Raw genomic sequence first — 138,802 nt, forward strand, 5'->3', positions numbered from 1 at the left:
CAGGTGTGTGCTACCACTCCCAGGATTTGCTCACTAGAGACCAAATCCAGTGCTTCAGGCCCTTAGCAAGCACTGTGCCAGCAAAGCTACAGCCCCAGCCCTTATGAGGAAAGGGGGTTGAGAGAGTTTTACTAAGTAGACCAGGCTGACCTTGAACTGGCTTTGTGGCCCATGTTGGCCTCAGACTTGCAGCCATCTCCCCGCCTCAGCCTCCTTAGTGTTGAAACCGTGGGCATCAGTCTCTATACCTAGCTCAATGACACAGAGAATGCTGCATGGAGACAGAAATGGGGGTGAGCTGTCTACAAGTCGAGGACCACCTGGAGCCACCAGCCCTCGGAAAAGGCATGGAAGTGTTCTCCACAGCTGGAGAGGTGGTGACAGCTGGCCTACACCTTGACTTGGGTCACCACAGTCCCCAGCAACTTCGCTTTTTCTCAGCAACTTCACTTTTTCTCTTAGAGGCATCATTTCTAATCGCTAAACCAACTTCAGCATTTGGCTAATTGCTGTCTCCTTGCTCCTGGAATGTAAGTCTCTTTTAGGATTGGGATTTGGGGCTGGAGAGATGGTTCAGCCATTAAGAGCACTGGCTGCTGCTCCAGAGGACCCAGGTTCAATTCCCAGCACCCACATGGCAGCTCGCCACTGTCTGTGACTCCAGCTCCAGTGAATCTGGCACATTTACACTGACAAACATGAGAGCAAAGTACCAATGCACATAAAAATAAATAAAATCTCAAGTCAGGCAGTGGTGGCGCACGCCTTTAATCCCAGCACTCAGGAGGCAGAGACTGGTGGATCTCTGTGAATTCAAGGCCAACCTGGTCTACAGAATGAGTTTCAGGATGGACAGGCTCCAAAGTTACAGGGAAACCCTGTCTTAACCCCCCCAAATAATAATAATAATAATAATCAAACAAATAAATAAATATATTTTTTAAAAGACAGGGATGTCATCTCTTGTCCACTGCTGTCTCCACGGCCCCAACAGCAGAGCAGGTTTTGATACATGTTTATTAATGGATGAATGAGAGACTTTCTCGTATAAGTGCAGTTACTACAGAGACGTGCTATGGAGTGCTCACTTCTGGGTGACCATGTCCACTTTCCCTGTCCCTGTAGGGGGACAAGCTGCTAGAGTTTCCAACTGGAAAGACCTGGAGGCTAACCAGTCACTTCCTGACCCCTGTCCTTTTTAGAGCCTCCAGTCCCCTCTGAGCTATCAGGCGGGAATGGGTCATGGGCTCTTCATAGCCTGACCCAGTGCCACAGTGAGACTCTGCAGGCCAGGGACAAGGGCTGAAGACAGTCATCTGTGAGTCATCCCTTCTGCTCAGGGCTGGTACGTCCTAGCGCCCTACTCAGAGATAGTAGCTGAGGGTGTGTGACAAGCCAAACGGACAGGACGTCCTAAAATAAGTCGCTAGCAGGGTCATGTGACTTCCCTAGCAGGGTCATGTGACTGCCTTGGCTCCTTCTTGTCCCATTTCCATTCTCTGAAGCCCTTTCATCTTCTCCATGTGAAGGGACAGCTCAGCTACTCGGTTCCCAGGGCAATGAGAGAGTGGTCTCGGGGGCAGTCATGAGGGCCATTGAAACTCAAAAGTGGGAAGGGCGGCTCAAGGATGTGGCTCAGTTGGCAGAATGCTTGCTTAGTGTGCGGGCAACCACTCTATTAACTACAGCCCCTGACGGAGTGCCAAATGCAGGATCTCACAGCCGCTACACAAGCACACTGACAGGGAACGGATCCCCTGGCCTTCCCACTGAGATTTGTTTTTACATGTGCAGAGGCCAACCAAACGCCATGGCTGGGGGATACACTTGGAAGATTGGCACCATAAACCACCATGCTTTGGGTGACTTTTTATGCAGAAGACAATCATCCAAGCAACTGAAGAGTGGGAACGTGCCTCCTGAACAGAGCTCAAGGTACAGAGCCTGCCTAGGATGCTGGAAGCCCTGCGGTCAATCTCCAGCCAGCATGACATAGGCCTGGTGGTGTGCGGAAACAGGGAGATCTGACATGTTAGGCCAGCCTGGGCTAACCTGTTTCATATACTCCTTTAATGACGACACTCTGGGAGCAGACACAGGTAGATCTCTGTGAGTTCAAGGTCATCCTTGTCTACAAAGTGAGTTCCAGGTCCACTAAGGACTCACAATCAGACCTTGTCTCAAACAAGCAACAACAAAATAAATGGGGGCTAAAAGAGGTGTCAAATCCCCTGGAGCTGGAGTTACAAGTGGTTGTGAGCCACCATGTGGGTGCTGGAAACTGAACCTGGGTCCTCTGGAAGAGCAGCCAGTGCTCCAAACCACCCCAGCCACCTCTCCAGCCCTGGGGATTATTTTTACTGTGTTAACTGAGATGAGAAGACACTACCCCCTGTGGGTGGCACAATCCCATGGATGAGATCCTGGACTCCGTAAGTGGAGAGAGAACACATGAATTCACTGTTTGCTTCTTCCTGGTTGTGCTTCAAGCATCTGCCACTGAAACGTGATTAAATGAAGCATGATTAATAAAAACTCAGGGCCAGAAATTGGGGTTCAACCTGAAGATCTAAAAAGCAAAACAGGCAGCCACTGGCTCTTACCTCGACCTCAGTCTGAAATGGCGATTCTGCCTCCAGGAATCTCAGAATGAGACTGTGTGTTTGAGAACTATCTCCCCCCCCCCCCCATTTTATACTACTCTCTAGGGCTGGGATTAAAGGTATGCACCACCATCATTAAAGGCATGCACTGCCCAGTTTCTATGGCAACTAGTGTGGCTACTGAGATTAAAGGTGTGTGCTACCATAATCTGGTCTGTAAGGCAGGCCAGTGGGACGGCTTTACTCTCAGATCTCCAGGCAGTCTTTATTTATTAAAATATAATTGAAATGCCACTACATGCCGCCATGACTTCCCTGTCACGGCACAAACTGAGTGACAAGAATGCTGACTGAGATGACAGAAGAAGCCGTCTCAGAGAGGAGCATGGGCTGGAGGCCATTTGTATAATATTCTAGCTAAGAATCTGGCTTCATTCTGCCTGTGTCCTGAGAACTTAATGAAGCTGGATTTGGGGGATGTGGGCTAATTGTTTCTCAAAGGCAAAGTGTGTGAGAAAGATTAGGGACCCAGCGCTCTGCACTGGGACAGTAGCAGGGGATGCCTTGAGGTTAAAGTCTTCAACTCATGAAAATACAAGATCGCGTACAAGGAGAAAGCCTGGGCTGAGACTGGGTCTGAGGGGAGTCTCTGCCCCTCAAAAGCAGCTCTAGGTGGCTGTTTCCCTAGGTTCAGAACACAAGAGCTCCTGCAAACTTCCTCCAAGGCTCCCAGACTCCAGCCCAAGCTTGCAGAAAAACCTGATAGTTTTCTCCAAATGTTACTGGTTTTGGAGTCAGAAGCTTCTTTTTTGTTTGTTTTGTTTTGTTTTTTCAGGACAGGGTCTCTTTGTGTAGTCCTGGCTGTCCTGGCACTCACTCTGTAGACCAGGCTGGTTTTGAACTCACAGAGATCCACCTGTCTCTCCCTCCTGAGTGCAGGGATTAAAGGCGTGTGCCACCACCTCGCGGCAAGTCATGAGCTTCTATCACCTTTCCCCAACTCTGCCATAATCCACTGCCACTCCTCGTCTTCATCCTTCGTCACCCTGACACACGTTGACACAGATTCTGCAGAAGGGGTGGTGACATTGGTCATACACACACTTGGAAGGTGCAGACCCAGGGCCTCCGTTCCTCGGAATCTCATTTCTCATCTGAGGTGGGAGGCTGGTGTGTTAGAGAAGCGTCATTCATGGGTGATCAGATAAGAACACGGGGGAGAGGCCCTTCCCACACCTCTAGGCACCCTTTCTCTTCCACTCATGGTGGGGGAGGAGACTTTGGCACCTGGAGATGCCCCAGAAGGTATTTCTACATGACCTCATCTCTGGGCCCAGACTCTCAAAATTCTATCCTAATCAGTTCTCCTCATTAAGGGCGGAAAGAGGGCCGGAATTCCAGAAGTTTCTTGTCACGTTTCAGTTTTGAGTCAGTAGATGCTGGAGACTGAGCATCCTTGACCAGAAAGCTTCACTGGGGTTGGGGGTGGGGTATTAGAGAGTGAGGCGGGTATCTATCAGCGGTGTGTGAGCTGCCTCACGTAGATCCTTCTGGCCCGGTTGAGGAAAGAGAGCGTGTGTGTGTGTGTGTGTGTGTGTGTGTGTGTCTGTGTGTGTGTGTGTGTGTGCAGCTCACTCGAGGCGATCAGAACCAAGGACAGCTACCAGGGTGCCGAAGCGGTGCAGCCCAGCTGTCCAGCCTGGAAGCCAGGCAGGGCAGGTTCTGAGGACACTCTCCCCGGAAGGCTGGTGATGGTGGGTGTTGTCTGGGAGTGTATTCAATGAGTCACCCATAAGCCCCACACTCGCCGCAGGCTGGGGAAGCTGGGGCTCTCCCTGCCATTTCCAATAGGGGTGGGGCAGGATGGCTGTAAAAGGCCCTCAGATTGTTGCAGGAAAGGAGGGAGCAGGAAAACAGGGACGTGCTAGTGTCCCCCGCAGACTCCCACCCTAGCCCGGCCCATTTCTATACAAGGCCCGCTCTCCTCAGCCTCCACCCACCACGAATACTCCACACAGGCACAGAGGGGGGAATTCTCAGGCCCTGAGATCAGCAGGCAGGAATGTGGCTGATAAATCAGAGATAAACCCACCCCCACTCCGTGAGAGGGCTGGCTGGACACCCAACCCTGGGGATAAAAGGCAGAGCCACTCGCAGCTGAAGAAACCAGAATACAATCTGCTTGAGCAGGTGGGACAAGAGAGAGAGAACAAGCCGCTTCTGCAGCAGCCTGGCCCATCACTTCTGCGGCATGGATCTCCAGAAGGTGCTGTCCAGAATGGTTCTGTTCCTGCTTTTTCTTTATCTGTCACCGCTAGGAGGTCGCTCTCACCCTCTGGGCAGTCCTAGCCAGTCTCCGGACCTAGTCAAAATGCAGGTGAGCACTGAGGGTCTGTGTAGACAGGTAGGGTCGGCCCAGAGGGTTTGGGCAGCAGCAACAAAAAGGCCTCCTGTCCTTTGGGAGCTAGACTTGTGAGGCTCGGAAGCAGCAAGATTGGGTAACAGGACCTTTAACCCATGGGCACCATGGAGGAGAGGGAGAGCCAGGTGTGTTTCTGAGGCATGGGTTCCCCATCTCATCACAGACGCTGCTGGACCTGCTGAGGGAAAAGGCACAGGAGATGGCCCAGGGGCAGCTCCAGAAAGACCGAGATCCCACAAAAGCCCCTCCCAAAAGCACCCTTGCATCCAAAGACAGCACCCTCCAGGACCTGCAGAGACTTCGAAACACCAAGAAGATGCAAAATTCGGGCTGCTTTGGGCACAAGATAGACCGGATCGGTTCCGTCAGTCGTCTGGGCTGCAATGGTGAGCTCCTACCTTGCCGCTTCACTGCAAGCTGTACCCCAGCACCCCCACCCCCCCATCCGCATGCACACCGCCAGCAGAGGCCCCTAGGTTTGCTACCTGGAGTCCTTGCACAGCCCTCCACTTTGCTGGCAGTTTTCAGAACCAAGGCAGCCTGTCAGGAAATGTCACATGGGAGTTTCATAACCTTCTCCCAGGTGACCACCTTCCATCCCAGGGGTCAGATGCTCCTCAGGTGCAGACTGCCTGTTGGTTGACCACCCCTTCACAGGGCGAAAGGAGTTCTGAGCATTTCCCCTAGCTCCCAAACCCCTTTCTCCAAACTGAACTGTCAACGGCAAAGAGCACAATCGACCTCCTTCACAGTAGAAACTGAGTCCCAACGAGGTAGCTTTTTTCCATAGCTGTAATTGTCGACACCCTCTGGGGACTGCAGGTGGAGGTGGTGTGTGGTAGGGGACGCTCAGCCTCTGCCTCAGTTTCACTCCCATGCCTGACATCGCCTGTCTCTTCTCTTCTCTCTACAGTGCTGAGGCGGTATTAGGAAGACTCCCGGCTGCAGATACCTGCTTTCTGACTCCACCTGGGGCTCTTCCCCCAACTCTGGGACCCCTTTTTGAAGTGATCCTATTTATTTATTTTTATTTATTTATTTGGTTGTTTTCTACAAGACTGTTTCTTACCTTTGAGCACAAGCTTTCCATGGTGCAATAAACACAGCATTTCTTGCTTTTGAAAAGGATTTGTCTCTCCGCGTTTTAGTCTCTCGTCCTTTTTAGTTTGTGGGTTTTGTATGTTTGTTCGTCCATTTGTTCGTTTTGACATGGGGTCTCTCTACAAAGACCTGGCTCTCCTGGAGCTCACTCTGTAGACCAGACTGGACCTGAACTCACAGAGATCTGCCTGTCTCTGCCTCCCGAGTGCTGGGATTAAAGTCGTGCACCACCAGGCCTGACTCCAGTCTCTCACCTTAACAAGAAAAGAAACAAACCCCCAAAATATGCATTTTCTGCAAGGTCCCAGGGCATCTTAACGGCAGGCTGAGAACACAACTCAGGGGCTGGGCCAGGGAGATGTCCGGGCTTCCCTCTTCTTCCCGGTTTTTACCATTGTAAGATATCAATCCATACCAGAAACCCTTGACTCTTTGCAGAATCTGTTTCTCAAAGTGTGTGTTTGATTCCTGGGCACAGACCAATGGGAGGACAGGCATCCAATGCTTGCCCCCCTCCCTTGCCTGGAATTCCTTCATCAAACACTCTGACATGTCACTGTTCTTTCTAGAAAACCCAACAAAGATGTCAGAGTTGAGGGTTGTATGTGTGTGTACATACATGTGTGTGCTCAAGGGCTTATGTTTGTGTATATGTGTGTGTACATGCATGTGTTCATGCATGTATGTGTACAAACATGTGTGTGATGCTAGCTCACAGCCTTCCTGATGGGAGTGAACCCTCCATTCTACCCTAAATCTCAGCATCAAACCTCCAGTTCCTGATGATGTCATCTGAGAAAAGAGCTTTCTAAGTCTGAACCCAAAGGTCCAGGGGCCTGACAGGGGCCCAGCCTTTTGGATGCTCCTCTCCTGAAGTCACACTGTCTCTTCTCTGTCGCCCTAGAGAGAGGAGCTGACCCTCAGAATTCTAATGTGTGAACTGGGTTGAAATTGTGCCCTGGCTGGCACATGCTAGTAATCCCAGCACTTGGGAGGCAGAGAAAGGAGGGACCAGCGGTTCAAGGTGATCCTCAGCTACATAGTGAGTTTGAAGCTAGGCTGGGATACATGAGATCCTGTCTCAATTCCTCCCCTCACCCCAAAGAATCCTAGTGTGTGGTCTTACTTGGCAGGGGCAATGCTATAATAAGTGAATATTTATGTGCAGGTTTTATTTGGAGATCCACCTGCCCCATTCCCTCGGTACTGGGATTAAAAGCACACACACTGTGCCCCCAGCTCCTCCCAAACCTTCTCTTCCTCTTCTTTTTGTCAGTTCTCGCAATCCTCCTCCCCGTACTCCTGGAGCTGAGGACTGAACCCAGGCGGGCCCCTTTTACCCCTGAGTTAAATCCCCAACCCCATCCTCCTCTTCTTTTTAGATTACCTTTTTTTATTGGAGTGGGAGAGGTGCAAGCTACGCATGCGCCATAGCGTGTGTGTAGAGGTCAAAGGACAACATGCAAGAGTTGGTGCTCTCCTTCCACAAGTGGGCTCCAGACTTCTTACGCAGGTCCTCAGTCTGGCGGGCAGGCGTATCCACCTGCTGGCCTCGGTGTCATCTTTTCTATGTGTCCTGTGCCTCCATCGTATGTACTGGAACCTTGTCCTTTGAATGCCTCCTATCATCTGAGCTCAGCTAAGGGTCAAAGGTCCTTGTGGCCAGTATTGCCTTGCTTGTCATCACCCCACCCCCATTTTCCGGGTGAGAAAACTGAGACTCAGAAAAACCAGGTGCCTTGAGACATGAGGGGACAGCTGCATTGTTGTCACACCTGCCTGGCCTTCAGCAGAGCTCTGGAGATTGGGATGACAGAGGGCTGAGAGGTGGCTCTTTGTGCGATCTCTCGCTTTGATCCTGTAAGCACTCAAGGCTATGGTTGTCTAATGAGAGCAGTTAGGATTTTTTTATAGTGAGGTTTTTGAGTAACTTATTTTCCAAGAATCCATGAGTCACCACCGTCTTCTAAAGTTTGAGATGCAGAGAGACAGCGACTAGTTGGAACAGTTGGTGTGGATAAAGGCCTCGTTAACAAGGCATGCCCAGTTCCATCCACTGGGACAGTCTTCATGACTCTGAGAAGAAGCTGGGCACCCCTCCTCTGGCAGGCAGGGAAACCAAGGCACAGAGAGGTTGTGCGATTTGCTTAGGGTCATGAAGCTAGAGAGGAGCGGAGTCAGCTTCTGACCCAGGCTCTAACCACTGCCTGAGCACTCTTTTCCAAGCCAGGGACCTCAGCTTGCTGGCAGGATGGATGCACCCACCCACCTATCCACCCATATTCAAGGCATCCTACAGATCCACATGCTGGCCTTTGCCTGATGGCAGCCTACTCCCCTGCTTGCCCATTCTAGAATCTTCACTCCTCAACACAACTGGGACTTCTAAGTGTCTCCAGGAAACTGGGCCCATCTGTGAACAGGAGTCAGTTGGTTGGGTGTGGGTCATGCTCTCTTTTCCCAAGCAAAGGTCCTGGAAAAGGGCCCCCAGAAGGACATGTCGCTGAGCTCGCAGGAGGACAATGCTAATACTAAGCACTGCAACGCGCATCTCCTGGCTGGGGTGAGGCTCAGTCACTGAGTGCTTGCCTTGCAAGGGTTTAACTTGCATGCCCAACACTCCCCTCTCTCCTGCTAATAACACAAAATACATTTTAAAAAAAGTTTTAGAAAGAGCCCGGCAGTGGTGGCACATGCCTTTAATCAATCTCAACATTCAGAAGGCAGAGGCAGGTGGCCTAAATTTCAGGCCAGCTTGATTTACAGAGGGAATTCAAGGACAGCTAGGGCTACACAGAGAAACCCTGTCCAAAAAACCCAAAAACCAAGTGATAATAATAATAGAAGTCAGAGGGGCTGGAGAAATGGCTCAGCGGTTAAGAGCACTGACTGCTCTTCCAGAGGACCCGGGTTCAATTCCCAGCACCCACATGGCAGCTCACAACTGTCTGAAAATCCAGTTCCAAGGGATCTGACACCTTCACACCAATGCACATAAAATAAAAGATAAATCAATCATAAAAAAAATAATAGAAGTCAGAGAGAGGCCGAAGATATAGCTCAGGTGGTAAAGTGTCTGTCATATTGCATAAGGACCTGAGTTTGGATCCTCAGCATCCACACGAAAGCTGGACTTGGAAGCATGTGTCTGTAGTTCCAACTCTGGAGGGCAGAAACAGGAGGGCTCATTTCTGTCCAGCCTAGCTCCAGGTTCAGTGGGAAACTCTGTCTCAAAAACTACAGGAGACAGCACTCAAGGAAGGTACCTAACATTGACCTCTGGGCTTCACGCACGTGCACATACATGCCAACACACCAGCACATGCACAAACATGTCCACATACACGCACCACACACTCATAAAAATAATAAGCAAAGACAGGCAGTGGTGGCACGCGCCTTTAATCCCAGCACTCAGGAGGCAGAGGCAGGCAGATCTTTGTGAGTTCGAGGCCAGCCTGGTCTACAAGAGCTAGTTCCAGGACAGTCTCCAAAGCTACAGAGAAACCCTGTCTCGAAAAACAAAAATGAAAACAAAAGAAAAAAAATGTAAGCAAATAATTGGAGCAGGGCCTGGGAATGTAGCTCTTGCTGAAATGCTCGTCTAGTGAGCAGAAACCGAGTTCAATCCTGGGTGCCCCGTAAGCCTTGTTTGCTACATTTGCCTATAATTCCAGAACTCAGGAGGTGGAGGGTCAGAAGTTCTAGGCCTTCTGCAGATACACAGCAAGGATGCTGGTTAGGATTTTTTGTCAGCTTGACATTGGTTTTCTGGGAAGAAGGACCTCAGCTGCGGAGATGCCTCCATCGGATTGGCTTACAGGCAAATCTGTGGAGCATTTATTTTCTTTTTTTAAAAAAATATTTATTTATTTAATATTCTGTCTGTGTGTATGTCTGCAGGCCAGAAGAGGGCACTAGACCTTATTACAGATGGTTGTGAGCCACCATGTGGTTGCCGGGAATTGAACTCAGGACCTTAGGAAGAGCAGACAATGCTCTTAACCACTGAGCCATCTCTCCAGCCCCAAGCATTTATTTTCTTGATTATTAATTGATGTGGGAGGGCCTACCTCACTGAGGGCAGTGCTGGCCCTGGGCAAGGTCCTGGGTGCTGTAAGAAAGCAGACTGCACAAGCCATAGGGAACAAGCCAGTAAGCAGCATTTCTTCATGGTCTCAGTTCCTGCCTCCAGATTCTGCCTTGCTTAAGTTCTTGCTTTGGCTTTCCTCAAAGATGGGCTATGATTGGGATGGGATGTGGAGGCCAAATAAACTCTTCCCTCTCCAAGTTGCTTTGGACATAGTGTTTTATCGTAGCAGTAGAAAGCAAACTAAGACAAGTTCAAGGCCAGCTGAAAGTCCTGACCCTTCCTCAAAAATGAATAATAAAAAAAGAACACGCAGATAAAAAGCTTCCTAATCAGGGACACACTGAAATTACACACATGCACATGGGCACACACACACACACACCACACGTACACAATATGCATGCACACACACACAAACACACAGGCACACACAGGCACATATACAGGCGCACACACACACACATCCCTGTGCATGTGCGCAAGCACACACATACCACGCATACACACACCCCACATACACCACACATACATACACACACAGAGGTGTATATGTACACACAAACACACACAGGCATGCACACGAGTGCACACACACACCCCTCCAGCCTTCCTGATGCTTTTTTTTTTTTTTTTTTTAGTTTTTCGAGACAGGGTCTCTCTGTAACTTTGAAGCCTGTCCTGGAACTAGCTCTTGTAGACCAGGCTGGTCTCGAACTCACAGAGATCCGCCTGCCTCTGCCTCCTGAGTGCTGGGATTAAAGGCGTGCACCACCACTGCCTGACTTCCTGATGCTTCTTCTTGAAGACTCACCAGCCCTCAGTCTCCCTGGCTGCTTTCCATCAACCTGTTCCCTTCAAAAAGCCGCCATGCTCTCCGTTCCCACAAACACTCATCATTCAGATCTTTCTAGAAAAGCATTGTCTGTGGAACAGAGCAGAGGCGGCTCAGCCCACAGCTTCGGAGCTAATGACCCCTTAGAGAACGGGGAGGGCAGGCCAGCTCTGCCCAGCCTTGGGTGTTAAAGGTACAGAGCACCGACAGTAACGCGGTGACTGGTCATGTCAGTCACTCTGCATTTGTGACGCTCAGGGAGTCCCTGTCTGCATCCCCCTGTGGCAGTTTCATCTGGGGATGAAGTATGGCAAGGGAAACGTAACGTGTTTCTCTCCTCAGCGATCAGATCGACACCAGCAACGTGGCCTCTGGTCTCCGTTCATGGCAGAACTCTCCATTTCTGATTTCTAGGGCTTTCTGTCTACTGCCTTACCTTAGCCGCATTTTCACCCGCTAGAGGCTGACTGTCCTGTGGAGCTGAGTGTCTGAACCGCCTACAAGCAGGTCAAGATCTGTGTGCACCAGTGGGCAGTGGTTCCCTCTCTCCTCTCTGTGACCATGCTATGTGTGCCAGATGCTGGTCCTGAGCTTGCGTGTGTGGGGTGTGTGTGTGTGTGTGGTATGTATGTGTAGGGTGCATGTGGGATGTGTGTGTGTGTGTGTATGTGGTATGTATGTGTAGGGTGCATGTGGGATGTGTGTAGGGTGCATGTGGTATGTGTGTGTGTGTGTGATATGTATGTGTAGGGTGCATGTGGGATGTGTGTGTGTGTGTGGTATGTATGTGTAGGGTGCATGTGGGATGTGTGTGTGTGTATGTGGTATGTATGTGTAGGGTGCATGTGGGATGTGTGTAGGGTGCATGTGGTATGTGTGTGTGTGTGTGTGTGTGTGTGGTATGTATGTGTAGGGTGCATGTGGGATGTGTGTGTGTGTGTGTATGTGGTATGTATGTGTAGGGTGCATGTGGGGTGTGTGTGTGTGTGTATGTGGTATGTATGTGTAGGGTGCATGTGGGATGTGTGTAGGGTGCATGTGGTATGTATGTGTAGGGTGCATGTGGGATGTGTGTGTGTAGGGTGCATGTGGTATGTATGTGTAGGGTGCATGTGGGATGTGTGTGTGTGTGTATGTGGTATGTATGTGTAGGGTGCATGTGGGATGTGTGTGTGTGTGTATGTGGTATGTATGTGTAGGGTGCATGTGGGATGTGTGTAGGGTGCATGTGGTATGTATGTGTAGGGTGCATGTGGGATGTGTGTAGGGTGCATGTGGTATGTATGTGTAGGGTGCATGTGGGATGTGTGTGTGTGTGTATGTGGTATGTATGTGTAGGGTGCATGTGGGATGTGTGTAGGGTGCATGTGGGATGTGTGTGTGTGTGTATGTGGTATGTATGTGTAGGGTGCATGTGGGATGTGTGTAGGGTGCATGTGGTATGTATGTGTAGGGTGCATGTGGGATGTGTGTAGGGTGCATGTGGTATGTATGTGTAGGGTGCATGTGGGATGTGTGTAGGGTGCATGTGGGATGTGTGTGTAGGGTGCATGTGGGATGTGTGTGTAGGGTGCATGTGGGATGTGTGTGTAGGGTGCATGTAGGATGTGTGTGTGTGTGTGTATGTGGTATGTATGTGTAGGGTGCATGTGGGATGTGTGTGTGTGTGTGTGTGTGTGTGTGTATGTGGTATGTATGTGTAGGGTGCATGTGGGATGTGTGTGTAGGGTGCATGTGGGATGTGTGTGTGTGTGTGTGTGTATGTGGTATGTATGTGTAGGGTGCATGTGGGATGTGTGTGTGTGTGTGTGTGTGTGTGTGTGTGTGTGTGTGTGTGTAGTGTAGGCCAGAGGTCAATGTCAGGTGTTTCTTCTATCACTTAATTCTGATTTTGGAGACAGGTCTGTTGTTGAACTAAAAGTGTGCTGATGTGGTTAGACTGGCTGGCTGGATTCCTGGAAATCCTCCTGTCTCCATTTCATCCCCGGGACTGTTCCAGTTTTTGTTCGTGGTTGTTTTTAAAGATTTAAGATTAAAGATTTAATTGTTTTATTTGTGTGTTTTTTTTTAAAGATTTATTTATTTATTATGTATACAACATTCCTTCCATGTATGTTTGTATGCCAGAAGAGGGCACCAGATCTCATTATAGATGGTTGTGAGCCACCATGTGGTTGCTGGGAATTGAACTCAGGACCTCTGGAAGAGCAATCAGTGCTCTTAACCTCTGAGCCATCTCTCCAGCCCTTATTTGTGTGTTTTTGCCTGCAGGTGTAGACACTTAGTACATGCGTGCCTGTTGCCCACAGAGTCAAAGGAAGGCGCCAGGTGCTCTAATACTGAAACTATGGATGGTTAGGAGCCAGTAAGGGGCACTGGGACAGAACCCAGTTTCTCTGCAAGTGCTCATAACTCCTGAGCCATCTTTCTAGCCCTGCACCCGTTTTTTAATGTGGGTGCAGCGGCTCAAACTTAGATCCTCAGGCTTGTGCCACGAACACTTTTCCAACGGAGGTACTGTCCCAGCCTCATGGGGGGTGGCGGTTTACAGGCTGGTCTCGAACTCCCTATGTAGCTGAGGATGATTTTGAGTTTCCTGCCTCCACCTCTGAGTGCTGCAATTCTAGGCGTGAGCTGCCATGCCTGGTCTGTGCTGCACTTGGGATCCAGCCAGGATTTTGTGCGCGCTAGATGGATACGCCACCAACTGAGCCACGTCTCTACCCAGCCTTGCACTTTTGGCTGGAGGATTCCCCTGGTGTTCGGAGCGTGTAGCGTACGTGACTCCCCAGCTTCAGCCGGGACCAGGGAAGTGACATCAACTAGACGCTGAGTTCAGGTGACCAGCTGCTTCTCATCATAGGCAGCACAGGTTTTGCTAGGGTCTAGAGTTGGGGGAGGGGGGAAGGGGGGCGGAGCCACTGCTGTCCACAGTGGTTCTGACTTTGCTCTAGCCCTCCATCACATCCCTCCTCGCCTGTGTAATCATCTCCAAAATAAACCACTCGTGTTTGAGTCGTTTCCTGTTTAGGAAAGCCTAGAGCGAGATACTCCCTAGTGATTAAGCTTTCGTCCAGGACCACACCCTTGATGAGACAGCCTTTAGAATCCTTGGCTGGACCACCCAAGCAGGTACCATTCCCACTTGGCTGACTCCCTCCTTCCTCCTTTCACTTCTGGTCCTGGTTTAGGCCCTAGGACCGTTTGGCTGTACCCGTTTCTGACATGTCTCTGCTCTCCCCGGGATCTCCCATCTGTTACTTCGGTCATCAGGGGACGTTGACAATCTTCACACTTCAGCCAGATTGCCTCTAAGGAGGCATTTGGGTTTACACGGGGTGGGGGCTGGGTAGGGGAGTTAGACAGAGCAAACAGTCATTCAGAAAGCATTTTTTTTAAAGAATCAGTGTGTATACACTGTGTACTCGGTGCTAGGACACAGTGGAGTCTCGAAGCTGACTCCCACCTGCTCCGCCTGCCCAGCCTCTGGTTTTCTAGCAAACGCTGTGGCTGCTATGGCACTCGGGTTGCTATCACACCGCCCCCATACCAAAAAGGCCCCTCGGTTGACCTTGTCTGATGAGGAGAAATTGACGAGTTAGCTCACAGAAAGACCAGACCCAGCCAACCCCTCGATAACACAGACTCGGATATGGGAAAGTCCATGGCCGTGGGTAGATATGAGGCTTACACCAGCAAGAGATGAAGACAGGCCGGGCCCTGCTTAGACAGCTCCCATTAGAAGTTAACTACCCCCCAAAAGAATATGACAAGCTTCATACTCTGAGCCTCTGAGTGTGGCCATAATAGGCAAAGGGCTCACTCTAGTATAACTAGTGGCATAAGGTGGGGTCCCAGTATTCTGACTGGTTTCTGGCTGAGGATGTATCCAGAAGGGAGATTGCTTGCCTAACATGCAGGAAGCCTTGGGTTCCATTCCCAGCACCAAATAAACTGAGCAGGGTGACAAAAGTCTGTGACTTAAGACTGGCGTGGTAGAGGCAAGAGGACGTGGAGTTTAGGAGTTGAAGGTCACCCTTACCTACACAATGAGCTCAAAGGCCAGCCTGGGCTACAAGAAGCCTTATGCCCCTTACATGCGCACGCGCGCGCGCGCACACACACACACACACACACACACACACATGCGCGCGCGCATGCATGCACTGGTGGCTTTGTAAGAGGAAGAAGACACAGAGGGAAGATGACAGTGTCGGAGGATGGCACAATGCAGCCAGAAACCAAGCTCAGCTGGCATCTGGAAGAGGCGTGTTTCTCTTACAGGTTCCAGAGGGAGCCTGGCCCTTGTGGCACCTTCGTCTCGGGCCCCCCGCCTCTGTAACAGAGTCAAGAGGTTTCTGAAGTGGTTTCCAGCTCCATGCTTTATGAAGCTCTCTTGGTTCAGCCTGGGGAAACTGAGGCAGCACTGGTCTCCCATTCTCTCCCAGGGGACTCCTTCAGGTGCAGCTCTCTGTGGATTCAGGAGATGCCCAGCATGTTTGCCCAGACACTAAGGAGATTTTGCAAGGCTGTGGCCATCCGGGTCACATGTTATTTGACATTTATTCTTCCTTCTTTTTCCCTGAGGTGCGCCCCTTCTCCAGGACCCTTCAGCTCCTGAGACTCAGACTCTGCTGCAGTTCCTCTCCTCGTAGACCCCAGGCAGGGCCTAGAGATGTCAATGGAATAGAGCACAAGGTGCAAGATGCCACTTCTAACAGGAGGCTACAAAGGAGTTGTGTCTTCCATGACTCTCCCCTCTCCCATTGTTTTTCTCTCTCTTGCTTGACTTGAAGGGACCCCATTGCTTCTGGACAGAGAGGCCCAGGGAAGAGGGAGCTGATGTCTCCAGGCCACTACCAGAGGACAGCAAGGACCTGAGGCCTCAAAGGCCACAGGCCAGAGTTTGAGAAGAGACATTCCCCTAGCAGGCTGGCAATGACAGCAGCCTGAGTCACTATCTCCATTCACTGCAGCTGTGGGAGTACTAAGCCACGGACATGCAGCCACGCAGAGCAGACTCTGCTCCTTCATGCAAAGGCTTGTTATGTAACCATGGCGAACTAGATTGCTATCCACTTCCTCCCTGCTAACTTTTGCTTCATGGAAGTAGTAATACTATAAAGTTGTCCCAGGTCAACTCCTGCCTTGGGAACTTATCCCCACTGCCAACTTCTAGTTACCTGAATATTCTAACATAGAAATGGAATGTTGCCTGCCTTCCTTTCCTTTGTAAACACAGAATAAACCTCTTTCTTTTTTTATGTACATGCGTGCTCTACTTGCATGTATGTCTGCATGACAGAAGAGGGCATCAGATCCCATTATAAATCATTGTGAGCTGCCGTGTGGTTGCTGGGAATTGAACTCAGGACCTCTGGAAGAGCAGCCAGTGCTCTTAACCACTGAGCCTTCTCAACAGCCCCTTCCTTCCTTCCTTCCTTCCTTCCTTCCTTCCTTCCTTCCTTCCTTCCTTCCTTCCTTCCTTCCTTCCTTCCTTCCTTTGTGTATGCGCATGTGCTCATGTGGGTGGTGGGCAGAGACTGACTTGACTACTGGAGTGTTATGTATTTTTAATTATTCCTGTACCTGGGCATGGTGGTGAGTACCCTTCCCCTTTTTCTTCTTCCTTCCTTCCTTCCTTCCTTCCTTCCTTCCTTCCTTCCTTCCTTTTTTTCTTTCTTTTTCTTTTGGTATTTTTGAGACAGGGTTTCACTATATATCTCTGACTGTCCTAGAACTCACTACATAAACCAGACTGGCTTTGAACTCACAGAGATCCACCTGCCTTTGCCTCTTGAGTGCTGGGTTTAAAGGTACGTGCCATGATGTCCCACCGATGGTGGGAGTGTGTACCTTTAATTCCAGTACTTGGGAGGCCGAGGCAGGCAGATAGATCGCTGTGGGTTCAGGTCCAACCTGGTCTACATAAGAGTGTTTCAGGCTAACCAGGACAACTCTGTGAACACAGTTCTCTCCTTCCACCTTTACGTGGTCTCCAGAGACCACACTCAGGTGACCAGGCCTGTGTGGCAGGCACATTTACCTGCTTTAATGTTTGAGATAAGGTCTCTCAATGAGCTTGACTTTTACGTGGGTGCTGGGACCCAAACTCAAGTCCTCAAGCTTTCAAGGCAGGCATTTCACTGACTGAGATACCACTCTAGCTCTGGCCTTGTTATTTTGGAGACAGAATTTCATATAGCCTGGGTTGGCCTTGAACTTGGTATGTAGCTGACCATGGCCTTGAGCTCCCGACCCTGCCATCTCAGCCTCAAGGTGCTGGTCTCACAGGTGTGCACCACAAGGCCCAGCAAAACCATTGATTCCTTGTTAGCAACAGCCATCCCTAAAGCACAGGGAGGCCAGAGGAGGACATGAAGTGCCCTGTTCTAAAACTCTGTGGGTCACAGCACCTCGGGGTGGAACAACCCTTTCACAGGGGTCACAGATCAGATATCCTGTACATCAGATATTTACATTACAATTCATAACAGTAGCAAAATTACAGTTATGACAAAGCAATGAAATAATTTTTTTTGGAGACAGGGTTTCTCTGTGTAGCCCTGACTGTCCTGGATCCCCTCTGTAGGTCAGGCTGGCCTGGAACTCAAAGATCCATCTGTCTCTGCCTCCCAAGTGCTGGGATTAGAGGCATGTATCACCACACTGATGGCAATGGAATAATTTTATGGTTGAGGTCCCCACAACATGAGAAACTGTATTAAAGGGTTATAGTGTTAAGAATGCTAAGAACCACTGCCATAAGTCAGGGTCTCTCACTGAACCCAAAGTTGGGATTTTGGTTTTGATGTTTTTTTCTTGGCTAGGCTGGCAGCCAGTAGGTTCCAGGGAGCCCCATGTCTCCATCTCTCAGCCCTGGGGGAACAGGTGCAGGGAGCCGTGCTCAGCTCTGTGAATAGCTGAGGATTCAGCTTCAGGTCCTCATAGTTGCGCAACCAAGCATCTCTCTAGCCCCTAGGCTCCCACATTTCTTTTTATCATTACTAGAACTAAGGCTGGATGGCTTCTGGACACCCCAAAGTGGAGTAGGGCCAGAAATATGGAAAGAAACGTAGCATTGAGTTGCCTTCCGTTTGGGGCTCAAATCAAAGCCTTAAGGATTGGGTCAAGTGAGTGCTGGGCTCCTCTGCCTGACAGACACAGAGTACACACAGTGTGGAATACGGTAGCACAGAGGTATGGAGAGCGCTCAGAGCATCCTTCATCCCTGCCCCTTAATGGAACCGAGAACACAGAAACCCAGAGGATGACACTCACGTCCTCTCCGGTTCCACTCTGGAAAACTGACTTTAACCAAAGAAGATGGGCAGAACTTGAAACTGCCATCCTGGAGCGCTGTCGGAACTTCAGCTCTCCTAGGGCCACCTAGGACTTTAGATACGGCACAGGACAGGAAAGCGGCAACGGTCCTCAGGGGCCACCTGCCACAGCCGTTCCTCAAGCCTGACTCAAAGGGCACTTCCAGGAGATAGGTCATGTGATGCACACAACAAGGAGCCCGAGTTCCCCCAGTAGGGATGCTCGCTGAGTCTTCTTTGCTAATAATAATTCACGGCCACACAATTAATCATGAGCACATCCCAGGGGCTCATCCGGAGGGACAGTTTGGACTGAGCTCCTACGTAGGCTTGCACTGACTTCAAATTTCAAATAGAGATTGGCCAACCCAAATTGGTACTCTCCAACCTCCAGCTTTCTCGAAGGGCTGGCTCACTCTTTCTTCTGGCTTAGACAATTCACCACACACACACCCGGCTATGGTGGCCACATGACAACTTCACCAGGCAGACACGGGGTTGGCACAGCTGGGGATGGAACTAGCCAGTCTGAAGACAGCCATCCAATCCATGAATGCCAGGAGTGGATTGGAAACACGTGGGGGATGGAACTCAGATGTGCTGTTGCCCCAGGCAGTCAGAAAGGAGAGAGTAGCTGAAACGCACGTGCTTGTCAGACACACAAAACATACACAGTGTTGAATTGTGGTAACATTGAAGCAGAGAGAACAATAAAGACCGCCTATTCATGCTCCGGAGGAGGCCAGAGGAATCAAGGCCTTCATGGCTCACTTCCTTGGCCTCGGAGGTTGTGAAGGACATTATGGAGAACCGTGTAAGCCACTTCAATCTCTTCACCTTCCCACCCTCCCCCCTCTATTTCCTGGGAAGATGGGACCATTATACACTTCACACTCCAAGTCAGAGCTTTTGAAACCAGCGAGGCCGAGAAAGAAAAGTGGTGGCATCCTTTGAGCCTGTCTGTCCCCTTGCACCTTGGACGCAGTCTCGGGAGACAGGAGCAATGAGCTTCAGAGGAAGCAAGCTCTTCTGACATCCCTTGGTGTTTACACTCCAGCTGCATTCTTGGGGCCTGTATCATGTTGGCTTCCTGGCTGACTTCAGACTCTAAAATAAAACCCCTCTTTCACCTGACTGCTCGCAGGGACATCTAGGGTGGGGGAGGGCTGTCTGGGGCCAGAGGTCCACCCACAAGGCCGATGAATCAGGTGTGAAGCTAGCTCCAGCATGTGTACTCCCTAGCCGTCTCGCTGGCCTCCCAGCTGCCTGTCATGTCCTCCCCTCCCGCCCTTATTTGGAGCCCCTGACAGCTGAGCTGCAAGAAGGGGGAGCTGGGTGCAGGCCAGCCATCACCCTCTGCTTCCCTGCATGGGTCCTGTTGCCAGGGAGAAAGAATCCTGAGGCGCGCGCACGGGAAGATAACCAAGGACTCTTTTCTGCTCTTCTCACACCTTTGAAGTGGGAGCCTCTTGAGGCAAATCAGCAAGAATGTGGCTCTTGCAGCCGAGGGTCCGGGGGTGGGGGGGGCATTGGAACTGCTCAAGGCGAAGGGGCTGTGACCAGCTCTGCTGAACTGATAACTTTAAAAGGGCATCTTCTGCTAGCTCCTCACTCTCCATCGCTTTATCGCTGCAAGTGACAGAATGGGGAGGGTTCCAGCCTTCCTGCGTTCTCAGAGAGCTGGAGGGCTATAAAAACGGGAGGCACTGGGCAGCTGGGAGACAGTGACGGGCAAAGGCTGAGAGAGAGAACCCGGAGAGGAGTGAGCAGAAGCAACAAGCATCAGATCGTGCGACCCACAGCAGCATGGGCTCCTTCTCCATCACCATGGGCTTCTTCTTCTTTCTTGCCTTTTGGCTTCCAGGCCATATTGGAGCAAACCCTGTGTACAGTGCAGTATCCAACACAGATCTGATGGATTTCAAGGTACGGTCAGGAAGTGGGGTACAGACTGGGTCTCTTTGGTACCTAGTCCATTCCTCTGAGACATTACCCTTTCCCTGTGTTTGTTCTGTCCTTTGTAAAGAACCTGCTAGACCGTCTGGAAGAGAAGATGCCATTAGAAGATGAGGTCATGCCCCCACAGACCCCGAGTGAGCAGAACGATGAAGCAGGGGCCGCGCTTAGCTCTCTCCCTGAGATACCTCCCTGGACAGGGGAGGTCAACCCACCTCAGAGAGATGGGAGTACCCTTGGGCGCAGTCCCTGGGACCCCTCCGATAGAGCTGCTCTCTTGAAAAGCAAACTGAGGGCTCTGCTCGCTGCCCCTCGGAGCCTACGGAGGTCCAGCTGCTTTGGGGGTAGGATCGACAGGATTGGAGCCCAGAGCGGACTAGGATGCAACAGCTTCCGGGTAAGAGGAGCTGTGGATGGAGAGGAGACGCGGGTCGGGTGGGGTCGGCAAACTATGATTTTGCTAAGGCTCAAACCTTGCCAAGGGATACTAGCAGGGAGCATCTCTGGTAGCCGAGACCAGTGCCAGTGTTGATTCCTTCTGAGAGTTCTGCCCCACTATGGTGGACGCTCCAGAAGTTTCGAGACAATACCACAGCTGCTACAGTTGCTGAGCCACAAGCCGGGAAATCAGAACACAAGGCCAAGTACCTTTGATTTGCCAACTGACCGGCAGCTAGTGTTCTTCCCACAGCTGTAGGAGCCTGGCGGATTTAAACAGAATGGACTAAGACTTGTTTGCCAGTTTATGACATTGTGGCTGGTGGGAAATAGCTCGTCACTGTCAAGCTGAACGGTTTAGCATGGTAAAGCCAGATCATCAGACCAACATATTTTTCTCTTTGTAGTACCGAAGATAACAGCCAGGGAGAAAAACCAGCCAGATTCGCTGGGGCAGAGTGCAGAAGACCCTAAGCCCCTGCGGTGTGTCTGTCACGCAGCTTGGTCTCATTGTCACTGAGGTGTGGCGAGCACCCTGCTGGAGCGGCTGCTTCCTGTCTTCATCCTTCACGACTGATGCTAAATGTAGATCAGTGGTTCAAGGGGGGCCTTCCCCCTCCCACCCCACATATTAAGGTAGAGCCTCACCCCTTTCGGGAAAGCAGCTGGAAAAAAAATTGTTTTGAATAAACTTCAGCACCAAGGACAGAAGCCAAGGTCCGGGTGCTTTCTTTCCGTTGTCTGTCCCCAGTCCCTGGTTTCCCCCCTACCCTGTCCTGCCATCTCTCCCTCCCTGACTCTCCTTGGTGAGTCAGGGGGACCTCAAGACGCAGTGCTCACCATGCTCAGCCGCTCACTCTAGCCCAGTCACGGGAGGCAGAAAAGGCCGCCCAGACTGAAGGTCATTTATTTTCAATTCCTGAAAAAGAACACACACTCGCCTTTTTCTGATGACACTTGTGCTCAGGGGACACTTTTCTTGTACCCATGTCACTTTTTGGTTGCAGCCTGGGTGGTTTTAGGGAGCACTGAGAGGACCGGGGACTGCTCAGATCTCCCCTGAGCACAAGCTGCCACAGCCCCCATGAACTACACTATCAGTTCGGGTGAGAGTCGAGTGGAGGGCGGGTTGCAAGGCTGAGCGCGGTGAAGGACGGGTTACAGGTTCAAATGCCTTGTGAACTACTATACCAGGGTGTGTAGATCCATCATCTCTGTCCATCAGTGCCAGAGATCAAACTCAGAGAGCCAAATGCATTTATAAAACAGCCATGGCCTCCCTACCCCGGGACTGTGGTGCTTGGATCGTACACTGCACGCAGGTGATAGCCACCAGGAGACAGCTTATTAATTTATTCATATTTGGTCTCACTATGTAGCCTTGGCTGGCCTCAAACTCAGGGAGCTCTGCTTGCCTCTGCCTGGCTGCACTAGGACAGGACACCAGGTTTCTTTTCAACAAGGGAGGACTGTTATTTTCTCACCCGTTTCCCTGGGCACACACCTCAGATTCCCACACCGACACCCCCTTCACCCACATACCTCCAAACCAGGATGCCACCCTCCGGTGCTCCCTGCATCCTTCCCCATTCAAGGCTAAGTGGGGACACTGCTTCCTCCCTGAAGTCCCAGGAAACAAGTGACATCACAGGTGCACCTTCTAACTCCAATAAGACACAGTTTGCTGGGTGTGTGGCCGTGTGCTCGTGTCCCAATCCGTGCTGGGCACATTGTACAGAAATGGGGAGAGGAAGGCAAGTAGTAAGTGCACACATGTGGCGGGGAGGCTAGGCCAGAAGCAAACAGTAACGGGCTGCAGGGGAAGGAAGAACTCCAACCGCTCCCAACCAAAATGATCTTGGCCCAGTTCTGTGGTGTGCACACCATTAATGCCAGCACTCCAGAGGTGGGTAGGCAGGTATCTGTGAGTTCAAGGCCAGCCTGGTCTACAAATTGAGTTCCAGGACAGCCAGGGCTGTTACACAAAGAAACACCATCTCAGAAAAATCAACTAACCAAACAAGTAAACAGAATAAAAAAAACCAAAAACCTCTTATCTGGATCTCAAGTCAGTAGATGAAAAACAACAACAAAACCAACCAACAAGAAACAGTCAGTGGGGAACGACTTACAAGAACCAGTGTGAGACAGGGGAAAGCATCAGCCTACACTTGGGAGTCCCAGTGCTAGGGAAAAGGAATGGGCTGCTGGGGGTACCCTCCAGTGTTATGGTAGCACAGGGTTGTCACCGAGTGGAAGGGACACAAAGAACACATGGGTACAAAGTGCCCCTAGGACCTAGTGAAAGCCGAGGCAGGAGGGGCCTGGTGGGCGCTGTCTGTGACTGGAGGCAATGACAGCACAGCCACAGCCTGTGGCTATTTCTTGTAAAATAAGAGACAAGTGGACAAAGAGCAGACAGATGCGGGAACGTGCATTTGGACACACACACACGAGGGTGGTGAGGGCTTCCCCTCTTCCAGCTCCTGGCTGTGGGCTGAGTCGTAAAGCAGGCAGGCAGAACAGACTGTCGGCTCTTGCCCTGGTGCGCTGGCAGAGAGAGAAAACCGACAGAGCAAAGGGCCAGTGTTCACAGGTGAATCAAACCACAGTAGTGCCAGGTGCCGGGAAAGAGCCTCGACAGGTACGGGAACAGGAAGTTACAGGGTGGGGCCAGCAGATTACCTTCTGGCTGGGCACGATGGCACACGTCCCTAATCCCACACTTGGAAAGTAGAAGACAGCTCGTCCTTCGTGACAGTGAGTCTGAGGCTAGCCTGGGTTACACAGGCTCTGTCTCACAGAGACTGCCCTCCAGCACCCTAACTCTTTCCTACCTGAAAGGGGGAGGGAAAACGAAAGCCTAGGAAGAAAGAGCGCGGTGGAGACAAGGTCTATGGAGAAGGTGCAGACATTTTATTCTGACTTCGTAAAGTTACCACAGAACTTCCTCCTTCCAAAGGGTCAAATAAAAATAGAGTTTTACAAATAAAAAAAGGTACAGTTCATCTCCACAGTGGAACCAGCTAATGTCACCACATACACAGTGCAAACAGAAAGGCGGAAGCTGCAACTGGACAATCACCGAGGTCCACCGGAGCCAGGGCACCACTGCGTGTCAACACTGTGGGGCTGGCTTTTCCGGAAGCTTTCTTGTCACCAAGGTCTGCATCAAACTGTCACACGGCTGGCTGAATCAAGCTAATGTCCATTCCAGCTGGAACTGCTTAACCAAGGTCACATGCAGACAGCTCATACAACACCAAACTCCCACAGCAGGACCAGAGAGCCACGCAATGCCCAGGTGCAGAAGGCAGGAAAACTGCCTTGATCCAACCTCAGGTGGTCCCTCAGTGGGGCTGTTTTGACAAGGTGCTGTGGCACTGGGGGGCCACTGAACTGTGGCAGGTGAGATACTGTACTACTGGTTCCACGGGGCAGCTGTGGGGGAGGGGTCCAAGGCTTACAGCTCTAGCTCACGGGTGGAGAAGCTGTTGTCTTTGGGCTTTTCTGGATAGGCAGGTTGTGGGGAGGGACACAGGGGCTGAGTGTCCTAGAGGGGCAAAGGGGCAGAGGGGCATGGGCTCCAGCTCCTGGGTAGACATATCCGCACCGTCTATTCTGGGCTACACTGGCGGTGACTCATCACGCACAGGGGTGGGGGGTGGGGGAGATGGACAGAATGCAGTGGGTCACCAGGGCTGCCTCAGAGGCAAGTTGTGGACTCAGGTCCTCTGCAGGCTGCTATTCTGCAAACCCACAGGCTGGGAAGACGATTCTGTAGTGTCAAGCTTTTCTCTTGGTGTGGGCAACTGGTTTCCTTCCCGATGGAGGATATAGCAGGGCACTCAAGTCAGTTGTAAAATGAAGCTGGCAGCTGGCCAGACAGATCCCTGCTTAGAAGGGCTATTTTCCCAATTAGTTTCAATCCCCACCCCCACCTCACAGGCCAGAATCTGGAAAACAGATTGTTCTGGTAAAAAGATAAGTAAATGGGGAAAACGGAGGGCCAGGGTCACAATCAGACGATGAGACCCAATGTAAGCCCCGACTGAGGTCATGGAACAATTCCTCACATGTTGATCAGAAGACTCTGCCAGGCCCAGAGACCCTGATGCTAGAAGCCAGACCCTGGCACAAATGCCCTCCAGCAACTTCCATGATTTAAAAAGTATCTAATGTACCAGGTAGTGGTCGTGCACACCTATAATCCCAGCATTCAGAGGCAGAGGCAGAGGCAGGGGGATCTCTGAGTTTGAGGCCAGCCTGGTTTACAGAGCTAGTTCCAGACAGCCAGGACTACACAGAGAAACCCTGTCTCAAAAAACCAAAAAGGAGAAAAAAACAGTATCTAATGCAAATGAAAGTCCCCTGGTATCCAAGGACAGCCACCACAGGGGCCCGAGGGTGCAGGAAAGTGAGTTCTGATGTTCACTGAGGTACCATCCAGAGAGAACCAGCAGCCGTGAGGCACAAGGGGCAGGAGCATCCACTCCTTCCCCAGGCCTGAGCCCAGCAGCTGCAAAAGCTCCTCTCCAAGTCCTCAGGAAGAGGGCTGAGCAGGGAGTGGCGTGGGAAGCCAGGAGTGAGCAGTGACCAAGAGAGGAGCCACCAGCTTCCTCCTAAGGCCATACCTTTGATTGGCCCTGGCTCAGGGCCGCCTATTTGCCAGCTTGTAGAGCCATTCCAAATCCTCTAGGGCTTGGGGTAGCGGTTCTGTCGAGGGGGTTCCTCAATTTTGGTTAACTTTGGGAATGAGTCCAAGACACAGCTGGGGCTGCACCACCAGAAAGACAAAGATGAAGGCTTGGAAAGTCCAGGGGTTGGGGGAGGAATGGACTGAGAGTGGGCAGAGAGCGCGGTACTGGAAGACCGGGTGTAACTGGTGCTGGAACTACTGAATGCCTACAGCGAGGGAAGAAGGCGCTGTCCCCATGATGGGATTTAACGATTCAAAGGCTGATAGCTAGGGTTTTAGTGCTTCATGGGTCTGATCAGAACTGATTCTAAGGAGACCAAGCCATAGGGTGAGCACATGCCCACTCCCAGGAAACAGAATGAGAAGAAGGGCCAAAGGAGAGGCAGAGAACTCTAGAGGATCTGAGGTCCCGGGCTTGATCCTATGCTTCCCTGAACATGGGAAACTGTTCTCAGGCCCAATTCCTGAACTCAGTAATGAAATGATATGCAAATAACACCCCCGATGTTTGCTTCTGCCCACCCTTCCTAGAAGGGTCTGGGCAACAGCTGGGTTCTCTGAGAAACAGCAACAGAGAAGCACCAAGTGTCTACCCAGGACCCAGCCTGACTTCTCCCTGATGTCTCTCCACGGGAGCCTGGGGAAGGAGAAACGGAAAATTCTTGCTGAGAAGTTAGTAAAACTCCAACTTTCTGCTCAACACATCACTGAAACCTCTGACCCCAATCTTCCAGGACTCCAGGCAAGTGGGTGACCGGGAGCCTTCATGCCAGCTATGGGGGCCAGTGTGTGAGCAGGCCACCTGCAGAGGCATCTCTGGGAGAGTGGGCTGATGGCAGCCAAGCTCAACTGTCAGAGGGTCTGGTAATGCTGCCGAAGCCGGGCCTGCAGGAACTCATACGTCAAGTTGTGTCGAGTGATGATCCCCACAATCTAGGGAAGAAGAACACACCCGAGTCACCAGAGCGTACACCCCACATAAGGACATGCGTGAACAGAATGGTCTCTCAATGTACCCCAGGATGTAGACACAGAAAGAGAGCTGGGGCAGGACAGGGTTAGTGTGTCCATGGCACAGACCTCCTACTCTCAGAAGGCATGGGGACAGATAGAGCTGCACGGAAGGAACCAGTGAGGCCCTGCAAGGGGAGTGAAGTGGGAGCAGAGAAAGAAGGGGTGACTAAAAGGGGACCCTGTCCCTTTGGAAGGGCCACCTGCTTTCTCTCAGCACAGATCTATGTGTGGTCCAGACCTTCTTCTATTGTTTTTGGCTTGGGTGGAGACAGTTTCATTTACAACATAGCCCAGGCTGACTTGAACTTACCATCTTCCTATGTGCTGTGCTGGGATTACAGGTGTGTGCTACAATGCCTGGCTGGCATAACTAGCCATGTTTTATTTTGTATACTTGTTTATGAATAATTCTAGGCACACGCTCTATCACTGAGCTACCCAAGGTTTGCCATGTCCTGTCTTAGGGTTTCTATTGCTGTGACAGAACACCATGGCCAAATTGGGGAGGAAAAGTTTATTTTAGCTACATCATTATAGTCCGTCACTGAGCACAGTCAAGACAGGAAGTCACACAGGGTAGGGACTTGGAGGCAGAAACTGATGCAGAGAACATGAGGATTGCTCTTTACTGGCTTGCTCCTCCTGACTCACTCAGCCTGTTCTGTGATAGCACACAGGACCACTAGCCCAGGGATGGCACCATCTATAATGGGCTGGGCCCTCTCACATCAACCACTAATAAAATGTACTACGCTTTTGTCTACAGACCACTATTATGGAGGCATTTTCTCAGTTCAGAGTCCCTATTCCCAAATGATTCTAGCTTTCCTCAAGTCGACATAAAACTGGCTGGCATATATCCTTAACCAGGGCACATGCCTGTAACAGCACACGACAGGCTATGTCAGGAGGACTGCCTCAAGTTCAAGGCCAGCATGGGATGGAAGGGAAGGATGGAGAGAAGGCAGGAGGTCCCATAAAGAGGCACCACTTCCTTACAGGCTCATTCTGGTGACATGTACTGAAACTCAACTGGAAGAGGAGGACATGGGCCACACAGCCATGAGGCCTGACTGTCGCACAGGTGGGTGGAGCATTGTAGCTCAATGGTAGAATAACCGCCTAGCATACCTAAGACAAAACAAGAGGCAGCAGAGCCGAGCACCTACGGCAAACCCTCGGTGAGAACCTCTAGGCACAGAGAACCCGCACGCAGGGAAGGTGACAGGGCAGCAACCTCAGCAGGGCAGGGGCAGGGCTTATTGTTGTTTTCTTATTTTGCTACAATATAGTATGATAATGTAACAATAGCTATGTAATTTAAAAAAATTAAGTTGGGACTAGAGAGATGGCTCAGAGGTTAAGAGCACTGGCTGCTCTTCCAGAGGTCCTGAGTTTAATTTCCAGCAACTATGTGGTAGCTCACAACCATCTGTAATGAGATCTGGTGCCCTCTTCTGGCCTGCAAGCATACAAGCAGGCAGAACACTGCACACATAATAAATAAATAAAAATAAATAAATAAATACAATCTTTTTAAAAAGAAAAAAAGTTAAGTTGGGCTGACAAGCTGGCTCAGAGGGAAAATACGCTCACCACGCAAGCCTGGTGACCAGAGTTCGATTCCCAGCCACTGAAGGTGGAAGGAGAGAACCAGCTCCACAAAGCTGGGCTCACATACACCACAAATACAATTAACTCGGAAAAGAAATGATGGGAGAGCCCACGAGAATAATCACTGGGTGTGCTACTTTTTAAAACCCTCTGAGAATTTCACCTTAAATTCTATTAATGCTACATATGCCCAGAAGAGTTAGGAGCAAAGAACACAGACTAGGGGGAGGTAAGAAGCCCCCGAGCTGAGACAAGAGCAGGCAATGGAGGAATGGAAGGTAGATCACAGGGCGCCCCCTGCTGGACTGATGCAACAGACAAGAGACAGGGTGGGTGGACAGAGCAGAGGCAGTCAGGGACACTGGTCTCCACCCAGATCACTCACCTCTCCCACCGCATTCACCACAGGCAGGTGGCGCAGGCCCATGGTTCTAAACAGGTTGAAAACTTGGGAGACATGGGTGTTGGGGGAGACAGTGAATGGTGAAGGGTTCATATATGGAGTGACATCCTGCAGAAGAGAAAGCAAGAATCACCCACAGCCTGGGATGAGCATGGGCATAGCACATGGGACAGCCCCGAGGGACAGCCCTCCTCACCACAATCATCCGGGGATTCAGCAATGTGAGATCCAGGTCATGTATGTCCGGATACCGCGGGTAGTCCTCGGCCATCTCCGCATAAGAAAGGCGTGGCTGGCTGGCACTCTGCAATTCCAACCAAGACACACAGCAGCCTTGCAACACAACAGCCGCCAGGAGGGTCACTCTGACAGTCCCTCCCCAGTTCTGCTAGCTAGTGTCTTCCAGTAACAGGGGCCACAGCGGGTGCTAAGGACAGAGACAGCCTGATAGCAAAGCAGGTCCTAACAGATGAGAAAACTGCTAATAGGGGTTGTGGGATGAAATGTGTCCCCACAGACAGAGACAACCTGTAAACCTATCAGCTGCCTTTACTGGAAACAGTTTCTGCCGATGTGCTTACAATGAGTTCTCGCTGGACTAGGGCGAATTCCAGCATCAGGTGTCCCTACACAATGGGGAGCGGAAGAGGAAGCCCCGCGCATGCACAGAAGTCAAACTGAAATGGTGTTTGCAGGCAGCAAGGCCAGGAGTTGACGCACCACAGGGACTGGAGGAGGCCGGGAAAGCCCCTCTCCTAATGCCTTCAGCGAGCTGTGCCATGCGCTCTCAATCTGGTACTTATGGTCTTGAACTAAGATAAATCCTGCTTCGAGCTACCAGGCTGATGGCAGTTGGATGCAGCGGCTACAGCAGGGTCCCATGGGGTGCTATCACCACCCCTCGATCTCACTGCTGCTGTCACAGGGCAAGGAGGTCAGGGAGAGGGCTCACAGGACAGCACAGGAGCCACAGTGCTGGCTGGCTATTGTCCTCAGTGGGCCCCGCTCCCTAACTCCACTCTGCCTTCACCTGGCTCATAGCGGGCTCCACTGCGGGGGAGTCCCAGAATCTATCTGCTCTAGTAGCCAGGCAAAGTACTTCAGGCCCCAAACTTGGTTGCCACTCCAACTTTCTTGTCTCTAAGGTCCCCATGGTTTTCTCTACCCACGCCAACCAGGCTGGTCACCCACACTCCACCCAGGCCCCTGCACCAGGGTAACAGCTCTTCTATAGGCTTAGCGGACCATAGAGGGGCTCAGGTGGCTACATGGTAGAAACCCCAACTCCCAACATCAGCAGAGTCACTCTGGAAGCCAGGACTCTGGGGGACTTGCTCAGCCTCCTGCTGAAAAGAAGGTGTGAGGGGTATGGACTTGGGTGCCATGGGGACACCCTAAAAACCAAATGAAAGAGAGAAGGTGGCTACAGCAGAGCTGGCGGGGGGAGGAGGTGTCCGTCTTCCACTAGGAAAGCGGGACAACAGGAATCAACTAGTTCTCACCTCCCTCTCACCTGGGAGCTCACACAGACCACCTCTCCCTCAACAACAGGGCCTGCCCGTCACCTTCCTGCCTTGCAGGACACCAGGGCCCAGACTTACAGACTGACTTTCCGAATAACACACTCCTCGGACAAGCAGGGTGACGAGCTGCGAGCGCAGGACGAGGCCATGGAAGGTCAGCGGGCGGAAGCGCTCCTCCATGGTCCAGTCTTCACTCGGGGACTGGTCAGGGTATAGGTTGGGGTAGGGAGTGTATCTGTTACACAAAAACCAGATGCTGCCTCGTATCCCTCAGCAGGGTCACGTCCGCCACAGCCTCGTCACCTTCCCACGATCTCCAGACGCTCAAGGGCTCACTCTCACCCACTGGGTGCAGAGTGCTCCACCCCGAGGCTGCGGAGTGCAAGGACCTCACCTCCTCTCCAGCATCTGCTGCAGCAGATCCTCCTTCTCTGCGGGCTCCTCCGAGGCCACATGCTCATCACACACATTTCGGAGCTCGCTGGAAGGGTAGGACTTCATGGACTGGCCCCGCTTGCGTTGCTCACCGGCACGAGTGAGGATACTGGATTTCTGTGGATGGGGTGTGGAGACAATGAGTCCTTACAGGACAGGGATGGTGGTGCTGGGCACACAAACACAGGAGCACCCACGGGGCTGTGATGTGGAAAGAGCACTTTCCACGGAGCTCAGCAAGCCTTTCTGAGGTGCAGGTCAGCCAGTTCCTTGGATTGAATACAAAGCTGATAGGGAAGCCTCTACCACTGCACTACAGTCCCAACTCTGCCCAGCCCAAGTGTGTCAGCTGATCTTGACGGTCAGTCTGACCAGGGTGTAGTGATATGGAAGCAGCCTCTGGGTGTCTGTTTCCATAGGACCAGACCCCGAGGGCTTTGACCTCACAGACGGATGAAGAGGAGAAGCTGGGGTATGGCTGGGGGAAGCAGGGTCACATACATATGCATGCACGTCTGTCTGGTTCTCGGGGCCGTATCTTGCCCTTCCCCTTCCTGTACTCGCCTTCTGCTTCCTCCCCACCATGCTGCTGCTATTTCCCCTGCACATCTTCCTGACCCTGACGGACAGAAAGACACCTCAAAAGGAGTCCTTCGAAATGGTTTATTTTTTGTTTTGTTTTTTTTTTTTTGAGACAGGGTTTCTCTGTGTAGTCCTGATTGTTCAGGAACTTGCTCTGTAGACCAGGCTGGCCTTGAACTCAGAGATCTGCCTGCCTCTGCCTCCCGTGTGCTGGGATCGCAGGCATGTGCCACCACTGCCTGGCCTTTCTAGTGATTTTATGCCACACATTTTGTCACAGTAATGCAAAGTTATCTACTGTACCCAACCTCATGGCTTTGCTAGCCTAAGACTCCACCTTCTCTCATTTGGAGAGGCACCCCTCAATTCTGCAGAGGAAAAACAACTTTTCTCTTACGGCCTCTTGGAGAGACTGTCAATGTGTGTCTGCCCTTCCCAAAGACAGCAAAGGCAACGAAGGTCACATTGTCTGCATGAGGGATGGGCCTGGGCTGTGAGCTCAAGCTACCCAAGGGCAGAGACCAGCCACTTGCCCATTCCTCTGGGTACACAAATGGCATTAGGAGGCCAGTATCTGCATCCCTAGAGCCCAGAGCTATGTCTACAGCTTCTAGTCAATTTCTTTCTCATTCTGTCTGTGGTTTATTGAGACAGGGTTTCTCTAGGTACTCCAGGCTGGCCTGGAGCTCTCAAGGATCCTTCCGCCTAGGCCCCCATTTTCCTAAGTAGGTCAGAGTCCATTTGTGTCAGCAACTCTAGAACCCTCCCAGATGCTTGCATATGGTAAATAATTAACACCAAGCCTCCTGGCTTTAAAAGGGGGCCCACCCACGTGCTTCCTGCTGCCTACTGGGTCATACAGGAGGGTGCTACAGACTTTCCCTAAACTGACAGAGTCCACGTCCACTACGGCTTCAGAGGCAGTATTACAAAGTATGAGTGTTAGGCCAGATGGTCCTTCCTCACTGGCCTTCCCTTTGGGGCCATTTTTTTTTTTACCTTGAACTTAATGTTGTTGCTGATGAGCTGATTGCCCTTCATGAACTCCTTCTCGTTGCCCCGGTTCTCCGTGACCACCGGGAAGGCGTGGTGGACGGTGGTGCGCAGGATGCTCACCAGAGACTGGATACGTGTGTGTGGGTAGACGTACGTCAGGTTGGGCTCCATGATGTCACTGGCTCTCAGCCTGTACAGGAGGAAGCTGTAACAGCCTCAAAGAGACACCACCACCAGGGACAGGCTGGACTGGGCAGTGCTGCTTCTCCATCTGCACCTGGATCACTGGGGCCTGTCTTCCTCCAATTTCCACCACCATGCCTACTACACTGCTCCCCACTGGGTCATGCTACGGGGTCACTGCTACCTCTCCACGAAGCCCTTCCGCTTTCCCAAGGGCTGGCCAGCCACTCCTTGAAACGCCACATCACATGCCATGTATCACTGCTAGTATCTAATCATCTTGAAAGTTCTAGGACAATTCTGGAGTCCTTGTTTAGACCAGGATGACAAGCCAGAGCCCATGGTTGTAGTGACAGCACTGTGGGGCTGACAGGCTCACAATGCTGAAAATGCTTGCTGCAGGAAAGGCTGCTGACCTGCATTAGCTCATGAGGCCTGCCCGATACCCAGATAAGTGGTCAGAAACACCTGTGGATGTCCTAGTCAAGACTCTGTGGTGCTTGGTTGGGTGTGTGGGTAAGCTGGTGTCACTGCCAGGACTTTGTACAGTCTCAGCCAAGTAAAAGCTTGATCCTGTTCTCACAATTTACTTGGCCAGGACACTAAGGAGCCAAAAACTCACAAAGAAGCCTTGCCTCCAGGTCCCACCATGCTACCCAGCCTGCTCTCCAGACTCCTAACCAACTCAAGCTGCTCAACATGCCCAAACACACAGGGGACGTGAATGTGCCTTCTTCTAATCTGAGCAATGTGAGCTACCGTTTCCCATCCTGGAAGGCTCTACAGCCCTGAGCTTAGAAACTCTGGTGCAAAGATGGATGAAGTGGCCAGCTCTTACTTGTCCATCTCCACCTCTGTCTCCCACTCCAGAAGAGGCACGCCACGCAGGCCCACGTGGATGTCATAAATGCCCTTATTGAAAAAGTCCCCCGTCCACTTGGCCACCTGGAACACAAAGTAGACTCCTGAAGACAGCCCTTGAGCTGAGCCTGGCCTGCAGCCCGCCAACAGCTGGGGGAAGTGCTCACCATCAGAGTGATCATAATGGGAAGCCCGTATGTGATCTCATTGGTAGACTCGATCAGGATGACTGTGAGACTGATGGTCATTCTCACAACCCCACCCAAGAAAGCTGCTGCACCAATCAGGGCAAAGGTCCCAGAATAGATGTGGCCCAGTCCAATGTAGCTGGTGAAGAGAAAAACAGAACCAGGCTTAGACTCACACTGGTGGTGTGGGACCACACTTGTAAATGTGGGCAAACATATACACATTACCACACTACCTTTTCAGGATGTTGGCAACTAAACGTCCAAAAGCTGCTCCACACAGCAGGGAAGGCACGAAAAGGCCACTGGGGACAGAAGTGCCAAAAGTCCAGCATGCCAGCAGGAAATAGAGGGTGAAGAACAAGGCCAAGGTGATGGGGCTGAAAGTCCCTGCAGGGGAGAGCAGTCCGAGTCATACTAGCAGATGCCTGCACAGGCCCAGAAGTCTGCAGTGGGTCCCCCCCAGGTCCTTTGTACCCCAGCCTAGTCACACCATCCAACACTGGGCTGCCATTACAGAGGAAAACCCTGCACGGGAGCTGACACCCACGGGTGGGGGGGGGGTAGGTGACGGGGGGCGGGGCAGCACCTGACACTCACCGTCCTGATGGAAGAGCTGCAGGATGGCAGACTCCTGGGAGTTGAAGAAGAGTGTGGCCATGTCATTGTAGGTATCATTGGGACAGAAAAATGTCTTGATGGTAGAATTCACATCTTCTGATGTGGCCTAAAGAGGGGGATCAAAAAGTCAATAAAAGGCACCTGACCGGGACATACAAGTCTTCAGTGCCATCTCCTAAGAAGTCAAGATGTCGGGCTGGAGAGATGGCTCAGAGGCTAAGAGCACAAGCTGCTCTTCCAGAGGTTGAGTTCAATTCCCAGCAATCACATGGTGACTGGACAGCTCTACCTCCGGGAGGAGCTGGGGTCTAGCCGGAGGAGGTAGGTACCCATCTATGCATGGACGCTGGATGGCTACTAAGAGGCTCGGCTTGTGTACTCTGAACGTGGAGTGAAATAAGCAGGGTGAGGGTGAAGGCCTTGCTCATCCACACCTTTTTTTTTTTTGATTTTGAGACAGGGTTTCTATGTGTAGTCCTGGCTGTCTTTGAACTCAGTACTAGACCAGGCTGGCCTTGAACTCAGAGATCCACCTGCCTCTGCCTCTCGAGTGCTGGGATTAAAGACGTGTGCCACCACTGCCCAACAACACTTTTTAAAAAGTATTTGTGTATGTCTGTGTCTGTGTGGATGTAGGTGGAGGTCACATGACATTGAGCTGGGGTCTCTTATCCTGCGCTGCACATGCCCGATGCCCCCACTTCCTGTCCACACCTCCCGTCTTGCTGGAGCAGCACTAGCACTACAGACACCAGCTGCATAAAGCTCTTCTATGGTCATGGGGACCTGAACCCAGGGTCCTGAACTTGTATGGCAAGTGCCGTACCCGCCCAGCCACCTCTTCGGCCTCATCCACACATGTCACTAAGCACAATAACTACATCAGGGGTCACCACAGACTTGGTTTCCTCCTTAGTGCAGATTCTGAAGTGACAGCTAAGAGCTCAGAATGAAAGCCCCAGGGACTGTGGGGTGTTGATGCAGATGAGAGAAATGTGGCTGGCCAGGTCGTTACTCGACTTAAAGCCCCAACTTTGGTTCCAAATAAAGAAAAAAAAATGCTTTATTCTGGATTTTCTGCAAACGAAACCAACTGCAACATGCAGCCTGGCAGCAACACCATGATCCTGGCCACCTTCCCTCCAGTGCCACTAAGAGAACACAACCAAACAAGGAAGAAAAGACTCTTTCCTAATGTCGCAGGCTTCACATTCTTTTTTTTTTTTTTTTTTTAGTTTTTTCGAGACAGGGTTTCTCTGTAGCTTTGGAGCCTGTCCTGGCACTAGCTCTTGTAGACCAGGCTGGCCTCGAACTCACAGAGATCCACCTGCCTCTGCCTCCCGAGTGCTGGGATTAAAGGCATGCGCCACCACCGCCCGGCCAGGCTTCACATTCTTGACAACCTGTGTCAGCATGGCATTTAATGCCACCTGACTTAGGAGCAGAGGCAGTGCATCTGCAGACGGACGGTCCTGATTTCTGGTTGGTGCTGAGCAGTGGCTGGGCTTCACCTCACTGCTGTCCCTGTGGACGTGGACATTAAGGATACAGGATCACCCGAATTCTACTCCACTACTGATGCTGCAGAGATGCCACATGGGAACACTGTAGCACTGGAGAATGGTGTCTATAATCCTAGCAGGTGGACCCAGCCAGGCAATACAGCAGGATGTGGACTATACTAGGATGTAGAACAGCGCCCCCTGTTGGCAGAGAAGCATGAGTGGAAGGGAACAGCGGACACTTTTGGCTATGACTTTAACGGACACATTCAGGGTTTCCCAAACCATGTCTGGAGGGATGCCAGTCCCAGAGGTTCTCTGGAAAAGACATGAGATCAGCTGCACTGCTGAGAGACCACCTGCCGATCAGCAGAGAACAGACCACAAGACCAGATTGCTTCAACACTAACTGCCACTCTCTAAAGACCCTGGGGAGGTCTTTTACTTTGGGAACTTAGCTTTTCCTCATCTATAAAATGAAATAATACCTTCCCCTTCATGCTGTATGTTACCAGAGGAGGGATACTGGTCAAGACCTCACTTTGCCTCTGTTTTCTCACCTGACAAACGGGGATACTATCACCAGCCAGCACAGTGAGCAAGAATAAAGGCGAGAGTGCTGTCAGGACACGTGGAGACCCGAGACACGGAGCACGAGCTTCGCTAGCGCTTGCTGACCCGCCACGGGCCCCGGGAGTCCTCCAGTCAAGAAAGACACTTCACTCTAGGGCAGCCACCCGCTTCTCGGTTCATCTCGCTTGAGCACAGAACGTCTTTTGTTTGTCTTATTATTAGCATTCTATAACGAAATACATTTTGAGAAGCTTGGTCTCATAAATAAAATGTCAGCCCACTTCCTCTACGCTGCCAATCACATGAAGCCTGTGTGCTGCCTTTCGTCCCAGGCATCTGAAAGGTCACCCTTTGCCTGGTTGCTGCTGCCAGGGCCAGATGAGACCCTTGCCTATCGTGGGCCTCTCATCTAAAACATCCTCGGGCTTCACAGACTGCTTCCTGGGGACTGAAGAGTCAGCCTTCCCAGACGGCTCCCGGGGGCTCCGAGAGCTCTGGGCTGCGACTGAGAAACAAAAAGAAAGAGTTCACAGATGTTCAGCAGCTTCCGCCTTGGTGACCAGGCCACATGCTGCCTCCCGGATCATCGGAGTGGACCAAAACACGCAAGTAGCGTGCACTCCCATGACCCCTGAAGGTTGCAAAGGGCAAGTGCAGAGTGGGACAGATGCCAAGGAAAGCAGCCACGCAAGAGCCAGATGCCGGGAGGGAGGTGTCAGCATCACCCCACAAGTGACTCTTGTGTCACCGAGGCAAGGTGGTGGGTGTCATGGCCCTAGGCCAGGTTCCTGCAGGCCTGAAGAGGGATGAGCGGAAAAGGGTCTGTAGAAGTAAAGAGTTAGCTACTGAGCAAGCTTCCCATGAGTGTGGTTCCCTAGAGAGTGGCCAGAATTTTTGACAATGTAGAAAAGACAAGGCAATTGTGCACATCCTCCCAGCTAAAGGACCACGGTACATTCAGCTGCGGGCATGGAACAGCATGGCTCTAAAGAGACGCACATTTCTGGAGAGAGAATAAAGGCACCAAGTTTGCTGGGGTTACCTGTAGCTGAAACGAGCCATTACCAGTTTGACTCGCAGAAGACAACTGTCGGCATTCTCCTAACACCATGGAGGCCACAAACACTACCACAGTGGTCACCAGGGACACCAACAGGCTCTCTAAGACTCTGGAAAGTAGAGCACAGCTGTCACAATTCAATCAAAAGATGTCTAGGCTTGAGCACGCACAACCACCCTATCCACCCCAACACCCCTCTCCCAACAGGGCAAGCCTGGCAGCCCTGGTGAGGGCACATGCATCCAGAATTCACTCCAGACTTGCTCCATCTAGCTAGCTGCAATAAAGGGCAGGGAGCTGTTGCACACACATCACTTCTCTCTAAGGAGCTAAATGGCTTCTCTTCTCTAAGTCCAGGGCAAGGGCGACCCACGGCAGACAGGTCCACAGCGGGCTTGCTGACCCTCCTGACCATGTGTTAGCAGCAGGTCAGAAGAGGGTGAGTCACCCAGTAACTGAGATGTAAACTTGGCCGTAACTTCTCTGGCCTTCATAGGGCATATAGGGCATGTTTATGAGCCTGTTTATAGGCTTAGTCTGGGAAGAGAAACTGAAATGGGTGTGAGAAGCAGGGACTGTTCACAGGACCATTTCCTTGGGAGAGATGGCCTGCCCACAAGGGGCTCACTGTAGGTACCTGACGAGCTTAGGTTTCGGGTGCACGTTGCGCATACGGTACTTTGCAAGCCTCTTGTTCAGACAGTTGAATGTGGCTCCCAGCAGGCCCCCAATGACCCCCATCACGACGAAGAAACCCAAATCCATAGCTGTCCAGAGGTGACATTTTTTATCAGAGTCAGAGCACTGAGAGAAGGGGGAAGGGAGGGAGAAAGAAAAACCAGAGTGGCCATGAGAACAGGAAGGGAGAGGAACAGAGACAGGAACAAGAGCAGAAGGCCTCACTTCCCTGCTGAGGGTTCAGGCTGCCCGGGCACACTGCTCATGGGAGCAGTTACGTGTGGGAACCATAGCCGTTCCAGGGGCCACCTACCCCTCTGATGTTTACTCAAGAGCAATTTTTATGGGTCACGTAAAGCATCCTGGGAGGAAGGATAAGCCATACCTTAAATTCACCAAAGTTCAGCAACCCAGGCAGCTGGAAAGAGCCCCAGCTTCCAAACTGAATCCCAGAACGGAAGAAGTTGAGGGTGAAGGCGGCAGACATGGAACAGAAGAGCTAAAGGAAGGGTAACAAAAAAGTGAGAACACTGGTGACATCACCCTCTCTCCTCGACAGTCATCTTACACGTATTTGCGTATGTGGCAGTCAGTCCTCTCCTTCCATCATGGGAGTCCCAACACCAGCCTGGTGAAGTAGCAAGTGCCTCTACCCACTGAGACATCTTGCCGGCCAGGGAGTCCTTTAAAACCCGTCACTCCCCTCAAAGGGCAGAGATCTCTGTGAACCAGCATCAATCTACCGTCTGATGCTGAGCGCTCCCTACAGAACAGGCCCTACGCCCAAGAGGAAAGAGGCCACAACAGGTGCCATTCCTCCCTCCCCAACAGAGACTTGCATATTCTCACGGCAGAAGTTCACAAAGACAGAATAGCAGCTGTCTGGCATGCAGTGTACAGTTGGGGGCGGGGTGGGCTCGCAGCAAGAGCACAAAAGCCCACTGTTTAGAGGCTGTGGCTGCTACGACAGGGAAGTCCACAGAGTCAGCCTGCCAGCTCCGACAAAAGCACAGTTACATGCTCCAAGTGATGTCCAGGTACACTCTGGACTAGTGCCTACGTCCACAGACAGGCTCCTTACCACTTTCCACGTGAGCCCCTGATTCCAGAAGGACGAGCCCTCCTCCAGACTGAACAAGGTGCCCCCTATAGGGGCCCCAAAAGCTGCAGCAACTCCAGCAGCTGCCCCCGCTGATACAAAGTCCCGCTTGTCTCTATGAAGAAGAAGAGGGGAGGGGGAGAGAATGTGCCTGTTTATTTAAGAAAGAGCCTTCAGAACACGTCTTTACCCATGAACCTTCTCCCCCACAGTCCGTGTCAGAATCACAAAAGAGAAGGTCCTGGGCAGGCAGTCTGTGAGTCAAACACACCCCACAGGCTTGAGCTTGAAGGTGAGAAACTCTCCAGTGTGTTCAAGGCCTTAACCCTGAGGCACTGCTGGAAGGTGGTAGAGTCTGAGAAACAGGAGTCTAGTAGGAGGAAGTTAGGTCAATTGGAATATACCAAGAGGATATCGTGGCATAACCACCCCAAGCCACAAGATGAAGGACACTAAAACCTTCAAAACCGAGTAGAGAGTAAGTCTTTCACCCCAGGGACTTGAGGTCAAAACACTCACCCCATGCTTTCAGGGCTAACCTCTTCACCTGAGACCAGGAGCTCCCTGACCTGACCATCTTTAGGAACACGGAACAGGGATCCTGGTTCAGGGAAGAGGATAGGACATCCAATGGATGCTATTGAACCACGTTTCTCCACCAAAGGCAGAGCCCTGTGAGAACAGGCATGCCTTGTGGGAATATAAAAATGAAGGTGTTCCATAATGCTACGAGGGGAGCAGGACAGGACAGCGACACACAGACCCACAGGGCTAAGGAGTCTATCTGGCGGGTGCCCTTCCTGGTCTGGGTTTTCAGTCTTGGGCCATCATCTTTGCCTGAGCATGGTCCTTTGGTTTCTCATTCTCAGGAGAAAAGCAGAGCTCTTCCTTTTCTGAGTCACAGTGCGCCAGGAGTCACAGTGAACCAGGCTAGCATGGTGTGAGGGTGTGCTGCGCCTCCCAGAGCTTACCTGTCACTGCGAAAGTAGGGGAAGTTGAGCTGGATCTTCCGTAAGGAGATGCTCTGAAACTGAAATGGGGGAAACAAAGTCAGAGAGGCCATGAGGGCAGAGCACAGGAACCCATGGTCCCCAAGGAGGCTCATGGATTTGCACAACTGCACAGGTGTGGTCCCCAGGCAGGCCGGCCTGTCTGCACAACTGCACAGGTGTGGTCCCCAAGGAGACCCGCATGTCTGCACAACTGCACAGGTGTGGTCCCCAGGGAGGCCCGCCTGTCTGCACAACAGTACAGGTGTGGTCCCCAGCGAGGCCCGCCTGTCTGCACAACTGCACAGGTGCAGTCCCCAGGGAGGCCCACCTGTCTGCACAACTGCACAGGTGTGGTCCCCAGGCAGGCCCGCCTGTCTGCACAACTGCACAGGTGTGGTCCCCAGGGAGACCCGCATGTCTGCACAACTGCACAGGTGTGGTCCCAGGGAGGCCCGCCTGTCTGCACAACAGTACAGGTGTGGTCCCAGGGAGGCCCGCCTGTCTGCACAACAGTACAGGTGTGGTCCCCAGGGAGGCCCGCCTGTCTGCATAACTACACAGGTGTGGTCCCCAGGGAGGCCCGCCTGTCTGCACAACTGCACAGGTGTGGTCCCCAGGGAGGCCCGCCTGTCTGCACAACAGTACAGGTGTGTTCCCCAGGGAGGCCCGCCTGTCTGCACAACTGCACAGGTGTGGTCCCCAGGGAGGCCCGCCTGTCTGCACAACTGCACAGGTGTGGTCCCCAGGGAGACCCGCATGTCTGCACAACTGTACAGGAGTGCTGCAACAAGAAGCATCAGGACAGTAAGCTGCAATACAAGGAAGTCACCTAGGGTGTGGGAGCGTCAGGATATGCCCTGTGCACTGTCAACAAATCAGGAAAAGGGGGACAGCAGAGCTGGGGGCTGGGAGGGACCTAGACTTGCTGCACATGATGGCACTAGCTCTTTCAGGTAATGACACTGGCGACCTAGATTCTCACACAGGCCCCCAAGCCATGTTTGGCCTCTTCCCACTTCCAGGCTCATTTCTGAGAGGCCTGGTACTTGAGCAAGACAGCAAACAAGATGACAGATGGGCCCTGGAGTGAAGGGCCTTTGTCCTTCCCCTACAGCTCTCCCACAGCAGGGAGCAAAAGGGTCCACAAGCAATGGTCCTCAAGGGGCTGAGACTTCTCAGACAAAAGCCCAGGTATCTAAAAAGCCCTTACAAATATGAGCTTTGACCAGGTGTGATGGCCTACAAGTAGGAGCCTGAGCAAGAGGGTCTTGAGTTCAAAGCCAGTCTAAATACCTAGTGAGACCCTATCTCAACCAATCAATGAATGAAACCTAGTTTTTCAAAGGAGATATTGAGTCCTGAGCTAGCCCTTCAGCCTCCTCATCTACACTTAGGGGACTAATCAGTTATGTAACTACAGGGAAGAAAGGAATTGGGACCCACAGCCCAGTGCACAGGTGACACCTGCCTGGCCCTGAGACTAGGGGTTGCATCACTGCGTAGAACGAGCAAGGTGAGCCTGAGATGGTGTCAGTCCACTCTTCCAGCCACACACACTTGTAGTGTGTAAACCCACCAGTCACCCGCTCAGTTCTTCCTCTCCTTCCTGTTTCTGTCCCCAGACCTGGCGCGGCATTGCTATACTTTGAAGAGAAACAGGTGCTTTGCTGGTACAGGCCACATAGTTTTCACCTCAACTCCAAAAGGCAACAGGTTCTGAAATCGCACCTGCTGGGCTTACCCAGGAGGCCCATTCTGAGAGATGCATACCCTGGCCCACCAACCCTTACCTGAGGGAGGCCGGCTCCTACCACAGCACCACTGTGGATCATGGGGCCTTCCTTGCCCACGAAGAGCCCTGGGAATGGGGAGAAAGGAAGGGCACAGTCAGCAGAGGGCCTCTGGCCTGGACTTTGCTATGTAAACCTTCCTCTCAGAAACTAGAAAACACAGGCAAGCATATGACTGACTCTAAGGTAAAAGCAGAGCGAGGGAGGAGACAGTTCAGTCAGTGAAGTACTTCCTGTATAAGCTTAAGAACCCAACAGAAAAACCCAGAAACAACAGAGTGCATCTGGCCTCCAGCACTGGGGCACTGAAGGCAGGACCCCCAGGGCTCCCTGGTCAGCAAGCCTAGTTTAGCCTAACTGGAAAGTTCCAGGTCACTGAAGAGATCTTGTCTCAAAAAACAAGCTGGGTAAACTCCTCAAGGCCAACATCTAAGGTTGTCATTTTGTGGTTGTTGTTGCTGTTTACTCCGAGCTCCACCTCTGTCCCACACACCTGGGCCAAGTCAAATTCCCTTCAAAGAATAATAGTTCTTATCTTTAAATTCCAGTGCCAGGAAACCACAGTCTGTGGGTGAGGCCCACCCTACCTGCTAACTCCCTCACTATTTACTGATGGTGCTGTCAATCAAACCCACAGCTTTGGTATCCTGGGCAAGTGTTCTACCAGAGCCCTCTATCTGCTAACTTCTGGTTTTTGAAGTACATCTTACTATGCAGCCATGGTTGGCCTGGAACCTGCTATGTAAAACCAGCTGGGCTCAAACTTGAAGCAAGTCTGCTACCTTTGCCCCAGGAGTACTGGGATTACAGTTATGTGCCACTGTAAGGCATGGTTTAGTTTGATTTTTACATAGTGTCTCATTATTTTACCAAGGCTGTCCTTGAACTCACTCTGTCTCCTAAGCAAGCACTGAGTTCACTCTGTTCTTGAATGTTGTGAGATATTTTGATTGCACACTGACATTCCTAAGATTGCCCAAAAGTTTACCTTGAATCAGAGGGTGGAGCCAGCTACTTACTGACCAATATTAGCCATAGAGGTTTTGGAAGACTGAGGACATATAGAGATGTAAGAAGTAGTAGAGATGGCTTCATGAGAGACTTGTGGCATTACTTAGATTAATAGAAATGGGTTAATTTAAATGTAAGAGCTAGCTTGTAATAAGCCTGAGCCATCAGCCGAGCATTTATAATATGAAGCCTCAGGAACTGGCAGGCAGGAGAGAAATGTCTAGTTATACTTCAAGGTGGCCCTTCAAAGCTTAATCCAGCCTGGCTCCTGCTTCCTGATGCCCACAACATACTCCCTCTATCATGAACTGCCCATGTCTTTCCAGATATGATGGACTGAAATCCTTCTGAAACTGATCAAAACCAACCCCTCCTCCTTTGAGTTGCTTCTGTCATGTACTGGGTCACAGAGACAAGCAACTAACACACACAGTAAGTACAGGTACCAGGTGAGGAGCAGCCATGAGCCCACATCTAATCAATGCACAAGATGGCAAGAGTAGAAAGCCTCTCCTCACCTCCAGCCACACTGAACAGCACCCCAAACACTTTGCAGAGCAGGGTCCGGAGCCGGACGATTCCTGGCACCTTCACGCCATTCAGATAGCACTTGATCTCAGGGATTCCAGAACCCGCTGCCACTGGCTGTCGGGAAAGGAAGCACACACACAAATGAAAAACCCACTCTGCTGCTTATACCCAACAAGCCAGGAAACTAAGCAGGGACACCCACTGTCGTCCTCTCAGCACCCGCTCCTGAGGACTTGTTCAACCACAGACGCTCGACTGAAGCCTGACCTCTGCCTCAGCGTTTTAACAGGTTCCTGCAAGTGGATCTAACCATGTGGGACCTTTCAACAAAACTGCAGAACCACTCCCCTCCCCAGATTCTGATCTACACACCAGTAAACTGCTCTCTAGGGGATTTCAGGGTGATGAGGATGAAAAGCAACTTTACCATCCATGCATTCATCATTAAACTCACCAAGAACCAGAGGCTTTACTTCTAGAAAGACCTCCAGGGGAACAATAGAAAATTTCTGCAAAAACCTACAAGCCAACCTGTTTCCCAGCATGTGGCTGAAGAACATTAAGTGCACAGATCCAGCCAGCCTGGTCTACAGAGTGAGTTTCAGGACAGCAGGGCTACACAGAGAAACCCTGTCTCCAAAACAACAACAGCAAAAGTACATATAATGCTCACAGTCAATTTCCAAACCAGCTCACCTCTATCAGGACGAGAAGGCTCGCCAGGAAGACAAAGGTCAAGTTAAAACCCAGGAGTTCAAGGAGGGACAGGGCAAGGCAGCCTTTCTGACTGCACTCCTCCACCGCTAGAGGCTGGGTCAAGGAAAAGGCTCCTGGACACGTGCCCACAGAGGCGGGGCAGCCAGACAGCTGCTCAGTGCATACCTCCCTGTGCCCCACATACAACTTTTAAACATTTACATGTATGTGCGCGCGCGCACGCATTGGTGTGTTAAAATAGGTGTATATGTACTTGTGTGCGGGTGTCCAAAGAGGCCAGAAGAAGGTGTTGGATCCTGGGAGCTGGACTTACAGGTGATAGTGAGCTTGTGAGGTGGTTGTGAGGTTATAAGTACTGGGCACGAAACTCTGGTCCTCTGGAAGAGCAGCAAGTGTTCCTGACTGCTGGGCCATCTTTCCAGCCCCTATAACAACCACTTTAGCTGGGTGCAGCAGCGTGCATCATTACTCTAAGCAGAGGCCGGGTTTCATGAGTCCAAGGTCAGCATGGTCTACGTAGGCACATTCCAGGACAGTAAGGGTTAAACAAGACCCTATCCCAAAACAAACTAAGAATAGTCATTTTAGGGGCTGGTAAAATAGCCCTGTGGGTAAAGGTGCTTGCTGCTGGGCCTGACAGCCTGTGTTTGATTCGAGACATACATGTTCCTGAGATGACAAGTTGTCCTCTGACTGCCATACACAGCACCATGTATACATCCAACCCCATACACAAAATAAATTAAAAACTTTAACATTATGGAATTCCCACCCCAAACATTAAAAAAGTGACCAACCCACCCCCAAGCCCAACTTGAACAAACCTCAACATGATACCCTTTACGGCTTTGGCTATCACTAAAAGTAAAGCTATACCCCTCAAAGCTTCCTCTCCCTCCCTCCCACTCAGGACGCCGCTAACCTGAAACTACTGTGCCCCACTTGCTGAGTGCCTCGTGTCCCCACAGCTCTCCACTGTCCCATCACAGAGAGTCTCTCAGTGCGACACTGCCTGGGAACTAGCCATGTTGGTACACACAGCTGTGGCTTGTTTAGTTTAACTTCCGCATACAATTACAGTGTATGAATGAACCATAATTTCTCCTTCCCTCATCTGGTGACACAAACTTCTGCTGTCACGAAAGCTGTCTTTAATGAATCTAAAGTCCACATCGGAGAAGGGATTTAAAAGCTACAACAAAGGGATGCGAAAGCTCCTGATCCTTGCCAGTTTTCTGGCTCTTTCATGGCTTCCTCTGGACACTCCTGGGTGTGTGTGTGTGTGTGATTTTGTTCTGATATGATGTAGGCATTCTTCTAGATGTGTGGAGAGGAACTGTCTGCCTGTCTCTCTTGTGTAAGCCAGGTGGTGGTGGTGCGCGCCTTTAATCCCAGTACTTGAGGCAGAGGCAGGTGGATCTCTGTGAGTTCGAGGCCAGCCTGGTCTATAAGAGCTAGTTCCAGGCCAAGGCGCCAAAGCTACAGAGAAACCCTGTCTTGAAAAATGAAAAAACAAACAACAAAAAAGAAGGCTCTGTCCATGCTATACACAAGAGCTCTCCCACTGTTAAATCCCTAGCCCTCTGTTCTGCTTTTCATTTTGAGACATGGTCTATACTGCCCACACTGGCCTGGGATTTGCTTTGTAGCCCAGGCTGGCCTTGAACTTACACAGCTCCTGCCTCAGCCTACCCGGTAGCTAAGATTACAATGCACACCAAGAGGCTTAGCTCTGCTTCTTAATGCAGGGAAAAACCTACCCCAGGCTGTGAACTTGGGTTTTCCTTGATCTACAGCATTTTCTTGTTGTTTGGGAGTTTCTTATTAGATTCATAGATCGAGTATTTACTTTAAGTTAAATAGAATATTTACTTTAATGTGGTCAAGCTTTAAGATCAAGGAAGATGAGGTCTTTGTCTCCGACCTGTGCCTCTCAAGTTTTTAAGAACTTACACCTGCCATCAATTAAGTCTCTTGCTTTGCTCTTTTACATCTCCAACCCAAAACCAGGACAGGTGGTGCAGACCTGTAATCCCAGCATTTGGGAGGCTGAGGCAGGTCTATCAGGAGTTTCAAGCCAGTCTCTGCCATACAATGAGTTTGAGGCCAGCCTGGGCTACAAGAGACCCTGTTTCAAAAACACAACTAAACTAGAAGACAACACTGCCCTCAATCTATCTGGAATTGAGCTTTATGAACAGGGATCTACAATCTTCCATGTGGACAATGACTAGCAAGGCCCAGCATCCTGTATTGAGCATCCAGGCCTTCCCCTGCTGCTAACCTTGACTCTAGGTTGCTACACTTCAACCTGCGTGGACTGCGCTCTGCTTCTCTGGCTGGTGTTCCCACGCCAACAGGCAATGTTTTGTTGAGCTCTGTGGTCCTGCTGGTAGTAGGGCCGCAGGCCCGCTTGTTATTCAAACTAACTCAATGACCTTGGCTTCTTTCAGAGGGCTGTAAAAAGAGCAGGGCTGAGTCCTGTGAAGAATTCTCGGGAATTCTGATTAGAACACTGAATGCATACATGGCCTAGGGAGCAAAGACTTCTCTGGGCATTTATGTCTTACCCACCTAGAACATCAATACACTAATTAAAGTCTTCCTTTCCTAAGCTGGACATGGTAGTGCACACCTTTAACTCCAGTACCTGAAAGACAGAGGCAATGGCAAAGACCGAGGCAGGTGGATCTAAGAGTTTGGGGCCAACCTGGTCTACATAACAAGTTCCAGGACAACCAGGACATGAAATTCTGTCTCAAAAAGGCCATGCTCTCCTGTCCTTTAGTGAGAATTAAAAACCTCTTGGCTGAATAGCTAACAGTCTTTCAAATACCACATTCACTGTTAAAGTAAGTCTCAGGAAGCCATGGGCCTGAAACAGTGGAGCCGTGGAAAGGATACAGGTTTGAACCACTCCAAACTTGAGCTGGGTGAAGAGTCGCACAGAGAAGTCCACAAAGAGACCCACCTGTGAAGAGGAAGAGACAGTCACAGTACGGGTAAGAGCCTCACCTTCCCTACTCCCAGCGGTTGCTCACCCCACCAACAGCAGGGGGTGAGCTCTCTGCTTGTCCCAGAGCTGCCCCAGTCTGGCCCCACTGCCTCTCCAAAGAAAAGAGGAAGAGGAACAGAGTAAAAGAAGAAGGCACAGAAAGGATGGGAAGAGTCACGCGGGGAGCCAGCCACTCAGCAATGTTGGGAGGATTAAAAAAAAATAGCCACAATGTCTTCAGTGGTGCCTAGCTGGACAAGCATAACGCTTTGAATGCTACTTAAAGAACATTTACTTGGGCATAGGTGGCGTGGTATTCTTATTTTCTAAGTTATTATTTTGACTGAGAATCAGTATCAGTCACTGGCTACCTGAAAACCTATACGCTACTGTTCCACTGCACAGTTTAAGGGAGGCCCAGGAACCTTCTAACTTGGGAGAGTGGGAATCAAAGACTTCTTGCTTAAACTCTGTCCTCCCTCCAGCTAATGCCTAGAAAGAGAAAGTGGAGACAGATCAAAGGGTGAGGGAAGGGCTAGGGCTGCAGTGGCTACAGAATAGAGAAGGCTGCCTTCTTAGCACCTATGGGGATAAGGATATTGATGAGGCAGTCAAAAGCCTAGGGCAGTCACAGGAAAAACTAACATCTGCATGCAAATGATGCCACAACTAGAAATACATAGGACAGCTGCTTCTGTTCAAGTCCCCACCCCCACCATACACACTGATATTATATAAAACAATTAAACCAACCCAATTCCATCCCCCATGATACCCTTAGAATATTAGCAAACAGGCCTCCCGACTGTTGCTGCCACTAAATGGTCCTTGTGAGTTCACAACAGTAAAAATATCATGGGTACCACGTGAATGGAAGCTGACTGTCCCTTAGGACTGTGCGACATGAAACATGTATCCATTACCTAGGTGTGTCATGGAGAGTTAAGCCCAAAACTTGTGGCCAAGACCTGAGAAAGGCAGTAACAAGGCTGAGCCCCTCTCTGCCATTTTCCTTACAGATTTGGCGTGTGTCTTCCCACTGGATGTTGACTTTTCCAGCTTCTCTTCTTTGGTTTTAGTGATGTTTTAAGTCCATAGTCACGGCCCCAGATGTAACTGCTACCATTATCTTGGTGATATGCCCAGCTTTCCTGTCTGTGATCCATCTGTAAACCTGGGGAACCCAGGAGCCCTGTTCATCCTGCCATACCCCTTCACCTACCATGGCAAGCACAACTGTGAGCAGGACAGTGCGACCTCAACATCACTGGGCTCTATCTGCTATGTGCTACCTGCCACCGCCTCACTTAGCCAGGCCGGGTCGTGCTCTATAACCGTATCATCGACAATAAGCTCTGACCAAGCAAGCCTTGAGTGCTTTGATAGCCCGGTGCCTGTGACTCACTTTTGTAGCCCAAAGCAAAAAGTAATGTGAAAAACCAGAAGGAAAATTAATCTTCAAAAGAACAGGGAAAAAGGAAAGGCAGTCCACCAGGGTGACAATCGTCCCAGTGCTACAAATGTCACAGTGACAGATGGCAAGGGTCTTCACCAGACAAGGCTTTCCCTCCGATCCCCCAACCCGCCCAGCTTGCCATCTCCCCACATCCCACTGCTCACCAGCCCAGTGCAGACGCCAATGGCAAACACCACCATCCATTTCACTGCCTCATATCTTCGCGCTTTCTGTTCACAAGGGAAAAGAACGGGTCCATTAGTGACAGGAAAAGGATGCATCTTGGCTAACCAACTCTAGACTAAATCTACCGAGACAGCAAGCTTGGTGAGGAAGGACAACCTCAGGTGCCTCACAGTGACACTGATGAATCCCACAGGGCTGCATATACTGACTGGAGGAACACTGGATGGCAAGAGGAAGTCTAGGGATTTTGGATATATGGGTGGGACACACAAGTGCCACCACTGTGTGTGTGACCATCTGGGTCCTGGAGATCAAATGCAGGGGTCTAGGCATTTAAATGCCCCTCTTTCACAAGAAGACTTAAAGGAGAAAGAGAAAGGACACTTACTGGGTCCCAGGAGGACAGAAAAGAAGCTGTAAAGACCTCTCAGCCCTAAGAGACCAAGATTTGTGGGCTCACCTTATTATCCATGGTCTCCAACACCTCCAGGTAAGGGTCATTGATGCAGCGGTCATAGTCCAGACTCTGAAATTACAGAATGATAATGGCACACACGAAGAAGCGACATAACCTAACACTAGAAACGTTCCACTTTCCTCCTGCAGCATCTGCAGTGCCAGGGAGGGCTCAGTGGAAACGCAGGCTCTGCCCCTGTGGCAGGCGGCAGGATCTCTGCGTGACTGGGATCCCCAGGTAAGGCACATGTACAGCGAGACCCAGCACACTGCTTCTGGAAAGCACCTCACGCTCCGGCGAAAGCTTGCAGTGGCACAGCTCTAGGGCCTGGGAGGTCATGCCCAATGGTAGGGTAGGGTACATGAGGCCGTGTGCCATCCCAGCACTGGGGAAAAAAAAAGGCAGACTTTCCTGTTTCTACAAAACAGTTAAAGATATTCAGCTATCACCAGGCTTGTCCAACTTATTCCTTAAGTGTGAACAAACTTTCAATTAACCAGAACCAAGTTAACCCAGACAAACTAATTCTAATTCTCTTTATAGGTGGCTTCCATGAAAACAAGGCTAGCCACAAGGCAGACCCAGACGGGCTATCTTTAAAGCAACCTGTCAGTTATGTCAGAAGAGGCCCAGCTTCAGCCCAGCTCCTCCAATTTCTACACCTAAGGCAGTAGTCCTTCAGCCATGCTCCAGAGACCAGACATCTCAGACCATGAGCACCTGCGCTAAGGACAGCCTGAGCGACATCCAGAGGGAAGGATGACTTCATTTCTAGGTACCACAAGAGAAGCGGTGGTCTGTCAACAAAAAGCCCAGCTGTGCTCTCCCCGGCCCTCAACCACCTCCACGGCCACATCAGCTAATAAGCAAGTGGACGTTGGCCTGGGGCCTTTCTCCCAGGCACGAGTTCTAGGTCAGGCAAATACATGAGTGATGTGTAATAATTTAATCCATCCGTGACTGCTGGGAGCAAGTCCAAATTCCTTTGTTCTTTTGTTTTGTTTTGTTTTTCCGAGACAGGGTTTCTCTGTAGCTTTGGAGCTTGTTCTGAAATTCCCTCTATAGACCAGACTGGCCTTGAACTCACAGAGATCTGCCTATCTCTGCCTCCCAAGTGCTGGGATTAAAAGCAAGCGCCACCTGCCACACACACCCCCAAATTCCTTTTTTATAAGTTATAGAGTAACAACAGATAACTAGTAAATCAATTATCGTACATCTCAAGATTGGTAGCAATCAAACCATTAAAACAAAGTCATTATCACCAGATATGGAAATGTTCAGACTCATTAAGGGGAAAAGAAATGACAAAAAAAAGGCAAGGTGTAGAGGCTGGAGAGATGGCTCAGCAATTAAGAGTGTGTGTGTTGTACCCATGCACAGGCCTGGTGTCCTTAGATGTCAGAAGTGTTGGATCCCCTGGAACTAGAGTTTCAAATGGTTGTGAACAATCATGAGGGTGCTGAGAACAGAACTCATGCCTTCTGTAAGAACAACCACCGAGCCAACTCTTCAGCACTATATATATATAATTAAAATTTTTCTTTAATGCAAGAAAAAAACGGGTGTGGTGGCACATGTATTTAATCCCAACACTTGAGAGACAGAGACAGGCCTCTGAGTTCAAAGCCAGCCTGGTTTACATTGTGAGTTCTAGTCTAGTTTGGGCTACATAGTGAGACCCTCTCAAAAAAACCGAACAAAAAAGCAACATGCAGAATAAAATGTATAATCAAGGGCCAGGGATGTAGCCTAGGGAGGTACATAAAGAGTTGGTTATTCAGCACCATGAAAACAAATCTAAAATGTATGACATAACCGTATTTTGATTTAACAGAATTAGGCATACGGAATGGGAAAACATCTCAATAGAGGGTTTTGGCCATTCACATCTGGGTACAGAAATTCTCTTTTGGTGTGTGCTTTTTTTCTTAAGACAGGATCTCATGTAGCTCAGGATGGCCAAGGATGACCTTGAACTTCTGCTGCTTCTGCCTCTTTCTGCCAAGGGCCGAGATGACAGGTGTGCGCCATCATGCCTGGTTTGACAGTGCTGGGATGGAGTCCAGGACTTTATGTATGGTCACTCAATCATTCTACCATGTAAACGCTAGGCTGAATGGGTTTTATATTAAAAAAGATCACTGGGATTCAGAGAGATGCTTCAACAGTTCAGTGCACTGGCTGCTCTTCCAGAAGACTCCAGTTTAGTTCTCAGCATCAGTTTAGTGGCTCACAACTGCTAGTAACTCCAGTTCTAGGGGACTTGACGCTCTCTTCTGGACTCAGCAGGCACCTGCATTTGTGTGTGCCTACCCACACACATTAAAAAATCTTTATAAAGTAATCCTTTTCTGATTAAAAAACAAGAACAACACAAGAAGAAAATCTGCAAGGAAAGTGGATTCATTCAGGAGAGACTAAATGTATATACAGACTTATGAAAACACATACAAACTGTCTTAGGGCTTCTCTTGCTGTGAAGAGACACCATGACTACAACTCTTATAAAGGAAAACATTTAATTGGGGTGGCTCACTTATAGTTCAGAGGTTCAGTCCGTTATCATCATGCTGGGACATGGTGGCATGCAGGCAGACATGGTGCTAGAGAAGCAGGTTAGAGTCCTACATCTTAGAGGCAACAGGAAGTAGTCTGAGACACTTAGCATGGCTTGAGCATAGGAAACCTCAAAGCCTACCTTCACAGTGACACGCTTCCTCCAACAAGGCCAGACCTACTCCAACAAAGTCACACCTCCCGATAGTGCCATTCCCTATGAGCTTATGGGGGTCAGTTACATTCAAACTACATACACACTCTAAGAAAGTCTATTAGAGTAACTACTTTCTAGGAACAAACAGGAAAATTAAGATGTTGTAACCTATCGGTCTCTTTTCATGCTACAGTGAAATGCGAAAGTGGTCTTCAGACCTTGGATCTCCAGTATGTGAAGAGTGCCTTCTGGATGCTACTGCAATGACTGAGCTAAGAGCTGAGCCCCTAAAGAGAACCAGGATGTGGCTGGTCACCACAGAGACTGAGACATGATTACAAAGTTCAACTTTCTTTTTTTTTTTTTTGGTTTTTCGAGACAGGGTTTCTCTGTAGCATCGGTGCCTGTCCCGGAACTAGCTCTTGTAGACCAGGCTGGCCTCGAACTCCCAGAGATCCACCTGCCTCTGCCTCCCGAGTGCTGAGATTAAAGGCGTGCGCCACCACCGCCTGGCTAAAGTTCAACTTTCATACAGGTACATACCTGCAATACAGCACTCAGAACAGTTTAAGGCCAGCCTGGGCTACAAGGCAAGACCTAGTCTTGCTTAGCTTTCTATTTTTCTCCTTATCCTTCCTCCTCCTTTTGTTGTACTGGGACCAAACCCAGGACTTTGCTCATGTTAGGACTAAGTATTCTCCCTCTGAGATATATTCCTAGGCTCTGTGACACTGTATCTCAAAGAGAAAAGAGAAGGAGCGGAGAGAAAGTTTCATTTCTAACTGCTGACCTCCGGGAGAAGAGTTGAAGACTAAGTTGCTCACCAAGGATGCCACCAGTCAACTTATGTCATGCTCGAAGGGTGGCTCCCCAGGAGAGAGGATGAAAGCTCCTCACACCTCACCTGCATACCATACCCTCTACCCGCCTGTATGTCTATACCTTTTATTATATCCCTTGTTAATAAACAAGTTGATCAAAACCACATATCCCTGAGTTCTATGAGTGGCTCTACCAAAATACCAGATTGGGGCAGAGGGACAATCTGTCTCTCTCTCTTTTTCTTTGTTTTTTGAGACAAGATGTAACTCTGACTATTCTGAAACTCACTCTGTAGACCAAGCTGGCCTCAAACTCACAGAGATCCACCTGGCTCTGCCTCCCAAGTGCTGAGAATCCTACCACTTCCAAAGGACATCTGAAGGGAGGCAGTCGTGTGGACTCCTCAACCTGTGGCAACTGTTGCTACCTCCAGTCAGCCACTGTCTGCTGGAGAACTCCTTGGTGTGTTGTGTTTAAGACTCATGTATCTGGTGTCAAGACAGGGTTGGATGAGAGTAAGAGGAAGCGCTTTCTCTGAAGCCTCTGTCTACCAAGGGCAGGATGCGCCACAGGCAGTCAAATGCTGGGAATTCCTCTCCAGAACTGTCAACAGGGGAAGATGATGGAGCCTTAGTCACAAGGCAGGATGAAGACCTAGTAGGTAGCCCCAACTTTGTCCCAGACAAAGTTTGTCTGTTCTTCAAACTCAGTCATCTGTCTTGTCTCACCTGATATCCATGTGCAAGCCAACAGAGATGCCTCTATTTTAAATGTCAATTAAAAAAACTAAAATCAAATACTCTCTTTCTGAAGGTGCCTATCCATCCTCCCTCTTCCCTGAGGAGAAGGCTATCTTATCTACTTTTCAGCTGTGCCTAGCTCCTTTTAATCCAGCCGTGACCAGTTTATTTCCCTTCAAGGAGGAAAGGGAATGGTCTTTGTCCCATACCAGGGCACCACAAATAAGTTTCAGTTCTCTAGAAGAAGCAAATCTACTGAGGCAGAAAGATTAATGGCTACTTAAGCTAGGTGTGGTGCTAATACTAATAGATTGCTGGGCTGAAGGCCATCTAGGTCTGCAAAGAGTGACCCTGTCTAAAAATAAATAAATAAATAAATAAAACCTGGCCAGCTGGTGGTGGCACAAGCCTTTGCCTTCAACCCCAGCACTCAGGAGGCTGAGGCAAATGCCTGTGAGTGTGAGACCAGCCTGGTCTACAGAGTGAGTTCCAGGACAGCCAGGGCTGTTACACAAAGAAAAACCAGTCAAACAAACAAACAAAAAGCTGACTAGATGGCTCAGTGAGTAACGTGTGAAGAACTGACTGTTCTCCGACCTCCATCTGACCCTCAAACACAGCACCTCTCGGAAACAGCATTAGATTTTATATTTTATATGTGTGAACGCTTTGCCCGCATGCATATATGCGCACCACACATGCATGCCAATTCCCCACAGAGTCCAGAAGGGAACATCAGATCCCCCTGGAACTGGAGCTATAGTCCGTTATGAGCAGCCATGGGGGTGCTGGGAACGGAACCCAAGACCGCTGGAAAAGTGCTCTAAACTGCTGAGCCATCTCTCCAGCCCCTAATAATAAATTTTAAAATTTAAAAGAAAACAAGGAAATGTCATTCCCCACCCCCAAATAAACATAGCAGCTGCTCCATCAGGGGAAGAGGAATGATGTTCAGTGATTGTTAATGAGTACAGATTTCCTTCCAGGATGAAGACAGTGTTCTAAAATTGACAAGTGACCGTTGTATACTTCTGTAGATACACTAAGAACCACATGGAACGAGCTACGTTTCATTGTTGTTTGCTTTTTGAGACAGGGTTTTTTTTTTTTGTATAAAAGCCTTGGCTGTCCTGGAACTCATTCTGTAGACCAAGTTAGATCCACCTGCCTCTGTCTCTGGGATTACAAGCGTGTGCCACCATGCCCAGCTGGAATGGTCTACTTTACTGGATGAACTGCACGACCTGTGCCTGAATACCTCAGTCAAGCTGCCAAGGGGAATTAGAAGCAAGGGCAACCCCAGGGAACCTCAGCTGGTATAAGGTACCGGGGAATCTATGACCATGTCCAGCAGAGGCTGGTCTGCTCTGCTGGGACTAACCTTTTATTTCTGCTATATATATTGTTCTTTGGCTTGGGGAATGAACAACTCTCCCATCTCCCTCAGCTCCACAGTTGAAATCATCAGTATTTTGTTTTAATTATTTTCATTCATTTACATAATATATTTTAATGATATTCAACCTCCCATTATCTTCTTTTGTTCCCTGGCAACTTTTTTCCAATAAGCTTTGTACAGCTTGTCTTGCTGTTTGCGGCTATGAATAAAAAGTTTGAGGCCAGCCTGGGCAATATGAAACTTTGCCTCAAATTAAAAAAAAAATTTTTTTTTATATGCACACACACATTTTTTTTAACAAGAGTTTTGGGTTTCTGTCTTTTATTTATTTATTTATTTATTTATTTATTTATTTATTTATTTTTTGGTTTACAGAAATATGCCACCATAGGCAACATTTCAACAGAAGGGTTTTCCAGTCGACCCTTCGCTGAGCAGACTTTCCTGATTAAGTATCAGAACGGATTTGCTCTTGCATACACAATGCTCTCCACAGCTGATATGTGAAGATGGTCAATTGGGAAATAGTAAAGATTTGCCGGAAAAAACATTTACCTATAAAATTCACATGAGGAGGCTATCAGATAGGAGTGACAGTCTTGGTAAGGACAGGGTTGATGAAGCAGCCTTTGTGGGTTCCCAGAGGGGTTTTTCCCCGCTCAGACTCTCAAGCCCTGGACTCTCAAGTGCTGGACTACAGAGGCACCACAACACTGGCCCCACGCTCTTAAAAGTCCCATACCTGAAACTGGAAACTATAATCAAGAACAGGTCAGAGTCCAGAGGTGATGGCACACACACCTTTAATCCCAACATTTGGGAGGCAGAGGCAGGCAGATCTCTATGAGTTTGAGGCCAGGCTGGTCTACGGAGTGAGTTCCAGGACAGCAAGGGCGGTTGTGCTGAGAAACTCTGTCTTGAAAAACCAAAAATTAAAAAAGTTGGAATGAGCCAGGCAGTGGTAGCGCAACCTTTAATCCCAGCACTTTGGGAGGAGGAGGCAGGTGGATCTCTGTGAGTTCAAAGTCAGCCTGGGCTACAGAGCGAGTTCCAGGGACAGTCAATGCTACACAGGGAAACCCAGTGTTAAAAAACAAAACAAAAGGCCAGAATGAAGAGAGGCAAGGCCTCCTAACAGCTCGCAAACACGCCTCTGTCACGAGCACTCACAGTAAAGAGCTTCAACCCTGGGGTAAAAGTTTAACGGCAAACACGCTCTGTATCCAGGCATTAACACCAGACCTTGTGTGGGGGTTAAGGAGGGAATGGACTTGCTAGGTGGCATTCCCAGGTCAGTTATCTCTGCCCCACTCACACCTGAGGACAGAAGGTCAAAGAGCATCCCTGGCTGGAGGTCTGAAGGAGCCAGGCCTCTCACTACTTCAGTCACCCAAGACAGCATCCGAATACCTCACCTCGTAGTCTTTCCTCGGAAGGATCTCATCCTCCTCTTCCTGTGTCTCCCCAAGGATGGTCTAGAAAAACAGATACACAGAATGGAGACCTTTGACTGGTTACGGGTGGAAGGAAGGGAGTCTTACTAACATCTAAGTCAGCGGGAGCCATCATCAAAGAGGAACAAAATTTCAGAAACACATTTGGGATGATGGTATTTAGTCACTAGCTGAGCTCCACATGTCTACTGATTGACACATTCTCCCAATCACAGCGCTCACCTTCAGGACATCTGAAAGATGTCTGATGGCAGCTTAGTGAGGACAAAATTCGGGTTTCATTTGACAGCACACGGAACATGAAAGCAGCGGGAACGTGTCAACTCTGAGAACACAACTCAAGTTTTCCCAGGTTGCTTTGCAGGGGAAAGCCAGATCATCAGTGACCCAGAAAGAGTGGAGGACAGAATAAGAAATGCCTGGAAAAACTAAACCAGCTGCACAAGCATCAAGCCCTGCAAAAGGTCTCATTCTCAAAATGCTTGCTTCATTAAAAACTCCGATGCAAATAAAAGAATAACACGGACAGCATTAACCCAAGCTGGCCGAGATCCTCCCTCTGGCTCAAAAGAGAGGGGATGAGAAAAGAACTCAGACTCGAGCACGCGAAGCAAGGCGGATGCTCGCAGAGCCGAGGCAGCGGTCCCCAGGGCCCCACCCGCAGCCACCTGCCGGCGCGGTTCGGCTCGGCCCCACCCCCGGCAACGCCTCTTGTCATCCCGTAGCGACTGCCCCCTCCCCAGCCCCGCCGCCACTCACCAGCTCCTCGGGGGTGCGGCTCTCGCGTTCACCGCAGCAGCAGCACCACCTGCAGCAGCAGCACACAGACCCCCTGCACCCCGCCATCTTCCTCCTTTCCTGCCACTCCGGACCCCCTAGGCCAACCCCCCTCCCACCCAGGATCTGCGCCTCACGTGACTGGTCCCGGGAGGGTCACGTGGCCCTCTCGAGCTTAGGGAAGGGAGACAGGGAGTGGCTGTAGACGGGTGGGGCGAGAGCTCGCGTCACATGACGCAGTACTAAGCCGGCTTCCCAAGAGACCGCCGGGCGCGGCCATGTTGGGGCGGGACTTCCTGTCGCTGTCTTTGAACTTCCGCCTACCTCTTGTCCCGTTTCCCTTGGCAACCGGCAGCTGCGCCCCGCCTCCTCCTCGTGTGCTAGGGAGATGGCGCCGCGACCGCCAAGGTTCTGACAGGACGGTGAGTGGCTCAGAGGCTTGGGACGCCGCGGAGGAATTCGCCGATTGGAGAAATGTGTCACTTCGCCTCCTTGTGGGCCGGCAGCTGGGGGCTGGCCCGTCCTGCGCTCTGCTCTTGAAGGTTCCGGTCGCTCCTCCAGCCTAAGGCACCTCCAGAGGCTGTCATCCCAGCCTCCCTACCGCACGCACGAAAGTATCCCAAGGTTAAAGGAGTCCTGGATCTGAGGCAGTGATCCGGCCTCCGGAGCCGTCTGGGACTCGCATCCCCGTCCAGGCCTGTGACCCACTGACCAGGTGACCCGATTCCCGTCCCTCAGGCCACACAGCATCAAGGTGGTTGGTTGCCAGCCATAGTGTCTGTCTGTATTCTAGCTCTATCCTGTCTTTCTGTCTAGCTCTATCTGTCTGTCATTGTTTTGTTTTTCGAGACTGGGTTTCTCTGTGCAGCCCTGACTGTCCTGGAACTCTCTGTAGACCAGACTGGCCTAGAACTCAGTGCTTGCCTCTCCTTCCTGAGAGCTGGGGTTTAGTGTTTGCGCTCAGCCCACGCCTGGCTGCCAGTTTCTTTTTTTTCTTTTTTGATTTTTCAAGACAGGGTTTCTCTGTGTTGCTTTGGAGCCTGTTGTGGAACAAACCTGTAGACCAGGCTGGCCTTGAACTCACACAGAGATTCGCCTGCCCCTGCCTCCCTGATGCTGGGGTTAAAGGTGTATGCCACCACCACCTTGCTGGCTGCCAGTTTTTTTTTTTTAAACCTGCCTCCCTGACAGGATCTGGAGAGGAGTGGTGAACCACTGGCTTTGTCACCCAGGTGCCCACAGTGTCCTCCAGTGCACGTATGTCCATTGCAACAGTTTTGGGAGTGGTAGGGCTGTGAAGTCAGTGATTAGTAGGTGGCAGAGGGGCATCTTGAGGCCAGTGTGGAGGCCCTGGCCATTAGGACTCAGTGAGTACTGGCTGTGACTACTCTACCGGGCACTGGATCTCTGGTCCTGGTCTCAGGCAAGGGGCCAACAGCAGAGCAGAAGGCTAAACAAACTTGTTAGGCCACAGTCTCAGCCTTGTGGGAGGCCAACTAAAGGGCAGTTGGTGGCTGTTAGTTGAAATATGGCACGAATTAGAAATGCTTAAATCAGGCAGAGGCAGGCGGATCTCTGAGTTCAAGGCCAGCCTGGTCTACAAGAGCTAGTTCCAGGACAGGCTCCAAAGCTGTCCCCCAAAACAAAAACTTAAATCTTGGAGAAGTTTGCTGCGGGAGTCAGCTCCATAGGGTTTGTTTCGGCCTCGAGAATGAGGAGAAAGGTCGTGGCTGACGTGTAAGGTTACCGTCTTCTTCCTCACTCTCCATGAGAACCTGGCGGTTTTAGGTCAGAACAAAGCTGGCCTAAACACACAGGGCATAGCACTGGCACTAAGCCAGGGCAGGGCTTTTAGAACTGGCTCCTTGACAGATGCCTTAAGAGAGGAAGGAAACGTGAAATTTTTTTTCCGATTCTTGAGGCTAAGACCCAAAATGGTACATTGACTTAGAGGTGGAAGTTTCTGGAAAGGAACGAGCCTTACTTGGCTGTTCCTCTGTTGCTGCGGCCCAGGTCTCCACTACCGTGTTTGCCCACTCCTGTGCAGCAGGCGTGTTTGTTTTGTTTCCAGACATCTGTCATTTCCTGACCAGACTGCAGTGTGGCTCCCTGCCCTGTCAGCCAGGCTGTGACTGCCGTGACCAGGACCGCGTACGCGGTGGCACTGTGGTCACGGATTCCTTTGACCTCAGGAACATACGGGGCAGCCTTTGTTCAGAGCTGGACACAAATCCCTAGCCTTAGTGATTTCGGTCAAGTTCTAGCTTTTCGGTCAAGCACAACATTGTTTTGTGGAGTAGCATGAACTCGGGAAATCAGGCTGCCTGGCCATGCTGCTCACAGCCTCCACTGTGTTCCAGGCGGGGCCAGCGGCTGTGATCTGTTCTTTCTCTGGAGGGGGAAACCCAGTGACCCTGAGTGGCTAGTGGCCTAATCTCCACCAACCCCTGCAGTCCCAGACTGCCCACATTCTCCCCTCCCCCCATCCTTCAGCGGCTTCTTTGACTGGCGCCTGAGCCTTCTCTCCGCTCTAGAAACCTTACTCCCGCCCCTTTGCTTGGCCCCAGCTTTAGCTCAGGGCTCTTTGTCGCAGCTCCGCCCACTTGCGCACACCCTCCAGGAAAGGTTCCCTGTTCCTTCCCCACTCACTCGAGTCTAGGCTGACTGAGATGAACCGTCGCAAAGCCAGGGTCCTCCCTGCTGGCCACTGTTACCCATCTCTAGGAATGTGGGCCTCAGAGGCTGGCCGAGTGAGGCTTTCTGTGCCACCCTCTATCAGGTAGCTGTCACCAAGGATTCCTGAGCTGGAGGATCCAAGAGCGGCTCAGTGCCTAGTGGGAGGTCATCACACAGAGAAGCCAGACGACAGCAGGGGGGCAGAGCGCATGGAGCCTCTGGGTAGGAGCCGTGTGAGCTTCGCCCTTGTCGGCTGCCTTCCTGTGTTGAGCAGCTTTCGCCACTGGAGCTGCCTACTCAGGAGTTGGGTGTGCATGGGGTTTGGCGACCAGCCCCCTGATGCCCCCGGCCCCCACCCTGTACAGCAGGAGCCCAGCCATGGTGAACGAGGGCAGCAGCAGTGGCAGCGAGAGCTCCAAGGACAGCTCGAGATGTTCCACGCCCAGCCTGGACCCAGAGCGGCACGAGAGACTCCGCGAGAAGATGAGGCGCAGGATGGACTCCGGTGACAAGTGGTTCTCCCTGGAGTTCTTCCCTCCTCGGACTGCTGAGGGAGCTGTTAACCTCATCTCAAGGTGAGTAGGGAGGGAGGTTAAGTATTGGGGGTCGGTGGAGGGGGGAACATGAGCTGCCCTTTAACCCGGCAGGAAAAGGCACTGGAGAGGGGAGGCAGGAAGAAGCAGAGGCGAGACAGGGAGTTTTAACTTACAACTTCTTGTCTGCAAAAGTCCCTCTGAGGCAGCATTAGATATGTTTGGACACACTCCTGAGCAGGCCAAAAATGTTCATTCCCAGGCCACATTCTTTGGCAGAACGTGGGGCTGGCTCACAAGGAGCTTAGGAAGTCAACAAACAGTAACGCAGGGATTGTGCTGAGCTAGCTGGACACAGGGCGTGTGTTTCCAAATCAGGAAAGGCACGCTTCGTGGTGGCACGCTTTGAATTTCAGTTCCTTTCTTCAAGTCGGAGAGTGCTTTGCTAGGCCCCTGTGCTTTGTCCCCAGCGTCACAAAGAGAAAGGAAAGACAGGCATAGCGGTGCTCAGAGGCAGGAGGATGACTGTGAGTGCAGACCAGCCAGGGTTACATAATGATACCTTGTCTTCACTGGGGGTGGGTAGGGAGGATGTAGCTAAGTTGATGGAATGAGTGTGTAGCTTGCAGGAAACCCTAAGTTTGATCCCTAGCACAACATAAGCAGGGTTTTCTGTGCACCAGCTCTAGCTGTCCTGGAACTCGCTCTGTAAACCAGGCTGGCCTCAAACTCAGAGATCCATCTGCCTCTGCCTCCCGAGTACGGGGATTAAAGGCCACTGCCCGGCTAAGAAGCCTTCTTTTGAATCTAGTTCAGGAACCCAGCCTTGCTCTGCAATACAGGAGAAAGCTGCATCTGCTGATCTCTCTCTCTCTGCCTTTTCTTAAGTGAGGCCCTATGCCTGCCAATGCCCTGCCAGAATCCCAAACTCTCAACTTTCAAGACCCTAGACTCACCCAAAACCAGTGAGTGTGCTCGCACTCTGAGAAGCATAAAGTGCCGTTCACACGTTGTTCTCCGCCACTCACTGAGCTCAGGCTCTTCTCTGAGTGCTGCACAGCCGTCTGACCCAGTACCTTCGCGGACATGGAGAGGGTACTGTTATCTGCCACATCTTCTAAACGAAGTCACTGTGGCTCAGGGCGATTATTAGGTGATGTGCCTGGGAAGTAGACACAGTGCTCTGAGAACAGCTTGCGGTCTGTGCTGCTCCAGCTCTTCCCCCACAACCCCCCACCCCAGGGAGGGTGAGTGAGCCTGCTGTTCCCCCAGGAACTCAAACTTAAGAAAGAAATCCCCTACAGGTTTGACCGGATGGCAGCAGGGGGCCCCCTCTTCCTAGATGTTACCTGGCACCCCGCTGGAGACCCTGGCTCGGACAAAGAGACCTCCTCCATGATGATCGCCAGCACAGCAGTCAATTACTGTGGCTTGGAGACCATCCTGCACGTGACCTGCTGCCAGCAGCGCCAGGAGGAGATCACGGGCCATCTGCAGCGAGCCAAGGAGCTCGGCCTGAAGAACATAATGGCACTGAGGGGAGGTGTGGCGCCAGCACCCCTCCTTTCTGGGTTCTTCCTTTCCTGAAGGCTTCTCCTGTCCCCAGAAAAGTTCTTATTTCCCCTGGGAAAAGTGTACACTGTAAACACATTCGGGGTCCGCTGCTGCAGGAGGATCAGTGAGCATTGTGGGTAATGAGTCCACCATGGGCTTTCACCTCTTGACCTGAATCTAGTTCAGTCAGGATGTGGCTGGTGCCTGATAACCCTCTGCACCCACTACACAGTGCCATCAGACTCTGCCCTGTCTGGTCTGGCCATAGCGTGCTGTGCTGGCATTTCCCAGGAGCACCTGGGTGCATCCTGTCTTCAGGCCGCTCAGCAGTGGGAAGTGGGAGCCTGATGGATGGGAGGGGTCTGTGGCCTCTCCTCACCACAAGACTCCATGAGTAGAAAACCCACCAGAATCCAGGAGCTCTGAGAGAGCAGAGGGATGGGAGAAGGGACCTGAGCACAGCTGGCATCAGGGCCAGGCCAGAGCCCCTGACACTCCAGGCTCAGTGGAGAGCCACACCTCCCCTGATCCCATCACCCACAGGGCCACCTGCAGAGTCAGCCTTAGTGGACAATTGACCACCACCCTCCACCTCCTGCTTGCCAGGTGTCAGGCTAGACTTGCACAATAGAGAGTCTCTGTTTTTGAGGAACCCACAGCCAAGTGTAGGGGTAGGTGAAGGGAACCAGAAGACTCTGGAGGTCAGGGGACACCCAGTGACCGTGACCTCCAGCAACCCTACAGACCCCGTAGGTGACCACTGGGAAGCAGAGGAAGGCGGCTTCAACTGCGCCACAGACCTGGTGAAGCACATCCGGAGCGAGTTTGGCGACTACTTTGACATCTGCGTGGCAGGTGAGTGGGGACAGAGGTGGGACAGGATAAGCGGAAAGCCAGCCAGAATTCCGTTCAGGACATGGGGATCGGGTAGATGCAGATGGGGGAGCACAGAGGAGAACCGAATGGTACTGTTCTTGTGTGCATCCTGACACTTCCCCTCCTACCCCTCCTCTGCCTTTCATGCCCCACCTTCTCACTGGTAGAGTGTGTGTGTGTGTGTGTGTGTGTGTGTGTGTGTGTGTGTGTGTGTGTGTGTACACTCCGGGGCTAGGGGATTCAGTAGGCCCTGAAAGGAGTCAGGAAGTGAGGCCCTTCTTCATTCCCTCTGTACCAGGGTCCAGGGGCTGACTTTTCACTGTGCATCTGCTGTGGGAGCCGCCCTCATGGACACACTGCCCTATGTATGAGTCCTGCTTCCGTGTGTACAATGTCATGGACACACTGCCCTATGTATGAGTCCTGCTTCCGTGTGTACAATGTCAGCTCCAGACGCCCCCAGCCCTGACTGTTCTCAGTGTTAGCTCTGTGTTCATAGGAAGTGAGGCTCACACTGGCTCAGTTCTGATCCTTCACTAAGGGATGGGGAAGTGGGTAGAGGAGGAGGACAGGACAGGAGTTCAAGGCCAGCCTGAACTTGTCTTAGAAACCCAGAGCTGGAGCTGTAGTCTGGTGGAGAGCTTGCCTTGTGTGTGTAAGTTTCCTGGTTCTCTTCCAGCAACAAGAAAATAAGCCGATGAGTGCTTACATTGTAGAGTAATATACCAAGCAGTAAAATTTATTTTATTTACTCTGTGTGTGTGAGTATACACACTAGGAAGGAAAGAGGCCAGCTCTCAGAAGTCAGTTCTCTTGCCATCGTGTCTGTTCTGGGATTTAAACTCAAGTGGTCAGACTTGACAGCAAGACTTTCACCGACTGAGCCATCTCATGGGCCCTTAATATAATTTAAAAATAAGGTTTGCAGCTTCAAGAAAATTGTCCTGCATGACTTGGGGCTCTCTCCACCCCCCTGCAACAGTGTCTGATTGTGCTCCTCTCAGCAGGCTACATAGCTGGCTAAGACTGGGAAACACTGCTCAAGAATTCGGGGGAGCAGGCACTGCCAGCTGTTCTGATTGCCACTGTCCCTACTGGCCTGGATGCAGCTACCTGGGGGCTGCGTAGACGTGCACTAGCTGTGGGTGTGAGGTGGTGGGGAGCTATCACGTGGTCCTGTGCTTTGCCTGTTTTAGAGTGGTGGAACTGGTGGGTGAAGAGGGAGCAGACTTGGAGCTAAAGTTCAGGAGCTGATGCTTGCTGCTCCAGTAGAGAACCAGAGTTCTGTCCCAGCGCCCATACCCTGGGATTCACAGACACCCATTAACTCCAGCTCCAGGGGATCTGGTGCCCTGCCCTGGTCTCCACTGGCACCTACACACATGGCACACTTACACACAAAACTAAAAGTAAACAAACAAAACACTTTAAAACTACCAAGCTGGTCATGGAAGGAAAAGAACATAGCAAAGTGAGCAAAGCCCCAAGTCATGCGGGACAATTTTCTTGAAGTATGGATTTCCCCGGCAGTGCTCAGACTGCTCAGCTGTGTGGTTCGGGGGTTTCCCACTGGAGAGAGAGCTTGTTCAAAGCTGAAGTTCTGCTGCCTGATCTCCTGGGTTTTCTGTCTTGAAACAATAGTTTTTGTATCTGTCCTTGGTGGCTGGTTTCCTAAGAACCAAATGTCCTTATCACAGTAAAGCAGCTTGGCTTCCGGACAGCTCCAGTTCAGGCTAGCTCTCTACGTAGCTCTGCTCCTGGTGGAGCTCAGGCAGAGGGGGCTCTCAGTCTCTGAGGTTGCCTCCATGCTGCGCCTTCCTGCCTTTCTGTCTGTGCAAGGCTGCTAGTGAGTTTGGTCATTGAAAGGAGGGATCATAGAGTTCACAAAGCCACCAGTGGGCTTAGAGAACCTCTGTGCAATTTGGGAACCCCATTTTCTGCATGCTCAGCTCATGGTCATCCCATTGTCCTATCCCCCACACCCCGGTGTAATCAGACTGTAGGAGAAAAAAATATTTTGCCTCTTTATTTTGTGAGTGTTTATATGTCTATGCAAACATACACAGGCATGTAACATGACATACACAAAGGACAACTCTTGGGTCCTTTTTGTCTTTTCTTTTTTATTTATAACTATTTATTTCTTTGTTTATTGATTTTTGTTTTTTCCAAGACAGGATTTCTTTCTTTTTTTTGTTTTTTGTTTTTTTTTTTTTTTTTCGAAACAGGGTTTCTCTGTGGCTTTGGAGCCTGTCCTGGAACTAGCTCTGTAGACCAGGCTGGTCTCGAACTCACAGAGATCCGCCTGCCTCTGCCTCCCAAGTGCTGGGATTAAAGGAGTGCACCACCATCCCCCGGCTCAGGATTTCTTTCTTTTTTTCTTTTTTCTTTTGTTTTGATTTTTTGAGACAGAGTTTCTCTATGTAACCTTGGCTGTCCTGGAACTCATTCCATAGACCAACCTAGTCTCAAACTCACAGAGATACATCCTCCTGAGTGCTGGGACCAAAGGTGTACACCACTACCGCCCGGCTAAAGGACAACTCTTAGGAACTTGTTCTCTCCTACATTGTGAGATCTGGGGATTGAACTCAGGTCATCAAGCTTGCTTGAAAGTGCCTCTACTCACTGAGCAATCTTGCCAGCCCTACAGGAAGTTTTTTGTGGGATTGAAACTGATGTGTATTCTGCCTTCAGAAGAGGATGGCAAGCAGGGCATGCAACCAAGTGAATTCTTCCTGTGATCTTTGGACACTGGAAAGTAGTTATTATAGTCTGTCCTTTGTTTTTTAAGTATATTTGTTTAATATGGTGTTTAATGTTATGTGTACGTGCACCATGTGTGCACAGTGTCCATAGAGGTCACAGTGTCAAGAGGTCAAAAAGCCATGATAGAGGTGTGGGGGAAAAACCCAGGTCCTCTTCAAAAGCAGTAAGCACTCTTAACTGCTGTGCCATCTCTCTAGTCCCTCTGTCCATTTCTTGAAGCAAAATGTCACTTTCTTAAATTCTTATTTATATAATGTGAGTTTTGAAATTATTTTATATGTATGTTTGCCCTTCCTGCATGTATGTCTGTGCACTGTGCGCATGCCTGGTGCCTACAGAGGCCAGAAAAGGGTCCTCTGAAAGGGCAGCCAGTGCTTCTAACTTAACTACAGGACCATCTCACCAGCTCCCACAATAGAATTCTTAGCCTTTCGATATCCCGACTCAGAGGGATTTTAGTGCCATGTATACTTTTTTAATTTTTGATTTTGAGACAGGGCTTCTCTGTAGCTTTGGAGTCTGTCCTGGAACTCACTTTGTAGACCAGGCTGGCCTCGAACTCACAGAGATCCGCCTGCCTCTGCCTCCCAAGTGCTGGGATTAAAGGTGTGCCATTGCCTAACTTCATACTTTTTTTTTAATTAAAAAAAATGTTAGGACTGGGTGCAGAGGCAGACAGTCTCTTTGAATTCAGGATCAGCTTGATCTGCAGAGTTCCAAGCCAGTTAAAGCTACATAGCTACATAGAGAGACCCTGTCTCAAAGAAACAAACCCCCCTTCACCCCCATCTCTGTTACTCAGAGGAACTAGAGATGAAGCTCAGTAGTTGAATGCTGTCTAACATGCATAAGATGTTGGGTTCAATACCCAAGCCAAAACAAAATAAAACATGAACCAACGCCTTCTGTCCAAAGCTCCAGTGAGTTAAAAATCTGGCTCCCTAGAAACAGTCCAGTTAGTGTTACTATTGAATGTGGCATTCGGTCTGTGGCTACAAAGTGCAGGCCTAATTTGCCTGAGTGAGGCAGGAGAGTGTCGCATTTGGAACAGTCCGCCCCTCTCCTGGAGGCTCATCTACAGGCTCTGAGGCACAGCCGTGGCTTGGGCAACCACAATTCAGCTGTCCACGCTGCTACTGGGGGGCATGCATGCAAAGCCCGGGCTGAGGACTGTGCCAGGCCCCAGACACTCTGGTGTCTTCACTCCTCGAGCAGGTAGGCTGAGGTCAGTCTCCTCTCTACTGGTAGGTTACCCCAAAGGCCACCCCGAGGCCAAGAGCTTTGAGGATGACCTGAAGCACTTGAAGGAGAAAGTGTCTGCAGGTGCTGACTTCATCATCACCCAGCTCTTCTTTGAGGCCGACACCTTCTTGAGTTTTGTGAAGGCCTGCACAGAAATAGGCATCTCCTGCCCCATCCTGCCCGGGATCTTCCCTATACAGGTGAGAGGCCAGGAGGGCCTGGTTCCCCCACTCCAGGGCACTGTCCTGGCCGGGGCTCAGGGCTCCGGGTCAAGTGAAGTCCTTCCTCAGTCGCGCTCGATGCCCACCAGGTGTTGTCCACATGCTGCATTTGGTCACGTCAGTTGTCACCCCTAAGACACAATGGCGTGTATAAAGGGCTTATGCTTTGGCCTGCTGACAGATGTCCTTGAAAGTAATTATAACTCTCATCAGAAATTTTGGTTAAGCTGGCCCGGATGGTATACACTTGTAATCCCAGCATTCTGGAGATGGGATCTGTAATTTAAACCTTATAGTTTGGCAGGTGACTGGTCAGTGAGCTTTGGGAATAGCTGAATTAGGTGACCACTGTTGGGCCCAGGGGCTGGCTGATGGCAAGAATGCTGCAGGCAGCTCCCAGAGTCTACAAAGGAGGGAGAAAGCAGGGCAGGCCAAGCATCGCTCCGGATTACCACCTGGCTTCCCCAGGTCTCTGCGTGAAACTAATTCGCCAGAGACTAGAAAGGGAATAAGCTGGAAGACAGGCTAGAGATGGCCCCACACCTCTTGTGTCTCGGACAGGGCTACACCTCCCTTCGGCAGCTTGTAAAACTGTCCAAGCTGGAGGTACCACAGAAGATCAAGGATGTAATTGAGCCAATCAAAGATAACGATGCTGCCATCCGCAACTATGGCATTGAGCTGGCTGTGAACTTGTGCCGGGAGCTGCTGGACAGTGGCTTGGTGCCGGGCCTCCATTTCTATACTCTCAATCGTGAGGTGGCTACCACGGAGGTGCTAAAGCAACTGGGCATGTGGACTGAGGATCCCAGGTGAGAAGTGGAATCTGGAGGAATATTCCAGGGGAGGCAGAGCAGCAATGGTACAAAGTAACCCTACAGTGGCAAGGAGGTGCGTAAGTGCTACAGCTAGCGGGTCACTGGGTTCCACCCCCCACCTCAGAGGGCTTCCACGTGTAGTGGAGGCTCAGAGTGAGGCTGAGTGACCAGGCTTGGTGACTTCTTCTAGCTCACTCCACTTAATCTCAGGGCTTTTACCCCTTCCTTCTCTCCAGACGTCCCCTGCCCTGGGCTGTCAGTGCAAATCCCAAGCGGCGGGAGGAATATGTTCGCCCCATCTTCTGGGCCTCCAGACCAAAAAGCTATATCTACCGTACACAGGACTGGGACGAGTTTCCTAATGGCCGCTGGTGAGGGCAACAGCCACTCCTTGCTAAAAACCGCTGGTGCCTGGAGGGTGTTAGGGGTGGGGCTCACAGGAGAGCGCCCTGACCTCAACACTCTTGCCAGGGGTAATTCCTCCTCGCCAGCCTTTGGGGAGCTGAAGGACTACTACCTCTTCTACCTGAAGAGCAAGTCCCCCAGGGAGGAGCTGCTGAAGATGTGGGGTGAGGAGCTCACCAGCGAGAAAAGCGTTTTCGAAGTCTTTGAACATTACCTCTCAGGAGAGCCAAACCAACATGGCTATATAGTAAGTGGGGTGGGACGGGGTAACCGGGGTCCCCACCCCAATCTTGTCAGCTTTGGGCTGTTTCCTCGCCTATGGGTGTGCACCTCAGCGGAGGGAAGGGGTAAGAAGTCCCACGGAGGAGCCCATGGAGGCGAGACAGACTGGGTCTCCACCGTGACTGTGCAGGGGCGAGAAAACCCAGACCCACGGGTGCCCTAGCTCAGCTTACCTTGCCCTGCAGGTAACCTGCCTGCCCTGGAACGATGACCCCCTGGCAGCGGAAACCAGTCTGATGAAGGAGGAGCTGCTACGGGTCAACAGGCTGGGCATCCTCACCATCAACTCTCAGCCCAACATTAATGGGAAGCCGTCCTCGGACCCTGTTGTGGGCTGGGGCCCCAGTGGGGGCTATGTCTTCCAGAAGGTATGCTACTCGTCCTGACCAGTGCTAGGGTGCCCCAGAAACTGCAATAGAGCCCTGGCCTTTCCCTCCTGGGCCCTGCAACAAGTAGCAGATCACCTGGGTTTACCAGTTCTCTGTGTAAAATGGAGGAGGGGGCATTTTATGTTTTGGGGACAAAATATAATAAAGCATATGAAGTGTTCTCCCTGGAGGAAGAACAAGGAAACAGCTCTCAGAGCTCTGGCTGCTAACAAGATCAACACTTTAATCCCAGGCCTGCCAGGGCTAAGTGACACTCCGCAGCATGGCCTGAGCCTTGGACTCAGAAGACCTGGGTTTAGATGCCAGCTCTGCTGTCTCCCTTGATGCAGCCCCAAACCTGGCTTCCTCCTCTGGGCAAAAGTACCCACCTTACAGTATTCTGAACATTCTAGAAAATGAAGGGAAAGAGGCATCTGCAGACAGAAGTGCCTTGCCCAGCCCTTTGGTGGCATTGTCACCCAATAGATGGGGAGGCTAGCCTGTGCCAGCCTCCTCCCTGAGCCCAAGCTTGTCAGAGTGGCTCTCTTCAGCTCCTCACACCATTATCCAACGGCTGGTATCTTGGGACCACTCCAGACAGAGAAGCCTCTTTCCTTATGCACTCACCCAGACTCCACAGTTCATCCTGGTCCACAGTGACACCTCTAATCCCAGAGCCTCAGTGACCTACACTCGTATGAATGGGGTCCTACACTTGGAGGAGGATAGCATCTGGCTGATGCAGTAGGCAGAGCTAGTCAGATGCAGAGGTCGCCTGGAGCAGGGTGAGGAAAGAAGGAAGAGAACGTGATGGGTGTCGTCTCCCTCAGGCCTACTTAGAGTTCTTCACCTCCCCTGAGACCGTGGAGGCCCTTCTGCAGGTGCTGAAGAAGTACGAGCTCCGGGTCAACTACCACATCGTGGATGTGCAGGTAAGCCAGCGCCCAGCTTAGATGGCGGCAGGGCTTGAGAAGACCCATGTTTAGCCTGACAGTCCCCAGATGCTCAGGCCAGGCTTACTGTACAAGGGGACCAGATGGAGGCAGGCCTCCTGAAAGAGCTCCCAGGCTGGGAGGTAGATGAATATATGCAATAACAAGTCCATGTAGGCAGGAAAGGCAGGTTCAACATGGGATGCTACAGGATCCTGAGGAGGGTTGTCACACCTGAGAGTTCCAGGGTTTCTAGAAGGGATCCTGTGTGAACTGAGTCTGTGTGCACATACACTCACCTGGGGGCCAAAGGAAGATGTCCCATGTCCTCCTCTATCACTGTCTGCTTTAATCCCTTTAAATAGCATCTCTCACTGAAGCTGGAGCTGTGTTGACAGCATGGGCCTCTGCAATCCTCTCTACCCCATGCAGGCACACACACAGCCGTGCCCGGCTGCTCACATGATACCGGGGCTAAGCTTGTGCAACAAGTGCTCTTCCTCATTGACCCACGTCCCCAGACCCTTGCCTGAATCTTTTTAAGGACAAAGAATAAACAAAGGGCAAAGGGCATGCTGGGGAAAGGGCAGAAGGCAAGGCTCTGGCTGCACTGCCTTGGAGAAAGTGCAAGTAGGACATGGCAGTGTTGCACCAGGACCAGGAGCTCTGATGTCCTGCCTGAGGCCTGGAGACTACCCAAAAACAAGGGAGCCTTTTCCCCACTGGCAGAGTGCCTTGCCTCTGTTTCTTTTTACAAAGATCACAGCAGGAAACTATGAGGGTGGCAAGGACCAGGGAACATTGTCAGAGGCCCTTGTGGCCCAGGAAGAAAGCAGGACTGCTGTTGTAGGCCTGGGTGAAAAGCAGCAGCAAAGCCAGCTGTGGCAGAACACGTCTGTAACCCCAGCATCTGGGAAGCTAATCACTGGAGGATCTTGAGTTCAAGGCCAGCCTGGATTATAAGCACAGGAGGGGATCAGGGAAAGGAGAGTAGCCCAGGATGCCTCTAAGTCTCTGGTTTAAGTAGAGGGCAGACCAGGAGGGCAGTACAGGCTGGGTGAGGTCGCCAGCAGTGGGCTGCAGTCGCCCTGCCTCTGTTCCCAGGGGAAGAACATCACTAATGCCCCTGAGCTGCAGCCCAATGCCGTTACGTGGGGCATCTTCCCTGGTCGAGAGATCATCCAGCCTACTGTGGTGGATCCCATTAGCTTCATGTTCTGGAAGGTGAGTGGATGGGAGGGTGTGTGCCCTGGCTACCTTGAGAGCCCTGGGCAGACAGTAGTCCGAAACACGCACCCTAGGACCTATAAACTTGGCCTGGGAGGCCGCAAGTTAGCACTTATTTCTGGGCCAGCTGGAGCGGTACTGCCTTGCTCTTCCCTGGGTGGCCCTCAGGGGGACAGCGGGAGCCAGGACCTGGGTGTGGTAGCCCTGTTGACCCTGCACACATGTGTCTGTGTCCTCATGTAGGATGAGGCCTTTGCCCTGTGGATTGAGCAGTGGGGCAAACTGTATGAGGAGGAGTCCCCGTCCCGCATGATCATCCAGTACATCCATGACAATTATTTCCTGGTCAACCTGGTGGACAACGAGTTCCTGCTGGACAACTGCCTGTGGCAGGTGGTGGAAGACACATTTGAGCTGCTCAACAGCCATGCCACAGAGAGAGATGCACAGGCGCCATAAGCCTCCTGGAGCCCCCTCATCTTTCCACACGTGACAGCAACAGCTAGACTGGCCGGAAGCAGCCAGGCTCTGACTGGATCTGAAATGCCCCATTTAGGAGGCTCGTGCTCTCTGCTCAAGCCCATGAGATGAGATGCGATTCATTGAGCAAGGCCCAGCTATGTTCCTTCTGAGTGGGCATTCCGGCCAGCTGCCATCTTCTCTGTTCGGCCTAGCCTAGAAGCTGTCCCTGGCCCTCCTCTCCAGTCAGCCCTTAGGCCTTGCTGCCTGGGATAATGACTGGCAGGTACAAATGGCTGCCCCTGAGGCCTGGCTCCCGGCCTGCTGGTCCTGTTTGAGTCAGGGATGGGGAGGAAGCTGTCCATAGAGCAACTTAGATAGAGCAGGGGATTCCCTCTCCCTTTGTCCCCTAGACCCAGATGACAACAGTGGAGAGCAGCCTGGAGGAAGGGATGTTCTTTTATTGTGCCCCCAGAGCTCTGGGAGCTGAGCCTCCAGCTGTGGGCCTGGCCCAGTTCTGTTTGTTTCTCGGGTGGCGTAGCTCACAGCACAGCTGCTGCTGGGCCCTGCTCTGCTCCACACCTGCTATGTCTGGTTCTTCTCGTGGGCTCTTGGCTACCAGGCGCCGGTACCACTTTCCAAAGGCCTGGGAGCAGGGAGGGACAAGAAAGGACATGTGTCTCGGCTCCCTCCAGGGCCTGACTGGGCCTGTCAGACTGACATCTGAGCCATGTTCTTTGTATCTCAACCAGAGGCTTTTTCCTCTGCCCTCACAGCCAGGTATCTCAGCCCAAACATACAGGCTCTGGATAGACTGCACTTGTGGCCTGGGAAGCTGTGCCCAGTGACCTGCAAATGACCCAGGCCTGCATGGGTAGCCAGTGCCACCAACAGCCTGGTCTCAGGTTGAGTGACTGACACTGGGCTGGGCTTACGGCCACCAGTCAAGGGCTCTGATAACCATTGTGCTTTGTAACCATTGATCAGCTTACTGAATGAGGAAACTCGGGGTGCTGAGCAGGGGCAACCCCTTCCCTCTCCCTGGCTCAGCCCAAAGGTGACACTGTTTGGAAGACTGGCTAGGCGAGGTGAGGTTGAGTCACCTGGGAAAGGACCCAGCTCTCTTCCTGCTGGAGTAACCGCTGAGCCACCTGCAGCTGAAGGACCCTTTTCCGCCATGTCCTCCAGGCCTGGTCCAGGTGCCACTGTCTGAGCTACAGAGAGAGTTGACAGAAAAGACTCTTTGCCGTCCTGGCAGCCGTAGCCCTTGTACTTCTGCTGCCCCAGGGAGAAAGGGAAGCGTCAAAGGGGCCGTCCTCTGACAGTGTTAGCAGACAAGGACTCCTGACTTTAGTCCAAGACCACAGCGAGATACAGGTTTGTCTAGAGTTGGCCAAGGGATGAGATGGATGAGAGAAGCTGCTCCCAGGGCCTCTGCAGGATGGAGAGGAACTAAGCCCACCTACCAGGGTCCGAGACAGCTGCTCCGCCCAGTAAACATCTACCCAGAGCTGCCATGCCCTTGCCAGGCACCTGGCCCGCTGCGAAGCCTGGATCCACCGACACTGTCGGTGCCTGTTCCTGCAGGCCAAGGACAACACAACCTCTACAAGGTGAAAGCAAGTCCCGGGGGTCATCCTGCTGGGGTCACCCAGTTCCACCCCTCCTCCATGATGTCACATGCACAGTTGCTCCTGCCCTAGCCACCTTTGAGGAGCCTCGCCTTGGCCCTGGAGGGCCCTGGTCTCAGAGCTGCAGCGTTTGCCTAGTCCTGTAGGGGGCTGTGCCCATGCAGGCAGTGGCAGCCAGAACTGGAAGGCTAGGCAGAGAGGCCGCTCTGTGTCACCTGGAGAGGAGAATTGCATCGAGAGGCTAAGCCTTGGTTTGGGGGAGCAGTGGCCACCCTCAGGTACCCAGGTTGGAGGATGGCCCAAGGAACTAAGGGGGTAGAAGAGAATCACCCAACAGCTGTGAACCGGGGAGGGCTGAGACCCCGGGACTCAGCGTCTTACTTTGAGCACAGGATGTGGTCTTCTGTGTGCCTCTACCAGGCTGCCATGCCAGGCTGGGCAGCACGCTCGGTCTAACAGGTGTCCAGCGGCTGTGGGTCTGAGGAACAGTGGGGGAGCAAGGATCAGATGCCTTGAGCCTGCTGGTCAGGAGGGATTCCTGCCTGACCCCTGCCAGAAGAGACTCCCATTTGCGTGTAGAGCAGGGTGTCTCACCTGTGACCCACCAGAGGAGGCAAGCTGCTAGTACTTAGATGGCACTGCCACCTCTGGCCAGTCTCCCATCTGCTGAAGACATCTAAGCCGAGGCTGGTCCAGTAGTAGCTGCAGCTGTCCTGTGGTAGAGCTCAGGCCACCCCTGAGAGCTAAGTTATGCTTCTGACTTAGGATACAGCTGAAGCCTGGCCTCTGAGATATGGCCTGCCACCGCAGGATGGCACACCACCTGCACACTGTGCCAGATAAGGGCGACCTGGCCATGGTGGGGGGACGACAATAAAGAGCAAGACCTTGGCTGCCATTCTCAGTGTCTGCTTTGTTTCTAGATGCCCCAGTGTGGGAGAGGACAGTGTAAGGGAGAATGAAGGTTTGGTTTGGTTTAGTTTTTTGAGAGAAGGTTTCTCTGTGGGACTGTCCTGAAACTCTGTAGACCTGGCTGGCCTCAAACTCATAGCTATCCCCCTTCCCTCTGCCTCCTGAGTGCTGGTATTAAAGTCATGCACCACCACCACCCAGCAAGAAGAAAAAAAAAGTATGTATAATTTTAAAGGGTGGCAGTGTCCCCCGGAAATTCCAACTCAAGAGGCTGAGTTGAAGCAGCCCGGACTATACAAGCTGGGTCTACAAAGCCCTGTAACATCTAGAAGGAAAGAAGCGTGAGACCCCGTGATCTGCTGTTGCCTTAGGCCCATACCTGGGAGTTCTGAAACCCCGCATCACTATTGCAATTCTGTTTAGGAGGCAAAAGTCACTTTAGTGATTTCCTTAGACTCTCTAAAGTCAATTCCCTTCTTTCTAACAATCTGAAGCAGGACTCTTGGTGATGCCAAGTTGTCATTAGGAACACTGGCCTGTCAGGATGGTGGGCTGGATCTCTCAGCTACATCTCCAGTCTACTGGGCAATGCTGTTGCTTGCCCCTGGCACTTGTGATGCCCTCTTCACTCCTGCTAGTCCACAGCCTCTCATTATCGCGTCAGAGCTAAGGACTAAAACAAACAAAACCCTACTTTCTCCTGTATTTTCTGTAATGGATATATGGGTACATTTCATTTCTTCCAATAAAGTCAGATTGCCACTCTCTTCATATATCCATCTTTTTAAAGACGTGTGTGTGTGTGTGTGTGAATGTGCCAGTGCAAACCAGAGCAGGGACTGAGTCATCAGATGCCCTGCTGGAGTGGAGCTTCACAGGGTTGTAAGATCCTGATGTGGGTGCTGGGAACTGAACTCAGGTCCTCTGGAGGAGCAGCTAGTGCTCTCTACCATGGAACCATCTCTCCAGCTGTAACTGCATTTAAGGCCTGGTGATGTATGTGCTGAGTGTGGGAGGGGGCAGCAGTGCCTCGGTGCACATGATGGAGGCCAGAAGACAACTCATGGAGTTATTATCTCCTTCCACCTTAACATCAGGTCTGAGGGTCAAATCAAGTCACTGGACTGGCATGGCAAGCACCTTTACCTGCCTAGCCACCCCGCTGACCCACAAACACCATTTTGTTTGGTTTTTCATTTGTCTTTTTGAGATACAGAGTTTTATTCTGCATTCCTGGCTGGCTTCCAACTCAGAGATCTGTCTGCCTCTGCTGTCCTGATGCTGGGATTGAGGTCATATACCACTATGCCCAGCCACAAACACTTAAAAAAAAAAACCAACAGTGAATATTTCCTTAATAGACAAAGACCTCTTGTAACCAGATTTGCACAGGGCAGTCACTAGGAGGTTTCCTGATGGGCCCTGCCTCCACCCTGTTGTCAGCCACTCAGAGCTGGGTCAGTGGTGTCTGTAAGTCTGTTTGTCCCTGGAATCACAATCCCATCATGAGCAGAAGCCAGCTGATTTTAAGACTGGAGAAGTGACTCCCCACACAGTGCACACACACCTGGGCCCACCTCACCTGTATCAAAAAGTTTGGGGTGTCCATCAGTTGCAGGAGATGCCCTCTGCTGAATTTCATGCCCTGTGTCTGGCTCTGTCTCCAGTGAGTTGATCGCCACTGAACCCAGTATGTCCTAAGAAGACACAGAAGCCTCTGCCAGCAGTGGGTGACATCAGTGTGCTGGGCGTGACCCCAGACTGCTAGCTGCATCCAGATCTCTAGGACCCTGGAGAAGAAGGAGGTGCCCATTAGAGCCAGAGTTCTAGGGCTCTGCAAAAGGCAAATGCCCAGGTCTGGGTACCTCTATTCTGGATAATCCATGAAATACGCATGTACGGTATTAGAAGTAGGTAGACTTGGCCGGGCGGTGGTGGCGCACGCCTTTAATCCCAGCACTCGGGAGGCAGAGGCAGGCGGATCTCTGTGAGTTCGAGACCAGACTGGTCTACAAGAGCTAGTTCCAGGACAGGCTCCAAAGCCACAGAGAAACCCTGTCTCGAAAAAACAAAACAAAACAAAAAAAGAAGTAGGTAGACTGTCACACATCAGGGGCAAGCATCTTGTTTAAAGGACAGGAGGACAGTCCTAACTGACACCTTATAAAGCATCTTGTTTAAAGGACAGGGAGGACAGTCCTAACTGACACCTTATATTCTGCTCCCCTCCCCTGCAGTGCATTGCCCATTTTCTGTCTTGAGCACATGGACACACTTGGCAGGGCTGCAAGGCAAGGTGGTTAATGTCAGAAGCTTTTCCAAGGATGGGCCATACTAGAAAGTGACACAATTGGGACCCATGCCAAAGATCAAGATGCCTCTGCCCTCCTGCCACCCAGACACTCAGCAAGCACCACTCAGCCACCCACTATGCTCCACCCTTACCAAAAAAAACCTGACCTGGAAGCAACAGTGTGAGGCTGCCCTAGGGCCTTGGGCACTAACCTGGTTGTCAGTTGCTGTGCAGCCTGAGCTTGGTGGATGTGGCCTAGGTAGGACTTGTGTACCCACAGGACCCAGCACAGGGCCACCTGGACTGCGGTCAGGACTTGAACTCTCCTTCCTCCCTGTTGTGGGACCTCACAGCACTGCCCCAGGGTGACTCTCCACACCACAAAAGGCTGCTGGGCCTGGGCCCTCCTCAGCTCTCTGTCAGTTCCACGCTGCTGAGAAAAGCTTCTCCAGCCTAGGACAGAGGCCTGGGTCACGCACCAATCCTGTGCCAGGGGCCCCGCTCTGCAGGCCTCCTGTGAGCTAGCAAGTGTGGCCCCCAGGCCTCTTCTCAGGTCGTCCTGGAAGGCTTGTCCTTGATGTTGGCCCTGGGATGCTTCTACATCCTTCATGCGTTCACACCAGGCCTGGAAATAGCTGCAAGGGGGCAGGAGCGGGGCACAGGTCAGCTCTCGTTTGTGTGTTGTGTTTATTCAAAGCGACAGCTGCAGACCTGCCTGTTATCTCAGCGCTGAAGCAGGGGGATCTCTGGGGCTAGCCTGGGCTAGCTTGGGCTGGAAAAACCAAGGGCTGGGGATCTAACTCAATTGACCAACAAATTGTCTCAGTGGGTGAGGGCATTTGCTGCCGACCCTGACAACCTGAGTTAAATCCCCTGGAATCACATACATGATGGAGAAAATCGGACGTCCACACAAGAGCTGTGGCACATGCACAACCAATTAACTAGTTCATTAATTAAAACAAAACTGTACTTAGGGGCTGCGAGTGTGACTCTGAGCGTGGCTCAGGGGCGGGCTGGATGGAGCCTTAGCCCAGCATGCCAAGACCTTGGATTCTATGCCCAGAACTGAAGTTAATTGGTTACATAAAATGTTCAAGTGTTGGGGCTATTTGTTGCTCAGCAAGGGGTGGGGGCCTCCTGGAGATGTGACTTAACTTGGCTGGGGTCAAACTCAATACAAAGAGAAAGGTCCTCCTTTATGCTGAGCCAGAATCCTGGGAAGCCAGCCATCCCCTTTCCTTTCCCAGACAGGCTCCTCTCCCAGGCTGCTTGCAGCAAGCCCGTTCCTTCCACCTAACTAGCATCATGGCCCTGAGAGCACCAGGACTCTGTCTTCCTGATCTCAGAGCGCAACTCCTGGAGGCCAGGCAAAGCAAAGGTGACAGAGACGAAGAGGGGGTGCTGTTCTGGCCTGGAGTTTGCCATGAACTACTCATGGGATCCCAGTCACCCCTGTAGCAGGTACAGTACTATCCCTGTTTTACAGATAGCGGAACAGACTCTCAGAGTGCTTAGGTGACTTAAGATCTACACAGCACAGCAACCACATGGGTGGCTCACAACTATCTGTAATGGGGTCTGGCGCCCTCTTCTGGCCTGCAGGCATACACGCAGGCAGAACACTGTATACATAATAAACAAACAAACAAATCTTTATAGGGACTGGAGAGATGGCTCAGTGGTTAAGAGCACTGACTGCTCTTCCAGAGGACCTGAGTTCAATTCCCAACAACCACATGGTGGCTCACAACCATCTGTAATGAGGTCTGGTACCCAGGCCCCTGGGATCTGAGATGGCTCTGGAATTCGGAGTGTCACTAAGGGACACTGGCCTTTTCCTCTTCCAGGATAGCCCCACCCATTCCTTGGCTCACTCTGCCAGGGCCACTGGCACCAGCCCCTGACCCTGATCCTGGACTCTTCTGCACTTGCCCATCACAGGCTTGAGGTTCTGAGCCCAGTGAGCAGCTAGCTCTCTCCCGGGCCCTTGATCTGCGGTCCAGGGGCTCCAGCTGAGGATACTGGGATACTGGGAAGGAAGGGGAGTGTTCACATTGAGCACAGCTGTTGGGCTAGCCTCACCCTCTTCCCACCTCCATCCACCCCTCAGCATCAGGTATATCCCGGGCGGTCCTTTTCCAAGCTCTAATCAAAGAGAGGATGGGTTGCTGGGGATTAGAGGGGTCTGGGGCCCTTCCAAAGGACATGATGACAGGTGCCAGGGCTAGAAAAGGATCCTCAACCTCCAGTGCCAAGTCCAGGGCTCAGCCATTGGAGTCATTTTACAGATAGGGAAGCAGAGACACAGAGAAGTAACTTGCCCCAAATCACACAGCCAGAGGCACAAAGCAAGTGTTAGGACATAGGCAGGCCCTTCTCGAGCCCTGCCCTGTGAGAGCATCTGGAGAGAACTATAAGACAGTGTCTCGTTCCAGCTCCCGCTCTCACAGCGGGACAGGGCAGAAGGACAGAAGGACGGGAAAAGTGAAATGGCCCTGATTCTGGGGACCATGCTGACTGAGATGCGGGCAGGGACCCCTCCTGAGATGCAGACTACACAGGCTGCTGCTGGGAAGGCCAAGGCGGGATGGGGGGTAGTGAGTGGGGGGGGGGGAATCAGTCAGTCAGGAAGCAATGACATCACTGCACAGTGGCCAACAGGGCTCTCCCTTCCAGGGGAGGGGTTCCTACCGCCTCTGGAGGGTACGCCTGTACCACCTCACTGCTCCCTGAGTCTGCTGGACCCTCACCTGCCAGGGAAGAGGACACAGTCCCTCTTCTGTCACCCGGCTGCCCACAGGACACCGACCAGGAAGCCTCCAGGAGGGTGGGTGGGGGCCCTGGAAAGCTGGGAATAAGGGGTGAGTCCTGGGTCCCCCCATCTCCACCCCACTCCAACCCCTCACCTTCTCCAGTGACCCTCCTGATGTTCTGCAGCTGGGCCAGGCCTCCCCTCCCAGGCTGTTGTCCCATGGCTCCAGTGCTAACATGGTCTCCAGGCTGCTTGAGGGAGGGTCCGGACCCCAGACCCTCAAGCGCCACTGCCTCAGGAGGTACTGCAGAACCCGCTTCTGCGTGCCCTGCAAAAAGGAGCTAAGGGAGAGGGGCAGGTGAGTCTCCGGGACTCTCAGCACCCACGACTGGGACAGGGTTGCTGTGAGAGGGCCCAGTGGGAAGGCCTTGGCCAGTTGAAACTGGTGGATCACTCAGAGCTTCAAGAGATGATGTCATAGCTCAGCGGTGGAGCCCTTACTCAGTATGGATGAACCTGGGGATCTGATGCCCGGCCCCATCAACACAAACAAGCACTCTAGTGACGACCCAGCCCACTGCCCTCTAGTGGGGATCTCAGTTCAAAAGAAAACAAAAACCACAAACACTTTTTCCCCTAAAAACAAAGCAAAGCAAAGCGAAACAAAACAAAAAAGAAATAAACACAAGCTAGGCATGGTTGTTCACCATTGTAACCCCACCACTCAGGAAGCTGAGGCAGGAGGATTGTCAAGAGTTTGTAGTCATCCTGAAATATGTGCCACCATGCTTGCTAGAACGGAATTCCCTTCTTTCTTTCCTTCCTTCCTTCCTTCCTTCCTTCCTTCCTTCCTCCCTCCCTCCCTTCCCTCCCTCTCTCCTTCCTTCCTTCCTCCCTCCCTCCCTCCCTCCCTCCTTCCCTCTCTTCCCTCCTTTCTTCCATTTGTTTTGTTTCTTGAGACAAGGTTTCTCTTTGTAGCCCTGATCGCCATAGAACTCACTCTGTAGACCAGGCTGGCCTCAAACTCACAGAGATCCACCTGCCTCTGCCTCCTGAGCGCTGGCATTAAAAGAGTGCACCACCACCGCCCTGCTAAAATGGAATTCTTAGCTCTGTAAAGGCTGGCTTATTCTCCCTAACAGTTTAGCCTAGAAGCTGGCCCCTGATGACCCCAGCCTCCCTTTCCCACAGCCACCAGTCAGCCTGAGCTCAGAACCCTGGTGCTGCCTATCCTTGTAAAGGCTGCTGGGAGAAAGTGGCCCCAACAGCTTTCGGCTTGGCCACTGTCTCAGTGCCCCACAGCCACCTCCCAGGGCCCGATACCTGCTGGGGGGCACAATGCATCATATCAAGCCTCCTGCCAAGGCCACGGGAAGGCTGGGATGTTGACCAGGACCTAAAGGACACTGGTCATGAATCCACACTGCACCGGGGCTGACCCTGTATCATCAGCTCTGGTCACCTACACGGCTTGCTGGTGCTGGTAGAGTCGCGTCCTCCAGAGCAGCAGGACCCGGTGCAGGGCCAACATTTGGCAGGCTTCCCATAGGGAGCACCGACCTGGCTCCATGGGTAGCTGCTGGGCCTGGACCACTGTCTCCAGGCAATGGGTGGTGGCAGTTCCTAGGACTAAGATGCTGAGGGTCTTATTCCCTGGGAAGAAGGCAGGAAGTGGTTAAATTGCTATTCACAAACATGTAGCTGCAGCCTCAGGCCTCCTGGGCTTTCCCACCATAGACACTGCTTTCCCGTGTCCTCTACAGGTTCCCCACAAGGCTGCATCAAGTCCCCATCTTCCCCAGCTTGGGAAGGGACTATATGCCCCCCTCCAGCAGATCAGGGCCTTCCTGGAACAGAGGGCTACATACTTTCAAGGTAGAATGTGGGACAACTCAACACTAAGCCAGAATATCCCCTGCCCAGAACAGCTTACAAGGGGACAGGGATGCAGCACAGAAAAGGCCTGCTCCCTCTGAGAACCCTTCCCAGACCTCTAGTACGGGCAAGCCCCACCAGACCCCCAGATCCCCCAAGGCCTAGCTCGGTCCTCTCCCTTATTATAATATTTACGTGTTTCACTGGCCTCCAGAGCTTAACCAATTGGAGCTCTGATGGAGGGAAGGGCCCCCCTCCCCCTGTATTTGCCATGGCTCACCTGCCTTCTGCTGGTAGAAGGCCAACTGAGCCACCTTTGCCACATCTGAGGCCTGGAGCTGCCTCATCTTCATCCACTGTCCCAGGCATATCCTCAGGAGCCTCACTCTTTGGCGGGCCAGGTGTCTCCTGTACTGGGCCGCTCTTTGAGCGAGCCGTTGCCAGGCCCTAAAGCACCTAGAGAGGGAAGGGAAACTACCCTTGGTGACACCTGCAGTCACCTGCCTCCTGCCACACACACACTTCTGTGGGCCCGGACTTCATCTTTCCGAGTCTCTGTTTCTCATCTTTGAAACAGAAGGCTGTGAGGAACTGAGTGTGGTATCTGCTCAGGCTACAAATGTCATCCCCGAGGGCCTGGAAACCCCAGCATCCCCCCGCCCGGCCTCCCATGGCCACCCTTGTCTCACTCATTCTGTTGGTTCCGACTCAGTGACCATAGTGGTGTTTCTCTCATCTAGAGAGTCCAATCAGCTTAAGTACTTGCTCAGCCTCCTAAGGCATCCCCTTTGCTCCTAGAATAAAATCTCAATTCCTCCCCCATGATCCCCAAGCTAGGTGGGACCTGACCCCAAACACCTTTTCCACCAATCTCAAAACACCACAGAGGCCCCTTAGCAGCTCATGATTGCTGGCTTTGGGGTTTGTTTGTTTGTTTTGTGGGCAGGGGCAGGGCGGGGGCAGGGAAGCAAGCCACCAGCTGCCTAGGCCACATTGCCCAGTCTTGGTGCCCAAGCTCACCTGCATTTACAGGCAAGGTCCATGGTTGCTTTTCTTCCCAAGGAAGGGCTTCCCTTAGAAGCAAGGAATGGTGATGCAGCCTGGCTGTGGGGTTGCTCCTGTTTCTGCTGCAAAGTGACATGGCTCCCCTGGGTCAAAAGACAAGGGGCACCTGCCGGTTTAGGCCTGCACTGAGGCTCCTGTCAGCTGCCCAAGCACTGGCCCTATCCTAATGCTACCCTATTTCCTCAGAAATGATAGACTGTCTCCATATCCAAGGAGGAAGAACACCCACACAGCCTCCCCGGCCAAGTTAGCAAATCACTAATAAAAAACTGCCCACAGGGAACTGGAGAGGTCACTCATGAGCTGAAACCTGGGCCCGCAGACGCTCTCTCTCAGAGGGTGTAGCCTCCCTCTCAGGCACACCAGAGCCATGGCATTGTCCCCCAAGCTCCAAGCTAGAGAACACTGACCTCTTGGAAGCTCCAGGCCTGCAGGGCTTCTGCATGCTGTCCCCATGCTGCCTCCAGCCGGGCCTCGCGGAGCCTTAGGACACAGCGCAGTAGTCTGAGGCTCTTTTGAATCAGCCGCCTGTGGTTCTGAGTTACTACGGCCTCAGCTCTTGCCTGGTGCCTCTGGGACAAGCACCTCCAGGCTCTGAAGCTTCTGGACAGCAGTTTCCGGCTGGGGACAGAGGCAAGACTGATGAGGGGCAGACACAACTTTCAGCTCCCTGGGACTCCATTCATGTGGTTTTTGCAGTAATGAAGGTGACAGCCATCCACAGCAGAAGTCCCAGCTGCAGACCTAAAGAACTCTCTTTACTGATGCCTGGACTTAAAATCGCCCCCTTCCCATTGCCCCTGAAGCAACAGGCTCCCCGAGAGAGGACAACTGCCCCACTACACTGATGTCTACAATTCCCAGCCATCCAAACCCAGGGGCATAGGGCTTGTCTTTGGGCCCTGGAGGTCCCTGGTTTCTTATGTATGAAGACAGCTCTGTCCCCTTGAAATCCTGCCGAGCTTCCGCCATTAGATGCCTAGCTCCATAAAGTCCTGATAGCACAGGCAGATGGGTCAGGAACTGTCCCTGGAGTGGCCCCTGATACCCCCACTCCCACACAACAGGGCCTCACCAAGCTGCCTGGGGATCTGAGGTCCTGACACTTTGAGCCTTGTTCTGCAGAAACAAAAGCCGTGACAGTTCTCAGGCTAGAAGGTAGGAGTGACAACTCTAGCCAAGGTTCCCTGCTCCCTCTCCCCTCTCCCTGCATCTGGGGGCCCCTACCTGCCGAGTTCTCTGAGCTGGGGTTGTGTTTGACGGGCAGGAGGCCATCCTCTCCCCATCCCTGCCTGTTTTTTCCTGTGGGACCTTCTCTCTTCCTCCCTGCCCAGGCAGGACACTGAAGAAGGTCGGAGATTCGAGTCTGGCCTCCCTGCTCCCTGCCTCTCCTGTGACATTGAAGTGCCCTCTGTTCCTCTTGTTGTATGGAAGGCCTGGGGAGCCCTTCTCTCTTGCCCCAAGGGGCCGGGTAGAAAGAATCTCCTGGTTTGAGTTGGAGAAATCTCCGGGCAGTGTTCCCAGAGTGGCCTCATGTAACAGGGGATTGAACACAGGGGACTCTGAGAGTCTAGCTTGGACCTCAAGAGTCTCTAGGAGACTGGGCCAATGCTGGGCAGGGGTTGACTGGCTACCACCAGTGTGGGGCCCCCTCTGTGTAGGAGCTGGGTACTCCTGGGATGTTGGGCTCCCTGAACGGGTTGTCTCAGGCTCTAGGTGTGGGATGGAGTCCAGCAGCCAGTGGTCAGCACTGCATGTGGAACAGGAATGGGCCCAAGACTGGCAGTGGACAGATACAGACAGATCCTCCAAGGTAAGGGGCTCCCCCATGAGCCTGGGTACCCTGCTCCCTGAACCACACCAGAGCCTGGGGCCGGGCCGTGTGCACTTGTCAAGAGGTGCCAAGCCCCCAGAGAGTCTCATGTCCAAGCAGAGGGTGTCTGTGACCTGGAGTGTCTGCCTCTGGCAGGAGGATGGGCCTGTTGGTGGCAGGCAGCTGTTGCGCAAATGAGGACTAGGGATTCCTCTGTAGCACAGGTTACTCTGCTGTGCAAAGGGCTCTCGGGGCCTCCCCGGGGACCTCCCTGCTGGAAGCTGTAGGTTACTCTGTTGCCAAAGACCTGTGTCACCTAGTTGGTCGATTGTGTCCTTCAGGGCAGGGGCCAGGTGGGGGCGGGGGCTGGCCAGATTACTTTGAACTTGGTAGGGTTTCTGGCATAACACTGAGCCTTGGGGGCGTGTGGCAGCCTGGCATACAGGCATCCTCCGGCTTCCTCTATTCCCCAGGCTGATGTCCATGTTCCTCCAGGGTCTCTTCAGCTCTATAAGGAAGAAAGACAGCCACACCCTAGGACCAGGTGATGGCTTCTGGTAAGACAAATGGGTATCCAAGCCTCAGAGCCGGTGAGTGGCAGGGCTCCTGGTGGGAGGGAGTCAGGACTTCAACTCCACAGCCTTGAGGGAGCCAATGTGCAGGCCAGGCCTTGGGCCTCAAAGCCAGGTGGTGATATGGTTTGTCATGAGACCATCTACAGAGAGCATGGAAGAGGAGGGGACAGAGGAGAGCTGTCTGATATGGGGGCAACCAACTGAGAAGAAGGGGGAAAGGAGGGAAAGAAAAAGGTGAAGGGTGACCAGCTTACAATTTACCCAGTGGTCACCCAGAACTAGCAGCACCCCCTTGGATGTCCTTCAGTGACCCCAGTTGATCCACGCATAAAAATCAGAATCTGGCCAGGTGGTAGTGGTGCACACCTTTAATCCCAGCACTCGGGAGGCAGGGGCAGGTGGGTCTCTGTGAGTTCAAGGCCAGCCTGGTCTACAGAGTAAGTTCCAAGGCTACACAGAGAAACCCTGTCTTTTTTTTTTAAGATTTATTTATTATGCATATAACATTCTGCCTCCATGTATGTCCACAAGCCAGACGGGGGCGCCAGATCTCATTACAGATGGTTGTGAGCCACCATGTAGTTGGGAATTGAACTCAGGACCTCTGGAAGAGCAGCCAGTGCTCTTAACCACTGAGCCATCTCTCCAGCCTGAAACCCTGCCTTGAAAAACATAAAAGAGAGGGGAAATCAGAATCTGAATTTGTTTTGGGGATGTTTGTACCCTTGACTGGACCAGCTATGTGGCCTTCCTATAGCCTGAAATCCCTCACTCCCAGGATCTCACTCTCTAGTAACTCTGGCTCAGGGACCTACATTTCTGGGGCCCTACCCCACAGGGACTCCACCCTTCAGAGAAGGTGCCCTCCCAAGATCCTCCCTTTTGGAACTCCTCCCTCCTGAGGCCCCACCGTTCCATCCTTCTCAAGAACCCTCCTTTGGGATGATGCTGTACCAACCAAGCCAACCTTGGGAAGCAAATCTCCAGAGCTAGGAGGTTGCTAGGTAGGTGCCTGGGGAGGACCCCACTGCCACTGCCTTACCAAGTTCAGTGAGCTTCTTACCTGGCCCCAGGACGGTCACAATCTTTGGGGGTACATTCTCCTTGTATCTGGTGGCAGGTCTTGGCTCCATGGACTGTGGGAGAGTTGTGCATTCCATTAGATGGGTTGGGTTGGGGTTTAGCTCAGGGTGGCACACTGGCCTGAAATATATGAGGACCTGGGTTAGATTCTTAGCATAAAGACAGGGAAAGGGACGGTCAGGCTCCGTGGAGAAAGAAGATACCCTGGTCACAGGGCACTGCTCCTCGTAATAACCACACCCTTGGCTATTCTGGACATGGTCCCTCTCTGCATAGGCCCCTTGGGGGTCTCTGCTCACTGCCCCACATAGCTTCTCCCCTTTCTGTTGTTATATTTTCTTCTTTTTTGATTTTTTTCTTTTGAGGCAAGGTCTATGTAACCTTGGCTGGCCTAGAACTCACTATACAGACCAGCATGATCTCAAACTCACAAAACTCCACCTGCCTCTGCCTCCCAAGTACTGGGATTAAAGGCGTGCACCACCATGCCCATCTAAGAATATCAGATCCCCAGGATCTGGAGTTACAAGTGGCTGTGAGCCATCACGTGGGTGCTGGGAACCAAAGCTGGGTCCTCTGGAAGAGCAATGAGTGCTTTTAACCACGGAGCCATCTCGCCAGTCTCTCTTCTGTTTTGGAGATCAGAATAACCCTAAGTTTGCTATGTATAGCCAAGGATGATCCCAAGTGTTGAGAATATTGGCTTGTGCTTCTACACCTAGTATAGTCTGTGCCGCGAACTCTGGGTTTTCTGCATGCTAGGATGTTAGGCAAGCACACTACAGAACCACATCGCCAGCCTTTTCCCTTTTCTTTTTTTCTCCCTCCGTCCCTTCCCCTCTACCTTATTCCCTCCTTCCCGAATTTAAATGCAGCGAGTCCTTCTATCATCCATGGCAGCATGCTGCCCACCTCTTACTCCCTGTGACCTGCATGTGCCCCTCCTGGCACGTACAGTCACTGTGTGTATTGAAGAGATGATGGTCCCTCCTATACACACGCAGCATACAGAATAGCCTGGCACACAGCTGCATTTATAAACGTGTGAAGTGACTGAACCACGCTAAACACCAGCTCAGCCATTAGCAGAAATTCTGCTGTTTATTCTGCACCGCCGTCAGTCCTAAGATTGTTTCCCGGTTCTAGAAACAAAGCTACTGGGATTTAGAAAGACCACCGGCCGGTTGCACAGTCCCACAGCTGGGCGGCTCTGCTGAGAGGGCTGGTTTGTAAGCATGGGATGCCTCGCTTGCCACGCCCGTTTTTTAAGTCCCGCCCTCTCAGCCTCACGCCCACATAAGGAGCCTCACTTTTCTCACCACAGGAGCCTGTGACCAGTTTCCTGCCCTCACTCTTCCTTGGGACCTTACCTTTGACCAAACAGGTTTGAACCGGGAGGGACTCCCCGCCTGAGACCGCTAACGACCACGTTAAGTGTGAGGTGGAAGAATTTCAAAGACGAGAGCGTGCTCGCCTAGCTCCGCCCCGCCCCCAGGGTGCCTTGCACGTTCGCAAGCAAAAGTTACAGATGCATGCGTGTGCCTAGGTCCGAATGAGCTGCAGGTGCAGCTGAGGTTCTGGCCGAAGACCTGCATCTCAGTTCCAAGGCATATGGCTATGAGCAGACTTCTTTTTGACATTGTGGTCTCCAGGCCGCAGGTCCTCCCCAGAAGCGGCTGGAAACCACGCCCCATCCTCTCTTCGGCACACTTTGTTGTTATATTGGTCCATCACGCTTCCCTTCAAACTTCGAGCATTTTCCACACTGCAAGCCTTTGCTCCGCAGTGTACTCTGCAATGTATGCTTTTTCGTGACAGGCAAGTGGAAGGAGCCCGGACGCAAGTCACAAGGCTTATGCTGTTGGGTGGCCTTAGACAAATTCCCAAACTTTCTGTGACACCCATCCCACCCCCACCTCCGACACATTCCCCCCCCTTTTTTAAAGTGGTGCTGGGGATTGAACCCACGATCTGTGCATGCTAGGTAGGATCTTTCCCACCGAATTAATCTCTAGCCTTCTTCCTACCCCTTTCTTCTAAGGCTGTGTCAAGCCAGGTGTGTGTGGTAGCACTTGGGCGGCAGAAGCCAGCGGATCTGTGTGAGTTCCAGGCTAGCCAGCACTACATAGTGAGCCCTGTAAAACAAGTAAGTTTAAAACAATAAAAACAAGGTTCAAAAACAAAACAAAACAAACCCATGTCAAGTATCTTTCTAAACCTGGTGGACGGGGCCTTTTGACCACGTTCCTACAACCTCATCTCATAAATGTAGGGGCCAACAGGTTAGCTAAATATGAACAGATCAGCCAAAGGAAGTTCTTTACTTCCAACCATTATCACTTGCCAGAGTAGAACTCAGCCATGATAATAAGTTTAATAGAGGCCTGAGTCTCAGTAGTTTACCCTGAAGCAATACCTGGTTGCAGGAAGAACCACAAACAGATTACCTGAGCACCATCCAAGAACAAACCATCCAAAGAAAATGCCTAACATTCCAACCACTGTAGATAGGATCACCTGTCAGCACACACTCCAGGACACCCCTAGACAAATGTCAGCCAATCAGGGGTCCTGAACCTCAGAAACCCCTTATCCCCACCTTTACTACTATAAAAACCCAACTCTAACTGAGCTCGGGGTTTTCTGTTTATTCCAATACATTGGACATGCAGAGAGACCGAATTTGCAAACTTGCATAAAATAAAGGCTCTTTGCTTTTACATACGGGACTCGGCCTTCTTGTTGGCTTTTGGAGGACTTCACGGATTTGGGCATAACAGTAACCTCACTGAACCTCTACCTCTACGTGTCTCTTGGCTGTTTTTCTTTCTTTCTTTTTCTTTTTTTTTTTTTTTTTTGATTTTCGAGACAGGGTTTCTCTGTGGCTTTGGAGCCTGTCCTGGAACTAGCTTTGTAGACCAGGCTGGTCTCGAACTCACAGAGATCCGCCTGCCTCTGCCTCCCGAGTGCTGGGATTAAAGGCGTGCGCCACCACCGCCCGGCTTCTTGGCTGCTTTTCTGAGAGACTCCTTAAAACTTGCCTTGCAGGCCACTGGTCCTCAGGTCTCTCTGCTGCATTGAGTTTCTGTTTTAAAGCCGAGTTTGTCACCTGTAGAAGTGGATGTCCTTTTTTTAAATTCCCAGTTGTCCCAGCCTCTATACAGCACATTCCAGCTCTGAGATCTGCTTGCTCTAGACCTTGCCCAAGGCTCCTCTTTCCAAGTCTGTGTGTGTCCCCAGATCAGTTTGAGAGCTGGGAACCCTGAGTTCGCTGGCGGCGGAGGCGGGGGGTGGGGTGGGGTGGGTAGAGGCACCAACAGACTGACTCTTTCATATTCTGGGTCATAGCTAATTCAGAATGTACAGAATTTTAGTCCATTTTCCAGTCACTGAGGCAGGAAAAGCTTAGCTCTCTTTCCAGCCTCCAGTCTCAGAGCCGTCCACTGACTCCACAGAGTGTCTCTGACGCACACAGCGCTGGGAGGGTACCTCCAGCCTTCTGAAATCCTGCAAAGGCACCCCCACGATGCTTACACAGGTGTTAAAGGAACAGCTATTTGTGTGGACTGGTCACCCTTTCTCTTGTGAGGTATCACAGCAATACAACAGGCTGTCACATTTATTGAACATCGGTGTGACACTGTTCTCAACCGTCGCTACTCCGAGTCACACGATTCTTATCCTCACTTTAATTTACATTTTTATTGTGTGCGTGTGCCCAAGTGCCATGGCATCTACGTGGAGATGAGAAGACGGCTTTTAGGAGTAGCTTTCTCTTCTTATACCATATGGGTCCTAGGAACCAAACCCAGGTCATGAGACTTGATGGTGTGTTCCCTCGCCCACTGAGCCACCTCAAGAGCCCATTTTATTCCCACTTTTCAGGTCAGGAAACTGAGACACAATGAGATTAAAAATAGTTATCTAGGCTGGCAGTGGTGGCGCACACCTTTAATCCCAGCACTCAGGAGGCAGAGGCAGGCGGATCTCTGTGAGTTCGAGGCCAGCCTGGTCTACAGAGCTAGTTCAAAGACAGCTAGAGTTACACAGAGAAACCCTGTTTCTTTTTTTTTTTTTAATATTTATTTATTTATTATGTATACAGTATTCTGTCTGTGTGTGTGTCTGCAGGCCAGAAGAGGGCACCAGACCTCATTACAGATGGTTGTGAGCCACCATGTGGTTGCTGGGAATTGAACTCAGAACCTTTGGAAGAGCAGGCAATGCTCTTAACCACTGAGCCATCTCTCCAGCCCGAGAAACCCTGTTTCAAAAAGCAAAAAGAAATACTTTTCTCTTATACAGAGGTTTCGGGTACCTTTAGGATTTAATTACATTTATCTGTGGAGGGGGCATTGCCACAGTACAAATAAGGAACCGGAGGATAACTCGCAGAAATCAGGTCCCAGAGAGCAATCTCAGATGTTAGTGACAAGGCCCTCCCTGTGAGTCATCTCACTGGTATACCTTTGAGATTTCTTTTTTCTTTTTCTTAAAAAAATAATTTATTTACTTTTATGTGCATTGGTGTTTTGCCTGCATATATGTCAGTGTGAGGGTGTCAGATCTTGGAGTTATAGACAGTTGTTAGCTACCACGTGGATGCTGAGACTTGAACCCGGGGTCCTCTGGAAGAGCAGTCAGTGCTCTTAACCACTGAACCATCTCTCCAGCCCGAGACTTTTTGTTTTGTTTTGTTTTTTGTTTTGTTTTTCAAGACAGGGTTTCTCTGTAGCTTTGGGGCCTGTCCTAGAACTTGCTCTGTACACCAGGCTGGCCTAGAGCCCACAGAGATCCACCTGCCTCTGCCTCTTGAGGGCTGGGGTTAAAGGCGTGCACCACCACCACCTGGCCACCTTTGAGATTTAAGGCATGGTTCAGCCGGATGGATTTGCGATCTGGACAGGGACTTGAGTTCTGCAGACCAGAGGTAAGAGGCCTCCATAGAGTGGCAGTCTCTAGACTTAAACCTGGGAGCTGTCCTGTGTCCGAACCACCACAGGGAGCCGTGGCACCAGAGGCAGGTGGCAGTGAGGACAGCTGGCTGAAGAGCTCCATTCTACAAACGCAGCCCTTCTGAGCCTTGCCTGCCTGTGTGCTCCGCTCCTCTGGTCAGTGGCAACTGCAGGCTCCAGCCCTGGTCTTGCTATTAATGATACCTGGCCTCTGTCTCCCTGCAGTGCGTCTGCAGAACCTGCTGGCCCACCTCCAAACTGTGTCCAGGAGTTGACGGCTTCCACACCCCACAGCCCCCGACAGAGGGAAAGTATCCTTCTAGGGTGTATCAACCATCAAATTCAGGTTCGGACTCTGAAGCATGCTCTCTCGTGCTCTCAGTGAAAGCCAGTCTCAGCCAGTCTCGATGGTGGCGCCGACTTCCTCCTCTGCTGTGTGAAATCAACCCTCCAGTCACACCTGCTTCAGGCAGGCTGGAGCTCCTGCTTCCGGCTTCCTGAGGGCTGGCCCTCCACTTGGACCCTCTCTTGTCCACTCCTGCCTCGATGGTATGTCTCTTCTCGTCACTCTGACACCGGATGTTCCCTTACCATGTGAAGCAAGCAGGCAGCACTGGTGCCCCTCAATACTTCTGCTTGACTCAGGGGCTCTCCTCCATCAGCTGCAAGTCTGTCACCCACCATGGGACACGCCTTGACCAATGAGAATGCCCGGCTCCCCTGCTCTAGCCTCAGTCTGCTCTGGAGAGCCCTTCAGGAGATAACCCTCCTCAGGCCTTCCTAAACTGGGAACCCGGGACCAGGAGGACAGGGTTGCAGGCTCTGTGACCTGGCTTAGCTCCTCCCTCACTTTCCGTCTCCACAAGCCTGACCTACTCCGAGAACACGGGTACTGACCTCAGGCCTTCCTCCTGCTAGGAACTACAGGAACATGGGAAAACAACTCTGTGTTCATCCTGTTCCCGTGAGCCTACGTGCTTCCTCCTCCAACGTCCCTGCGATCGTGAACCTGACATGTCCTAGGGCATGTTTTCAGTATTCTGGGTTATTTTTAACATGTATTTTTTTTTTGTGGGGGGCGACCTCACACCATGGCATGTGTGGAGTCTGAGGACAATTTTCGGAGCTCAGTTCTGGGAACCAAGCGCAGATCTTGAGGCTCGATAGTAGACACCTTTTGTTTGCTGAGCGTCTCCCTGGGCCTCAGCTCATGTTTTAGACCATGCTGCACACACTCTAAACAAACCTAAGGATTCTGAGAGGCTGAGGCACAACTAACGCCCTCTAGTGGTACACGCTGCTCTTCACCCCGTTTGCTCACACTAGGCTCCGTGAGGATGACAGCTGCTGCCACTCAGCCTCCCTGCCTGTCAACGGCCTCATGCTTCTTCAGGCCCCTCACCTCCGCCTGTGGCCCCCACAAGTCTTCACGTATCTGTCCCCAGTGATCTGGCAGTTGAGTAACAGTGGGACCCTGGCTCTGCCACGTCAGGAGGCAGTCAATTGTGGTCAGAACACAGGGGTAGAGGAAGCCACCCATGCCTTGCCTCACAGCTCAGTATTACAGCTGGCTCCAGGGGCAGTGCAGTTGGGTACCAGACACTCAGACCCCTGTCATTGGAGGTCATAACCACCTCTCTCCTAGAACATGTCAGCTGAGTGGCAGAGCAAGATTTAGACCAGTGCCAGGTCATCTGAGTCAAAGGAGAGCGGCTACATGCCATGCTGACCAGCACTTTCTGTCTCTCCCATTGGTTGGAGGCAGGTTCCTCTGGCCAGACCCATAGGGGGCCCTTCCTTCCACCAGGCCCAATATAAAGGGTGGCTCAACTCAGGTTCACCCTGCAACTGATTCAGAGGTGAAATCATACCAAGAGGGTAAGCCAGATCCCAGCTGGGAGACGATACACGGCTCAAACACAGCCCAGCCGTAGAACCCCTGAATTTTAATGCCAGGGCTCTGAAAGGAGCCTCTGCAGATCTACCACCTCTGTCCCAGGCACCAATCCATCAGGCAGTGACAGGCACATGGACTTTGCTCCTATGCAGGAGAGGTCGAGCAGGAGCAGAAGCTCGCAGAGCCTCTAGGAAGGGCTGGACCATCTTAGGGCCTGAGAGGCCTGGCCCTGGAGCACTCTGCACTGCTTGGCAGGGGCATGGTATAGTTATGGAGTAGGAGGTGAAGAAAGCGACCGCGGTTCAAGCCAGGGGTTACAGGTGCACTGAAGGGAGGGCTCCCTGGAGAGGTAGGGCTTGGCTCTTCTCAGCTGGGAAGCCAGAGGATCATGACCTCCAAGGCACTCGGCTCAGACCACATCTGTGGTGGGGAACGGAGGACACGCCACTGTAGGTCCAGAAAGGAGCGGACAGCTTCAGTACCCCCGGGGGACAGCTTGGCCCTTGTCCTCCAGGTTGGCAAAGGGGGCTGCGGGTGAGTCTGATGAGTCAATTGTCTGGTAGGCACTGTGCTCCTGAGAAGGTCCGAAGAAACCTAGAGGACAGGGAAATGAGACTGTGGGGCCTTTAGCTGAGTACAGACGCATCCACCCTAGGCGTGGTTAGTGCTCGGCATCCTAATACCAACGGCAGCAGCAGAAGCCCTGACTCATGTCTGTATGGGGCACAGATTTGAAAATGAGGAACCTGAGGGCCAGAGAAACAACTGATTTGGTAGTATGTGGCTTGTATGTGACTTGAAATAGAGGACACTGGAGTTCAAACCTAAGTAGCAGGTCCTGTGGTTCGTGGCTTCCCAGCAGCCCATCGGGAATCTACCCCTGGCCCACAGGTTTCTCCTGCTCTCGGCCAGGCACAAGGATCCATGCATAGCACTGCATCTAGAAGCCCCAGAGCTTGGCACAGTTGCTATTCCCAGAAGGCTAAGGCTGAGGGTAAGGACAAGATGGAAGGCAGCCACGTCTCTCACACTCCTCCCCTGGCACATTTGTCCTGGGACGGTGAACAAGTCCCAAGGGCAGAGGGCTTCCAGCTCTTATCTGTTCCCTCCACTCCTGGGCAGGTCTAGATGATGCTGAGGTAATCCAGAGTGGGGAGCCACAGGCCACCTGGGGACCCTCCAGCTCCCCCAGAACAGGGTCAGAGAGGACAGTGTTGGCTACGGCAGTGAAGAGAGGACTGGCACACAGGGCTCCCTTGGCCAACAATAAAACCTGCTTGCCCAGGCGCGGCATCATCGCTGCCTGCCTAGCATTGTGTCTGCCCGTGATGGGCACATCCCACAGGGCAGGAGAGCACAGCTTCAGAGCCAGGGCTAGGTGGAAACACAAGGAAGGAGTTGTTCCTGCAGCCACCTGCAGGCCCAAACCAGAGGCTGCCGCTGCCCTTGGGAGCTGAGCTCCTTCCTGGCTTCTCACACGCTCTGGATGGAGGGAAGTCTGACAGCAGGAATGAAGAGTCACACCAGACTGACAGTCGGGGCCCAGGGTTTTGCAGCCATGATTGCTTGCCTGATGGACCAGGGAGAGGCAGAACAGAGCAGGACTTACCTGGGCGGAGTGGGAGCTCACCCCCTCGCTCACGGTGCATGTGGTAGACGAGGCAGCAAGAGAAGGGCTTGAGCAGCAAGCTGAGGATGGCCATGCCGGCGCTGAAGCGCCCAGTGTCGTTAATGACAGAAGTTGGGTAGAAGATGCTGATGTAGATAATGTCCAGGAAGATGGTGACCACCAAGCCGCCAAGAAACTGCGAGAAACACCACCATGGGATCATGGGCACTGACACCACCCCCAGACCCCAAGTTTCCCTCACATATATCAGCCTGGAATAGATCTTATGATGACACCTGCATGTCCTAGGAGCAGGACACAGGAATCTGGCTCTAGCCTGTTGCCCCAGAATTCCCTACCCTCATTTCCTGCCACTAAGGCCATGATGGAGGCCAACACTTGGCTCCAGAATTTGAGAGGGACAATCCCTTGATGTCGGTACCATTTGTTTATACTACTAGGAAACAAGGAAAAATCCCTCTGCAGTCCTAAGAAGCCATGGCCTCATTGTGAAAAGCTGGGCACCTCAGGTCAGTGTCAACTCTAAGTCCGTAAAGGAAGGGCACTCCCTCTTGTCCAGGCCTCCCAGTCCCATCCTTTTCCCCGAGAAGACAACCCTGAAGCAGGTCAGATTGCTTGGGAGGATAGCCAGTCTTGGGGTTCAGTGGCCTCCACCTTATGTGGTGGGACGCTGTATAGTTAGCCCAGCTAGCGGCTCTCCATCCTGGGAGGCTTCCATACAAGGCTTTAGAACAGAGGAAGAGAGAAGCCTGGGGTGGATACGGGGCACAAGGATGAAACTAGTTCCTTGCTCTCTCCTACCCCACTCCCTACTCACCATGCCTATGGCATCAATAGAGTCCGGCTGGGCTACAGCCCACACGCCCAGGGCCAGGATCGTGAAGTTGCTCCAGGCATAGGAGCCTGGGAACACTAAGCAGCCCCTGCATAGAAAGACACAACCAATCAGGCCATCACCACCCTGAGCAGCCACAATTCCTTCCTCCTGCTCCAGGGCCTTAGTCTCCTGAGAACAGGCCACTGGGTTCCTGAATTGGCCTCATCCATCCTCTCCTGCTGGTACAGGGCCCGCAGCTCCTCTGTGCAGGTCTTAATGTCACTCTTGCCCCTCTGCTGGCACTTTTTGAAACAGCAAGCCGTATGTGGGCCAGATCCTGTGATTCCTCCACGCCAACCTTCCCAGCAGTTCCCTGACCTGTTTGGAATGCCTTCTATGCTGTGGTCTCTGGAGCTCCCATGAGCCCCACCCTTACCTGCTGGCTGCCCCTGTAGCTTTGGTTTCCTGATTGTGCAGCCATTTCTTGTTATCTTGGAGCTCAAAGTTGCCTTAGATCCCCCGGCCTGACCCACGGCCTCCCTGCTGTCGATTTCAGGGCATCACTGTCAACTGACAGCACCTAGTTTGCTTGCAGAGTGGCTTATCACAGTTAACATGGGGCTTTCCTGGGACCTGGCTCTGCCCCGCACACTCTAAATCCATTCGTTCACAGCTGCTTCTGGAGGGAGGTGTTCCCATGAGCCTCATTTCACAGATTCGGAGGCACAGACCTAATAGGTGAGGCACCAAGAGCAGAACCAAGGAGAGTGGATAGCAAAACTGGCTGAGTTATACAGGAATAAGAATCTCAGGGAAGGGAAGCCAAGCCCAGACCCTGAGTTGAAGAGGTTTAGGGTAGGGGGTGAGGTGAGAAGTGCCTGGGAGGAGCCACAGACTCTGAGTGATGCTGGAGGAAATAGGAGGAGCCACAGGCTCTGAGTGATGCTGGAGGAGCTGGGAGAGCTATGAGGAGCCATAGGCACTGAAGGATGCTGGAGGAGCTGGGAGGAGCCACAGGCTCTGAGTGATGCTGGAGGAGCTGGGAGGAGCCACAGGCTCTGAGTGATGCTGGAGGAGCTGGGAGAGCTATGAGGAGCCACAGGTGTCCTGGGTTTTTTTTGGGACCAGAGAGCAGCAGGGCTGGGACTGGCAATTGGGTGATGAGGCCTGGTATTTTTTCCAGTCCTGTCTTAGCCTAGACACCAATGTGGGACCTCAGGGAAAGTGACCCCCTCTGCTGTTTACAGCACTCAACAGCTGCTGGCACACGCACAGCACTTCAAAGCCTGCAAAACACACACGATCTCAGTGGTTTCCTGACTTGGTTTTGGCAGAGCAATCTTCCTGGAAGCTCCAGACACGTGACAGAAGTGACAGGGAAGGAGCCCCACATAGGGGTTTGGTTGGTACACACTACTGCAGGGGCCAATGGCAGCCCCAGCCCTGGGCAGATGGACTGGCAATTGTGACTGGCTGAAACCCTGCAGGATGGGACCTGACCAGGCTGGCAGGACCTGGGAACACGTCCACACGGACCCTAGGGAGGTGTGAACACAGACCCCAGGCGACAGAACACACTGGATGCAGCCAGACACCCAGAGTCACTCACCAGGTTGTCAGCAGCCAGTGAACCATGAGGATAACCTAAGGCACAAAGACAGGCATCGGTAAGTCTGCGAATGCAGTGTCACAGGGAGCACAGAGCGCATGGGAGACCCCTGCCTGGCAACTCCAAGGGTCTCACAAACGTCTTAAACCCCAATAACAGCAAAGGGTCTGCGGTGAAGGAGAAAGATGAGCCCGCCTGGGAATGGGCACCTCTGCCCAGTCCTGTCCCTCTGGGAAGGCCGGGGCATGAGCTCTGGAATCAGAAGTCTGAATGGGAAAATGGGAGGGACCTCTAACACGGGGTGAGTTCTTAGGACACTGGGGCCAGTGTTGTGGGCTGAGGGGAAGGCAGCCACAGCAGTCACAGAAGGGAAGAACAAGGAGGGCGGGCTGGGCCTTAGCGGGTGTTTGCCCAGCATGCCTGAAGACCTGAGCCCAATCCCCACACTGAATACACTGCGTAAATCAGGCAGAGTTGTGCACACCTGTAATCTCAGCAGTTCGGAGGTGGAGGCAGGAAGACTGGAAGTTCAAGATCATCCTCAACTACATAATGATTGGAGACTAACCGAGGCCTGCGGGGAGAGCTGGGAGAGGGGAGAGGAGCCAGTTGTAGTTGGCAACTCAGATTTCAAGTTGAATGGCCTTGGGGAGCTTGAGACTTCCCTGCAGGAGACATCACAAACATGTCCTCACGCCAAGGACAAAAATCCCTCTGGCCTGCCTGTATTTCTGTAACACCCTTTTACGGTGTTTGGCATCCCTGAAATCCCCAGCCCTGGTTCTGGATAGACGACATTGCCCGGAGAGCTAGGACAGGAGGGCAGATGCCATAGAGGGCACTGTCAGCTGGAGTGGGCATCTGGGCTGAGTGCTGAGGATGAGCAGAGTCAGGCCAGGCGGGGAGCCAGGACCAGCCCCGTGAGTGGGAGGAGGGCGTGGCCCAGGCAGAGGCTTCCTGGAGGCCAGGGCAGTGCACTGGACCAGAGCCGACAGGCAGGAACTCTGCAGGGGGATCCCCGGGCTCACTGGCCAACAAGTCTAGCTCAATCAGTGAGCTCCATGTTCAGGATGAGACATGAGACTCATAGGGGCTTGTTGGCTGTCAGCCGAGCCCTAGATTCAGTGAGAGACCCCGTCTCGAGTGAGTATGGCAGAGAGTGAGTGCAGGGCACCCATGGGAGAGGAACCCTATCAAGAGACTAAGCTTCAAGGTGGGCATGATGGCACACACCTTTAATCCCAGTACTTAGGAGGAAGAGGTAGGTGGGTCTCTGTGAGTTCAAGGCCAGCCTGGTCTATAAAGCAAGTACAGGACAGTCGGGGTTGTTACACTGAGAAACCCTTTCTGGGTGGGGATGGGGGAAGACTAAGCCTCTCCTGCCTTAGTTTCTCCATCTTTGTAAAAGGAATATAATCAGCCATCAGAGAGGACTTCCAAGAAAGCTGCAGGGAGAAACAGAATCAAATGGCCCAGCCCTTCCTGGAAGTTCACAGGGAAGGGGCCAGTGGCCAGCTGTGAGCACAGACCAGTCCCTGCTAGCTCTTACTCAGGGAAATAGGAGACCAGGCTTCTCAAACAGTTTGGGCCAGGCCACAGCAGGAAGGGAGCCGAGCCTGAGCTGGCTTTCACAAGAGCGCAGCCACAGCGGGCTGTCTGGCTCTTCCCCAGACAAGGCCAACAGGCCAGGGCAGCAGAGGTCACTGGGTGCTGGATGGGGAATATGCCCCCCCCCCCCCCGTGTGATGGGATGGTGTGTATTTCCACAGAGAGAGGAGAGCATCTATTCCGAGGGAACCTTGACTTCAGGGGAAGCAGGTCCTTGCCAGGTCTTACAACTGCCATCCCCACGCCTGCCCACCTCACTCCTGGGTGGAAGCCTCAGTCTGCAGTAACCCCACCAAAGCCCCACCTGCTCCTTGAGCCCACCCCAAGGAACCCACTGCTCGCTCTGTCTACAGGGCCAAATGGAGGAGACTCACGCTGCAGAGACCCAGCTCACTAGATCCAGTCAGAACGCCCAACAGCGGCTCAGATGCAAAGGCAAGATCAAGACGACCTGTCCTGAGTTTTCTTTGTTTCAGGGACTTGTTTTCAGTTCTGAGATGGGTTTGTTTGTTTGTTTCTTTTTTTTCCCCCTGAGACAGGGTTTCTCTGTGTAGCCCTGGCTGTCCTGGAACTCGCTATTAGACCAGGCTGGTCTCGAACTCACACAGAGACCAGACGCACTTGCCTCTCTGCCTCCCAAGTGCTACACCGCAGTACATCCCAAGATGTACACCGCAGCAACCCCCCTCCCACTGGGGCACATCTGGTCTGAGTTTTTAATACCCCTCCCACGCACCAGAAGGCACAGCCTGTTTTCCACCCCTTTTTACAGTGAGCAAAACTGATACAAGGTCACACAGATAACTCAGTGTCCAAGCCTGACCCCAAAGCCACTCCGTCCACTGTCAGGATCTGCAAGGCCAGAGGCAGGGCAGAGGAAAGTGAAGTTTAACTTAGAAAAGGGTGGGTCGGCAGAAGTCCAGTGGCCATGAGGTTAACCTTTTGTTTGGGGCTGTGGACTGTGGCTCAGTGGGAGAGAACTTGCCAGGCAAGTGGTACCCTATGACAAGAAAACAAAACAAGCATTTACTATTCCCTAAGGAGGAGAAGGTGGGGACTTCCCAGACCTCAACTTAATACATTCTGGTGTGTCCTGTGCAAACACTTGGTGGCCTGATGGATAAGATGGTAGGATGCCCCAGGACAGCTGAATTCAAGGGCTACCCAGGAGGAGGGCCAGGTCCTGCCAGCCCTGATCATCTGGCAGACTTTGGCATCAAAGCCAAGGGACCGAGCATCCACAGACGAACCTGGTTAAGTCTCCTGACCTCAAACAACTGCCACCTGCTTGTCAGTATGGCAGGGATAAGATAATCACACTCCTTGGCTCAGGAGGACAGGGGTGGGAGGAGGGGGCAGAGGTTAGTATAGCACTCAACACACGGGCCTCATGACCACCGTCGGCTTCCCCACCGCCGGCTCCTCCAGCTTGGAACACAGGTCTAGTCCAATCTGAGTGGCTTCAGCTCAGCTCCTGCAAGCTTCCAGAGATGCATGGGTGGGGCCCAGCTAGGGACAGACTTCCTTCACAGAGCCTGGAACAACTGCTTCTTTTCACCTCCCCGCCCCCCACACACACCTAGCCAGCTGTGCTGGGCGTTCTGCGTCTTTAAGGACACAGGGTGGAGCTGAAAGGGGGCAGCCACTGTGTCCCAGCTGCCCTCCATAGGGTACAGATCTTGCAGACAAAATGACCAACACTCAGGCTCATTCTGAATTTCAGATTATGGATAATTCAGTATGCCCCCAACACTGAGAGACACAATAAAATGCTGTCATTGATGCAAAGCCCAAAGTGACTGGACGTCCCTCCTATGTGTTACCTCACAACCTCTGGCAGGCACTTGCTTCTAACTGGTCCTGGCTAAGATCCATGGAGATACAGGGCTTGTCAATCAGATCAGGGGAGGGCCCAGTCTCTGCACCCTGGGCCCCAAAGCCCATCTAACTCACACTTGTGATGGACGCTCTGGGCCTATCAGGCTCTAAAAGTCGACACAGACCATCAAAACCAATTAGTGCCAAGTAACCCCGTACCTGGGAATGTCAAGCCCTGGAGCTGGGTCTTTGGGGGTTCAAATACTGACTGCACCATTTAGTTCTTGGGGGACCCTCGCAATTTCCTTACATGATCTAAGCTGAAGTTTACATCGCTCTAAGAGACTATAGCTTCTCTGGCCAGGTGTAATGGTGCAGGCCTTTCATCCCAGCACTCAGGAAGCAAGAGCAAGCAGATCTGTGTGTTCAAAGACAGCCTGACTTGGGACAGTGAGTCCCAGGCCAGGCAGAACTAGATGACCCTGACTCAAAGCAGAAACAAGTGAGATCAGCAAGCAACACAAGCTGGGGGGCATGGCTCCGTCAGCAGAGTGCTTTAGCATGCAAGAAACTCGGGGCTGCATCCCCAGGACTGCATAAGCCCCGTACTGGAGAAGCAGAAGCAGGAGGATCAGAAGTTTCAGGTCATCCTCAGCTACGTAGGAAGTCCAAGGCTAGTCTGTACTACACGAGACCCTGGTTCAAATGAATAAAACACATCGGCCCATAAACACCAGCTCCTTTCTCACCCTTTCCTATGGTTTATTATTATTGTTTGTGCGTGGCACTGAGATGAAGTCCAGGCCTGGTGTGGGTTACTCAAATGCTCTACCACTAGGACTAATGCTGTCCTCTTAATTATTTGGGGGCAGGCTCAAGCAGAATAAGGAAGGCACCGCCTGACCTCCACTGCTCCAACAGTCACTAGCAAAAGCAACAAGCCCTGCAGCAGCCCTGCAGCAGCCCGTAAACCTCTCCGCGGCTAAGAGGTCCGCCCATGCCCATTCCTTTGCGCCTATCAAACCTCCCTCCAGCTGCTGGCCAGGAGCTTAGGAATGAGAACCCGGGCAGTGTAAGTCACAGCTTAACCCAACTGTGGAGTTACACCGCTGCTCCAAAACCACCTAACTCTTCGGTCGGTCCCTTTGATCTCAGACACCAAAGGGTGCTAAATCCTTTGACACCTGGGAGTCTAAGAGTTTCAAGGAGCCTGCACCAAGGCCCAAGATGGCCGGTTTAGATTCAAGTCCACGCCCCTCTGACCGAAACTGAGAGGCCAGCCCCTCTGTTGCAAACCAGAAGGGCTGAGAAAGAAAAAGTAAGAACCAGGGAAATGAAGACATCGTGGGCAGCCCCGCTGCCCGGGGCCCAGCACAGGCTTTGGGTTTTTTGCTTTTAAGAAACTTCTGCAGTTCCTGCTTCTTAACTATGAAAGAAGGACGCTGCGTGCGGAAATTTGGGAGAAACAATTGTTTGGGGACACTGGGTTTCTCCTATCCTGTGCCAACACACAGAGGGACGCAGCGGGACTGCACTGGAGGGGGTCTGACCTCTCAGGAGGAGAAGAGTCCCTGTCCTGCTGCTGGGGGACAGGAGGAGCCCTGGTCCGGGCTGTCCGGGCCCCGTGCCAGCCTGGGTCTGTCCGGGAGGGGTGGCCCTGTCGGTCTCTGTCCCCAGGTGTCCCTCTCGGTGTCCACTGCCTCCTCCCTTGGGCTCTGCACCTTCCCTTCTGCTCCGACTCCGTTCCCCAGGCTCCTGAACCCCCGCCCACCCCGGCCGCGCGGCCACCTTCAAGTTCACGGCGGGCAGCTCCATCCCGACCCCGGCGGAGGGCACCTGCACGACGGCCGCGGGGACTCCTGGGCTCCGAACTCGGGAACAAACTTCCCGGCCCCGCCCGTCACGTTGCGCCAGCTCCAACCGTGGCCTGGCGGTGAGCCACGTGAGGCCAACTCGCGCGGCCACGTGACTGCAGCCTGTTGCTAGGAGACAGCGTCTAGCAGTTGGCTCTTGCTGCAAGGCTCAGGCTCCCGCCACAGCCTAGGCCTCAGACAGCAGCTGCGCTGCAAGCAGAAAGTCGAAAATTCTGCAGCCTGGAGGCAATGGGCTGCCCAAGTGGTTCTTGGTGAGGATCACCCGCAGTCAGGAGAGCCTGGGGCAGCCAGGCAGAAACTGCTCGGGTGATAACAGCTGGTGTCTGCCCCGGGACAGCCTCTCTCCTCCTTTCTGCCCTTGTACAAGGGTTAGTACAATTCCTATCTCCTTATCCTTGTGATGGCCAGTGTGTAAACGGTGAGGCCTGGAGGGATGATTCCATGGTTAAGAGCACCTGTTGTTCTTTCAGAAGACATGGGTTCGGTTCCCAGCACCCATGTGGCAGCTCACAACCATGTACATATGATCCTACTGCCCTCCTCTGTCCTCCGCAGGCACCAGACACACACAGAGCACACACATACATGCAGGCAAAACATTCAAACACAGGGCTGGAGAGATGGCTCAGAAGTTAAGAGCATTGCCTGCTTTTCCAAAGATCCTGAGTTCAATTCCCAGCAACCAAATGGTGGCTCACAACCATCTGTGATGGGTGCCCTCTTCTAGCCTGCAGGCATACACACACACACACACAGACTATTGTATACATAATAAATAAATAAACAAACATTCATACACATAAGATAAAAGAAATAAATCTGAAATAATTCAAAGCCCATTTCTTATTGTGTTAAATTTCTCCTTCAAGCTTATTGGATTTCAAGGGACTTGATTAAAATACATTTTAAAAAAATAAAAGAAGGCAGCCCTCGGAGATCCAGTGGATCTGTGTCTTGCTTCAACAGTGTTTGGAGGGAACAGACCCGGGACCTTCCTTTGTTAGCTTCCACCTCTCCTCATCCTCTCCAGTCGCAGCCTCTGAGACCATCTTCTCGCCGCCTTCAGCTCCTAGGACCAGCCAGCACTGTCTCTTTGCGGGTAGCTCCAGACTGCGTCTCAGCCACGACCTTCCAGATTTGTCAGAATTATTCCACCGAAGTGGAGGCTGCCATGAACCACCTGGTCAACCTGCACCTGCAGGCCTCCTACATCTACACCTACCTCTCTCTGGACTACTATTTTGATCTAGTGACGTGGCTCTGGAGGCCGTAGGCCACTTCTTTTGTGAATTGGCCAAGGAGAAGCGCGAGGGCGCCAAACGATTGCGAAGGCCGTGCATCCTTTCAGAAAGTACAGAAGCCATCTCAAGATGAGTGGGGTAAAACCCAGGAGGCCATCTCTGTGACTTCCTTGAAAGCCACTTCCTGGATGAGGAGGTGAAGGTCATCAAGAAGATGGGCAACCACCTGACCAACCTCTGCAGGTTGGCTGCTGGGCCCCAGGCTTCTCTGGACGAGTACCTCTTTGAGCTGCTCACTCTCAAGCATGACTAGGAGGCTTCTCCTTCCAAGGGGCTCCCACCTCTGCTCTGCCTCAACTGGCCTCAGGACCTTCACCTGAACCTCTCAGGAAGCCACTAGGCACCTTTGTAAACATGGTATTACTTTTGCTGTTTCAAATGGCTTTATTTTTACTTGGCCCAAGCCATTTGAAACAGCAAAAGAAAAAGAGAGAGAGAGAGAGAGAAAGAGAGAGAGAGAGAAAAGAAAAGAAAAAAGTAGGTATGGTGAGTGGATCCGGCAAAATAACAGTACTTGGGAGGCTGAGGAAAGAACACCATGAGATCAAAATCTGCCTGGTTTTACAAAGTAATACCATGTTTATTTCTTATTTATTTTGTGAGGTGGGTGGATACATCACACACCATGAGTGCGGAGCTGAGAAGACAGCTTGGGGAGTTGGTTCATTCCTTCTATCCAGGGTTTTGAAGCCTGGGTAAGTAAAGGAAGACAGGAGACAGAAATCAAGAAAAAGATTTTCAAGCTAATGGCTGAATAGCCTCAACCGCTAGAAAAGCAGAAACCGCTAGAGACAGGAGGACTCCTGGAGCCCAGTAGTTCAACCTGGGCAACAGAGTGAAACTTTGTCTAAAAGGAGAGGGTCAGGGCTCAGTGTCATAGTGTCTGTCTATCACGCTTCCATCCCCAGCATTGGCAAAGGATTTTATCAGAGCCTACGTAAACCTCCGAATGACCGGATGGTGCCTGGCGTTTTCTACATGACCAACGATGCATACAAGCTTTTGTACCATCAATGTACAAGAAGTTAGTCACTTGCCCTCTGCTTACTGGGATAGCCAAAGTTCAAGAACATTCAAGCATGCCTTTAATCCCAGCACTTGGGAGGTGGATTACTGTGAGTTCAAGGCCAGCCTGGCCTACAAAGAGAGTTCCAGGGCAGTCAGGACTGTTACACAGAGAAACCCTATCTCAAAAAGAAAGAAAGAAAGAAAGAAAGAAAGAAAGAAAGAAAGAAAGAAAGAAAGAAAGAAAGAAAGAAAAAAGAAAAAGTTCAAGAACATTCTGTCTGGACATGTCTGGACAGTTAGCAGAAACTCTGCCCAGCTGAGCCTCCATTTGTGCTAAGCCGACTGGAAGGATAAGGAGTTGCCATGCCTGGGCTCTTGGGTGTGGGTCCTCTCAGTGGACAGCTGCAACTTGCTCTGCTCTCCAGAAGGATAAAAGCTGTATAGGAACTCATAAAACTGCCTCAGTGGGAGCCAGGTGGTGGTGGCGCATGCTTTTAATCCCAGCACTTGGGAGGCAGAGGTGGGCAGACCTCCATGAGTTTGAGGCCAGCCTGGTCTACAAGAGCTAGTTCCAGGATAGGCTCCAAAGCTACAGAGAAGTGCTGTTGCAAAAAGACAAAAACAAAAACAAAATAAAAACTGCCTTAGTGGACACATGGTAACATCCAGACAACCCCACAGTTCCTCAGAGAGAAAGGATTTTTTTTCTAGGTAGATGGGAGGAGTTTTTTTGGGGGGGACAGGCCTAGTTTAAAGCCCAGTTTGAAAGCACAGCCCCTCAGTCCAGGAGGAAGGCCAGCTACAAGTCTGCCATTGTGATGGACAGCTATTCTATTTTGTTCCTAGTCAGAAAGTTTCTCTACAGCCCAGGCTGGCCCTGAACTTGAGAGTGCCCTCTTCTAGCCTCCTAAGGGCTGGGATTACAGGTATTTGACTTTACATCTGTCTAATTATGGTTTATTATATAAGTTTAATTAACTGATATAAAAATTATACACATTGCCGGGCGGTGGTGGCGCACGCCTTTAATCCCAGCACTCGGGAGGCAGAGGCAGGCGGATCTCTGTGAGTTCGAGACCAGCCTGGTCTACAAGAGCTAGTTCCAGGACAGGCTCCAAAACCACAGAGAAACCCTGTCTCGAAAAAAACCAAAAAAAAAAAAATTATACACATTGACAAGGCACAATGTGATGTTCCCATACATGGATATATCCTGTAATGTTGAATCTCTGATTATGTTTATTTAGTTTCTGTGTCTATATGTAGGCAAGCTTGTCACGGCTCCTGTGTAGAGGTAAGAGGACCAGCTTCCTTGAGTTGATCCTCACCTTTCCACCTTGTTTTTAAGGCAGCCCTGCTCTTGTGTTTTCTGAGTACACCAGGTACTCAGAAAATCTGGGAGATTCTCCATTCTCCATTTCCCATTTTCTGTAGGGAAGCTGGGATTAAGGATGCACGTAGGTGGACTTTTCTGTCCCACCAACCAGCTCCCAAATAACCACATAGAGACTTATTAATTATAAATGCTCCAGCAACATTATAAATGCCTGCCTTCCTTCTGCCATGCTTCCCACTATGATGGTCACGGATTCTAACCCTCTGGAACCATGAACCTCAGTAAATACTTTCTAAGTCATCATGGTCATGGTGTCTCTTCACAGCAATAGAAAAGAAATTAAGAATACACACACACACACACACACCCCGCAAAGGAACAAAGAAACAAGTCAACCAAGGCACTCATAGGGTCCTGCCCCACATGCAGAAGGAGGAATGTTGCGGAGGCCAAGGAGCATCTAAACAGACAGGCCCTGCAGGCCTCCTCAGTTTGTCACCGTTAGATCAGACCCTTCCCCCTCGCATTCCCCCACACATCCATGACTGTGTGCATTCAAGGTACCTTACAGAAAAACAGGCAGCTCCCCGGGTCTTTGGGTCTTTGTTTTTGAAAGTTCCCAGGTCATATTGACCTCGGATTAACTACATTATGTCATGCTTTTTGTATGTCAGGCGAGCGTCGTCACTGTGTAAAGAGAACACAGGCCAGGCCAAGATGAAAGGGATGGAGCCAGGCCAGATCTGTGGGCAGTCCCTGCTGTTCTCACAGGCACTGTCTTCTTCCCAGTCAGCCAGGGCCAGAGGTGGGAGGGGACACCTGAAGAGCCAGCCAGCTGGGCAGCTGGGGTAGCATGCAGTGAGCACACAGAGGAACAAAGGAAAAGGAAACTAACTGTTCTCAGAGGAGCCAGGGTGTTCCTGCCATGACCTGCTCCTGGCTGTGGAATGACAAATGGCCCCACATCCCATAAGGTTCCAGAGCCAGTCATTCAGTAAACGTACTTTTGGAATTTAATTTTAAATTCTCTCTCTCTCTCTCTCTCTCTCTCTCTCTCTCTCTCTCTCTCTCTCTCTTTCTCCCCCTCTCTCTCTCCCTCTCTCCCTCTTCTTCTCTGAGACAAGAGTTCCAGGCTGGCCTTGAACTCAATACGATAAAATTTAAAACTGGTTTTATTATATTACAGTTATTTGTGTGTATGTGTGTGCATGCGCATGCATGCATGTGTGGCATTTGAGTGTGTGTATACGCTGCAGCAGGGGTGTGCAGAAGTCAGTTCTCTCCTACCATGTGGGTTCCAGGGATCAAACTCAGGTCCCTAGCTTGTCAGCAAGCTCCTTTTCTCACTGAGTCAGCTTGCTGGCCTTGAACTTGGATCCTCCTGAGCAGTGCTCAGCCTCAGGAGTGTTTGGGAGGATCGCGTGGGGTCGTAATGCACCGTGCCCAGCCTCACAGCTCCTGGTACATAGCAATGGCTCTATACTGCAGTCCCTCTGCTTTGTGAGGAGATGGTCTCTGTTGGCATTTCAGCATCGCGGGCACGCTGGTATGCCCACTGAACCGAAGAGGAAGGGTGAGTAGATGCTGGGTGGATAAGTGGTACCTAGATGGAGGGAAAGTATTCCTCTGGGGATGTTTTTCATAATTTATTATATGATTGTTTAACAAATTCATAAGTTTATATAACAAATTTCTTTCTTGTTTTTTTTCTTCTTCTTCTTCTTTTGATTTTTTGAGAGGGTTTCTGTTTTAAGAAGGCTGCTTGTTCATTTCCCGGCCGCCCAGACTCCTGAAATAACCACACAGAAACCATATTATTTAAATCACTGCTTGGCCCATTAGCTCTAGCTACTTATTGGCTAACTCTTACATCTTAATTTAACTCATCTCCACGAATCTGTGTATAGCCAAGAGGCTGTGGCTTACCGGGTAAAGTTCTGGCGTCTGTCTCCCATGGGGCTACATGGCTTCTCTCTGACTCTGCCCTCTTTCTCCCAGCATTCAGTTAGTGCTCCCTGCCTAGCTCTGTTCTTCCCTGCTCTGCTATAAGCTCAAAGCAGTTCTTTATTAATTAATGGTAATCACAGCATACGGAGGGCAATTCCACATCAGGTTTCTCTGTGTAGCCTTGGCTGTCCTGGAATTCCCTTTGTCGATCAGGCTGGCCTCAAATTTACAGACACCCATCTGCCTCTGCCTCCTGAGTGCTGGGAGTAAAGGCATTAACCACTACCACCCAGCTAAATTTTATTCATTTTTCAAAGATTATTTTTATTTGTATTGCATGTATGTATGCTTGCATGCACTGTATGCTGTGCTGCCCACAGAGGCCAGAAGAGGGCAATGGATTCCCTGGAGCGGGAGTTACAGGCAGGCCACTGCAAGCCATCTGATAGGCATATGGGAGCGGAACTAGGGTCCTCTGGAAGAGCAGGAAGTGCTTTAACTGTGGAGCCATTTCTTCATCTCCCAATTTTTATTACTCCCCGCCCCTCTTATCTCACCTCTCCCTGGATCTAAAGGCATGTGGGGCTTACAGAGGCTCCAAATGGCAAAGGGCGTTAGGATGATCCCAGCTGTTCTGTGCTCCATGAGGTAAGGGGCACTAGCTCTGATGCAAGCCCCAGCCACTTCCTTCCCCAAGTGGACAAGCCAAGCTGGGAGAAACAGCAGAGGATATGAACCCAGACTCCAGCTGTGGGCACGCATGCCTGTCAGGAAGTGAGGACCAACAAGAAGCCTTTCTGGGACAAAATTAGAGGGCCGAGTCCTGCTCCTCAGCAGCACAGCAGGGTGAGATGGTTTGCCATTTGGATTCAGCGTCCTTCCCTATGGTGCTGGTCTTCATAGACACACTGGCTCTGGGTTTCTTGGCCTCGGGTCTGACAGGACTGGAGAGAGCCTGGATGGTTAGGCAGAGCTGCCCTTTGTTGTTAAGATTTTATTTTTGGGGGCTGGAGAGATGGCTCAGCGGTTAAGAGCATTGCCTGCTCTTCCAAAGGTCCTGAGTTCAATTCCCAGCAACCACATGGTGGCTCACAACCATCTGAAATGAGATCTGGTGCCCCCTTCTGGCCTGCAGGCAGACACAGACAGAACATTGTATACATAATAAATAAATAAATATTAAAAAAAATTTATTTTTGTTTTAGGTGTAAGAGTATTTTTCCTGCTAGTATGTCCCTGTACCATGTGTGTGCAGTGCTCAAAGAAGCCAGAAGAGGGTGCATCAGGTCCCCCAAAAGAGACATTTTAGGTGCCTCTTGGAGAGTCTGGAATAGGACAGTATAAAAAGGTGATAGTGAGGGGCTGGAGAGATGGTTTCGTGGTTAAGGGCACTTTCTCATCTTGCAGAGGACCTGGGTTTGGTGCTCTAGTTCCAGGGGCTCCTTTCCTGACCTTCCTGGGCACCAGGAATGCCTGAAGTGTATGTACATGCATGTAGGCAAAACACTCATACACATAAAAGAAAATAATCTAAAAAATAAAAGCTGCCGAAGAGATGCCCAGGTTACTCCTGTCTTTGTTCCACGAAGGGGAAGAGATAGATAGGATATCCTGGAGTGATTTGTGTGCCTTCATGCAGAGGGAGCAGGCAAAGCACAGCAAGGAGGCATGTCCCAAAAGGGTGGGGAGGCCAGGCAGTCACCCCACTGCTAGTTACCTTGTGGGTCCCAGTGCAGAGTCAGTGCAGCTGAGCAAAAGCAGTTCCATAATGCCAAGGAGTGGGGCTTACAGTGCTGGGGTGCCATCAGGTCCCTCCAGGGACGGGAGCATTCAAGTCAGAGAGTGAGGGACCCACCCAAAGACCCGGTGGAAAAGGCAGATGGGGAAACTGCTTCTGCATTTCTGTGTTCCAGGAAACTGGCGGAAGGAAAAGCAGATGCAGAGACTATAGCCCTGGAGGACGGAGGCCTACTCTCTTGTTCTCTGTTCTGCAGTGTTCCCTTTCTTAAGGTGCCCATGCTCCTGTGTGCACGCATGTATGTGTGGATGGGTGTGTGTACATAAGTGTGTGTACATGTGTATGTGAATGTTGTCTACATGAGTATATGTGTGTGCTTAGACGTTTTGTTCTCCCTGTTTTACCCTGAGCATCTTGTCTGGTTGCATTACCGCCCCATACCAAGCCCTCCCTGAAGGCCTGTTGCTCCTTCAACTCCCATAGCCAGTAAAGTTTCTATGGAGCTTCAGGAACTCAGGCCCCAGGCTTTCCTCTGTTTAGCCTCCCATCTTCCTGGACGGATGGCGTTGGAATTTCCACTCTGGGAGCATCTGAGGGCTCTGTCTGCAGACACACCAGGGTAGCTGTGGCCCTGGTCCTGCCACCCCAAGATGCCCATCAGTCGTCAGTTTCTCTGGTGTTTGTTTTCCCTGTATCTGATCCCACAGTCTCTAGGAGGTTCACCTTCCCCGCACAGTGTGGTAAGACTCTGGAGCCTGAGATAAGAGAGGAATGAGGAAGGGAGCACCTCCCAGGAGGAAGCCTCGTGGTGAAGCCAGAGGGGCAAGGGGGAACTCCAGGTTACTAGGGAGGGCTGGGTACATTCGGTGCTTTGCTTCTAATTAGGCTGTCAGTGAACTGGAGCCCTTTGAGAGGGCCAAGGACTCACAGCTGCAGTATGTGGTTTTAGAGTCAGATTCCAGTAAAGCCTCCAGTTCCACCACCTACTAACTTAGCCCCACTCTGGCGAAGAGACTTTTGTTTCTCTGTGCCTCAGTTTCTCTTCTCTATAAAGAAGCTCTGAGCACATGGAAGGTGGGGGCTTCCTCCCATGAACAGGAACCACGGCTGGGTTTTCAAGAATGCAGCTCCTCTCTGTACCAGGCCTTGCTTCAAGGCCATGGCTTAGGACGCAGAAAGACAACTCAGGACCACATGCACAAGGCATCCTGCTTCTGGTCCCCTGTGTGCACCTGGGAGGATATGCCATGCGGGATGCAGGGCTGAGGGGACGCTAAAGACGGAAAGGAGCACAGTGTTTAGTCATTTCCTATCCACTCACTCTGCCTCAGCCCCTCCCAGCCCCGGATGGGACGCCTGGCTCCTGCCACTGAGGCACGGGAGCCCACACAGCTAACAGCCGCTGCTACCGCCGCCACCCAAAGCTTGGGATGACTGAAAGCAAGGAAGCCCAGACCCACACTGCCTGTCAGAGAAACTTAGCCACATGTCCAGATGTTGTGATAGGCTGGGGAGCGAAGCTCTAGAGCCTCTGCGATGGGCAGTTTTCTTGCGCTGAAAGCTTTAAGACCGGAAATGAAGGCCTTGGAGAAGAAATCTGGCCTCAGGCAACATTAGCTTCTGCCTCAGTTTCTGGCCTGCCAGCCTGTTCTACAGATTGTGGACTTGCCAGTCCACAGTCTAGACAGCCAAGTGCTTAAAATAAAGTAAAGCAGTATGTGTTGATATGTAGACACAGATACATATATGTATGATATATAAACACATAGGTATTTAAAGGCATAGGCATATGACTATAAATACTTGTTGGATTTTTTTTGGATTGAGACAGGGTCTCAAGTAGTACAGGTTAATCTCAAACTCATCACATACCAGAAGATGACTTTGAACTGCTGATCCTCCTGCCTCCAACACCCAAGTGTCGGGACTTGCAAGCATTGAGGCACCAGGCCTAGTTTGGGTTCTGTTTCCTTAGCAAACCAACGGATCTGCCTCAGTAAAGCCACCTTACCTCTGAGGCCTGGACCCAGGCTGCTGACACCCCGGGAGCTGGGATTTGTCTGGCCTTGGTTCTTTTTTTAATTTATTTATTATGCACACAGTGCTTTGCCCGCAAGCACCCGTATGCCAGAAGAGGGCACCAGACCCCACCATAGATGGCCAGGAGCTGAACCCAGCACCTCCCAACTGCTGTGCCATCTCTCCAGCCACCTGGCCTTGGTCCTTTATCTCAGAGTCACTGATATCTAAAAACAGATTCAAGCCAGCATGTCAGGACCAGAGGCCTTTCCACAGCCATTGACTAGAGGTCAGCGACAGACAAGTAAACTCCAGCCTACAGACCAAATCTACCCCATTGATCTTTTTTTTTTTTTTTTTTTTTTTTGGTTTTTCGAGACAGGGTTTCCCTGTGGCTTTGGAGCCTGTCCTGGAACTAGCTCTTGTAGACCAGGCTGGTCTCGAACTCACAGAGATCCACCTGCCTCTGCCTCCCAAGTGCTAGGATTAAAGGCGTGAGCCACCACCGCCCGGCCCCATTGATCTTTTATGTCAATAAAATTTTATTAGCATACAGCATCTGCTTCCATACCAACTAATGGCAGAACTGAAGAGTTGAGACAGAGATAACATGATCTTTGATGTCTGTAGGAAAGGGACATCCTGGGTTTGGTCCCTAGAACCACCCTCAGCAGGAATATCTCGGCTCACTGGGCAGGGACACAGTAAGAGATTTTGGTGTAGCTAAGATCAAGCAGGCCAAGTTCCAAGAGCCCTCGATACACTGAGCCAGAGACCGTGTGGGTTCAGAAGCCCAAGGTGTCTTGGAGGATGCCGGAGCTGGCTGGTCAGGGCTCATGATTTAGGAAACCCTAGGTTTGGGAAAGCTGGTCCCTGCCCACTCCGCACAGCTGGGCAGGGTAGTCTTGCCAGGACATCAGGCTCCAAAAGTGCCTGGGTGCTCTGGAATAATCCTTCTGTACACTGTGAAGACGTGCTGTTCTCATTGTTAATATAAAGCTGACCCATGTCTAGGCAGGATTCTCCAGGGCACGAGAATGCTAGGGAGAAGGGCGGAGTCAGAGGAGACCATGAGGAGCCGAGCAAGCAGGATGGGAACTATGTAGCTGAGGTAAATGAACTCTGGGGCAGCATATAGATGAGTAGAAATGGGATAATTTAAATTGTAAGAGCTAGCTAGAAATAAGCCTAAGCCACCAGTGGAGCATTTATAATTAATATTAAGTCTCTATGTGGTTATTTGGGAACTGACTGGTGGGAAAGAAAAGTCTGGGCTCAGCATTGACTTTGGGATACTAAAGCCATTGCCACCGGAACTAGAACTGCTCTGGTTATCCAGACCTGAGAGGACCCAGTGAGCAGGCTGGGGTGGTGCTGGCAGGAATGGTACCCAGATTAGATGTTCTCTCAGCTGCCAAACCAGGCCACTGCAAGCAGTTCACAAACTTTCCCAAGATGGCATCTGAGCCTTCCTAGGCCCTGTCAGGACGGACAGTGTTTTGTCCTGAACCACACTGAAGCGGGACGCTGCTGCAGCTGCTGCTGATCAGTCTGCGGTGAACAGCACCCCAACCCCCTTGGGTACCCCAGAAGCTGCTCCAATCCTGTAGACCTCGATATCCAGGTGAGAGAGGAACCACATTTGCCTTGCTTGCTCAGACCAAACCTCAATCAAATCAAGTAAATAGGAAATGACAAGAGAAATACAAGACTTGGGGTCCCCTTCCAAGGCTCTGACGATGATCCCTGCCAGTCAGACTGACCATTTCCTGGAAGAACAGAGTCAAGACGGGCTTAGCAATTGTCACCTCTTTATTTACAGCTCAGAGAATACATGCAATATGGCATCACAGACCATAGTACCCCTCCTTTGCCGTTCCCACATTTCAGGGAGGAGCTATAACCCTCCAAGGCATTTCCCAAGAGCACACGCGTCCAGTGATGGAGACTCCGGGCCTAGGAGCCCTACCTGGTGTCTTCTAAGCAGAGCCAATGGCAGTCAAGGAGGTAGGCCTTGGATCGAGGAGTTTGTCCTCGCTGGTCAATTGCCAAGAAACAGACCTCAGAGTCGCCAAGCCACAGTGAACACAAGAGTACTGAATTGTCCTTATGTCCCCACCGCTGGCATCTGTCTTCCGTCTGTGGTCCTCACACCCACCACACCCAAGAATGCCCTGGAGAACGTGTTAGAAGCCAGGTGCTGGGGACCACTCCTGTGATTGCAGCTCAGTAGGTGTGGAGTGGGGCCCAAGAATCTTTGCTTCTACCAGACTCCCAGGTGATGCTGGAACTTTGCAACCAGGGGTAGCTCGGTCATAGATCTGTCCCAAACCACCTGCCCTTCCTGGGGGCTTTGGAAACCCCACTCCCCGCAGTGCAAACCCCTTGTTCTGCGTGCAGCCTGCTCACTTTGACCACTCCTTTTCTGTGTGCACACAGTATCTATGGCCTGTTAGCACACACTCGCTATGGTCTGTGAGCATGAAGGCTGCATGGAGGGCCAGTGTTAATGTAGTCCCGCCCCAGGAACCCTCAAAGGGCAGCCTCAGCTGCTGACCTCTCCCGACCCCACTTTCCTGGCACCCCGGGGCTCTTGGTTCCTTACTTTCTAAACATTCTCCCCATTGAGGATGCTCTGGGGAAGGCTGAAGGAGGCTTCGGGAGGAGCTCTGCCGCACCTCAGCAGGAGAGGCCTTGGAATCTGACCTCCTCCAAGAGCGAATGGCATCATTTTCCTATGACATTTGTATCTCTAGTCATAGACCCCCTCAGTCCCCTTCCACGAGCCATGGAAACCACCCTTCCTATCGCCAAAGCACAGAAAACAGTTCGTGTCTGGGGACAGTGGGGTTCTGCCAGAGTGTCCTTGAGGTTTAGCTCAGGTGTCTGTCTGGGCAGTTCTAAGCAAACCCCTGCTCCGCTCCCCACCAGGGTCCACTTTTTTTCTCATAAACTTGACGCTGTGTAGGCACATGCTCCTCCCCTCGGCGTGGGAATCTATATGCTTCTCCAGAGCAGTGACTCAGTTTGGGGAAGTCCACTTTAGTTTTTGTTTGTATATTTGTTTGAGGCAGGGTCCCTTTATGTAGCCCTGGCTGTCCAGGAACTCTCTTTGTAGACCAGGCTGACCTCAAACTCACAGAGATTTGCCTGCCTCTGCCTCCCAAATGCTGGGATTAAAGGCGTGCGCCACTACACCCATTGTGAAGTGCACTTTGGAGCAATCATAGAAAGCATCCTGAACCGCGCACGGTGGTGCGACCTTTAATCCCAGCACTTGGAAGGCAGAGGAGGCGGGTCTCTGTGAGTTCCAGGCTAACCTGGTCTACATTGTGAGTTTCAGGTCAGCCAGAGATGAATAGTGAGATACCACTAAAAAAAATAAAAATAAATAAATAAAAAGGATCACTGTGGAAATGAAGGCCTGCTGAAGTTGGCTAGCTGGTACTCTAGATGGTGTGTGTGTGTGTGTGTGTGTGTGTGTGTGTGTGTGTGTGTGTGTGCTATGGGCCAGGCACTGTTTTAAGAATCAGGCATTTTCATTTCTTTGAAAAGGCAAGGCACACAGACCGTGAGCAACTTCCGTAAGGTCAGCAAAGTGTGAGAGGAGGCGCAGGCTGTGTATAGCAGTATGCTGCAGCAGGTAGGAGGGCAGGGACCAATGTTCTCAGGCTGCCATGGCAGCCCCCTTTGGAGACTTCGAAGCCCAGACCAGTTAGCATGTAGCTCAGCAGCAGGGCACTTGCCTGGAACATGCAAGGCCCTGGTATTACAGAAAGGAAAATGAATCTGCCTTAGAACCTGCTTTCCCATTGCCGCTTTGATCCTTCCAGCTATTGGCCCTGACCCCCATTCCCAGGCCTATCAGACCCAACTTGAGAAAGAAGAACAAGCGTATTTGATTTCTTCTAGATCTGCTTGTTTTCCTTGGTGCCTGATCCCTGGACCAGACTGGTTACCCCAAAGCCGTAAACAGCCCTGGCATCCCATGGATGTGGTCCAGGCTGGGGAGGGCGGGGGCAGGGAAGGCTTTTTTTTTCCTTTGCAAAGGTTGACCAGGAGGGAGATGCCAGGAGCAAGGGTCTAAAGGGTTCTCCTGAGGTGGCTCCTCAGGTGGCTCCAGATCTGCTGGGACACACATTCCGGGCGGTGACAATAATGGTGAGGCTGTCATTGTGGTTCTAGCCTGTGAGCATGCAGGCTGCACAGTCTTGGAGGTGACCCCACTTTCCGAGGGGCATTGTTGCTGAAGCGAAGGGATGGAGTCTAGAGATGGTCTTAGGGGAGTTGGGAATCACCAAACATCGTGTCAAGTGAACTCAGGGTGGCATGTGCTTGCCATTCCAGCGGGGGTGGGGAACTCTCTAGGACAACTTAGGAGGGAGTGACCCCATGACCCAGGCCACACCAGGAAAGTTAACCCCAGCCACTTCATGACTGTGGCTAGCACTTGTCAGAGGGAAGGACCTTTCACAGGGACCCTTCTTCACCTGAACGCATCCCCCATGTGGAGGGGCCTGGGGGAAAGAAGTGGGAATGGAGGAGAACTAGTGGAGGTCAAACCCAGGGCTCTGTGCAGGCTAGGCTAATGGCTTATTTTGTTTTGCTTGAGACACAGTCTCCTGGAGTCTGATCTCACACTTGCTAAGTAGCCGAAGATGACCTTTAACTTCTGATCCTCCAGCACCGTCTGCCTTTGACACCAGGCTTGGGGATGGAAGCTAGGGTTAGCCACACCCCACCCTGCCCCATGCTTTGATTTTAAGGAGGATACACCTGCCAAATATGCTGACTCACTCCTGGTAATCCCAGCATTTGGAAGACAGAGGCAGGGGGATTGTCTGAGTTTCCAAAGGCCAGGTTGGCCAAAGAGTGAGACTATGTCTCTCAAAAAGACGATAAGCCTCTGTTGGGAAAGGCTGAAGACAGTCAAGTTGTGTCTGCTGCCAAAGATGGAGAATCATGGGTGCACAGTTTTCGCAACTCAAGAGTGCTTCAGCGGTCTCTTGCCACGGTCTCTGTGGAAATTCAGTAAAAATGAAGCTGGTGCTTGGCGTTTGCCTGGGACAGAGTATTCCAGAGCCACTCCTGTTAGGTGTCCTCTCTTTCCAATCCTTTCCAGGCCGGGAAACCTCTTAATTTTCCAATTTGAAGCTGCTGTAATGCTGATGTCAAGCAGAAGAGGGCGCGCTCGACACGACTATCACGTAGAGCGGGCTCCGTGAGCTGCGTGGGTACCACTTGGGATGGCAGACACAGCTGCTCTCAACCAAGCCCTCACCCAGCTTGGGGATGAGTGAACCGGGGCTGCACCCGCAGCCTCAGTCATTGGGTCCCCAACGCAGCCCCAAGCTGAGCTAGTTACTGACGCGGTCTTATTTGTCCAAACTTCCCTAGCTCAGAACCCCGGCCTGTGGGGAGGCACTGCTAGGGCGCTAGATGTTGATGAAGGATCCCTGGTCCCCGTTGACTGTCTCAGGCTCCACGCAGCGCCCCTTCCTCCGAGTGACCCTGCGGTTCCGGTGGAATTTGGCATAGCAACGCAGCCCTGAGTGGAAGGAGGCAAGGATATCATGCCTGTGGGTGACTGTCCCCTCCTTTTCTTCCCCTTCAGCCCGCACAGGCTTCTCATTTTACAGCCCCTCCATACCACCGAGTCATCGCAATGTCTTGAAAAGTTTTAAGAAACTGGGCTGACTGCACAGGCCTGAGACTGAGACAGCAGGTTTGGGCTTAGTCTAAGGCTGGTGTGGCTACATAGCAGACTCAAAACAAAACAAAACAAAACAAAAATCCAGCAAAACCTAAATGTTGAATCTGGGGCTTTGCATATTAAGCACACATTCTATCACTGAACTACATATGACCTCATCTCCTATTTAGGAAAAAAAAACAGGTTGAGCATGGTAGCCCACCCTTTACTCCCAGCATTTAAGAGGCAGAGGCACCGTGAGCGGTGGTGGTGCACGCCTTTAATCCCAGCACTCGGGAGGCAGTGGCAGGTGGATCTCTGTGAGTCCAAGGCCAGCCTGGTCTACAGAGTTCCAGGACAGGCTCTAAAGCTACAGAGAAACCTTGTCTTGTCTAGAAACACCAAAAAAAAAAAAAAATCCAAATGAGGGCAACAAAGTCAATGCAGTTCTTCTTGAAGCTTCTCTCATTTCCTTTTTTTTTTTTTTTTTTTTTTTTTTTTGGTTTTTCGAGACAGGGTTTCTCTGTGGCTTTGGAGCCTGTCCTGGAACTAGCTCTGTAGACCAGGTTGGTCTCGAACTCGAACTCACAGAGATCCGCCTGCCTCTGCCTCCCGAGTGCTGGGATTAAAGGCGTGCGCCACCACCACCCGGCTTCTCATTTCCTTTTTAACCTTTTCCAGGCCTCACTATATGCCAAGCCAAGCCAAGCCAGGCAGTTCCTGCCAAAGGTCCCTGCCTTTACCATCCGCATTCTATCGGAACACCTCAGGCTCTCTTCCAACCCTCATCACTGGGTTTTTTTTTTTTTTTGCCCTTTTCCTAAGAACTCTATATAACATCCTGTGGAAATACCTTCCAATCTTTCGGGCTTTCTTTTTCACAACCCTTATGACTCTCCAGGGACTTTTTCTTTCCCCTTTTCCTTTTGTGGGGGTGTGTGGGTGATGGATACAAGAGCTTCTGTAGCCCAGGATGCCCTGGATGGAACTCCCTATGTGGCTGAAGATGACCTTGAACCCCTGAGTCTCCTATCTCTACCTCTGGAGCGCTGAGATCACAGGCACAGGCCACCATACCTGGCTCCAGAGAGGGCTTATCTATGGGTTTGTTTCTGTAACACAGGAGTGGAGAAGATGCAGGCTCTTTTATTACTGTGAACTAGACTTTGTGTGTGGCTCGGGTTCACACAGCAGCTAGGGGAGGAATCTGCCCTCAGAGGCCGGAATGAAGGTTGAATATCACTTGGCTCGGCAATTTAGGGACCTTGTTTTGAAAGGGTGCTTATCTCTCAGAGGTGTGCGCCAAAATAAATACTGTATAAATACATAAAGATCATATTGACATAAGGGAAGTGTGTGGAGGTGAGAGCCCCACCCAGGATGGCCACAGTTGGTCTTTACTGAAGTTCAGTGACGGGAACCAGGGGCTCCTGAGACTACAACCTCAGCAGTGTGGGTCTGAAGACTCTGAAGACAGAAGTCGAATTATTTTCCACCTGTTTCCTCATAGTTCTCATTTAAACTTTTTTTCCGTAAGATTTATTTTGAGTCTGAAGTTTTGTCTGCTTGGATGTATGTGTACCATGTACATGCTTGGTGCCTGCGAAGGTCAGAAGATGGCATTGGATCCCTGGAACTGGAGTAATGGATGGTCCTGAGCTGCTATCTGGGTCCTCTGCAAGAGCAGCCAGTGCTCTTCGCCACTGAGCCACCTCTCCAGCCCTTCCCTGGCCCTGTCTTTCATTTGGGTAGGGGGATGAACTCAAGGCCTGACAAGCACTCTACCACTGAGCTATCCCTTCAGCAATTTATGTATGTATTTATTTAGAGACTGGGTCTAACTGTGTAGGGCAGGCAGGTCTTGAACTCACAGAGATCCACCTACCTACCTCTGCCTCCTGAGTGCAGCTTTGACTGGTTCTCTCCTGCCACGTTTACAAGGGTTCCAGTTACTGAACATGGGTCATCAGGCTTGCGGACAAAGACCCTTTATACCCTGAGCCAATTGCTAGCCCTGGTTTGTTGTTTTCCAAGCAAGGTGTCACTGTGCACCCCCCTCAGTTGGCCTCAAACTCACGATGGCCCTGCCTCAGCCTCTCAAGTGCTGGGATTACAAGCATATACCACCACAGGCAACTTTCCTCTTCTTTTTCATTTCCTTCCCTTTCCCTCTCCCTTCTCCTCCCCTTTCCTCCCCTCCTCTCCTCTCTTCTCCTCTCCCTTTCTATCCTTCCCTCTCCTCTCCCCTCCTCTCCCTTCCTCTCTTCTCCCCTCCTCTCCTCTTTTTTCTCTCCTCTCCCCTCCTCTCCCTTTCTCTCCCCTCCCCTCCTCTTCCTTCCCCTCCTCTCCTCTCCTCTACTTTCCCCTCCTCTCCTCTCCTTTCCTCTACACTCCTCTCTCACTCCTTTCCTTTTTTCCTATGATAAAATAAAATACTCCCCCACCAAAAAAAAAAAAACAAACCCAAAAACAAACAAACAAAGAAGCAAGGGAAGTAAGGGGAGATCCAGCAATGATGCTGCAGACCTTTAACTCCAGCTGCTTGAGAGGCTGAGGCAGGAAAATCACGTGTTTGAGGCCTGCCTACACAACTCAGCACAGTTCTGCCTCAGGACTTTTTGCTGTTGCTGTTCTCATAGAGACAAACATGCTACTACCAGGGTGTTCTTCTGCACCCCACTCTTCCATAAATGTGTTTGAGTAAGTCACCTCACCTCACTTCTGAAATGGGAATCATAAAACCTTCCTTCCAGGGGTGACTGTGGACACGGCACAGGACAGGCACCAATGGGCACAGGTGTGCATGGGGCACACCCTTCCATTGGGTGGGTGCTCAGAGAAGTTAAATACCGTTTCCTGTGGCTGCTGGGAATCCCACTCGATTCCCTGTTCCCCACCGTCTCACTTGGAAAGTCTCCCATCCAGAGTTCTGCTGAGAGCCTGCCAGCCTTCTCAGGTTGGCTCTTATTTAAAAGGGATACGTTCCTGTCTCCTCCCTTCTCCCCCTCCTGATCCTGAGCGATCATACCAGCTTGTGTTTCAAGAGGCAAGAACACAAATCTGAGAAACGATGCCAGGAATGGAGACGCGTTGAGCAGACAGATTGGAAGACCCCGGCAAAGCTGTTCCTACCGGTGCCTTCAGCTCCCAGGGGGTTCTCCTACCCACTCCCTCTCCCCAAACCTTTCCGTCACAACCACCCTCTGCCAGGAAACCCCATGCCCCACTCATTACAGAGCTGGCTGGACAACAAAGGTTTCATGGTTCTGGGGGCACGGTGGGGAGGGGGCTGGCCACTCCCGGAGCCCGGACTGACCTTCCGTGCACATGCAGTCATCAAAGCATTTGTTGTTGAGGCCGCGGTTGTGTGGCGTGCAGAGATGTTCCCGGAGGTCGCAGCAAGTTCCTGGCAACACAGCAAGCGCATGTGGTCAGCCAAGCTAAGCGGCTCCTCCCCGCCGCCCCGCACTGAGTCCCACTGGACAGGAGATCCATCATATGTGTGGCAGTCCATGCCCTGGTGTGCCATCTGGTGTGTAAGCCACCCCCGCGCCCGGGCTGGGGCCACTGCTGGATCTCAGGGATGAAATCCCCAGAGGCAGGTGGCAGAGACGCAGGCCTCCCCAGATGGCCACTTGATCGATCATGGGAGGATCAAAGGTGGTGTGGGGTTCGCCTCCCAGGGATGGGGGTGCCAGAGGTAGAGCCGGCTGAGGGAGGGGAGGGACCTCAGGGATCACGGACACTAATGTCCTCTTGGACAGATGGGGTAACGAAAGCCGTGGGTGGCTGCAGGGATAGTTTAGGCAAGCCTGAGGCCTTTCTGCCCATTACTGTCCTGTTGGCCCTGACTCCAGCCTTCTCTTCACACTCAGAGTGCAGACAATGGTGTAGGAACAGACAGCCTGTCTGGGCTGGTATCCCACTTCAACAATGCCAAAATGGCTGCGTTTTGCAGAATATCCTGCCCATGTGGCGCCATGGGGATGGCCACTTGAGTCTGCCCTGCCCCCACCCCTCAGGGCACTCATTATTTGGTAGCAGTAAGGGATACCAGTAGTCCCTGATCTCCTGCTGCGTGTGGCTTCACTCACCTTGGCCCCTGTCCCAGCCACCCCCTCCCCCAGCAGCTCCAGACAAGGGACAGCATAGCCATGACCAGGGCCACCCAGCATGGGGCTTCCCTGACAGTAAGGCTTTTCCCCACAGCTCCCTTCAGGCCAGCATGACATCAGGCCAGAGGACTCTCTGCCAACTTATTTCCTTTCTTGCCTGGAATAAGTGTTACCATCAGCACCCCAGAGAAGCATCCCCCAAGACAGGGTCTGGCCTGCATCTCCCTATGGACCCCGGGATGATCTTGAACTCCTGATCCTCCTGCCTTTGCTTCCCAAGTGCTGTGGTGACAGATGTTTCCCCACCACTGCTTCTGCTCTGGGGAGTCACCTGACCCCACAGGACCAGCGGCTCAGACTCTAGTCAGACAGCAGGTCCCCCATGTTCCTCCGCTAGGAGGAGTAGGATGCTGACCAGGAGAGGGTGTCATGGAAACCATCCTCAGAAAGCGAGGTGGTAACATGATGAGGGCACTGAATTAAGCCCTGTGGGCGTTGAGAAGACAAGGTCAGGAGCAGATCCTCTCACTCAGGGCAGGGTGGGTTGTGGGTAAGAAGCTTAGGAACCAAGATGGCTGAGGCTGTGTGATCTTGGAAAAGGCCCTTAGCCTCTGTAGGGCATAATTGCTTTGCTTTGCCTGAAAACGAAGTCAGTCAGTCTCCGCCCCCACCAAGCCTCACTTGTCTCCTTCCCTCCCCACCTCTCTCTAACGTCACTCTGTGGCAGAGACGCTCAGGAAACTTGTGGCTACTGCAGTTGCTAATTATTGTGCAGAAAGGGTCATGACCCTCACTCAGGCTTGCTCCCATGCTAGAAGCCCTGTCTCACCTGCCTTTCTGGCATTCCCTCCCAGTCTGGTGCCTCACGTGTAGGGTGTGTGGGTTTAGGGGTACCAGGTACCTGGCAGGCAATCCTGGTGATGGTCACATGGTTCCCCCTCAGCTGGCAATGTCTCGTTTCCATCGCTGGCATACTGACTCCAGTGTTTCTCTGGGGACAAGGAAATTGGAGGTCATATTAAGCACAAGATTTGGGGGTGTCACAGAGTCAGTGGCCACTCCCACAGTGTGGCCCAGACAAGATCCTCTGCCTCTCTCGACTTTACTTTCTTCCCGAAGCAGATCCAGTAGCCTGTTGCCCTGTAAGAGGCGTGGGACCTGCCTAGTGTGCAGAGAGTGTGGGAGACTGCGACAGTTAGTCAGGTTCAGCTTAGACTGATGCTCTCCAGCCCACCTCCGGATGCCTGCGGGTCATCCTGGACTCAGCAAGGGTCCTCTTCAGTAGGTGCTGGACAGAGGAGTCCAAACTTGGGGCTGGGGGGCAAAGCAGACTTACCTTTCCTCTTTGCAGAAGGCCAGACCTCTGGCTTTAAATCCTCATAGTCAGTCCAGTCAAATAAGGCCATGTCCAGCGTGGGCATCACGTCCCCATCAGACCTGGGCTGTGCCTGCAGAAGATGAGGCAGGGAGGAGACCTGGAGTCTTCCAGGTGAAGATGTCAAGGTAATGGTGAGGGAGGCTGCGGAACCTGCTTGTTCAGAATGTGTTAGCCCATCAGGGAGGGAATTAGAGGTGGAACCATTGCTCATTTCTCTGCCGTCCTCTCAAGGTTCTGTGAAGACCACATGCAGGCCTCAATCCCACACACAACAGAGGGCCACTCCCAACGCTGACCCACTCACAACCAACGCTGAACAATATCCTGGAAACTACTGAGGACCAGATATCGTGGCTGGGTCCCCGTGTACGTGATGGCCAGGGTTCAGTAAGGCACAGACTGTAACTTCCTGCCCATGGCCACAACTTTCGAGCTGCCTGTCCCCTTCCTGTCCCCATCATAAACGAGAACGGCTAGGTGAACTCCTGTGCCCTTCTTGAGTCACTGGCGGTCAGAGCTGTGTGAGCATCCCTGTTCCCTTCCCATTTACTTTCTCAGAGCCGGGGAGTAGACGGGTAAGCCACCTCACTGACCTATGCCACTCTAGTCACGGGTTTTAAAATCTCCTGGCTGCTTTTGGAGCTCTTCCAGACTTTAAGGTCCTCCCAGGAGTCCCCCCTCTACGTGTGTAGAGAGCAGCACTCTGAGCTGGCACTGGCTTCCGGGTTGTCCCAGCCCAAGCCCCCAAGGCCATATGCTGTGGTTTTTGTCATCTTTTCTGGAGGCAGAATACCCAGTGGGGCAAAAGCTTACTGGCTTCCACTACCACCCTCCTGCTGTGCCTCAGTTTACCGAAGTAGAACAGGAGGAGACTCAATTAAAACCCAAGCAGCTGGGCACACCTGTGAGAGATTTTTCTTGATCGGGTCATTCAAGGTGAGAAGACTCACCCTAAATTAGGGCCACACCTTCTGGTCCCCGCTCCCACATGCCTGAAAGGACGTGGAAGAAGGAAGCTTTTGCTTTTTGTCTACTTGTCCTCGCGTCTGTCCTGCTGCCGAGGTATTTGCTGGTATTAGAACCTACTTCAGGATTATGATACAGAAAAGACCAGCTGAGACACCTGGCCTCGTGGACCAAACCTGACTCTTTCTTTGCTTTTCCGTGGGGAGACAGCAGCTGTTGGACCAGCCGGACCACAGCCTGTAGGCCACTCCAAGAAAGGTCCTTTTGATGCGCACCTTAATTCTACAGATCTGTTCAGTCCTGACAGGAGGCATGCGCCCTTACCTGGGGCCGCAGGGAGGTGACAGGCAGGATCCGGGAATCCTCTGGGGTAGGCGTGGCGACATCTGCTGTGGTTAGAAAGAGTATGGTTGGGGCCAGGCTGGTAGAAGACTCCTCTGTGGCAGCCTCCAGCATCTGGTCTTCAGAAGGTTCCACCTTCTTCATTAGGGAGCTGGGCCCGCGGATGGCAGCTCGTCCTGGACAGGGCAAACACAGGGTGACCAGCCTGCTGCTTAGTGTCCACCTACAGGGCAGCCCGACCTTTCTGCTGTGGACCCTTGGTTTATCCAACACCCTGCTGTCTACCCTGCTAGAGACCCAGGAACAGCAGTCACTGGGGGAGAGGGACTGGTTGAAAGGTTCTCCTCCTTGAGAAGCTGCATTCTAGAAGTCTGGATCCAGGATGCCTGAGGGCAGCTAGGGACATAAAACCATAGAAGGCTCCTGGAGGAGGTGAGGTTCATGGAGGCTGAGGGACACTGCTTGGGGAGACTTTGAGAAAGCTGCTTACACACATGCACACACGCATGCACGCACACACGCATGCACGCACACGCCACTTCACAGTAGTTACTTCATCTAAGTGCCTCAGGAACTCTGAGAAGCAGTTGCAGCTCATCTACAGTGGAGGAACCCAAGCCAGAGAGGTTAGGCGGCTTCACTAAGGACACACAGCTCTCGTATGGCAGGGCATAGATTTGAACCTCAGTCCCGGGTGCAAAGCCAATGCTTTTGATTTCTGGGGCCACTTTTGAAGACACTCAGGTGGGAGAGTGAGAGCGGAAGGCAACAGGGTCACAAACAATGGGACCAGGATGGAAGATGGGGGGATGGTCGTCTACATTTGTCCTTGCAACGCACAGGTATAAGTTGATACGGATCCCGTAGGGTCCACCCCACCTCGCAGAAATGAACCCCAGTCAGCCTGAGGCTTCACAAGTGATGATGAACTGGCCCGACCTGTGGGCTTTATCTGTTTCCTGCCACCGTGTTTTTGCCCTCAGGAGAGTCCTGCCTCTTGACCAAAGAGGGAAATTGGGGACCCCATGTGTACTGTGCTCTCCTGCTGGTCCTCAGGCATCAGCAGTTTCCAAATTGGCACAGGGGACCCCCGAGAATGGGAGGGAGTATGATGACATTTGTCCTTGGCATCTGGGGAGTCTCAGTCAACCTGGCCGGGAAGCAAGTGCCTTCTCTCTCACTATCTGCAGAAAGAAGTGGTGGTGGGTGCTCCACCTTCCTCCTGGAGAAACACCCAACCAGCCCATCTGTGGCAATCGCTCTGTCCCTAAGGCAGTCTTGTTACATGAAAAGACTTAGTAGCCAGGTAGCCAATGTAGGCTCAGGACCAGGTGAGGCCCGAGAAAGGTCAGCTGGTTGGAGCAGGAGGGGTCAGCTGATGGGGGAGGAACCAGCTGCTGGTGGGGGCGGGGTCAGTTGGTTGTGGGAGGGGCCATCTGGTTTAGGGGAGGGGCCAACCCAACTGGTTGGAGAAGGGCAGGCATGGGAGGGGTGACATTTCTCTCAAGACCCTGCAGTATATATCTTTGCTATCCCCAAGGACCCAGGACTTGGTCTTTGGGCTGAAGAGATGACTCAGAAGCTAAGAGCATGCACTGCTCTGGCAAAGGACCTGAGTTCGATTCCCAGTGCCCGTGTCAGGTGGCTCACAACCTCCTTTTATTCCAGCTCCAGGAGACCAGATGCCTCTAGTCCCTGAAGGCACCATGCTCACATGCAAGTATTCACACATACATACCCATAACTAAAAACATTACAAATAAATCTTTAAAAAAGAAAAACTTGATTCTCCAGCCCCTCGCTCTACTTGGAAGCAGTGGGGTCTCTGGGAGATGGGGCTTAGTGGAAGGAACTTGAGTGATTGGGGGGGCCTTTGAAGGGACACAGGGACCCAGGTATTCCTGTGCTGTCTCTCCCTTCCTCTCTCTTCCTCCTCCTCCTTTTTTCCCTCAGCCACCAGGCACCATGAGGTGAGCAGCTCAAGGCTGCTTCTACCGAGCTCTGCCTCACAACATGTCCAAGCAACTTAGACAGAATGTTCTGAATCCTTGATCCCAACTCAACTTTCTCCTCTTTGTCATCGTGACAGACAGTTGGCCACCACATGGGGTCACTGGTGTGCAGGGTTGGAGGGTGCGGACTGAGATGCCCAGGATTTAGTAGCGATTGCTTTGGGGATGGTGTCGTGACTCCCAAGTCTAAGCTCTCTGAGCGGCAGGTCACCTCCTCCTGCACTAAGGTCGGGCTGTGGGACAAACTGAGGCTCACAAAGGTGACGTTCCCAAGGCTACAAACTAGTGAGTAGTGGAGTCAGACCCTGCTCTCAACAGATCTGAGTGCAGAGTCCAAGCTCTCGGCTTCCACTCATTAAAAGAGGTGCCCGGAGGAGGGTTCCCAGCTCTTCGGTCTGTACGCTAGCAGGGCTTAGAGTTGGGTAGATTTAGGTCAGATGCAAGGTAGATTTTCCCGACCTAGGAGGATGACTGACAGCCTAAGGAGGCAGAGCTTCCATCGCAAACTCCCTCTTCTCCACCCCTGTCCCGCCTCGGCCTTTCCCTGCTTATTCTCCCTAGCAGACTGCTCTGACTTTAGTAAGATGCACCTCCTCTTCTGAGAGCCCACTTCTGCCTCTTTGGGGGTTTTGAATGGTCTCTCTGGGGCCTTAAAACTCTGACTCTCTGACCACTTCCTGTCCTCCGCATTAGAGCCTAGAGCCTTCCCAGAGTAAAGGGCTCCCTGGCCTCCAGCTACCTCGGTGCTGGCGCAGCCGGTCCCTGCGTCTCTTGTGTTCTCTGCCACGTTTCTTCATCCTCTCCCACCCAGAAGACCGGGGCTCCTTCTCAGGATAGGGCAATGCCAGCCCCAGAAGCAGCTCCTTGTCCTGCAGAAGGCCGGCAGGGCGCTGTCCAAGCGTTATCCGGGAAGCCTGCCTAGCAGCAGTGACCACAGCCCCCTCCTGGCCCCGGCTGGGCATGCCTGGGCCCCTGTCCTTCTTGCCCAGGCCCCGTCGGCCATGATGACTGGGCTGAGGCACCCACAGTGTAGAGCTGGGAAGGTGGGGTTGGGTTTCAGGCAGATTCCGGGGAGAGGATCCAGATGCAAGGGTGCCTGCCACGTGGAGCTCCGGGAATAGCAGGACCAGGAACAGTATGGTGATCTTGCAGACAGTGGACCCTGCCATTGGCTCTCCCTAAAAGAAAAACATTATTATGTGGGCAATACACAGTACCTCCCCACAAAGCTCCATATCCGCACCCCATTATCCAAACTGCTTTTTCCGCGGGGGTAGAGGAGGCTCTGCTCCCTGGACACACTGCTTTTTTAACTTTGTGTTTTGGATTGTTGTTGAGGTTTTGTTTTGTTTTGTTTTTGGATTAATCTCATGTACCCCAGGATACACTTGAACTGATCCTCTTGCATTATAATTACAGGCATGAACCACCAGCGTCTTTCCTTTTGTGTGAGGACTTAAAAATACATTAAATTACTGGGTGTGGTGGCGCACGCCTTTAATCCCAGCACTCGGGAGACAGAGACAGGCGGATCTTTGTGAGTTCGAGGCCAGCCTGGTTTACAAAGCGAGTTCCAGGAGAAATCCTGGGTCAAAAGTTCATTAAGTTACATTTATTCATCTATTTATTCATTTATTGTGTGCATGCCATGTGTGCCTGTGGAGGTCAGAGGACACTTGCAGGAGTCGGTTCATTGGTCCCAAGTATCAAACTCAGGTCATCCCATGCCTCAGCAAGTTCCTTTGCCTACTGATCCATCTTGCTTGTCCTCCCCTTTTCTAAATTGTTAAATATGTATGTGTGTGTCTGTCTGTCACATGTGTGCAATGCCTGGGGAGGCCAGAAGAGGCCAGAAGGGTGCTCTGAAGCCGGGGTGTCAACTGCCTGATATGGGTGCTGGGAACCAAACTCAGGTCTTCTGCAAGAATAACAGGCAACAAGAACTTCTTAACCTAACTGAACCATCTCTCCAGATTTTATTCCCCACCTTGAGAGGGTCTCAAAGTGGTCTTAGCTGTTCTGGAACTTGCTATATAGTCTAGGCTGGCCTCAAACTCACAGAGATCCACCTGCCTCTGCTTCCCGAGTGCTGGGACTGAAGATGTATGCACATCTGGCTTACTTTCTTTCTTTTCTTTTTTATTCTTTTCTTTTTTCTTTTTTCCCAGACAGCATTTCTCTGTGTAGGCCCTGGTTGTTCTAGAACTTGATTTCTTGCGAGGCTGACCTCGAACTCAGAGATCTGCCTGCTTGTCCCTCCTGAGTACTGAGATTAAAGGTGTGTGCCACCACTGCCTGACCTCTTTTCCCTTTTAAATTTAGTGTAATCTTTTAGAGATAGGATCAGGCGGGCATCAAGTAGCTCAGGCTGGCCTTGAACTCACGTGCTCCACCTGCCTACGCCTCCTGCCTGCTGGGAGTATAGTCCTGAATCCCTATGTCTGCTGGAGTCATTTTCACATCAAAGCTGGATGGTGCTCATGGTTTCCAATGGTAGGAGGCCATGAGAGCTGGTGAACATGCCACGGCCATGAGAGCTGGTGAACATGCCACGGCCATGAGAGCTGGTGAACATGCCATGGCCACGAGAGCTGGTGAACATGCCACGGCCACGAGAGCTGGTGAACATGCCACAGTGCAGAGGAGTGTCCTCGTGGGGAAAGGAAGATGGCTCAGTGGCTAGGGGTGCTTGTTGCTTGGCTTCCAACACCCACAGGGCAGCTCACAACCATTTCTAACTCCAGTTCTGGAGTATCCAACGCTGTCTTCTGGCTTCTGCATGCATGTAGTGCACAGACCAGATATACATGCAGACAAAACACCTATACACATAAAAAAAACCAAAAAATACACATTGAAAAAAAAGATCACAAGAGCACCGAAGGCTTAGGCTCTTTGGTTTAAATCCTTCCAGACCAGTCTAGAGGTCGTTTTTCTAAACAAACCCCTACCCTTGGTTAAGACCTCCGAGACATAGCCGAGCTCCTCAGAGCCCTGAACCCACTCCTTTCCGCTGAGATTTGACCTGCAACCCACATCCAGAAACAGGAGCCATCTCTGTAATGACTCCTGCCACTTCTCCCACTTCTTCCTAAGAGTCTATGCTCTGGGTCTCTTGAGACTGTCCAGGGTGGCCTAGCTCTGTCCTTGCCCCTATTTCCACCTATCTGATAGAATCTCATGGAGCTCAGGTTGGCTAGAGCTCATTGAGTAGCCAAAGACGACTTGGAATTCCTGATCCTCTTGTTCCTCTGCCTCCACTCTGCTAGTGCTAAAATGACAAGAAAGCATCTCTATAAAAAAAAAAAGATTTATTTTTTTATTTATTATGTATACAGTATTCTGTACTGCAAGCATACCTGCAGTCCAGAAGAAGGACCCTCATTACAGCCGATTGTTAACCACCATGTGGTTGCTAGGGATTGAACTCAGGACCACTGGAAAAGCAGCCAGTACTCTTAACCTCTGAGCCATCTCTCCAGTCTTAAGAGCGCACCTGCTCTTCAGTTCCCATGCGCTTTGAGGTCCCCAGAGGTCCTGTCACTGTCCTGCACTGTTGAGGGCATTGGGAAGAGCCCTATAGATATGACTCTGACCACCCTACTCTGCCACATACACACAAGGTAGAGCAAGCCAACCAGCTCCCATACCCCTCCCAACTATAGTGGAGCCTCTTAAAGATTCAGTGCCCAAGGAGGACGCTGATCCCCGTGGGGCCAAAGGACCTGTTTCAGAAGGTGTGGAAATAGGGGATTGATGGGGGGGGTGTCTATCAGACTCCGAGGGTCCTCCTGCCTGTAGTGACCTTATCCATCCCAGCCTCACTGCCTTGGCCAGGCTTACACCAGGTCAGCAGGCTGATTGAATTTTTATAGCGTGGGATTCCATTAGGGTCCCCAAGGTGCTGACGCCACCATTTCTTTGTGATTTGTGGCTTTATAATTGCCCAGGGCAAGGAAGAGTTGTCAGATTTGGAAGATTCCCTGGTTCCCAGCATCCCCCGCTCTAGCTGACTCAGCTTCTGAAGCCCTTAGGCCCACCCCAGTCCGCTTACCTTCAACAAGCTCAGAGTGGGGGCTGCCTTGTCCAATCTTGGAGTCAACACTTGGCCGACTCAGCTAAGAAAAAAAAAACCGCACTCACACTTCGCTCCTCTTTGTCCTGGGGCCCCGGGCTCTTCCCAGAGTTACCCGCTGAACGTCGGGAGGTCTCATTGCTTTCCATTTTGTCTGCTATCCGGGACCAAGACCCAAGGGGCCTTGAAGTCAGCTGATCCACAGAGCTTCCCAACCAGCCTGAATGGAGTGTTGGAGAACAGCTCCTTCCCTGGAGTCAAGTGAGAAAGTCCATCCCCTTGCCATCAAGGCCGGGGACATAGCTTGGTTGGTGGAATGAATGATTGCTAGTATGTACAAGGCCCTGTGTGTGTTCAGTCCTTAGCACTACACAAACTAGTGTGTGATGGTGCACACCTGTGATCCCAGCACTCAGGTGATGGAGGCACGAGGTTCAGGGGTTCGAGGCCATCCTTGAGTATATAGGGGATGTGAGGCCAGCTGAAGCTACATAATGTCCTGTCTTCAAAAAACAAAATAGGGGCTGGAGAGATGGCTCAGTGGTTAAGAGCATTGCCTGCTCTTCCACAGGTCCTGAGTTCAATTCCCAGCAATTGCATGGTGGCTCACAACCATCTGTAATAAGATCTGGTGCCCTCTTCTAGCCTGCAGGCATACATGCAGACAGAATACTGAGAATACTGTATACATAATAAGATAAATAAATCTTTTAAAAAATAAATAAAGGAGCCAGGCAATGGTGGCACACATCCTTAACCCCAGAACTTGGGAGGCTGAGAGGCGGATCTCTGAGTTTGAGGCCAGCCTGGTCTACAGAGTGAGTTCTAGGATAACTAGCACTACACAGAGAAACACTGTCCCAGAACAAAACAAACAAACAAACAAATTAAACAAAGGATTGGAGGGATGACATCCAGCACCCACCCTGGGTGACTAACTGCTACCACATGCAGCTCCAGCACAGGGAAAGCCACTAACACCCCCTTCTGCCGCTCCCAGCACCCACACTGCCCCAGTTACTTTCTATTGCTGTGATAGAGACCATGACAGAAGCAACTTGGGGAGGAAAGGGTTGATTTGGTTTGCATGCGTCGAATCGCAGTCCATCCAGTCCATCACCGAGGGCAGGAGCCTGGAGGCAGAGGCTGTGAGGAGTGCCGCTTCCTGACTTGTTCCCAGGTTTGCTCAGTCTGCTTTCTTATACACCCCAGAGGACTGCCTGCTCACGGGTGTCCCCACCCACGCTGGGCTGGGCCTCCCACATCAATCATCAATCAAGAAACCACCCCCACAGACTACAGGTCAGTCTGATGGAGGCATTGTCTCAGTTATGGCTCCTCTTCTCAGATGACCTGATCTCATAGTAACAACAACAAAAACAGTACATGAGCTCAGGTGTGTGTGTGTGTGTGTGTGTGTGTGTGTGTGTGTGTGTGTGTAAGAAACCTAATAAAGAGAAATTAAACAACAGGGCCAGAGAGATGGTTTGGCAACTAAGGTGCTTGCTGCCAAGCCTGATGATCTGAGATCAGTTCCTATGGCTCACATGTTGGAAGGAGAGGACTGATTCCTACAGATTGTCCTCTAACCTATATTTGAGCACTGTGACACCTCTCTGTCTCTTTCCTCTCTCTCCCTCCCTCTCTTCTCTCTTTCTCTCTTTCTCCCTCTCTCTCTCTCCTCTCTCTCTCTCTCTCTCTCTCTCTCTCTCTCTCTCTCTCTCTCTCTCTCTCTCACACACACACACACACACACACTAAATAAACAGATATAACAGATTTTAAAAAGGGGGGTCGGGGAGCCAGAGAGATGGCTCACTGGTTAAGAAGAGCATTTGCTGCGCCTATGGAGGACCCAGGTTCAGTCCCAAGCACATACATGGCAGCTCATAACTGTCCATAGGAACAGTTGCAGGGGATCCAATATCCTTTTTTGGCCTCCATGGGCAACTACATGTACACAGTGCGTATACATTTGTGCAGGCAAACACATAAAATAAAAACAAAACTTAAAAAAAACAAAACAAAACCCAAACTACCCACATTAAGATAAGCTCCAGCCCAGGCACCCTCCGGCTCCTGCTGACATCCCATTGCCATGGCCCTGGATGGGTGTGAGCTCATCCATTGCATGTAGGAACCCCAACTCAGCAGCATCCTTGCTTCCTCCCACCCTTTTCTCCCGATGAATCACACATGCAGCCAGGCTGGCAGCAGGCAGGATTTCAATGCACCGCACCAATCCACCTGCATGGCCCCGTCTCCCTTCCCAGACCTTAACAACACTGTCCTACCCCAGCCCCTGTGTGCAGCTTCCTGGCCTCCCACCATGGTTTTCGACTGCTCAAAACTGTCCATGGCTCCCTCTTCCCATTTAGCCAGTCTCCTTGCTTTAGCCTAAAAAAACCTTGTGTAACAGGGGGGTGGGGGAGTGGGAGGCAGCCTACCCTGCTCTCTCCCCTTTGAAGTCAATGGAAACACTTGCCTGGGTCTCAGACACACTCTACTGCCTGGAACAACATCTCCCCTCCATACCACCTTTCTCTGGAATCCCATTCATTCCAGATGCCTCTTCCTTTAGCAGACCTCGGTCTGCCCCACCTCAATATAGTCTCTCTTGGTACTGGGTGCTGAATGCTCCTCTTCCAGTCTAGAGCTCCCCAATATGCTGATGATCCTCCTCCAGTCTAGTGCTCCCCCTCCATGCTGATACTCCTCCTCCAGACTAGAGCTCCCCCGCCATGCTGATTCTTACCTCCTAACCTGCCCCGTGAGGATACTTCCTCTATGCTGGTGTCTCCCCATGGCTTCAAGATCTCATGTGACAGAAAAAAAAGAAAAGAAAAGAAAAGGTGCATATCACCTGCCTGGCTGTTGCCGGGCAGTGGTGGCACATTCCTTTAATTTCAGTGCTCGGGAGGCAGAAGCAGGTAGATCTCTGTGAGTTCGAGGCCAGCCTGTTCTACAAGAGCTAGTTCTAGGACAGGCTCCAAAGCTACAGAGAAACCCTGTCTTGAAAAACCAAAAATAAAAATAAAAAAAACCCCTCATGTGCCATATTGGTTTGGGATTACCCACTTTCATGGAAGTGCCTGACTACCCTGGCAGCAGCTAGAGGGAAGAGGGTATGCCCAAGCCACCCTCAGCACTGACGTGCACATCCAGGATTCTGAAGCCTAAGTATTGGTGGCTTAGGGTCCTGAATAAATGCAAATCCTTGGTGCGTGTGCGCGCTTGCGCATGCACGTGCGTGTGAGTGCATAGGAGCTGGCAGACTGACAGAGCCCCCTCTCCAAACTCTAGGGATTTGTAAGATCTTGGCGCAGCCCAGCAGTCAGGATGCCAGCCTGGCAGACAGCCACCCAGGAAACATGGGCCACCACAGACGCCGTGCCAAGGATCCGCACTGAAGATGGGCTCCCGTCCATTTCTGTCACTCTGGAAGCCAGTCACAAAGCTCCAAGCATTTGGGCACAAAGCAGGGCAGGTGCTCCCCGCCCCCAGCGCCTTGGGTTCTGCTTGTTCCCTTGTCTGAGATGGTCCCCAAGGATGGCCCAGTCCCAGTGAGGCCCAGCAGTGAGTCATCAAGACACACTGAACTAATACCCATCAGAGTATGAGTGTGACCGCCCTGCTCAGTGGTGCTGAATTCCCTCAGCTGCTTGGTGCCATTTCCACATTTAAAAAGGGAGGATGTAGCCGGGCAGTGGTGGTGCACACCTTTGACCACAGCACTTGGGAGGTAGAAGCAGGCAGATCTCTGTGTCTCTGTGAGTTCAAGACCAGCCTGGTCTACAGAGTGAATTTTAGGATAGTCAGAGCTACACAGAGAAACTGTTTCAAAAAAAAAAAAAATAGATGCTGGCTGGCAATGGCGGCTCATACCTGTCATCCCAGCACTTGGGAGAGACTGAGGCAGAGAACTGTGATTCACTTGAGGCCAGCCTAGGTTAGCTAGTGAATTCTGGGCAGCCTGAGCTACAGAGTAAGAGACTCTCTCAAAACGACAACAAAAATAAGTGTAAGAAGAGATCAAAGCTCTTTAACAAGGTGACTCAGTTCCTGGCCTGGGTTCTCAGGCACCCTGTGCACAGGGGACATAGTGCTTGACATAGTGGTCAGTGATCATCTGCCTGACCCCATGCTTGCCTGTGTTTGCTGTGACCAGTATCTTCACTGGTGAGTGCAGTATTCCTGCTGAGAAGTGAGAGCCAGAAACTGGCAAGGAAAAGGAACCTGAGGAAGGAGGGGGGAGGGAAAGGGCTTGAATTGGGGCTCCATCTTGCCGGGCACAGTGGGGAGAGAGTGGTCTTGCTGGCTGTCTCCATCCACGAGGCGGCAGGAGGCAGTGTCATATGCAAATGAGGCATCCATCCCGCTGAAGCAAGCTTTAATTCCCGAGGCCTCTCCCGAGGCGGGCACAACACTGGTGAGGGAGGGGCTCCCAGATACCCGCCTAGCAGACAACTGTGGAGTCCGACCACCTGGCCTCCCACAACAGCTGAGGGGCCTGCATTCCTGACTTGCTGACCGGCTTGTCCCACTGGTTGCACGGTGCCTGGGGTGGATGCTGGCTGCGCATCTTGTGGGAAGGCTGTTCTGCTGGAGCCTAAGGATTGTGTACCTTAATCCTAGTCCACTCGGAGACCTTGGGACCATCCACCCGGTCCCTAGACTCCTGTCTCCTCCTTCTGAGATAAAGCTGAGCCAAAGTCTTTGGTGGAAATTCTTTGAAGGCTCGAAGGCATTTGAGTCTAATTAGGTGGGGGTTTTGTTTGTTGGTCTGTCTGTGTATTGGAGGGGGCACTGAGACAGGGTTTCACTACGTGGCCCTGGTTGCCCTGAAACACTATAAATGAGTCAGGTTGGCCTTGAACTCAAAGATATCTACCTATCCTTCCCGGTCACTAGAATTAAAGGCGTGCACAACCACCTCCCAAACAACTGTTTTTCGAGACGGTGTTTTTCTGTGTAGCCCTGGTTGTCCTGTCTTGAAAAAACAGACGGAGTCTCATGTAGCCCAGGCTAGCCTCAAACTCCCTGTGTAGCTAAGGATGCCTCTGAGCTTCTCATCCACCTGCCTCCATCTCCCGAGTGCTGGGATGACAGACGTGCACCTGGTTCGCATGGTGCTGGGGAGCAAACCCGTCTCTCTGTGTGTGACGGACAAGCACTTTACCAATCAAGTCACACCCCAGCCCTGAAAGTGCCCAGCAGAACCTGGCCCTGATGCTGTCTCCTCTCGGACCCATGTAATGACTTTGCTTACTTATAGAACCTGAGCCAGGGGTTCTAGCCCATAGTCCGTGGCGAGCTATCCCACAATTTCTCTTCTGGTGATCCTGGGACCAAAAGCTGAACTCTGGTCCTGAGATTGACAGCCACACAGACAGGATGGGCTTCTGTGTGGAGCTGCTCCAGCTGACTCCTGGCTCTGGTGTGTTTCATACTCCACACCCGGCTCCTCAGCCTGCCCTTGGCTTTCGCAGAAGGGGGTCTCTATTTAGGCGCAGGTGCTCTCAAGTCATACTTTTCAGACCCATCTGCATCAGGCAGATGCTGCTGCTGGCTTTGGTTTTGAGACAAGGTCTTATAGATACAGCACTGGCCACCTGGAACTTGTTCTGTAGACCAGGCTGACCTTGAACTCACAGAGCTCTTTCTCTGCCTCCTGAATGCTGGGATTAAAGACCTGAGCTACCAGGCCCAGGCAGAGAATGTTTTCTTGTGGGAATCATTTCTGATGGGGCATTTCTGTACTTCAACAAAGATGCTATGGATGAGTTAACTTGGGGTTGAATGAAGGATGAGTTAACTTGGGTTGAATTGTCCATGACTCCTGCTTCCCTTTTCACAGGAGATGGAGCACCCCTGGCATGGCATCACCGAGTCCCTGTTTGCAGCTACATAGCAAACTGGAGGTCCGCCTAGCATGGGAATCGTGCCTCAAACAAAGACAAAAATAAGCTACACACACACACACACACACACACACACACACACACCCCAAACCCAATGAACTCTGCGCAGGCTTCACCAAGCACAGTGAAAGGAATTTGGGCAAATCTCTAAACCATTCTAAGCCTCAATTTCTCCTCTTGTAACATGCTGGGAATCGGGAGGCCCAAAGGAGACAGAAGTTTATAGAAACACAGAAACATTGCTGCTGTAGCTGTGGGGTGGGGAAAGAGGGAACAAGTCAGGGTAGAGTGGGGGTGGGAGGTTCCTGAGAACATTTATGTGTGAGTGGAGGGACAGGTGCGTGTACACACTGTCTGTCCTCATAGGGTGATCAGAGGAGAATTAGGACCATCCCAGGCCAGCCTGGAGGAACTTTTGTCTTGCTGAATGAGGTTTGGCTTCCTTTTAGGATCTAGAGGCTAGGTGGTTCCTGTCTGTGTTTATTGTGCCAAAAACTAACCCTGAGTAACTCTTCACACACACAGACACACACACACCCTACACATGCATAACACACACACACACACCTTGCACACACACCCCGCTCACACCCCAGGAAAACTGCATGGAAATGGAGGGGCATCTCAGAGCCCCGACTCAGCTTCACACTCCTTCACTCACTCTGACTGGGTCTCAGCCCCTTTGTAATCACGAGGACTCAACAACTTTTCCACTCCTGAACCTCTCAACCCCTAAATTCCAGAAATGTCACAGTCTTGGTATCTAGACTACTGAACATGATTTGCTGCTTGCTCAGCTATATCACTGATCTTCAAGTGACAACACACTGGCTCTCGGGTTCCGGCAGAAGCTGGAGCAGAACAGAGAGACACCTGGAGCCAGACAAGGTTGGTTGAGATCGTGGCTGCAGCTCCAATAGCTGTGTGACCCCCATGCAGGCCAAGGAGCCTCTCTGGATGTCAATCACACATCTGGACAATGAACATGCTTGTGTGTCATTCCTTGGGCTTCCCCTAGTCTAGGCCTAGATATGTGCATTGTCTAATTCAGCCCTTTGAAGGTGTTCTTTTTCAGAGAGTAATAACCACGGAGGGTGCTGGAGAGAGGGCTCAGTGGTTCAGCGCCTGCTGTTCTTCCAGACCTGAGCACCCACGTTGGGACGCTCACACCCGCCTGCGAGTCCAGCTCTAGAGGGACCTAATGCTTCTGGCCTCTGTGGGCACCTGCATTCATGTGTACAAACCCACACAAAGACACCTACTCAAAACTAAAAATAAATCTTAAAAATAAAAGCTGTTGTATGCGGTGGCACACGCCTTTAATCCCAGCACTTGGGAAGCAGAGGCAGGCGGACCTGTGAGTTTGTGTCTAGCCTGGTCTCCAATGTGTTCTAGGCCAGCCAGGGCTGCATGGTGAGACCCTGTCTCAATGAATCAATCAACCAGTCATTTGCCTGAATAAAAGAGCGTAACAGTTATGTCAAGACAAAGATTTGAGGGACTAGCCCAATCCATATATTAGAGGCAGAGGTAGAGTCAGGATTTGAACCCGTAGTCACCGGACCCATTTACTCTAACCATTCTTTAAGTTTTTATTGTGTGTGTGTGTTAGTGTTTTGTTTGCATGTATTTTTGTGTACCGCATGTATTCTAGGTGCCAACTGAAGTCAGAAGAGGGCATCCAGTCCTCAGGGACAGGAGTTGACAGTTGTAAGTTGCCGTGTAGTTGCAGAGAATCAAACATGGGTTCTCTACAAGAACAGTGTGTACCCTGTACTCTTAACTGCTGACCCGTCTCGCCTGCCTCCTGGAGCTTCTGTTCTTAACCAGTTCCAGTGTAGCTGCTGGGATCACCAGGAACCAGGGATGTGCGCTGGGGTCCTAACTCAGCATCCAGCATCTCTAAGATCCTCCTCATCCATTCATCCTGCTCTGGACTCCAGCAGGACGACCATCCTTATCACCCTAGCAATGAAGTGTACCATATGGTGAATGCCATACCATGATGTGACAAGGCTTGTCAAAGCTGGACCCAGGAACTTGTCCTCTAGCAGCAAGCATTTGGCTACCCTCCAGTAACTTTGCAGGCCAGGCCAGCTGTACCTTGGCCACAGCTATAGAGAAAGGACTGGAATGGGACCAGCAAAGGAAGAGGCCAGACAAGACAGAGCAGATCCTAGCCAAATGGGCCAGAACAGGGATGCTGGAATAACCTGTTGCCAGGGATCATGCTCAGGGCCACTATTGGAGAGAGCCTCTGCTCTTCCTAGGAGTCAATGAGGCCTGGGTGCATAGCCCCCCACCCTCCACCACACTCCACCTTACTCCAGCTGGCATAGCAGCGAAGTGGCCCATTGGGATGCAAAGGCAGACTGTGTGATGACCAGGAAGAAAGGAGGTCACGTTTATCTTTCAGAGCCCAGCAGAACCCCAGAAACACAGACTTCCTGGTGGTTCCATCTCCTGCCAAAGTCCTTGCCTTGGAGCCAGCTCTGCCCCTAGTCTGGCCAGCAAGACCCAGCAGAATGCAGGGAGATGCTATAGCCTGCCCTCTTGACCAAGGATGCCAGGTGTGTGCAGAGCACCTAGTGGGTGTCAGGCTCTGGGGTCACCCTGAAAGGAGACACATTCTTCCACCAGCCTTGGGGTCATGAGGGACACAGAGGCCAAGCAGAACAGGAGGCTTCATCTAGAAGAAGATGCAGGGTCTTAGCCTGCAAAGCTAGGCCTGAGCACAGCACTGAGAGACAATGTAGGAAGAGAAATCACCCTAGCAAAGGCTCAGAGGAAGTCAGGGGACAGAGACACTTAGGCCTTCCACTGCTGCTGAGACCTAGGATGCGGATAGGGTTGTGGGGAAAGGCAGAGGGGGAGGCTGGGCCAACAGAGGTTTCTGTAGTTAATTTAGTGGCCACGCTTGGAGCCAGGAAGGCCTGGGGTTGGAAAGACAATCTTCATTTAGTGAGCAAGAAGGGTCTGAGTAAGCTTCCCGGTGTGTGTGTGTGTGTGTTTGTGTGTGTGTGTGTGTGTGTGTGTGTAGCGGTTACTGCTGAGCTTGCTTCCTGTAGGCTAGGACCAGAGAATGCAAGAACAGAGACGGTGGGAGGTCAGAACGGTTAAAGCTGGGCTCATGTGCCAGGCAGGAGCAGGATCCGGCATGGGGTAGGGCAGCGGGAGGCCCCCATCTCCACTCTTGCCTCAGTGCAAGAAAACACTGCAGCTCAAACAAAAACAGCCGGGCAGCCTCCACCCTGCCTACGGAGAGAAGGCTGCATCTCCAGACAGTGCCCCCAATGCCAGGTGCTCCCTATTACTCTTGGGCTCCAGGACCACCCCAAACCCCAACACCTGTTCTGACCACAGAGCACACAGAAGATGAATGAGGGAAGGTCCAGGGGTTAAAAAGCAGGCTCAGGACTTGGCAAGTCAACCTACCAGAAGAGAACTGCTTGGACTCGGAGCTGGCACCATGGAACATGGCTTAGGGGCAAGACAGAGGTTCAGAGCTGGGACGAGCGCCACAGACCCTTCCAAATGTA

At 51.8% G+C, this 138,802-nt stretch overlaps 7 protein-coding genes and 1 pseudogene across 16 annotated transcripts in view; 4 read left to right on the top strand and 4 right to left on the bottom strand.

The window, feature by feature from the left end:
• The first annotated feature begins 4,751 nt into the window (after positions 1 to 4,751).
• Nppb (natriuretic peptide B) lies at positions 4,752 to 6,150 on the top strand. Its single transcript, XM_075945873.1, has 3 exons — positions 4,752 to 4,980; positions 5,189 to 5,411; positions 5,939 to 6,150. Exons 1-3 carry the CDS (start codon positions 4,855 to 4,857, stop codon positions 5,953 to 5,955), a joined length of 366 nt encoding a protein of 121 aa, XP_075801988.1. The 5' UTR covers positions 4,752 to 4,854; the 3' UTR covers positions 5,956 to 6,150.
• A 13,925-nt stretch (positions 6,151 to 20,075) lies between these two features.
• On the top strand, positions 20,076 to 21,478 carry Nppa (natriuretic peptide A). The gene is made up of 3 exons (XM_075945688.1): positions 20,076 to 20,299; positions 20,400 to 20,726; positions 21,175 to 21,478. The coding sequence occupies exons 1-3, from the start codon at positions 20,180 to 20,182 to the stop codon at positions 21,184 to 21,186; spliced, it is 459 nt and encodes a 152-aa protein (XP_075801803.1). The 5' UTR covers positions 20,076 to 20,179; the 3' UTR covers positions 21,187 to 21,478.
• Positions 21,479 to 23,662: 2,184 nt separating this feature from the next.
• Clcn6 (chloride voltage-gated channel 6) lies at positions 23,663 to 57,139 on the bottom strand. Its single transcript, XM_075945671.1, has 23 exons — positions 56,824 to 57,139; positions 56,026 to 56,085; positions 48,937 to 49,002; positions 48,455 to 48,520; positions 46,744 to 46,810; positions 43,819 to 43,925; positions 43,110 to 43,236; positions 41,581 to 41,648; positions 39,770 to 39,828; positions 38,781 to 38,913; positions 38,085 to 38,198; positions 37,659 to 37,825; positions 37,004 to 37,130; positions 33,866 to 33,992; positions 33,502 to 33,655; positions 33,245 to 33,404; positions 33,055 to 33,161; positions 32,037 to 32,223; positions 30,415 to 30,572; positions 30,099 to 30,255; positions 28,694 to 28,801; positions 28,480 to 28,605; positions 23,663 to 26,399 (listed from the first exon to the last, which is right to left on the bottom strand). The coding sequence occupies exons 1-23, from the start codon at positions 56,908 to 56,910 to the stop codon at positions 26,319 to 26,321; spliced, it is 2,613 nt and encodes an 870-aa protein (XP_075801786.1). The 5' UTR covers positions 56,911 to 57,139; the 3' UTR covers positions 23,663 to 26,318.
• A 59-nt stretch (positions 57,140 to 57,198) lies between these two features.
• Mthfr (methylenetetrahydrofolate reductase) lies at positions 57,199 to 74,519 on the top strand. 8 transcript variants are annotated; one of them, XM_075945675.1, is made up of 12 exons: positions 57,199 to 57,556; positions 59,886 to 60,092; positions 61,355 to 61,593; positions 62,349 to 62,459; positions 66,498 to 66,691; positions 67,274 to 67,524; positions 67,767 to 67,901; positions 68,002 to 68,182; positions 68,403 to 68,585; positions 69,416 to 69,517; positions 70,622 to 70,741; positions 70,988 to 74,519. In XM_075945675.1, exons 2-12 carry the CDS (start codon positions 59,896 to 59,898, stop codon positions 71,201 to 71,203), a joined length of 1,929 nt encoding a protein of 642 aa, XP_075801790.1. In that variant the 5' UTR covers positions 57,199 to 57,556; positions 59,886 to 59,895; the 3' UTR covers positions 71,204 to 74,519. The 8 variants fall into 8 exon arrangements, with proteins under 8 accessions (XP_075801790.1, XP_075801793.1, XP_075801791.1 ...); XM_075945678.1 differs by having other exon boundaries at positions 57,201 to 57,263; XM_075945676.1 differs by having other exon boundaries at positions 57,350 to 57,556; positions 59,883 to 60,092.
• C13H1orf167 (chromosome 13 C1orf167 homolog) lies at positions 71,664 to 84,032 on the bottom strand. Its single transcript, XM_075944636.1, is given in 15 exon segments — positions 71,664 to 71,849; positions 72,319 to 72,321; positions 72,323 to 72,481; positions 72,662 to 72,784; positions 75,329 to 75,536; positions 76,519 to 76,674; positions 77,917 to 78,071; positions 78,734 to 78,832; positions 78,949 to 79,135; positions 80,261 to 80,447; positions 80,950 to 81,125; positions 81,690 to 81,817; positions 82,145 to 82,355; positions 82,810 to 82,853; positions 82,962 to 84,032. Coding segments are annotated over 15 exon segments (3,093 nt in total).
• Positions 84,033 to 91,783: 7,751 nt separating this feature from the next.
• Agtrap (angiotensin II receptor associated protein) lies at positions 91,784 to 101,458 on the bottom strand. Of its 3 annotated transcripts, none has more exons than XM_075945835.1 (5): positions 101,328 to 101,458; positions 96,114 to 96,148; positions 94,505 to 94,610; positions 93,667 to 93,862; positions 91,784 to 92,651 (listed from the first exon to the last, which is right to left on the bottom strand). In XM_075945835.1, the coding sequence occupies exons 1-5, from the start codon at positions 101,352 to 101,354 to the stop codon at positions 92,533 to 92,535; spliced, it is 483 nt and encodes a 160-aa protein (XP_075801950.1). In that variant the 5' UTR covers positions 101,355 to 101,458; the 3' UTR covers positions 91,784 to 92,532. The 3 variants fall into 3 exon arrangements, with proteins under 3 accessions (XP_075801950.1, XP_075801951.1, XP_075801953.1); XM_075945836.1 differs by lacking the exon at positions 101,328 to 101,458 and adding an exon at positions 96,598 to 96,759; XM_075945838.1 differs by lacking the exon at positions 96,114 to 96,148 and having other exon boundaries at positions 101,328 to 101,446.
• A 183-nt stretch (positions 101,459 to 101,641) lies between these two features.
• LOC142833356 (ferritin light chain-like) lies at positions 101,642 to 102,967 on the top strand (annotated as a pseudogene).
• Positions 102,968 to 112,558: 9,591 nt separating this feature from the next.
• Positions 112,559 to 138,802, bottom strand: part of Draxin (dorsal inhibitory axon guidance protein) — a 27,617-nt gene continuing 1,373 nt past the window's right edge. Inside the window, exons 2-7 of the mRNA XM_075946134.1 lie at positions 126,007 to 126,445; positions 123,238 to 123,431; positions 121,906 to 122,017; positions 121,471 to 121,560; positions 119,771 to 119,860; positions 112,559 to 116,310 (exon numbers count right to left, since the gene is read on the bottom strand). Coding sequence (XP_075802249.1) covers positions 116,198 to 116,310; positions 119,771 to 119,860; positions 121,471 to 121,560; positions 121,906 to 122,017; positions 123,238 to 123,431; positions 126,007 to 126,436 — 1,029 coding nt within the window. The 5' untranslated portion in view covers positions 126,437 to 126,445 and the 3' untranslated portion in view covers positions 112,559 to 116,197. The remainder of the gene's footprint in view (positions 116,311 to 119,770; positions 119,861 to 121,470; positions 121,561 to 121,905; positions 122,018 to 123,237; positions 123,432 to 126,006; positions 126,446 to 138,802) is intronic.

The sequence above is a fragment of the Microtus pennsylvanicus genome, chromosome 13 (genome assembly GCF_037038515.1).
Source record: "Microtus pennsylvanicus isolate mMicPen1 chromosome 13, mMicPen1.hap1, whole genome shotgun sequence".
Lineage (NCBI taxonomy): Eukaryota > Metazoa > Chordata > Mammalia > Rodentia > Cricetidae > Microtus > Microtus pennsylvanicus.

What these genes read in the sequence shown, in the direction of transcription:
- Agtrap (XM_075945835.1), bottom strand. Translation starts at nt 101,354, where the DNA reads ATGGAGCTGCCCGCCGTGAACTTGAAG. An exon ending in CACTGGCTGCTGACAACCTG is followed by an intron (nt 94,611 to 96,113) that starts GTGAGTGACTCT and finishes CTTTCTATGCAG; the next exon opens with GGGCTGCTTAGTGTTCCCAG. An exon ending in CTATTGATGCCATAGGCATG is followed by an intron (nt 93,863 to 94,504) that starts GTGAGTAGGGAG and finishes TGTTTCTCGCAG; the next exon opens with TTTCTTGGCGGCTTGGTGGT.
- Nppa (XM_075945688.1), top strand. Translation starts at nt 20,180, where the DNA reads ATGGGCTCCTTCTCCATCACCATGGGCTTCTTCTTCTTTCTTGCCTTT. An exon ending in CAGATCTGATGGATTTCAAG is followed by an intron (nt 20,300 to 20,399) that starts GTACGGTCAGGA and finishes TCCTTTGTAAAG; the next exon opens with AACCTGCTAGACCGTCTGGA.
- Nppb (XM_075945873.1), top strand. Translation starts at nt 4,855, where the DNA reads ATGGATCTCCAGAAGGTGCTGTCCAGAATGGTTCTGTTCCTGCTTTTT. An exon ending in CGGACCTAGTCAAAATGCAG is followed by an intron (nt 4,981 to 5,188) that starts GTGAGCACTGAG and finishes ATCTCATCACAG; the next exon opens with ACGCTGCTGGACCTGCTGAG.
- Mthfr (XM_075945673.1), top strand. Translation starts at nt 59,511, where the DNA reads ATGAACCGTCGCAAAGCCAGGGTCCTCCCTGCTGGCCACTGTTACCCA. An exon ending in TCTGTGCCACCCTCTATCAG is followed by an intron (nt 59,621 to 59,882) that starts GTAGCTGTCACC and finishes CACCCTGTACAG; the next exon opens with CAGGAGCCCAGCCATGGTGA. An exon ending in CAAACCAACATGGCTATATA is followed by an intron (nt 68,183 to 68,402) that starts GTAAGTGGGGTG and finishes CTTGCCCTGCAG; the next exon opens with GTAACCTGCCTGCCCTGGAA.
- Clcn6 (XM_075945671.1), bottom strand. Translation starts at nt 56,910, where the DNA reads ATGGCGGGGTGCAGGGGGTCTGTGTGCTGCTGCTGCAGGTGGTGCTGC. An exon ending in TGGAGACCATGGATAATAAG is followed by an intron (nt 48,521 to 48,936) that starts GTGAGCCCACAA and finishes CCTTGTGAACAG; the next exon opens with AAAGCGCGAAGATATGAGGC. An exon ending in TGAACTTTGGTGAATTTAAG is followed by an intron (nt 37,826 to 38,084) that starts GTATGGCTTATC and finishes CCCTTCTCTCAG; the next exon opens with TGCTCTGACTCTGATAAAAA.